Below are 136,362 nucleotides of genomic sequence, written 5' to 3'. Positions count from 1 at the left end.
AGAAGGGAAGAATAATGGAGTATTAAAGAATCATGAATTTAGTTTTTGAAATATAGAATTCCCTAGGGTGGCAGTTTTTTATTTTTTACCTAAGATTCATAAAAATATGACTAAACCTCCAGGAAGACCCATTATAAGTGGAATAAATTCTTTAACGAGCAACACATCACAGTATGTGGATTTCTTTTTACAAAAATATGTAACCCTTTCACCTTCGTACATCAGGGATACTAAACACATAATAGAAACCCTAAATCAAATCAAGTGGCTGCCAAATTACATTTGGGCCACAGTTGATGTTTCATCACTGTATACAGTAATCCCTCATGACAAAGGAGTAGAAACCATTGAAAGAATATTAAGCAAAGACACAAAGATGGATCCTCTACAACAACGATTTATTTTACAATGTATCAAATTTATTCTCACACATAATTATTTTTGGTTTCAATCCAATTATTTTTTACAATTGTGTGGGACCGCCATGGGGACCAGATTTGCGCCCAGTTATGCCAATCTGTATGTGGCTGACTGGGAACAGAAACACATTTGGGCCAACAATCCCTTCAACGCAAATCTGGTTCTCTGGCGACGTTTCATCGATGATGTCTTAATAATCTGGGATGGATCTAGGGAGCATTTGGATTCCTTCATTACATACATTAACCAAAATGAATACAACCTCAAATTTACCTCTTGTATAAATGAAAAGGAGATTGATTTTTTGGACCTTACCTTATACTCTTGTGGAGAAGATATCTACACTAAGACTTTTTTTAAACCAACAGATAGAAATGGTTTTATCAATTTTAACAGTTGTCATCATCCGAATTGGTTACACAACATTCCCAAGGGGCAACTAGCCAGAATTCGAAGGAACTGCACAGAGGAAAAAGAATTTGTAGCCCAAAGCAAGAAACTAATCACTAGATTTGAAGAAAAAAATTATCCTCAAGATGTATTAGAAAAAAGTTTCATATCTATCAAACAAACAAAAAGGGAAGAACTCTTCAGAAAGAATCAACAACAACCAAACAAAAATTTCGATTTTGCCTTTTTTACTAAATACAACGATAAGGCATTTGAAATTAAAAAAGCAATTAAAAAATGCTGGCCTATTTTAAAACAGGACAATGTCCTGAGAGAAATCATACCCGAATACCCCAATGTTATTTACAGAAAAACTGAAAATTTAAAATCCATATTGGCACCTGGTGCATTGCCTGAAACAAAAAAGAAGAATTCTTCAAACTTCCTTGCAATCAAAACTCCAGGATTCCACAAATGCGGAAGGTGTAAATTGTGCAGAATATGCAATTTACAAGAGAAAAAAAGCACGATCTTTAGATGTACAAACACAGGAAAGGAATTTAAGGTGAAAAATTTCATCCACTGCGATACGACCAATGTAATTTACTTATTGGAATGTAAGTGTGGCGCACAATATATAGGACGTACATCCAGGAAGTTGAAAACAAGGGCACTAGAACATATTGGAGGAATTCGGAATAAAAATCCTAAACATAGTGTTCCCAGACACGCAAATAGCTGTAAAATGTTCTCTCTAGATAGTTTCAAAATCATGGGTATTGATACAGTTACTCCACATTGGCGGGGAGGAGACATTAAAGAGCAATTAGCTAAACGAGAAACAGAATGGATTTATAAATTTCAAACCCATAAAAAAGGAGGATTAAATATGGAAATAGATAGTTTTTTTAGTTTTTATCATTTTTAATTAATATAATATTTTTATTCCATTTTTATTATTTTATATTTTATTCAATACCATTAGTTTATCATCTATATTTATTTTTAGTAATATTATCAAATAATACATATTTATATATTTCGGGATTAAAACATTTTCCATATACATTAATAATATATATCCATACATATTTATACTATTTTTACGAATAATCATTTTTATCCGATTTAACAACAATATAATATAGATACATTTATAGATTGTTATAATTATTTTACATATATTTATTGGTTTTAATTATGTTATATGGATGATACACTATATTATACACACACACACACAATTTATAATAATGATACTAAATATAGTATACATTCATACGATTTGTATGGATTAACCAATATATATATTGGCACAATCATTCTTATATACTTTATATAGATTAACTGGTATAAGGTTCTCAATCATCTCCTAATTACGTACATTATGTTTTATTGATTACACATCACATTTTAAATACACATTATCATGATGATTTTAATCACACTGCACACACACTTCACACATACACAATATATTTAAACATGATTTTTTATTTAAGCACTTCGATCTAATTTATAGATCAGTTCACTTGCTCTTCAGTTTTAGCACACATATTTCCTGTCACAACACACACATAGGATATTATTCATATCCATTATACACATCAATCATTTATTTATAAATTGAATAGTTCACTTGATTTACATTATAGTATGACAACTCATTACTCTTTACGCATCACACATGAATAAATCACACACCATCCGTTTTATTTCATTATTTATTGATTTTATTTATACATGATTATTTTACACATGAGTATAGTTTTAGTTTATTGATATTAATATTAATAAGTTGATAAATATACATCGATGGAGTTACTCATGGCTCCAAACACATTAGGGTTCTCTATGTATATACCTCTCCGGAAAGTTTAAATACATAAATAATACCGGCTGACACTATTAGTTGTATTATCCATCACATGTTCACAAAATAAGATTCTCTTCGTGCTCTCTCTTGATTCCTTTACCCGATCTCGTTGTAGTCTCTATACGGGACACACATACTGCGATTGTTTATTATCGTTGATTCTCCCGACTCTCGGTCTTTTAAGTTCCTCAGTCTCCGCATGAGACACACACGCCCCGGTTGTTTCCCCGGCTCTTGGTCTTCGTTTTCAGTTTTATATTTTTTCTCTTACTTTAATTTCTTCACGCCCCTTTCGTCTGAGATGCACACATCGCGATCATCTGTCTCAGGTTGATGAACGAACTAACATCCTCTTCTTTGTCTCCCGAGTGACGTGGGCTGAATATCTCTGTAGCAGTGACGCGGTCCTTGCCCTTTGCAGCCTTTTTTTCTGCCGGCAATCTTTATTGACAAACGGGAAAACAATCAAATGACAGACAAGACGTGATGACAACAAAGGACAAAGGTGAAAAACGCGATGACATACACGGAAATACACATTTAAAAGACTATAAAAGAACAGACTTAAGGGATGGAAGTATACATATATTTCTGACTTCTGCTGATTTTGCTGAATTCACGGACATCTATAGAAATCTGCACCAATTGATCTCCTGAGGAAGCCCAAAGGGCGAAACGCGTAAAGATTCAATTGGACTTCATTTTAACCAAATGTCTGCATATGCACTTTGCGCATGAAAAAATTGTGAGTGCATTACCATTGGTATATACCCTTTCACCTAAGATACTGCACTATTTTAGTTTGTTTTTTAGATTGACCTAGAAAGAATATTAAAGTTTTTTACAGTCCTCATTGATGGGTTGGATTTGCCTCTTTCACTTGTGAGTGCAATATATCACTTAATAATTAGCATTTGGACATACCATCTACACTATATTGTTTTTTTGTTTTTTTCCCCTATATATGCACCTGCGCCCCATACATTTCTGGTTTTCTTACTAAGAAAAAAATACAAGTTATGGGAAGTATTAGTTAATGATTTTTATACTAAAAAAGTTAAGTAGACAGTTCAACTTTAGGTGTAAGAAGAAATAGATGACCTACTTCCTAAAAGGGTTAAAATAATGTATATTCAAGGATGGTTGCTTTGTTAATTCTATGAACACATGTACCTTCTTTCATTTACATAAATTACCTTTATTGTTCCTACAGTGTATTTTTCATGTGTCATGTAGGATTTACCTTGTTACTAAGCTTCACATCCAAGAATCAGAATATTAAAAGTATTCGGTTGATAATAATTATCCTCAGGGGCATGAAAGCCTGTTTTTATCATGTGATAACTGAAGAAAATGTTTAGCAAAATTAAGAACATTAAGGTGTGCATCACCGGGGTAGGATGATGTCTTCTGGTCAAGGGTAGGTAAAGCTGAGTGGCTCCCAACCCTCAATAACCAATATACACGCTAGAACACCCACACAATAACAGACACCTCACACCTATCACTCCCATGATACCTACCAAGCACAACACCTCACACCCTTTCATCTATCACACAACACACCACACCTATTACACATAACAACTCACTCCCATCACACCTCTCTCCCTCCCACTTCATACATACATGCCTGGAGACCTTCTTTTAGCAATACAAGACATCACATTATGTGATCTCACTATGCTCTTAACTTTGCGACTAGACTGGCCATGTTTGAATAATTTTGGACCAGTCCGAAGGGCAATTGCCTCCCTTACCCCCAGGCCAGTCCACCCCTATGCTTCATGCATGTAAGATGTACTAGAGCTTAGCTCCAGTTACTCTCTAACTTCCACCTCTATGGAGACGTTGGCTCGTAGAAGCTTGCTGAGCAGTCATAGCCATATGGCTTTTTAACCCTTTGTACGGAGTGAAGTTTCATTCTGCCATTTAACTAACGTTCCCTAAGGGCTATTGCGATATGATGGAAATGACCTTGTTGCACAATTGTAAGCATTGCTTTCTTCACACTGATGATAAAGTGCAGAATTTATCGTCTGTAAGTGATAGTTTAGTGCAGCGGCTCCCAACCCAATTCTCAAGGCACACCAATGTTCAAGGTTCTTTGTTCTTTGAAGACTGGATTATTTATTTTGGTTTAGTTTGGAGAGGTATATATATATATATATATATTCCTAGGTGGAATCAGATGACAGTGGTTAATGATTAGGTAAGGAGAAAAAATGTAACAAACAGTATTTTCCTTTATTTACAAAATATATTTTGCATTCATTTTTGTCAGCTGGTTAATTACATGAAAATGTTTACATGCAAATTGAAAAATGAGAAAAAGAACAGGAATTGATACATGGCAGGCACTGGCAGGCAAGCACATTCAGCTTCTATAGGATTGTACATGACAAAATGTCCCCAATATTAGAAAAAAAGTAGGAGCATTGACCCCTGGGGTAAGGAAGAAGGCAAAGTCGCAGCAACAGAGACAGGGCAGGTCACAGAGGAGGCACTGTTAAACAGACACATCCAACTACTTGGTCCAGGACTACGTTTCCCCAATAGTAAGATGAGTAAAAAAGTTGATTCCTCAGAGAAAGGAGATTGAGCAGTGGCGATAGCAAAGACAGGGCAGGGCACAGGACAAGCATGGGCAGACAGAATGTTAGAAAAAATTTAAAAAATACCTCCCCAGTAGTAGTAAAATGATTGACTACCTCTGAGTGACCCCTGCCAGTTTGCCCCTGAAACAATGCTGTGCTGTTGTGTGTACATAGGTGTAGGTTCATACCAGAGCTCCGTATAGCACTGAACATCAGTTGAGGTAGTAGAGGTACTAGCATTTTCTATCTCCATGCCAGTATAAGTGATAGAGGTGACGTTGGCAGGGGCGTAACTAGAAGCCTCAGGGCCCCGGTGCGAGAATCTGTTAAGGGCCCCCCCCAACCCATCTACCCCCTTCTCAGGCTAAAATCACTGATCAAAACTTTAATTTCATGCTTTTTTTCAGTTCCTGTCTACTAGTTTGGTGTTCCTGGTGAATATAGTGAGCTGTATTTTCTGTGGACATTTAGGCAAAATTGAACTGGACTCCGTGATACCCGCTATTGCTGTAGGTATATTATTTGCTATTATTCTTGTTATTCTTCTTATTTTATTCAATAATTTGAATTTGTCTATTTGCAGTTTGCTCTGTCTCTCATTTCCTCGACATGTAAAGTATGTTTTTTGTAGCCAGTGGATTAGTATAACATTTAAATCCTTTCACCGCAATAGCTAACCCATACATTGAATATTGCTATTAACCCCTTCAATCCCCTATAGACGTACCGGGACGTCCAAAAAACGCCCACTAAGAAACCCCTATGGACGTACCGGTACGTCTAGCCCTTCGTGCAGCGTCAGGGACACATCCCTGCCGCTGCACGGGAGACCAGGCTGTCGTTTGACAGCCTGGACTCCCCCCTGGCAGGAGAAGCCAGCGTCGCTGGCTTTCTGCTGCCCGATCTCCTGTAACAGCTTCCGGCGCGAAGCCGGAAAGCTGTTACAGATAGAAATGCTCGTTCGCGCGATCGGGCTTTCCCTTCCAGGTCACGTCACTACTGACGTGACCTGGAAGTTCACGGGAGGATCGGGTAGCCCAGCAGGGTCTAAACAGACCCTGCTGGGCTACCCGATCACTCAGATGAGGAGCTGTAACAGTTTCCGGCACTAATGCCGGTAAACTGTTACAGCTGGAAATGCTCGATCGCGTGATCGGGCTTTCCCTTCCAGGTCACGTCACTACTGACGTGACCTGGAAGTTCACAGGAGGACAGGGTATCCCTGCAGGGTCTGTCTAGACCCTGCTGGGCTACCCTTTCACTCCGATGAGGTTGGAAATGCCCGATCGCGCGATCAGGCTTTCCCTTCCGGGTGACGTCACTACTGACGTCACCCGGAACTACTCAGGAGTACAGGGTATCCCCTGCAGGGTCTGTCTAGATGAGGGAGCTGTAACAGTTACCGGCACGAATGCCGGTAAACTGTTACAGAGCTATGCCCGATCGTGCGATCGGGCATTCCCTCCGGTATGTTATTAGCCTGGGGGACTGCCCCACACCCGGGGCAGTCCCCCAGTGCCACACATCCGGCAGCAATGTCACACGATCGCTGTGATGAGTAATCACAGCGATCGTGTGACCGTTACTGCAGATGCTCTGCCTCTCTCCTCCATCTGAGAGAGAGACAGAGCATCGTGCAGAGCTGCAGAAAAAAAAAATAAAAAAAATCAGTGCATAACCCTAACCCTAAATTAACCCTTTATTCCCCACGATCTTAAAAAAAACCAAAAAACTAAAAACCTAAAAAAAAAAAATCAAAATTTGGGTTTAGTTGGTGGGAGCCCTGTAATGTCCAGAAAACCACAAAACAACTAGGCATGTGGGGTATTTCCGAAATCAGGAGAGGCGGCTGAACAATTTAGGCTGCATTTCTCTGCCGTAACACATACCCTGTGCCAAAAATCCTTAGCAACACAGAAGTGTTGGTGAAAAAAGTGCACGAAATTAGAGCAACGGCTGACTTTGCCAGTGATTGGCGGCCAAATGGTTGCATGAAAATGGTCCAAATGCTACTGGTGAAATACTCTGGTAGACCGCTTTCCAAAAATGTGTACTTTTATGGGAACATGTTCTCCTGGGGGACTGCTAAGCAGCTTCATAGGTAGCATTGGCTTAGCACACACCGTGATCCAGTTTGCCGGCACGTTACAACTTATGCCCTGTAATGTCCAGAAAACCACAAAAAAACTAGGCATGTGGGGTATTTCCGAAATCGGGAGAGGTGGCTGAACAATTTATGCTGCATTTCTCTGCCGTAACACATACCCTGTGCCAAAAATCCTCAGCAACACAGAAGTGTTGGTGAAAAAAGTGCACAAAATTAGAGCAACGGCTGACTTTGGCAGTGATTAGCGGCCAAATGGTTCCATGGAAATTGTCCAAATGCTCTTGATGAGATACTCTGGGTTGTCTGCTTTACAGAAATATATACTTTTATGGGGGTATTTATAATTAGGGGGGTGCAAAGCAGCCCCAAATGAAACAAAGGTCTACTAAAGCAAAATGTGAAAATTTCACGTTTGGAATCTATAACGCGCATGGTCCCGTTTGTGCCCTGTAAAGCCCAGAAAACCACAAAAAAACTAGGCATGTGGGGTATTGCCGTAATCAGGAGAGGTGGCTGAACAATTTAGGATAGATTTCTCTGCCGTAACACATACCCTGTACAAAAAATCCTCAGAAACACAGAAGTGTTGGTGAAAAAAGTGCACAAAATTAGAGCAACGGCTGACTTTGGCAGTGATTAGCGGCCAAATGGTTGCATGGAAATTGTCCAAATGCTCTTGATGAGATACTCTGGGTTGTCTGCTTTACAGAAATATATACTTTTATGGGGGTATTTATAATTAGGGGGGTGCAAAGCAGCCCCAAATGAAACAAAGGTCTACTAAAGCAAAATGTGAAAATTTCACGTTTGGAATCTATAACGCGCATGGTCCCGTTTGTGCCCTGTAAAGCCCAGAAAACCACAAAGAAACTAGGCATGTGGGGTATTTCCGTAATCAGGAGAGGCGGCTGAACAATTTAGGATAGATTTCTCTGCCGTTACACATACCCTGTACAAAAAATCTTAAGAATACTACAAAATACTAAGACGCGTTGGTGAAAAAAGTGCAGGAACTAATTTCTGTGGCCACCTTTGACAGTGATTGGTGGCCAAATACCTGCATGTAGAGTGCCCAAATACCCCTGATAGGATAGCCTGGATTGTCTGCTTTACAGATATATATACCTTTGTGGGTGTTTTTGTTTTATTTGTTTAAAATTAGAGTTGCAGTCCCATCATACCTAATGTAAAAATTTAACGGCTTTGTATAAAGTAATGTACACCTTATAGTAGGTTGCCTATATGTGCTGGGAAAATATGGAAAATCTATATAAATTAGGTATTTCTGAAATCAGGACACCTGAATTGATAAATCTGGATGGAATTTTCTGTCTCTTTACCTAATTTTGTGAGGATTCAGAGGGAAAATGTAAAAAAACTTAGATGTTTTTTTCTAATTTTTGCTAGTTTTTACTAAATTTCTAATTTTAAATTTTCAGCTAATCATCCAACTATGGTATCAAAAGAAAGCTCTATCTCTCCTTGAAAAAACAATATATAGTTTACATGGGTACACTATTCACAGGAAAAGAGAATCATCGCTGAACCAACATAGCGCAAAAATTGCAAAATTGCTCCGGGCTTTGAGGTACCAAAAACCCCTGGGATTGAAGGGGTTAAATGAATATATTATGTATAAACAGGAGGGAGGCAGCCACTGGCCTAGGTGCAATTGCAAAGCATTGGCCCCTGGGGCATCTTCCTAGCAAATGCTTCTGTCTATTACTCTCTTTTACACTTTTTTTTTTTCTTTTATTTCAGTATTCGTACATGTGTTATTCTGAATCTGTTTTCTTTTACACTTGCTTACATTATTTTACACACACATATACACTGATTTATTATTATTAGTATAACAGTACAACCCCAGAGCAGCAGCAAGGTGTTTAACGTTGTTTTTTTGCTTCTTTCTGCAAGTTATTGGGCAATCAGTACAAGTAGCGTTTTGCTATTTTAAAACCATTTTTTTTCCATAGCTGGTCATTCTGCCCCATGTGCTATTTCGGGTATCTTTGAAGCCGGCCAATTAAATTTACCCCATCAAACCAAATATTTTTGAAAACTAGACACCTCAGGGTATTTCACATGCTGGTATTTTAACCCTTTCCATGCACTACTTCCACTACTACCCTTTGTTAAACTTTGTGGTAGTAATTTATTTTGTGTTTTTTTATCACTAAAAGTGCGCTTCAGGTATGATTTACAGCTCCTGGTGTATGTTACTTTCAAACAAGACCCCAATATGTGTTTAGCAACATCTCCCGAGTACAGTGGTACCCCCCATGCGTGGGTTTGTCGGGTTGTTTGGGAGGTAAAATGCCACATTTAGGAAGTGCACATTTTTTAACTTGGAACTTTTACATCTGGTCCTGCTGCCCCCATGTCCTAATAGGGCCATCTTTGAAGCTGGCTAATTCAATGTACCCATCAAACCATATATTTTTAAAACTAGACACCCCAATGTATTTCAAATGCTAGTATTGTAACCCTTCCCATGCATGAGATTCTACCACAAGCCTTTTCCAAAGTTTGTGGTAGTATTTTTTCACTTAAATTGTAGTTTGGGTATGAATTTATAGCTCCAGGTGTACATCACTATCAAACAACACCCCAATGTGTGTTCAGCAACATCTGATGAGTACAGCGATACCACCCATGCATGGGTTTGTCTGGTGTTTGGGGTTAAAGGGCCAAATTTGGGAATTGTGCTTTTTTCCCATTTTGGTCAGTCTATCTTTGAGCCCGGCCACTAAAATTTACCCCATGAAACCATTCATTTTTTAAAAATTTGACACCCCTTCGGTATTTGAAATGCGTTTACTTTAACTCTTTCCATGTCAAGATTTGTGGGAAGATACAGTGCTAATTTTAGTACTTGCTCATAATAATAAACTTTTTTTTATTTTATTTATTTTGTTCTTTTTGGACTTTTTTTTTTTATTTTGCGGGAACTGGATGGTTCCTCTCATGCATAATTATTTTTAAATGTTACCACTTAAATATTTTGCTAATCACATTGTGACTAGAAAACTGGGCTCCATTGACTTGCATGGTTGAATGCAGTACCCTCAAGTGCAGGGGCGTCCAACCTGCGGCCCTCCGGCTGCTGCAGGACTACATCTCCCATACTCCTCAGCCAGCCCCTTAGCTGAAAGAGCATTGTGGGAGATGTAGTCCTGCAGCAGCTGGAGGGCCGCAGGTTAGTCTGGAGACCCTCTGGCGAGCTTTTCCAACTCTGTTATTTTTTTTAAAGGAGGTGCCGGCATCTTGCAAGTGGCAAAATCACTTGCAGTGGCGGTTGTGACCTCTCTCCGGAGCGGTCACAGCGTGTCCTGGGGTGAGTGTTCAGTGTCGCTGAATGCCTCGTGATCGAGAGTTTATCATAATCCCACCAAATATATAACATAGATCCTGGTTCTGACTTACATCTCCAACATTTATTGGAAATGGATCCATACATTTTATGCATAGATGTTGGAACATAATACCATCTGTGAAGGAGTTTAAAAAACTGTTCATGTAGATTTATACAGTGTATCGCTTTCCTTCCAAGCTTCACCCCAAATGTCAAACGAGTAAGAAATTCCCAAGTCCATTTCCCATTTTAGAATAGTTTTAGGTTTATCTAGGGTGGACTCTTGTTTTAACAGTTTGACTATTCGCATAGTTAAATTTCTTTTATGATGTCTATTCATAAACCTAGATTAGTCAAAGGTCTCACCGGATTACATTTAATAAAATTTCTAATCCTTAAGTATGAAAAGAATTCTTTACTTAAGAAGGAATATTTAACTTGTAATTCTTTAAAAGGAGCTAAGTCCGTAGAAGACCAAATGTCCTCTATTATGACAGCTCCTCGAGAGAGCCAAGGTCCTAGATCGATGTCTTTTATCAGACTTTGCAAAACTTCTAAATATCGAGGAAGACTCAGTTATACCAATTTTTTTCTTGAAAATAGTCATATTGGTCAAAATATTCAAAATAATAGGATTAGCAATCTCTAACTCGCTTATTCCTTTTATATTGAACCAGTACAGATAGAATGGATCTAGATTATGACATTTCCACCTCTCATAACTGTACCATGGCAAGTCCGATTCTTGTTTTATATCCCAAGCTAAAAAAGTGACCGAAAAGGCAAATTTGATGAAGAATACGTCGATTAGGAAAATTAAGTCCGGTCCGTGAAAGACTTTTAGTGAGTATTAATCGTGAGATCCTTGGTTTTTTGCCCAACCATACAAATGAAAAAAAATAGTTTTTCAAATTGATTTAAAATTTTTAGTGGGACTAATAAAGGAATAACTCTAAATAAATAAATTAGTTTTGGGAGAACATACGACTTTAATGTGTTTAATCTACCTAACCATGAAATTTCTAAACCTTTCCATTGTATAAGTTGATTTTTATTAGAATCTAAAAGAATTGTATAGTTCTTGATTACAATATCTCTAAGATTCTGGTATATCTTAATGCCCAAATAATCAATATGGTTTTGCCCCCATAAAAGTGCAGAATTTATTTTAATTTCATCAAACCGGAAACGGTCAATATTGAAGTCAATAATCTGTGACTTATCTAAGTTCAATTTATAATTAGAATATATTGCATATTCCTTAATACTTTTCAAAGTCTCTGGAAGTGATATTTCAGGTAGAGATAAAGTAAGGAGGATATCATCTGCATATAAGGAGATTTTATGTTCATAAGGGCCTGTTATTATTCCAGAATTTTTTTCCGACCGACATATTAACGTCGTAAGGGGTTCAATTGAAAGGGCATACAATAGAGGGGCTAGAGGACACCCTTGTCTTGTGCCGTTATTAATGGGAAAAATAGTCGAATTTAAGTTTGAGCCTGAGATCTTCGCTTGCAGATTTTTATATAGCGCCATGATATTATCCAAGAATTGTCTTGGAGTTTCTTCTAGAAAAGGCCAATTTACCCGGTCGAAAGCCTTTTCAGCATCTAAGGCTAAAAAGACCGCCGACGTATTGTTAGAATGTATTTCGTAAATAAGATTTAATATCCTACGAGTGTTATCTTCACCACTCCTACCCAGTATAAACCCCGTTTGAGCTGAATGAATCAAGTCCTGCATGACGGCGCCTAATCTGTTGGCTAAGATTTTAGAAAATATTTTAATATCCAGGTTTATCAGAGAAATAGGACGATAGTTTGAAACTTTACTCAGATCTTTCCCACTCTTTGGGATGGGAGTTATTATAGTCTGTAACATTTTCGATGGAAATTTTTTCCCTAAAGGAATTTCTCTAAATACTTTCAAGAATAATGGAGATACTATAGGGTCGAAAAGTTGATAAAAAGGAGCTGAAAATCCATCTGGACCAGGAGCTTTAGACTTAGGTAAGTTCCTTATAATAGTATTTATCTCAGAGAGTTGAATAGGTAAATTTAAGCTTTCTAACTTTACGTTAGATAATTTAGGTAAATTTAAAGTATTAAGAAAATAACTTATCTGTGTTTTATCCTTATTAACTATAGGAAGATTATATAGTGTGCTGTAATATTCTCTAAAAGCTTCTCCAATAAATTTTGGAGTTAAATAGGTTTTACCTGTTTGTTAATAAAAGCTACGATTGAGAAAAATATTTTGTTTTTATTTCCTTTTTTTTCAACCTGCCCCCCCAGTTATGCACATCTGCCCCCAGGCTTGCCACTCTGCCCCAGAAATGCCTTATACCCCATATATGACACTGTGCCCCATGATATGCCTTTTAACCCTCTAAATGCCACTGTGCCCCATGATACACCTTTTAACCCCCTATGTGCCACTCTGCCTCCAGAAATGCCTTATACCCCTATATGCATATAGAGGGTTAAAAGGCATTTCTGGCGGCAGAGTGGCATTAATGGGGGTTAAAAGGCATTTAACAGAGCACTCTGCCTCCAGAAATGCCTTATGCCCCCCATTTAACACTCCCTCCCCCTCCCTCCTCCAAACTTATCGGAGCTTCTGAGTCCCCCGGTGCTTAGTCCGGGCAGCGTGTAGATCTCTACGCGATTCGCGTAGACAACTTCCGCTCTACGCGAATCGCGTAGAGCTCTACACGCTGCCCGGTCTAAGCACCGGGGACTCAGAAGCACCGGTAAGTTGTGGGGGGGGGCATAACACAGGATGATCCAGGTCCCCTGCATCTGAGCCCCCGGTGCTTAGTCCGGGCAGCTTGTAGAACTCTACATGATTCGCTTACACAACTTCCGCTCTACGCGAATCGCGTAGAGCTATACACGCTGCCCGGACTAAGCACCGGGGACTCAGAAGCACCGGTAAGTTGAGGGCGGGGGGCATAGCACAGTATGATCCAGGTCCCCTGCATCTGAGTCCCCGGTGCTTAGTCCGGGCAGCGTGTAGAGCTCTACGCGAATCGAGGAGATTTGGATCTTAGTCTCATAGTCAGACCTATTTAAGGTCTGATTATAAGACGGCCCCGATTATAAGACGAGGGGTATTTTTCAGAGCATTTGCTCTGCAAAAAACCTCGTCTTATAATCGAGCAAATACGGTAATTATTAAAAATTGATAATAATCGTTAATGAAAAAAGTCAAAGTTAGCGATTAGTTTAATCGATTTTATCGAATATAACATAAGGGTTTTTTCAGAGCAATGCTCAAATAGAGGTCGGGCTATAACATAAGCAATGCTGCAGGGGACCTGGATCCTCCTCTCTGGCAGCTGGTGGACATCTGTGCAATGTGCGCAAACAACCTCTGCTACTGCCCTACACTCTCACTGGGGCTTCCATGACGGAGTGTCAGCATAACATGACATAACGGTGATCCATCACAGAAGCTCCAGCGAAAGTGGCGGGGAGCAGCGAAGGTTGTCTATGCGCATTGCGCAGACATTCAGCAGAGTGGCGTATCAGGGGGGCATATAGGGGTATAAGGCATATCAGGGGGCACAGCAGCATATCAGTGTCATATGTCATATAGGAGGTAATAAGGCATATCAGGGGGTATAAGGAATATCTGGGGGGCAGAGTGGCATATAGGGGGTATAGGCCATATCTGGGGGCCAGAGTGGCAAGCCTGGGGTCAGATATGCATAACTGGGGTGCAGGTTGGCAAATAAAAGGAAATAAAAACAAGAAATGCATTTTTCTCAATCATAGATAAAAGTCTTGTGTGCAGAGAGTACAATCACACATGTTTATGTAAATTTTAAGTTTTTTATTCTGGTGTTTCTTTTTAACACACAGTTTGTTAATTTAATTATTTTAAATAAACAAAAAATTGCATATTGTTTTTTTTTTATCTGATTAATCTATTAATTGAAAATAATCGTTAGTTGCAGCTCTAAAAATATTGTCTATTATGTTGCTTGTTCACTAGCTTTCAGCCTTCCTACCAGCATTTATGAATGACATGCAGAACCTTGCATTAGAATATTAATAAAATGTCTTAGAGAAATGGATTTGAATGATGCCTACCCATGTTTCATTTGACTTGCAGGTCATAAATGTTACTGGTATGTCTGTGGCTGCAGGCTTGTCCACTGCTTGTGATACACTCCTATCTCAGGTATGGTGAAAAGAAATAACACCATGGAGCTCTATAATACATTCACTGGAATCAATTGGGATTGGGGTTTTCATCAGTAATCCAAATGTAGTCTGATACATTCAGAATTATCAGGAGAAATGCTGTGAACCTGTTGAAATAGAGTAGCTTTACCTTCTTGTTGGCTTTGTAGGTAGATATATAGGAAGCTGACCTGAACCCATTGGGCAATTATGTAAGCTTTATCGACTGTGTAAGTTATCACACTTTTAAATCAATATGTATACTAAACTAGGTTTTTATGCAGAAATAACTTAACAATACAAAGGCACAGAGAATGGTAAATTCAAACCATGGAAAACCCTGCACCGAAAGCTATTCGTTGAGCTGAGCAGTGTGTCCAAGCGCTAAAATTGATAGATTTTTCCACGTACAGTTCAGACCATAATAATTCATTTAACGTCTACTAGATCTGTCTAAACAGAGGACATTTAACCCTCTCAATGCTGCCACTCTGTTTTAAATTCTGTAAATAATAGTCTTCAGTAAATATTAATAAGAGATACATGTTTCTAATCAGAGTTGGCTGTGTTATTGTGGGAATTCTGCCAGCTCAATAATTGGGCTCTTGTATTTTATTATTGATGTGACAGAGTATCCAAAATAAATCTAGAACCTTAGCCAATTCAATAGTTTGTCTCTTCTGAGCTACTATTGAGCTGGCATAGGTCCCAGAATAAGTCTGAGGATGCAGTCAACTGATGTAGTCGGTTTGCTGCGTCAAGGAATCCTCTTTTATATGGCCTTTCATCTCTTTGGCAGTTAGGAGGCTTTGCTGTTCCCACAGCAGACGTTGTGGTGATATGGTTGTTTCTGGTTTATGTAACTTTTGACGCTCATGTTGTGTATACTGTCAGAAGCACTGGTGACACTTGATAGATTCCTCCTCCGATCACCTGTGCCAAGGCCCCATTCTCCATCCAAATCCATTTGCTTCAAATGTTTAGAGAATTTTCTAAGGCTCTTGTCAGAATTAGACCTCACCATTTGATTAAGTTTGTCCATTGGGATCTTACATTGGTTCTTCAGAGATGTAGTCTTCCTCTATTTGAGCTCTTGCAGACAGTTTCTTTTCATCTACATTAATTTAAACACCCTTCTTGATTGCCATCACATCAGCATGAAGTATTAGTGAACTTCAAGCCTTCTCCATCAAAGAACCTTTTCTATGGTTTTTTTTCAGATAAAGGGATTCTTTTGCTTCCTCAAGAATCTGCTCCTAAAATTTAATCTGCCTTTTACAAACAGCAGATTATTCTCCCCAACTTTTTTCTTCAAACGAGTCTGCGGAAGAAGAATCCTTACATACCTTGGATTTAAAGAGATACCTTACTATCTATTTAGAGAGCGCAAAGGAGTTCAGGAAATCATCTAATTTATTTGTGGCCTCATCTGGAGTCAAGAAAGGCCTGCATGTTTCTAGATGTACCATTGATATATGGATCATCTTGGCCATCTGAACTACCAACGCATCTGCTAGCATGACTCCACTCACATGTATTAGAGCTCATTCTACTTGTGCTGTATAAACCTCTTGGGTGGAAAAATGCATGACATCACTTGAGGAAGTCTTCACGCATTTGTTCATCACTGTAGAATTGCTGTTCAAAAATGAGCTAGCCCAACAATTCCTATCTTATACTAAGTATAAAAACAGACTTCACACTTTTACAAATTACTTGAAAGAGGCTTTAAAAATTATTAAACATCCACAGTTCATTTAGTAATACTGCTATATTCTAGTCTCCTGGAAATAGTTCTAGTAAGTGCAGAAATGCATACTGCTATCTATCAGTGTATAGTTATCACCATTGCATTATGTTATGTGATGAAGGTCTGCACACTCAGGAGAGAGAGATAAATATCAGGACCGCTCTTAAATAGTTTTCCTATACCCACCCCCTGAATACTCAGACCTGCCCTCTAATGTAATGTCCAGTTCCAGGTGACCATTTGGTTGTAAGGGAAAGGGGGAGAGACAGGTTAGCCATGTGCTCCTTTTGTCTGGCTTATACTGGTTTGTTTACCTTATGGTCTTCCTTGCATTATGATTGGCCACCCCTGTATATCCATACAGCCCTGGCCTAGTTCTAGGCCAGAGGCCAGAGTAATATTAATATTGAATTGTTAACCATTTGGAAGCACCACCATACCTTTAAATGATCTCTTTGGAATAAATATCCTGGAAGCAGCTATTTCTTTTTTGTAAATATAATTTTTATTAGTTTTCAAGAAACAACACAGGGACAGGAAAAAAGGGGGAGAGGGCAAAAAGGGAAATAGGGCGAAGGAGTACAGGTGGATTGGACGGGCGGGATTAGGGCACAAGGAGATAAAACTGGGCACAAATACCCGACGCAGCGGGCAAAGGCAGTACAGAATCAAATGTAACACCGGCCTCTGGACAGCCATGTATACACAGCGGACCTTACAGAGTGGGAATAACAATCAGTCTTATCAGACAGGAGAAAACAAGAAACGGCGGCAAAGGCAGTACAGAATCAAATGTAACACCAGCATCTGGGCAGCCATGTAGGCACAGCCGTCCTTACAGAGTGAGAATAACAAACAGTCTCACCAGACATGAGCAAACAAGAAACGGCGGCGTCCAAGTAAATAAAGGCGGCGTGACAAGGTATAGTACACAGGACAAGGAGACCTCCCCACCACCCACCTGGGAGGGAAAAAGGAATCAAGGGAAGGAACCAGAGGGAACAGCAAGAGGGAAAAGAAAGAGACAAACACACAGACAAGACACCAGAGAGAAAGGAAAAAAAAAAACACACACACACACAGGGACGGAGGACCCACCCGGCTCCCAGCAGCTCACAACACAAAGTAGCGGTATCACTACAGCAGAAGAGATTTAGTAAGAGGGTCCGCCAAAAACGAGAGCCAGTGAAACCACGTCCGGAGATATTGCGCCTGACGGACCTCGGATTTCAGCACCAGCTCTTCAAACACCCTGATTGACTCGACCCGTTCGATCCATTCGCGAAAGAAGGGCGGGGAAGCGTCCTTCCAATGGAGAGGGATAAGCGACCGTGCAGCAGAGAGCAAATGATGGATCACCGACTTTTTGAAGCCAGCAATGGATTGAGAGGTATGACTGAGCAGGTAAAAACTAGGCAGGAACGGTGGAGGGTCGTCTGAAAGGCGTTGAACTGTCTCATGGACACTTGACCAGAACGGAGCAATCTTAGAACAGTCCCACCAGATATGGAGTAGAGTACCAGGAGCAACACCACAGCGCAGGCACTTGGAGGAGTCGGGAAAAGCTCTATGGAGCGCCACAGGCGTCATGTACCAGTGGGTAAGGAGTTTGTAGGAAGTCTCCTGCGCCTTTGTTTGTCTGGAGCACTTGTGGGTCAGAAGAAAGATCTCGTCCCAATCAGACTGTTCCAGCGTAACGTGCAACATCTCTTCCCAGAGACTCTGAAAATGTAACGGCTCGGATCCCGGGTGCTGAAGTAGGAGTTGGTAGAGTAGGGAAACACCGTGTGCCGGGAGTTCAGGTCTGGTGCACAGTGATTCAAAACAAGTAGGAGCTCTAGCGGGCGTGCCGGACCCCAGGAGGGACGAGAAATAACTGGAGAGTTGACAGTACTGAAAGCGTTCCAGGAGGGAAGGCTCCGAGTCGCCGCATATGTCGGTCAGGGAGCGCAGACGATGTCCAGCAAGAAACTGAGAGAGCGGGAAAATCAGGGTTGTTCCGCAGTGGCAGCAGTGGTGATGGGTAGGACGTCAGACCCAATTTAACGTGGAGAGAATGCAGGACTCGTAACGACGCGGAGATCAAGGGGTGAGCCTGAGCAAGGTCCCGTGAGTGATGCCGCTGCAGCCACAGGAGGTGACCAACCGGGATGCCCATGACCCTCAAAAGATGGCAAGCGTGATAGCAAGTACGGGGACATGGCAGGCCCATCCCCCCACAGGACTTGGGGAGGACTAACGTAGAGAATCTATTCCTGGGCCGGAAGCAGCTATTTCCTGTTCTTGACCCCCATTATTTTGCTTTGTGTCACCAGGAATTGCCGAGACTTTAAGCTCTGAGCTTTTTTCCTATTGATCCTTGGTGACACGCTCATTCCCTCTCTTCATTTTCTATTTCTTTTTTGAGACTTTTGTTGTTTGATAAACTATTTCTGCACTTAAGTATTTCTACTTGAATGGTCTTTGTAACCCTGAGATGAGGGGTTTTATTCTTCTCGGAGTCCTGCACTATATCAGGTACCTGTCACTTGGGATCAACAGTGAAAACAAGCTGTATTTCTCGACTAAATTAAGTCAGGAGCATTGAATGGAGCCAAATATCCATGCCAAATGAATCCATTACAAAAAATTAAACCATGTATATCTTTCTAAAGTTTTTTAATCTGTATAAAAATCAGATACCATGTTTGGTTTGTGCTTTTATTTAAACGTTTGCTTTTTTCTTTTACAACTTTTCTTAGACATATGGCAGTAAGAATATGAAACGCGTTGGGGTTATTTTACAGAGGGGGATTCTGATCCTGTTACTGTTCTGTTTTCCCTGCTGGGCCATCTTCATTAACACTGAAAACATCCTTCTGCTCTTCAGACAGAACCCCATAATCTCCAGGTCAGCATTGTGCTACAAATGTATAATATAACTGCCCAACACAGTCTATGATGTATAATTAATTGACAAGCAAACAAACCAATGTTAAATATATATTAGAATGACAAAATAACATGAAGCAAAATAGCATGTATTAATATATTTTTATTTAAATAGAAAGTAATTCCTATTTTTATTCTTTAAATAGCTAGCATTGGTAGTTCTTTCTACTATTGTTTAATGCATAAACTGTTTTCTACTTTTAACAACACTAAAAGCTGGAGGTCTCATTTCTTGTGCCTTAGATACCATAGACCAGAGGTAGCAAAAAGATGTTGTTGAACTGCATCCCCCTATGATCCTCTGTTAGTTGTTAGAACTGTTGAAATTCTAGATCAACAAAAAGTGAATGGCTCCCTCTTCGTTAATACTGTTACAGAAAAAAACCATAAATGTCACCTTCAGTATTTGACATATAGATGTAACCTCCAGCAATGAATTCTGCAACCCACTGAAGCATTTTCTGTCAGGAATTTTCACCGCTCACCAGGGACAGCAAGATCACCAATTCTCCATGAAACAACAAATAGAACCGAATGGATATTATTAATAGATTGTGTAAAACTTGATTGACAGATGGCACACTCACACTCTGGCATAACCACAGTAAACTAAGTATTTCAGTTACCACTGTCTTCCACGTCTCCCAGCAATCACCACCCTCCAAGGATGCCCTGTGACAGGGGAAAGGGGTGTATTAAGGAATGGGTCGGCAAACAGACTTAGGGTGGTCTTTACGAAAGAGTAAACTATGCTCAGGGGCCCATCCACTGCTGGCCCTTTTTCCACTGATTGTTGTTCAATGACCTGGTTGACTGCTATGTATTAGATAATAGATGGAAGCAAAGAAACCTCTAAATAAGATAGATCCCACCTCCCATTATCTCAAATGTTTTGTCCCATGGAAACTTTATGTCTGGAATCTGAACAAAGAGTGCTTCCCCTTATAATTCAGAGGAAAAACGTATTATACATTGGATCAAAACTTTTGTTACTATGTACTGTGTGGTATATTTGTAGCCTTAATTATTCTAACACAGCTTTTCTAACTATGTTGTGATTGGTCCATGGAACAGGCAGCCTAATATGGCTGCTAAGGGCTAAAATGAACTTCTGTGGACTATAAATAAACATTCTGCCTGAATTATGAAAAGGGTAATGGGAATTGTAGCCCTCAAAAGTTGGTGTACGAGAGGGGCAAAATCTTGCATGTGTATTTTCTACCTATGTTTTGTTCCTTACTGCAGTTTTCTCCTTCTGATCTGTGTTTAGGACTACATAATATTGTGTAGCACCACCTACATTGGCTGCCATTGGCAGCTTTAGGGAATTCAAGGAGGGTATATAACTGTCAATCTCCCTCGGTCTGGGTCTCCATGGAATTTCAATGATCATGAGAACGGTGGAGAATCAGCCCAGAACTACACAGGAGGATCTTGTCAATGATCTCAAGGCAGCTGGGACCATAGTCACCAAGAAAACAATTGGTAACACACTATGCTGTGAAGGACTGAAATTCTTCAGCGCCCGCAAGGTCCCCCTGCTCAAGGAAGCACATGTACAGGCCTGTTTGCACATCTGAATGATTCAGAGCAGAACTGGGTGAAAGTGTTGTGGTCAGATTAGACCAAAGTCGAGCTATTTGGCATCAACTCAACTTGCCGTGTTTGGAGGAGGAATGCTGCCTATGATCCCAAGAACACCATCCCCACCGTCAAACATGGAGGTGTAAACATTATGCTTTTGGGGTGTTTTTCTGCTAAGGGGACAAGGTATTTAAAAATGGGTCGTGGATGGGTATTCCAGCATGACACTGACCCAAAACACTTGGCCAAGGCAACAAAGAAGCACATTAAGGTCCTGGAGTGGCCTAGCCAGTCTCCAGACCTTAATCCCATAGAAAATCCCTGGAGGGAGCTGAAGATTCGAGTTGCCAAACATCAGCCTCGAAACCTTAATTACTTGGAAAGGATCTGCAAAGAGGAGTGGGACAAAATCCCTCCTGAGATGTGTGCAAACCTGGTGGCCAACTACAAGAAACGTCTGACCTCTGTGATTGCCAACAAGGGTGTAAGGTCTTGGGTAGGATGCGATGGAGACTAATGGCAGGGTGGTTAGGCAAAAAGGGTTCAGGCAAAAGCGTAGTCGAAGGCAATCCAGAAGGTCGGGTCAGGCAGCAGAGGAGCAGTACGAGAAATCAAGCCCAAGTCAGGAGAGAGTGGGAGATTCCACTGGATAAGCTGAGATCAAAAACCAGGAGAGCATGCAATACTGAAAAATGGACACTAGAGGGGGATATACAATAAGAAATTGGAAATCCTTAGCAGCTCGATATACAAGCGCCTGCTGCAGTAGGTGCACAGGTTTTATGGTGTGGAAGATCCCGGACCGGCCCCTCTGCCTCATCTGGCTCCTCCCCCCACTATAGACCGCTATGGCACTAACTAGGGTAGTGCTATGCTAGGGCACCACCAGCCCTCTCCAATGAAGACACCGCAGCAGATGCCTGGACACGCCCCCTGCCGGCTGTAACACGGAGGCACTCGCACCTCGTAGTACGCGAGGTACTGGAGGCCAGGGATGCAGCCTAGGACCCCCAGGAGGTAGAGACCCCCTGCGTAGAGTGGTAGTGGGGCCAGGAGCCTGACAAAGTGTTTTCCACCAAGTACTAAGTCATGTTTTGCAAAGGGGTCAAATACTTATTTCAGTAAAATGGATGTTTTTGTTATTCTGTCTCTCACTGTTCAAATAAACCTACCATTAAAATTATAGACTGATCATGTCTTTTTCAGTGGGCAAATGTACAAAATCATATATATATATATATATATATATATATATATAATGTTTACATGTATCTTAACACAATCTTTGGATGACGCACATAGACATTTAGCTGAGTATAAATATAATATATACTCAATAATACTAGAAGAGAGACAAAAAAAGAGTAATATGAAAGAAAAAAGAATACATTTTTTAGCCTACTCCACCAAAATATCCTTTAATTTATTGCCTCAACATCTACTTAATTATGTCCCTCTCTGCCTCTTTTCTCACTTAATCTTTTGCTGTCCACTCTTCTCATGTAAGATAAAAATTATTGTTATACTGTAGAATTCAACAATTCTACATGTTTTTTCTGAATAGAGGCTTAATTTGTGTCTCAGGCCAGTTTGTAAAGAGGGGAAAAGTACAAAGCAAAGCCAAGCTAGTCAGGCTTCCCTACTCCATTAGGGTTTTGGTCCTCTTAAATTACTGATTTACCACATTCTTTATCTTAAAACCTTTCACATTTAATAATACTAGAAGAGAGACAAAAAAACAGTAAGATGAAAGAAAAAAGAATAATTTTTTTAGCCTACTCCACCAAAAAAATCCTTTCTACAGTATAACAAGAATTGTTATCTTACATGTGCAGTTTCACAAAGAACTCTCAAAGTTTCCAGGTGGGAGTTCATCCTTGATTTGTGGTCTCTTTTAAATCTTTGATATTAAAGGTATGAAATACAAAGATTTTCAAGAATTTACATTATGGGACAAATGTGTTTAGGTTTCATTGTGGCCCTTTTTGATCTTAGTGCTACATTTTGATTAGTCTGTAGATATATACCGCACTCTTTTTTTTTAATTCCTTTGAATTGATGTGTATTTATATGTTCTGTTAATTAAAATACAAACATTGATTAAGGTTTAAAATACATGACTGTGGGTCACAATATGATTTCTCTTCTAGGTTAACACAAACCTATGTGATGATTTTTATCCCTGCTCTCCCAGTAAGTGTCTACTATAAACAGCAACATAGGCATATTACCACAAGTAAACTTAAAAATGATAGAGGAACTGCCATTTTCTGCACATAAAATTCTTGCACCTCTGTTTGTGACATCTTTACTTCTTTTGTGTGTTACACAACCCCCCTTTTCCAATGTTCACCCTTTAGTCTCTCTTCTGCCTGCTTCTTGCAGTTTCGTTTTCCCTAGATCTTCCTTATTCATGTCTCCCTCACTGTACTGCGCACCCTGAAGTTATGTCCACGGGAAGGTGGACGTAACTTAAGGAGATGATATACCCAGGAGGGATCCCCGATTGCTGCCTCTGCTGGCCAATTGCACGTATTGTGATCATCAATGCAAGTCTATAGAGCCTTGCTTGCTGATCACGGTGTGATCAGAGGGAAGAGAAAAAAAAATTCTCCCTCACAAAAGGGTGAGTGCTCTTTGTTTCCGAATGTTGTCCAAACAGAAAGGGCTGGAACCGAGTTGTTTTTGGTCCATTTCCACAATATGGGTGCAAGGGGCAATATCGTGCCCGAAAAGATGCAGACCTGTGATTTCAGCTTTACCCAGTGGAGGATACAAAATTGTGTTTGCAGGTTGTGCAATGTAAGGAATGCATGTTTTATGAAGAGGCGCACCACTTTTAGTGTTTTACCTTTTTATGTGTCTTATCTGGTTTATTATTTCAGGCTGTGTCCCTCTATCAGCTGCAAACACGTTATTTACAAAATCAGGTATCTGTTTATACAGTCATATATTTTATCTGTAGATCTAGAGGCTGCCATTGTTGGTTAAGTGATATTTTGAATGACCATCCCTACTCAAATTCCACACTGAGCTGATTCATTATGGCAATGCTAATCAAGTCTGTTCCTTTATGGATTTTCATTAGTAAGTAGTGTCCAGCTGGGTCTATAAGAGTCATTGTATTGTGCAACATATAAGAGTCAGGGTTTTTATGTAGGTAATTGGGCTAAGATAACATACTAGAACATAAAAATGGCTTATATACAGCTGTCTGGAAACACTATATATTGCAAAAACTAATTCTGTTAAAAGAAAAGTAAACATCACAATATACTTGAAATATTGTCACGTCACAGCGTAGGAAGGAGACACCGAAGTCAGGTAGGACTGGTAAGGGATAGTCCAGAGAGCCGAGGTCAGGAAGCCAGAGATCAGGAACGTCGAGGGATAAGCCGAGGTCAGGATACCAGAGAACAGGAACGTTGTGGGATAAGCCGAGGTAAGCAACAGGAGAACAAACGGAACGCGTACTGAGATAGGCACTACCGAGATAGGCACGACCATCAGAAGGCAGCGGCTGTAGGTTTCAGAGTCTCTTAAATAGGCACAGGGGTTTTGGCACTAATTAGAGATTTCCCTCCAAATATTCAAAGTACCGTTACGTCACTTCCTCTGCGTGAAGAGGGTCAAGTCCGGACACCGGAGCTGAACCTGTCTCCTGGCTGTGGCTGCCGTGGTCTCAGCGTGGAGGCGCGAGGTCGCTGTCGCGGCGGCTGCTGCTGCTGTGCAGAGGCGGGGGTCTCCCTCTTCGCGGCGGCTGCTGGGCAGAGGCGGGAGGTCTCCCCCCTTCTTCGCGGCAGCTGTGGCTGCTCTGCGGAAGGTCTTCCTATTCGTGGCGGCTGTGGTTGCCGTGCAGAGGCGGGGGGTCTCCCCCTTCTTCGCTGCGGCTGCAGCTGCTGCTCAGAAGCGGGGGTCTCCCCCTTTTTCGTGGTGGCTGTGGTTGCCGAACAGAGGACCCGGAGGATCTCCCTGCCAGGTACGTGACAAGTATATATTTTAATCTAATACTGGTAATAAAGAATGTCTCTTTGTTTTATTCCTATCTATAGCAGATACATGTAGGCTGGAGTTTCAAAAATGATACATTTCCACCTACCAAGTTTGGATTTTCTAAATTAGGTTAATTTTAATACTTTGGTTTATTAAAAACTGTAGGTTAAATTGCAAAATGTATATTACTAATGAAAGTATTAAATTGGATCTCCAGAGTTAAAGTTTTTGTTTTCCAATCAGTGTAATTGTTTTGGAGTGAATTTATTCAACTCGGGGAAGCTGAAATCTTTTATTCTACCATCAGCTAATCAATGTTCTATTCCGAGACAAACATCCCACCCCTACAAAAGCCCTCAACCATTTTTTATTTTTCATTCCGGTTACATAAATTAAAACAAAAAGGTAATTACTGAGTACAAATGATAAAGTGCAATTGATCCTCCAAATAAACACTCAGCACTCCAGAAAGTGAGAAAATAAGTTTTTTTTGCAACCCAGCTCACCAAGAGTCTTTTTCTAGCCATAATGTGTAAAATGATGTGGCTTAATAAGGGTGTCAATACTTTATATACATAGAGTCAGCATCTCATAATGGTACATTATACATTTACAATAATGTGTCAAATATTACAAAAATCATATATCAGTTAAGCAACATCGAATATTAAAGCATTTAATAGTTAATTAACATTGTGTACAAAAATAAATTTTCACATATCATAGATAAATAAAGCAATGTGTGAAAAACTGTGGAGCAGTAATTATTTTAAATTATACGCAGCTAAAATCAAAATATTTGCAACAATGTACAGTATTGAGCAAATGTTTTAGGCATTTGTGAAAAAATGCTGCAAAGTAAGAATTAGGGCTGCAACTAACGATTATTTTCATAATCGATTAGTTGGCCGATAATTTTTTCGATTAATCGGATAAAAAAAATGTTACTTTTTTATTTATTTAAAATAATTTAATAAAGTAATGTAGGATGTAAAAAACAAACAGCAGAATAAAAAAACTTTGATAAAAATGCATTTCTTGTTTTTATTTCCCAACCGGCCCCCGCCCCCAGTTATGCACATTTGAGTCCAGGCTTGCCACACTGCCTCCCAGATATGCCACAAACCCCCAGATATGCCACTCCGCTCCCCACATATGCCTTATATACCCTATATGCCTTATACCCCCAGATATGTCACTCCATCTTCCCCAGGTATGCCGTATACCCCCCTGATATGCCATAGTGCACTCATATATTTGCAGACTCGTTCACAGACACAATACTTTTATAAATAAATACAGGGTTAATCTTCACTGCCCCCAGGATTTAGATTCCCCTCAGTTTGCCCCCCTTTACCTCTAACTGCACCTTACGTTAACTTTATTTAATTAATTAAATTAACCCTCAGTCCTCAGCATTAAATTAACCCTGAAGAGAAGACCCCATTAACCACAACTGCCCCTAAATGAACCCTGAAGACCCCATCAACCACAACTGTCCCTAAATGAACCCTGAAGACCCCATCAACCACAACTGTCCCTAAATTAACCCTAAACACCCCATCAACCACAACTGCCCCTATATTAACCCTGAAGACCCCTTCAACCACAATTAACCCTAAACACCCCACTAACTATACCTGCCCCTAAATTAACCCTAAACACCCCACTAACTATACCTGCCCTTAAATTAACCCTAAACACCCCACTAACTATAACTGCCCCTAAATTATCCCTAAACACCCCATTAACTATAACTGCCCCTAACTTTCAGTAGCCCAAATATTAATTTTATACTCACCAGTTAGACGAGTTCTTGAGCCATTGGGACGGTATATGAAATGGGCGGGGCCAACCGGCACTTTGGCCCCACCCCTTTCTGGCTTCCTGTTCCTCCCTGCAGTCACTGCCGATAGGCCCGCCCCTTTCTCGCTGTCCCTGCTTGCAGCCAATCGGCAGTGACTGCAAGGAGGGACTGGAAGAAGGAAGTGGGTGGGCCAATCGGCAGTGACTGCAGGGAGGAACTGTAAGTAGGAGCTGCTGCAACTAATCGATAATGAAATTGGTTGGCAACGATTTTCATTATCGATTATTATCGATTATTATCGATTAGTTGTTGCAGCCCTAGTAAGAATACTTTTCTCAAATAAATAGTTTATTTTTACAAATGAATAAAAATCAAAGTCAACGAATAGAAGAAAAATCTAAATCAAATCAAAATTTGGTGTGACCACTCTTTGCCTTGAAAACAGCATCAATCCTTCTAGGTACACTTGCACATAGTTTTCTAAGGAACTCAGCAGGTAGATTGTCCCAAACATCTTGGAGAACTAACCACGGTTCTTCTTTGGATTTGGACTGCCTCAGTTGTTTCTCTCTCTTCATGTAAGCCTATCCAGACTCAATGATGATGAGATAAGGGCTTTGTACGGGCCATATCATCACTTCCAACACGCCTCGTTCTTTTTTACACTTGTTTGATTTTCCCAAACAACTGGTCAGTGCCCCCATACAGATTGTCTGTGCCATCTTTGCCCTCAAACAGCTTGCCAGTATCCCCAAACAGCTTGCCAGTTCCCCCAAACAGCTTGTCTGTGCCATCTTTGCCCCCAAATAGCCTATCTGTGCCTCTGCCCACCCCAGTTCCTTGCAGGAGTGTTGTGTTTCTGTTCCTCCACACCTAGTATATTTAAATGGTCAAACAAGTGGTCGCAGGGATCCATGACAGTGACCATGATTGTTTGTAAGTGCAAATACAGTATCGTAGCTGTTACTGATTTGCATTCTTAAATGTGCATCCTCACTAACTTAATACAAAAACCCATTAGTTACCCAAAGGTCACAGTATACCCAAGGGCCTCAACTTAATAACTTAATAAACCTCTCAGAAGCACAAATAACTACAACTACATTTCTTCTAAAGCTCTATAAGACTCAAGCATATCCATGGCAACTTCCACTGTAACAGAGTTCCCCTTTTTCTAGCATATAGCAAATCCCAATTTGGTAGCAATAAAAAATTGTATAGCCAGTTTCTTCCAGAATCTTGAATTTTGTTTTCTAGGAAAGAAATGTTATAAATCTAGCTACTTTAGGTTGTTTCGAGATACACCTCTCAAGATTAATTTTGAAAATACTGGACCACAGTGGGTGGATAAGAGGGCATGACCACCAGATAATATTCTCATTTGCTTTATGTTTTAGGGTATAATATGGCCTCAGGTTTTTACTGGTGTTGTCGGAAATATCATCAATGCTGTTTTGAATGCCATTTATCTATATGGTCTGAATATGGGAATAGTGTAAGTATTTGTACTTATTTAAATGTTGCAGAACATTTGATACAAGGTGTAGTATTGCTGTGATTATGTTTTTAATGTTTTGATAATGCAAACTGTGTTAAGGCTTAAATTCTGTTTTGACTCATCTGAAGCACTATGGAAATATCTGCAGGGAATTGGGAGGTTGGGATGAAAAGGTGAAGATGTCATTGACCTATTAGAGATATTGAGTGAAAAAAAATGAAAAAATACCAATGCTAGCCTTTGGTTCAATGTTTAATTTTGCTTCTGTAAAACCCACCATTTCACTTTTTCCTTATTAAAATACTATTTATACAATGCTAGAAGCTATGCCAGATATCCCATGTTCAACCTATGGGATAATATGTGTGTGTGTGTATATATATATATATATATATACCCTGCCCCACTAACAATAAGCTTACAATTGGGCCTCCTAGTGTCAGAGCCATCAGATCAGGATCTGGATGGCTGGGCCCCCTTGCTTGCCTGGTTATCAAGGACATATAGGAAGTATATATCCACTGTGGATACCACAGCCCTCTTTAGCTGGATAGTTAAGGGACCATTGATAAAGAAGTGCTGGATTTAAGTGTTCCTACTAAATCACATTTTGACACAGAAACATATGTAAATGAATGAAAAAAAATACAGTATGAATTTTTAAAATGTTAATGATAGAACATTATTTCTATTTTGTTATTCTTTTAGAGGCTCAGCCTGGGCTAACACAGTTTCCCAGATTGCATTGTGTTTTCTGCTTTTTATCTATATACGTGTGAAAACATTTCACGTGGAAACCTGGGCAGGTATGTGTGTAAAGTGTGTGTACCAGTAGACAGTAGATTTTGCATATTCTTACAATAAATACTTATTTTCTATCTATAATACAAAACAGTATTGGCCAATCTTTATTTAAAGGTATTATGTATGTATTTGGAATAGTCATATAGAAATTGTATATACCGTATTGGCTCGAATATAGGCCGCACTTTTTTCCCCCACTTTAAGTTTTTAAAGTGGGGGTGCGGCCTATATTCGGGGTCTAGCGCCCGACGACCGGGACATGTAGTCCCGGGCGCCGGGCAGGCAGCGGGGTTTGGATACAGATCCCCCGCAGCGGTGCAGGGGACCTGCATCCTAATCCCCGATACGCTCAGACAGCCTCCCCTGCCAGCACTTCCCACGGGGGGGGTTGCCGGCACGGGAGGTTGTCTAGGTGCATCGTGCGGACCGTCCGCACGATGCGTTTTACCTCTCCCCCCCCCGACTTACCGGAGCAGACTCCCGGGTGTCTTGCGGGGCCGGTGGGGGACATCTACGCAATACGCGTATACACGGAAGTTGTATACGCGTACTGCGTAGATGTCCCCCGCCGGCCACGCAAGACACCCGGGAGTCTGCTCCGGTAAGTGAGGAGGACAGTGGAAGCATATCTCGGGCAGGGAGGAGGACAGTGGTAGCATATCTCGGGCAGGGAGGAGGACAGTGGCAGCATATCTCGGGGAGGGAGGAGGACAGTGGCAGCATTTCTCGGGGGGGGAGGAGGACAGTGGCAGCATATCTCGGGGTGGGAGGACAGTGGTAGCATATCTCGTGGAGGGAGGACAGGGTGGCAGCATGTTTTTTGGGGGCTTTTTTAAAGAAAAAAACTTTTTCTTTAAAAAAGCACCAAACTTTTAGGGTGCGGCCTATATACGGGGGCGGCCTATATCCGAGCCAATACGGTATTTACATTTTTTAAATTGTGCATATTTGTCACACTTTCAGATCGTCAAACTAATTTAAATATTAGACAAAGATAACCACAGTTAACACAAAATTGAGCGAAATGTTGATTTCATGTGTAGAAGGAAAAAAGCTATCTAACCCTACCAGGCCCTGTGTGAAAAGTAATTGCCCCCTTAGCTGCTAAATTAAGCAATTAACCAAATTGAATTGATTATTAGGTTTAGTTTCACTAGACACACCCAGGTATGATTACCGCCATCCCTGTTGAATCTAAACATCAATTAAACAGAATCTGTCTTGCAAAGTGAAGTAGACTAAAAGATCTAAAAAAAAACCAGCACATGATGCCGCCTAAAGAAATTCAAGAACAGATGAGAAACAAAGTCATTGACATCTCTAACTTGCAAAGGGTAACAGAGCCATTTCTAAGGCTCTGGGACTCCAGCGAACCATGGTGAAAGCCATTATGTACAAATGGAGAGAACTTGGAACAGTAGTGAACCTTTGCAAGAGTGGCCAGCCTACCTATCAGTGTAGCAGAGCCTGTCCTCGGGTGTGTGTGTATAGGTGTTGGTGTGGCAGAGCCTGTCCTTGTGTGTGTTTGGGTGTTGGTGTGGCAGAGCCTGTCCTGGTGTGTGTTCGGTTGTCAGTGTGGCAGAGCCTGTCCCAGGGTGTGTGTGTTTGGGTGTCAGTGTGCCAGAGCCTGTCCTGGTGTGTGTTTGGATGTGGGTGTGGCAGAGCCTGTCCTGATGTGTGTGTGTGTTTGGTTGTCGGTGTGGCAGAGCCTGTCCTGGTGTGTGTGTGTCTGGGTGTCGGTGTGACAGAGCCTGTCCTGGTGTGTGTGTCTGGGTGTCGGTGTAACAGAGCCTGTGTTGGTGTGTGTGTTTGGTCATCTGTTTCCTTGCACTTAACTTACAGTAGGAATTATTTAATTTATATTTTATCCAGAGATAAAATGCCCTCCTGAAGTTGTAGTGGCTTCAGTGGACAAAACGTTCAAGGCCCTGAAATCAATTAGTGGAAAAGTTATTTATTGTGTTATAATATTTATTTAAAGGATTAGTCGGACTCAATTGTGGCTTCAGGCTTCCCATGTTGAATGATCAAGTATTATTTTAGCCCAATAACAAAAGTATGATTCCATAGCACATTACTTTTGGAAATTATGAATGCCCCCCCCAGTTTGACTGTGGTATCTTGTGTGCCCCCCCTATATATTGTTTCTAGAGTCGCCACTGCATCCTACCATTAAAGGATGTTGAGTAAAAAATTAGCTAATTGGCAGCATAATCAGGAGGATTGTGTTTTTTGTGTGCATAACATTGAGAGTTAAATGTGCAAATCAGTCCTAAAGTTGCCTTCTATTTGTAATGTATAGTGAAGATGAGCACTTATGCTGCTATTTTAGCCTGAGAGATGTACACCTTCTTACTAAAATAGTCTCAAACAGTGGCGGCTGGTGAGTAATTCCATAGGGGGTTCACAATATATACATTTTGAAAATGAAATGTACATTTACAACTTAATGGACAGGTTAAAATAAATTCCCTAAAGACCCCATCAACCGTAACTGCCCCTAAATTAACCTTAAAGACCCCATCAACCCTAACTGCCCCTAAATTAACCCTAAACACCCCATCAACCATACTTACAGTGAAACTCTGGGGAGACCATTGGTGTCCCCGCTCCAGGAGTTAAAGGTCCATAAGAGTGACAATAGAGTAGCTTGTACGGACCTTTAACTCCTGGAGCCGGGAGACCAATGGTTTGATATGCAAATTGAGCAGAGAGATTGGCCGATGATCTGCAGTAACGCTATCGAAAGCTTTAAAAAAAATCTTGCGGAAAGTCTTCTAAAATACAAGGGGAACCCATCAGGACCCAGGCTGTTACCTGTTGCTGTTAATTTTAAAGCCCATTCAAACTCAATATGTGACAATGGTGCTTCCAAGGCTTTAAGAAAGTCTGGGTCCAGGTAGGGAAGGCCAGAGAGTCTGAAAGTCCTCATAATTCAAGGGTTAATGTATGTGAGTAAAGGGACTGCGTTTGGGCATTGAGACATTTTTAAAGAAAAGATGCAGTACTTATGAAATGACCCCTATGTGCAGCGTTAGTGGCCTCACAAACCACTGTAGGGGAGGACTGCATAAAATAATTAGTCTTGAAATTGCAACTCGCGTGGATCTTGCATAATAATAATTGTAAAAAAAAGAGGATACTTGTGACTAGCAAGATGAGCAGCACAACCCACCTTACAGTGGATCTCCTAAAGTACGGCAACAGGAGTGTTAGAATGCCTAAGATCTCATAAGAAGGAACAACCTTTATCATGAACATTTACTCCCTGAATGTTAAGAGAGGTGATGGTTAACCGAGGGGAGACAATGAAGGGAAAAAAGGGGGGGGCGGTGAGAGGAGGACTGTAAGAAGAAAGGAAGAGGAAACAGACAGGGAGGGAAGCAGACATAGTTCGAATAACCCACCTAGGGTAAAAGAAGAAGTGTGGCCATGATCTCCAGCATCATTTTAAACAGCCGAGTTAGAATTGCTGGCAAATACTTTGCCTCTCTCAACCCTCTCACCCACATGTTGTGGTAAGGGCCTCTGTCGTTCTGATCCATGACTGTCTGGTTAGAAACATCTTCTGAATAAATTAAAAGTGCTAAATGGACTGTGCCGCCTCAGAGACCTTACTATCCAGGGAAAAGTTCTTGTTGTTTTCAAATGGCATTCTTCCAACGGTGCAGTATGTGGCTAAGGCGAGGCCCCATTGGCTGTGCCATCATCATGATGAATGCAATACCTGTATTCAACCTGCAGGGGGATACAAGAGTTCTCATGAAGGTCTGGAGAGATCCTTTTAGAATCGTGTTTATTTTTTAATAATCTTCGACAGGCAAAATCTCTTGCAGTGGCGCTTGTGACCGGTCTCCTCTACACCGAGGAATTACAGCAACACCGTAACAATATTTTTATCTAAAAGCCTTGTCTTTGTTACGTAGAACAGTATCATTGTGCTTCATATGCAGACGATGACCCCTGATTATTAAGGGGGAGTCTCTTTATTATATCACAATAATGCTGCCAAGGCGTGCCACACAATGTCTTATAATATAGGCATCTATGCAGACATTAAATCACAGAGAACACTTGTATCATCAGTCAAGTGGTCAGGTGTATTAGTTGATTACAAAAAATGTTAATCAGCCTGGTCTCGAATTAAGCAAGGTGCTAAAGGATGACTGAACTGGTATGTCTGTTTAGCATAACAAAGAAGATACAAATGAATAAAGCTGCATATCTCAGTAAACATCCTCACAGATTTTAAAGAGAGTCCTTCCAGTTTTTTTAATTTCCTTCTAATACAGAATATTCATTTTGTGACTTCCATAAGTATCTCAGTCATGCTGAAATGTGCATTATTTGGCATATATAGCATGATAACTAAGATATTTAGAATGCTTTACTGATTAAGCTCTCTATACCAGTGTTCTCAGTCCAGTTTTCCAGGTACTTTCAAAAGCTGTATCCATGTCTCTACTGGATAACTCCTATATCTAAGATGTTAATTAATCATTAAGGACTGAGATTCAGTTTATTGTATGTATAACCTTTGACTGCCATTTGGCTATTGTTCTATACTGTTCTGAAATGTTGTCTCTTGCTTACAACTATTCTATAAAAAAACTGGAAATACAAGCCTGACACCAAAAGGAAGAATGTATTGAAATTAGAAGAATTCCCTAAAGCAGTGGGAAAAACAGGCTATTAGGAAAGGATTGCAGCCTAATGACTTGTTGTCCATCTAGAGATACATGGGGCAATGGTGGCCACTTTATACAAACAAAATTCATTGAACCTTACAACACATGTATTCTATTGTATTACATAATTGTTTACTAGGCTCTGCTGTTCTTGCGCCTTGCTTTTGAATTGGATGTGATCTTCCACATTTAAACACTGGACCATACTAGTGTAAGCACCACATATTTTGGAATGTCACTTAATCACTCTTTTTATTATTAACCCCTTGACGACAATTGACAATCCAGGCATATCACAAAAAAACAGTCAGTTAAGGACAATTGACATGCCAGGCACATCATGACTTTAAACAGGTGTAGAAAGCGATCTGTGATCACTTTCTTCACTCAAATGGTGTTGTAATGCCTCAACATTGAGCAACACCGAGATCATCAGGGGCCATGTCCGACCACTCCCCAGGGCTTCAACGTCTGCCATATATTGTATGGACGCCCATTTTAGACGAGCTTATGTTCAACGGTGTCACTGAAACGCCTCAATAGCAAGGAATTTAGGGACCCCAACCACCCAATTTTTTTAATGATATATAACCCATGCTGGATGGGTTAGGGGGAATGTCTGGAATGTTTAAAAAAGACAAGTTTGACAATTGACTCCGAAACCGTATGTTATGTGTGTGCAGTGGCGACTCTAGAAACAATATAAAGGGGGGGCACACAAGATACCACAGTCAAACTGGGGGGGCATTCATAATTTCCAAAAGTAATGTGCTATGGAATTATACTTTTGTTATTGGGCTAAAATAATACTTGATCATGGGAAGCCTGAAGCCACAATTGAGTGTGACTAATCCTTGAAATAAATATTATAACACAATAAATAACTTTTCCACTAAATGATTTCAGGGCCTTGAACGTTTTGTTCCCTGAAGTCACTACAACTTCAGGAGGGCATTTTATCTCTGGATAAATATAAATTAAATAATTCCTACTGTAAGTTAAGTGCCAGGAAACAGATGACCAAACACATACACCAACACAGGCTCTCTTACACCGACACCCAGACACACACACCAGGACAGGCTCTGCCACACCGACAACCAAACACACACACACACCAGGACAATCTCTGCCACACAGACACCCACACACATCAGGGCAGGCTCTGCCACACCCACATCCAAACACACACACACACACACACACCAGGACAGGCTCTGACACACCCATATCCAAACACACACACACCAGGACAGGCTCTGACACACTGACACCCAAACACACACCCTAGGACAGGCTCTGCCGGACTGATAACCAAACACACACCAGGACAGGCTCTGCCACACCAACACCCAAAAACACACCAGGACAGGCTCTGCCACACCAACACCTATACACACACACCCGGGGACAGGCTCTGCTACACTGATAACCAAAAATACACAAACAGCAGGACACAATCTATGTCACGGACGTCTACATCAGGATGGATTTTTCACACTGCATTGTCGTTTATACCCCCTTAGTCAGGGCCGGCCGAAGACTTAACGCCGCCTGGGGCGAAGTTTAAAACGCCGCCCTCCCCGCCGACGCCGGGGGGGGGCGGCATTTTAAACTTCGCCGACGCCATAATCTACGATCCCCCCCCCGGTACTTACCTTTAAACAGTCCTGCGGCCAGTCTCCCTGCTCTGCCACGGTGCCGGCTTGTAATGCTGAGCGCCGGAAATTGACGTCACTTCCGGCGCTCTGCATTACAAGCCGGCACCGGGACCGAACAGCAGAGGAGAGAGAGAGAGGGGCGCCGAGCGGGTAAGCGAAAACCACTCGGTGCCCCTCTCTCTCTCCTCCGCTTCAAAAAAAAAAAAAAAAAAAAGCGCTTGGGGCGGCAAAGTGCCGCCCCTTCTAAAGTGCCGCCTGGGGCAATTGCCCCAGTCTGCCCCATTATAGGGCCGGCCCTGCCCTTAGTGTTTTTGCCCCTTGTGTATTGATGCCCCTGCTGCCCATATATATTAATATTAGCCCCAGTTGCCGATAGCAGGTATAGATCAACACATTAACACACAAACCAAGCTTTGCATGTATGAAATTCACTTGTGATCTTAGCACTGAAGGTATATTTCAAATAAACAGAATCAGACATACAAATCCTGTATTTGCAGGTATACAATAGTATATGAAAAGTAGCATTGCAGGTATAGATCAAATAAATACATGGAAACAGCATTGCAGGTATTAATCAACTGAATAAGACATACAAACACTGTATTGGCAGGTATACATAAATAATGTATGGAAAACCAGCTTTGCAGGTATAGATCAATTGGAATACACATAAAAACACATCATTAAAAGGTATATTTAAAACCCCCTAAATTACAGGCATAGATCACAGGGTGCACACCCCAAAGCCAGCCCTGGCGTCCACACTGCCCACACAGCAATCACACTCCTGTCATACCCAGGCAACCAGTAAATGCTGGTACCTAGGCATGATGGGACTGTGTTTGCTGTGATTGCTGTTAGCAATCACACTCCAATCATGCCAAGTCAGCCAGTACATGCTGGTACAGGGTGGCTGTAAGTGATGTGCAGACCCCATACTGCTGGCAGCATCAATACACAAGGGGGGCAGCTAGCTAGGTTTCAGCATGTACTGGCTGACTTGGCATGATAGGAGTGTGATTGCTAACATTGCTAACAGGAATCACAGTCCCATCTTGCCTAGGTTCCAGCACTTACACACCCATGCTATCACACACACACTCATTCATTCATATACTCATTCATTCACAGATTAATTCCCTCAATCACGCATACTCATTCAAACACCCTCCCCACCCCCTTACCTGCCGCTCACAGACTTCAGCAGAGGGCGCGGCCTCCCTCTGCGTTCTCTGGTACTGCACAGAGGAAGCAGGACTGGAGCAGAGTCATGTGATGTCACGTGAACTCTGCTGGGTTCCGCTTCCTCTATGCAGTACAGAAGACCCTACCACAGGTAGCCTGGCTCGAGGTGCGGCCCGCGTAAGATCGGTTTCCCTGGCATGCCGCTAACCCCCCTGGCAGAGGTATAATTTTGGGCAAAGGATCGATTTCTTAGAACCTTTTCCAATACATTGATTTGCAGTTATAGTCGTACATAAACAGTTCAATCAAACATCACTTTGGAAAGCATTAATTTTATACTAAACAAACACTTATTTTTGATACAAAAAATACTGTTCTACTTACAGGTCAAGGGTACATCAATGGGATTCCCCCAACAAAGTTCCCCCTTGCTATGCCAACCTATTCATGGCACACTGGAAAGAAGAATTTATCTGGTGCAAACACGAATGGACCAATAATCTACATGGACAACATCCTACCAGTTATTTTCTCAAATATATCAATCACATGGGTTCTAAATTTAAACATGAATTTAGCCCACATAAAATTAATTTTCTGAACCTAAAAATCTTCGCAAATAACAACATGGTGAAGACCAAAACATTTTTCAAACCAGTTTGTGAATGGGTATATCAGCCTTAATAGCTACCACTTCTCTCCTTGGCTACTGAATATACCAAAAATCCAATACCATGGTTTAAGATGCACTGATCTAGAGAACTATGATGAAAAGACAACAATGCTAAAACAATGATTTCTAGAAAAAAGCTACCAGATCAGAGATCTAGACAACAACATGGGGACAGTGTGCTTTTGTAACAAAACAGATCTATTAAAGTACAAAACCAAAGCAACCAAGAACCGAATGCCCTAGTAATATTTGATTTAACAACCAACATCAGCAAATTAGGAATATTTTTGCCAAACCTTGGCACATATTACTAAAGGGTCAGATAAGCAAAGAATAGTATTCCAATACTCCCAACAAATCATCCAAGATCCTTTCAATCTTGGACCCAGACACTTTAGATGTGGTCATTGTGTACCTTGTAAAGACTCTATGAAACAGGACTGTAAACTGACCTGTTATTTTCCCATGAAGACAGGACAGCAATATAAAATAAAGAAGTTTGTACCATCACATGTAACTCCAAAAATATAAGTAACTTACTACAATGCACATGCGGTCTATAATATGTTGGCACTACCAGGGAACTAAAAACACAAACAGGAGAACATATAAGCAACACATAAGGGGTGTGACTAACATCTTTTGGCATGAATAAAGACTTCAAATTGCAGTTGTTTTTTTATAATTTGTATAATTTCTTTATAATTTTCCTTATTTTGTTCCATAGTTTTCCATATTTCATTCCATTTATTCTACCATCTACATCTTTTCATACTAGTTTTAAATTGTACTGACCTATGTATTAATATATTGTAATTTGACTTATATATACACAGAGACACAAAAAATCAACTCTTCAATCCAGCGGCCAATATAATCCTTGCAACATCACTACTCTGTTCTGAATTATTAGATTGCATAGACCATTCGCCTTTGATGAGTGATCTGAGCGCCTGGAAGGTAGATGTCCCAGAGACTAATTCAAAACATACAAGGGATTGCTCACTTGTTTGGGAATTAAATCTCAATGATAAATCAATAGAAAAAAAGAATAAGAAAGATAGAAAAATACTAACACATTAAAATTTAGCTTTTATTTAAATTAATCCCTAAGAATGTGGATAGTTGATTCCTATTCTAATTATACACTATTACTTAGTAGCTCAAATGGTTAACAATACAGACCAGGTTCTTTTGGCAACAAATGTTACCAGTTTGAATTTGCTACATCTATGGTCTGAGCTAAAGAATACCTAACATAGGTGTCAGCAGTAATATATCAGAGGTGAGCTAAAAAATACATTGTGCTTGCCCATAAACTCAGAGATTAAGAAAAAAAATACCCTGATGCATGTTTCACTAACTCATATTAGCTTCATCAGGGGAATTAAATAACCTCTTAAAAGTCTGCTGTTTTTTTGCAACTCAATCACATTATCCAAAATTAAGTTTCATTAGGATTTTCCCTTCTGTTGATGTTAGTATTAAAGCACGTAAATGCTCTTGCAATACTTGCAAACTTGGCCCATTCATCAAATTTAATTAACCAGTTATTCAATTCTAATGCTGGCATGTAGGATCCCCATTTTTATTGCAGGAATATATGGTTCCAAATATTATTTCAGGAATGGTTAGTTCTGAGCATCCAAAATCAGCATATAGTGTTCCACCAACCTATTGTTTATCATGGTACTGCACGCCACATACAAGGCCAAAAACCATCATGATACAGTACATATGGATATAGCCTTGTAGCTACACTAAAAAATGTGACTTCAAAAACAGTTGCCTATGAAATTAGTAACCAGGATTGAAAACAGCTGTCCTAAACTATATGTTGAAACCAGACTGCCCAATATTATGTGGCGATCTAATTTTTGTGAACCCAGCTATAGATTCATTAGCACATAACAATATAGGATGCTTTGAAGCCTTGTTATCCCAAAGCATGAAAATCCAGGTGCATACTGAGTGCAGTATTTTACATTTTACTAAACACTTAGGAAACACAACACAGCACAAAAAGTTAACATACTTGTGAATTCATTAGAAACTTAATTGCCTGCAACAGCAAAATGTAATTGCTGCCCAAAAAAGTGTTAGTTTTTAATATGATTTCAAAATATATAGCGTATTTTTGGGATTTAAAAAAACAAATATGTCAATTTGTGATAAATGGTTTGCAAAAATGTTAACAAGTATAACAGAATAATTGGGTTGGCTTTACCCTTGACTTTCAGGCTTCATGTACCACCAGAATGTCGGCACTGAGTGACAGCATTTCATATACATCACATAACTATCACAGTTGGGGGATAATGAGCCTTAATAACAGAGAAATCAACAGTATACAATGTGATGATAAGATTAACACATCTCAATATATACTGGTGCCGAATGAGAAGATTGCCCTGTTCTTGAGGACATCTGTTTCCAAACTTCTTTGTAAGCACCGTATTTGCTCTATATAACAACACTTATTTTACTTTTTTGACTGGGTATCTAAAATAATAGACCAAGGACGAGCAGCACACGTAGCTTATGTGGATTTCAGTACGCATTTGACACCGTGCCTCACAGAAGACAGATAAATTACAGTGTTTGGGTTTTGATGTTAAAAAGGTTGAATGGGTAAGGCAATGGTTGAGTGACAGTAGACAGACGGTTGTAGTTAACGGTGTATATTCAAAGGAAGCATTTGTTACTAGTGGGGCATGGTTTTTTTCTCTTTTAATGTAAAGAATGCATATTTAAGAATTTACTATGTACTTCATTGTTGGCAAGACTATGGTACTTCTTCACACATACCGTATTTGCTCGATTATAAGACGACCCTGATTATAAGACGACCCCCCAAAATCTGAATATTAACTTAGGAAAAAAGAAAAAGCCTGAATATAAGACGACCCTAAAGGAAAAAAGTTTTACCAGTAAATGTTAATTCATGTAAACTATTTTTTTTAATAAAAGCTATGATTGAGAAAAATATTTTTTTTGTTTTTATTTCTTGTATTTTCCAGCCTGTCCCCCAGTTACGCACATCTGCCCCCAGGCTTGCCACACCAATATGGCACTGTGGCCCATGATATGCCTTTTAACCCTCTATATGCCACTGTGCCCCATGGTATGCCTTTTGACCCCCTATATGCCACTCTGCCTCCAGAAATGCCTTATACCCCTATATTCCATTCTGGCATTTAGGGGGTTAAAATGCATATTATGGGGCAGAGTGGCATATAGGGAGGTATAAGGCATTTCAGGAGGCAGAGTGGCATTAAGGGAGTTAAAAGGCATTGTATAGAGCACTCTGCCTCCAGAAATGCCTTATACCCCTATATGCCACTCTGGCATTTAGGGGGTTAAAAGGCATATTATGGGGCAGAGTGGCATATAGGGAGGTATAAGGCATTTCAGGAGGCAGAGTGCTCTATTAAATGCCCCCTTAACGCCACTCCAGAAATGCCCTATGCCCCCATTTAACTAACACACACACACACACTCTCTCCCCCCCCCCTCCCCTCCCCTCCCCTCTCCTCTCTCCTCTCTCCCCTCTCTCCCCTCTCAGCCCTCTCTTACCGGTGCTTCCAGCCGGGGCAGCGGGTTGACGTCGCCTTCTGCTGCAGCCGGAAGGAGGTGGAGTTGGCAGCGGGGGTTTGTATGCGTCCGTCGCGTATACTTTCCCCGGCTGTCAGAGATCAGAGATCTCTGACAGTCGGGGAAGGTCTACGCGACGGACGCAGACAACCCCCGCTGCTAGCCACACCTCCTTCCGGCTGCAGCGGACATTGTCTACGCGGATCGCGTAGACGTCAACCCGCTGCCCCGGCAATACAGCAGGAAGCACCGGTAAGTGTGTATGATGGGGGGGGGGGTGAGACAGGAGGATCCAGGTCCCCTGCAGCGGTGCGGGGGATCTGGATCTTAGTCTCCTAATCAGACTCTATTTGAGGTCTGATTAGAAGACGACCCCGATTAGAAGACGAGGGGTATTTTTCAGAGCATTTGCTCTGAAAAAAACCTCGTCTTATAATCGAGCAAATACGGTAATTTATAGTTCTTCCATGTCCTGCTTACTTGTATACCTTTCAATAGGTCACATAAAAATTCAGGTGCACCTCTTAGAAAAAAAAGTGTCTCTCTTGTGTTGGGAGGTATAAAAACTAAAGCCTGACCTGCAAGTCGTTCTGGAACCACCCGCCCTCCAGGCTGTAGTCCTGCTGATCTCCTCAGACTGTATTCAGTGGGCAGGTCTGCTGCGGTCACACATACAGCGGGGATGATTGACACTGGCACACACTGCGCTGGGTCCGCGGAGTACGGCGCAATGACCAAAGTGGAGTCCAAAAGCGGAGCGGAGCGGCCAGCGGAGAGCTCGCCTCTGAGAGGAAAGTCTAGCTGGCTTCCCCGGTGTCTTCTACGGCTTCTGCCTGCTGGATTCGAGGGTGAAGTGAAGGAGTTATGTGCGATGGCTGGACCTTTGGTAATGGGAGTAGTAGACTTTGTTTAAATACGTTGTATTAGTTAATGCAGAATATTGGTTTATTTATATTCAAAGTATTATTTATACAGAATGCAAGGTAATTTACGAGGTCATGTTAACTTATTCAGACTGACAGTTCTGCCTGTTCTGTTCCCATGTGATTGCTGTAAAGCCCGTATAGCAACATTTTATGCCGTTGTCCTCTACAAGAGCTATTTGCCAGCAGCAATGCATGGAGAGAATGTGTGCAGTGCGGAGATACTAGATGTGTGACCACAGCCCGCACACGAATCATGTATGACAAATATACTTACAGATACTTTCAGTAGTTCAGCACTTTGTGTGTGTTCTCTGTATACATGTAGTCCAGTGGTCCAAGTACCCCAGGTGTGAGAAGGTGTAACACCACACGTGTGAAACAACCTCAAACAGTCGCAGGGACACAATATATACCGTATATATACATCTATATATATATTTATTTATTTATACTTATTTTATAAAAAAAAACTACTTAAATCTCCTTTTTGTTTTTCAGTTCCTGTCTAATGCCATGGTGTTCCTGGTGAATATAGTGAGCTCTATTTTCTGTGGACATTTAGGCAAAATTGAGCTGGACTCTGTGATACTTGCAGTTGCTGTAAGTATCACTCTTTCACAGAGAATTATGTTATTTCCCGTTTGTTCTGCCATGGCTACATCTATCTCTAGGGTTCAATTTAGTAAATAAATCTCTGTATTTATTATCATTTCTATATTGTCAAGGCTATAACTAAGAATTCTATAATTCTATCTAGATTTACTGAAAACACCAAATAGACGTCTTAGAGTGACCTCTTTTTCAACTTTTTAGACATTTACATGCATATTTAAACAAATGTGCTTTCATGATAACATGGACTTAGGTTTTGCTGATCCATTTTGCCACGACAGAATATATCATTCTGCTTCTAAGCAAATATGTATTCCTATAAAGTTTTAACCTTATACTTTACCTAAAAAGTTCACCTCTTCATAAGTAATCAAATTAACTTACCACTCATGTCATGAGTCATGGGTCATAAAATCTTGATTGTTTGCATCTTTTCTTCTAATTTGCTTTTAGAACAGTGACAGCTATTGGGTATTTCACTCACTCTGGAGTAAATGGTTGGTTTAATTGGTTTATGATTATGCCTGTGGATGTGAAACATTTTTTCTGGTTTTCTCCCCATTTTGTGATGTCTTGAAGTTAAAAGGTGTGAATTATTTAGGGCTGCAGCATTTATTTACTTCTACTGCAGGTGGGCTTTCTGGCTAGGATGAGAAGGCTCAAATTTGTAATTTTGATTTCTTTTCCAAAACATATTAGGAATTAGGAATATTTCTTTTTATTGAAGTCCATTACTTTTGTGCGGAACATTTCTTGTTTTATGTGTTGGTTCACGTCTTGTGTTATTTGGGGGGAATATTTGTGTTTGCAGCATTTGGCACCAGACACAGTGTGTTAATTGGTTATTTTAATGACTTTGATCACATGTTGTAAAGTACAATTTTAAGGTTATAGTGCCCATTTTTTTATAACAAGGAAGATATCGATAAATAAAACTAATGTATATATTAGTAAATTGAATGTCAAAAGTTTTAAAAGAGAGTACTTGTAACTCTGCTAGAGCGTGTTTATAAAACAATAAGGTAAATTTCCTTTTGGTCAATATACAATGCAAGTTCTGTGACTCATTAATATTCCAGCCATGTTGAATGTTGTGTTATTGGGCATATACAGCATGATAACTATAATGTGTGACACGTTTTACTGACTTTTCTCTCTATACCTGTACTCCCAGTCCAGTTTTCAGGTAACTACATGAGCTTTGTCTTTGCATCTAACTGCATAACTCATATGTCCAGGATTTTGACCAATTATTAAAGACTGATTTAAAGAACATTATGTGATTCAGTTTACTGTACGTATATAATCTGGCAGCCCGTTGTCTACACTTCTATACTTTTAGAAAAGTAAAGGCCTCATTTTTTTATTTTTCTGATATAACCTATGCTTACAAAAAAACTGGTTTAACAAGTCTGACACCAAAAGAAAATGTGGAATATTAATGCGTTAAAAATTATGAGATAGGAATTCTCTACAAGAGTAGAAATGCAGGCTGTGAGGCAAGTATTGCAGCCTAACAACTTGTCCAGCTAGGAATACATGAGGGCAATTGTGGACATGTTCTTACAGACAAAATTCTACCTTAAATCACATGTATTCTGTTTTATTACATACATTGTTTACTAGGTCCTGCTATGTTTGCTCCTTGCTTCTGAATGGCATGTGTTCTTCCACAATTAAATGTTGGACCATACCATCCTAGCCAAATATTTTGGAATGTCATGTGTAATGTAACTGTCTGGTTTAGGTCATAAACGTTTGTGGAATTTCTATCGGATCAGGCTTGGCCTCTGCATGTGATACCCTCATATCTCAGGTATGGTTAAAACAAAATACTTTATTAAGAGGACTTCCAGTGGCAATACCACCTCTTTAGTCAAAATATAGTTCTACAGGTTTACTCTTTTCAACTGATGTTTTTACCTGATGTAGACTACAAAAGCCATTGTAAAGATAAATAAAGATAATAAAGCACTTCTTGGATTATTTGAAGAAATATGTTGGTTGAATTAATGGTCGAATTCTCCTCAGAAAGAGTTTTAATTTATTTAGATCATGCGCATAATCGAGACAAGGCACACAACACACATACATCGAAGCGTTGTCTGATTACACGTTTGGATTACATGGTTTATATAACCTCTTATCTACTTCTAATAGTATGCATCATTCTGATTGGTTACTTTTCAAGCAGGTTACACCTTCTAAGCTGCATAATTAAGAATGGCCTAGACTTAACCCTTTGCACATATATATATATATATATATATATAGAATAACAGAGTAGATGTGTTGGCGCGAACTCTACATTTTCTGCTTTCTTATGTCTTTGTCAGCAATAATATTTATGATAGCATAAGCATAAGCAAAATCCCTATGAGTGCTTATTTATTTGTATTTATATATACACTATTTGCATACAGCACCAGGGTTTGTGAATCATATGCTGAGTCTGTGGAGTGCAGAAGTTATTGGAATACTTTATATATAATGTCAATAGGTTAAAGTGGATCTTTCACTCTCACATCTAACAAAACTAAAAACTATATTTAGTAGGATAACCACATGCCCCAGATTGTCAGGGTTGGTTCTGGAATCAGCAGATCTGTCCCTTGTCCCAAACAATCTCTTTCTGGGACAAAGTAGTGTCCCTGAAAGAATATGATTATGTGCTTGCTGTGAGATTTCATATACATTTGTAACCACCATGCATAACTTGTGAGCACACATGAAAATGAATGATTCCTTTTTCAATGCAGTTGTGTAACATAATGGCTTTGTGTGCTCATTTTTTCATCTTCTCTTAGACATATGGCAGTAAGAATATGAAACGTGTTGGGATTATTATACAGAGGGGGATCCTGATCCTGTTACTGTTCTGTTTTCCTTGCTGGGCCATCTTCATTAACACCGAAAACATCCTTCTGCTCTTCAGACAGAACCCTGAAATCTCCAGGTTCATTACACCTCATTTATACCTTCATTTTACAAAATCCAATGAAAAAATTAACATTTCAGGCATAACCACAAAGGAACACTATGTGTTATTTTAATTTAAGGAATATATATATATATTGTCTCCTGCGTAAATATACACTACCATTCAAAAGTTTGGAGTCACTTAACTGTTTTCATGGAAAACAAGGAAATTTCTAGCTGTGTAAAATAATTCCAAAAGAGTTTTCTAACAATCAATTTGTCTTTTAAATGTAAACTTGGATTAGCAAACACAATCTGCTTTTGGAACACAGGAGTAATGGTTGCTGGTAAAGGGCCTCTATATGCCTATAAGGATGTTTAATGGACAAAATTTGCTTTTCATTTAAAAACAAGAGCATTTATAAGTGACCCCAAACTTTGAAACAGTTGTGTATATCACTGAATGTATAACTTTTTTTCATTGATCTTGTCCTGTTTTGTTAAGTGTGCTTATGGAAACATGAAAAGATGAATGTGAAGAAGGAATGCTGTCCTTTTATGCCAAACGCCTAAAATTAGAGTTTTTAATGAACAGCTGACCAACTTTTGTTTAACTAAAACTCTTATGCTGCTTAGCTACTGTTAGGTGTGATGAGAATGTGAGAGTTCTATCTTAAAGAGGAACTCCCAGCACCTATACTTAATGTTTCATTTTAATTATTTTAAGCGATTGCTTTTCCTTAACTTTAGTAAAAACAGTAACCTAAGACTACGTTAAGACTCAGACCTTAATTAGTCATTGGTCATCTAATACATTCAGGATAGCTTTATGCCAATCCCATGCATATAATGCCCTAACTGTGATAACCTCTACCACTCCTGCTGGGGGCCAGTTCCACTTATATGCCACTTACACAGTAAAATAAAACTGTACATTACATATAAGCCTCTGACCCTTTACTTTGGGCCTCTTGTTCTAAAAGTTCTCCTTTCCATATGGAAAGACCCATTTTTGTAGTTTTTGCTATACCTTTTACTTGTTTATGAAAAGCAAATTGTGTCCATTAAAATAAAATCGAATGAATCAGAAATATATTGCAGATGTTTTTAATGTTGTAAATGGCTATTATAGCTGGAAAAAGCTGATTTTTTATGGAATATCTTCATAGGCTCATTATCAGCAACCATCACTCCTGTATTTCAAACCAAGTTTAAGTTTAAAAGGCTAATTGATCATTAGAAAACCCGTTGGAATTATGTTAAACAGCGAGAAATGTCCTTGTTTTCCATGAAAACAGCTAAGTGACCCCAAAACAATGGGAAACATTTTATGGTAAAAGGCAAAATAGTAATTAATGACAGGCAATGTTTGTTCTGTTCTGGTGAAAAGTATTTTTAACTAGTCTGTAGAAACAGATATGTTTCCAGTTTAATGTCTTAATGTGTTTTTCTTCATGGAAAGAATAAAATTAGTCAGGATAACGTTTTGATTTTCTTCTAGGTTAACACAGAAATATGTGATGATTTTTGTCCCAGCACTTCCTGTAAGTGGCTATTTACTCTTATAATCAGTGTGTACACGTAAGCCATGTTTTTGTTGTATTTATTAAGTGTAGAGAGGCTGAAACCCTTTCGTGGACCTGTGGCCTAATGGCAGAGCATTTGATGAGCGCATCAGATGCTTTGCTGTCAACATTGACAGGGTGTGTAGTACGTCTGAGGTCTCTTACAAAAATCCCTGGAATATGATAAAATGTGGGTTGGTTGTCATGCTAAAACTTGCAAGAGCAGACCAGCTTGCAGCATTACACTAATAATATGGCACTATCAGGTCAACAGTCAATTACTTTGGTTAACTTGAAAAACCTGTACCATTTTACTTTAAGGAAAGAAGAAGACCAGTGGTGACAGAGTCTGTCTGAGACACTGCTTAGATCGTGCTAGCTTCTTCATCTTCAGTTCAAGTCACACAGTGTGAAAATATTCAGTTTATGTTTATAGATATTGCAGAACTTTTTTTCATTTTTTATTTCAGGCTGCCTTCATTTATCAGCTAGAGATACGATATTTACAAAATCAGGTATTTATAAATGCAGACAAATCTGCATTAATTGCCTTTAATTGTTTATAGTCTACGTGTTGTTCATGTTCTTGTAGATTTTGTAGTTGGCCTTATACTCATATGCCCAAAGGTTTATTTTTACTCTAAGGCTGTGCAAGTTCTGTGAAAGAATATCAAATAAATTGTTACCAACCTACTTTTAGCATCATTAGATTTGTTCATGTAGCCTTTTTATTATTTTTAATTGTTATCATTGTTTTGGATTTTTCCAGCTGAAAGTTAGGGACCATTTACACTAGTAAAGCTGGTTTAAGTAACAGTTGTTGGACAAATTAGTATGAACCAGTGTCCATGATAAAAATTGCAGAAAAATCATTACAAAACCACACAAAAATATTAACACATTAAAAGAAGAGGCATTCAGCTTGTGCATATGCAAGCAAGTGCCTGGAGAAACAATGTAACACAGTTTCCAGAGATTGTGAATGTAGTTCAACTGCATAATATCTAAGAACTTCTAGCAACTATAGCAGATAAGATATGTAAAGTAAAGTAATGTAAAGTATTTTGTTACATTTTACCACGCACACACAGAGTGGGGCTGTCAAGTGTTGAAGTGAGTGGCTTGTAAAAATCAACTGTCCTCTGTAGCATCACTCACTTCTGAGTTCCAAACTGACTTAAGCAACGTCAGCGCAAGCGCTGTGCGTAGGGTTTCAATTGGTGAGCAGCTGCACACTAGCCGCAGATCACTGTGCAATGCCAAGTGTAAGCTGGAGTGGATTAAAGCACACTGCTACTGGACTCTGGACCAATAAAAATACACAGTTCTTTTAAAAACATATCAGTGAGATTTCAGTTTAATATATGTTCATAATATATACATTTTGTTTATTTCATTTTCCTGATTTTATTAATATTTTGTCTATTTAAGGGTATAATATGGCCTCAAGTGTTTACAGGCATTGTTGTAAACATCATTAATGCTGCTGTGAATGCTGTCTTTCTGTATGGTCTAAAGATGGGAATAGTGTAAGTAATTTTATATTTAAATAACTAAAAGAACTATATAGGGCCATTATCCAAAATATTATGCTTCAAATATACTTGATATTGTTTAAGGCTCACACAAAACATCTGATATCATACCCTTAGTCTGGGAATTGTGAGGAAGCGTAACAGGTTAGTACTGACCTGTGATCCTTGGAGAAGGTCACCATTTATTCTAATGCCATAGAGAGCTTTGAGGCATTAAGGTTGGTAATTCCTGTTACCAATGGTCAATTCATAAAGATATGCAGTGATTGCTACTATGTATTGCCTAATTGAAGGTCAGATCCATTACTTAAAGTTTTATTTTCTGAATTTTTGTTTTGTGATTTCCAGCACAAATTAACATCAAACTTAAATGTTATTAATAATAGTATGAAATGTTGGCAATAGATTCTTGCTAAGGTTATTTCTGTTGCTCTTCTTTCAGAGGTTCAGCTTTGGCAAATACAATTTCTCAGTATGCTATGTGTTTTGTGCTGTTCATCTATATTTATGTGAAAAAACTGCACGTGGAAACATGGGCAGGTGAGTGATTATTAAAGATACAATGTAGCTCTGCAATATATAATAATGGACCCAGCTATATTCTACAAAAATTCTACAAAATATACTACTTGACAAAACATTGAGCTGAACAGACTGCACTAGCCTTTTTTCCCTAATATTACAAACAAATTACTCCGATAAGTTTTTGTGTCACAATTTCTATCACCAAAAAGATTTAAAAAAAAATGTAAAACCATGAAAATATAATTTATGCTTAATTTGTACCCGTTAAAAAAAACGTGATATAAAACCACATTTTTTTATCAGGCTGGTCCAGAGATTGCCTCCAAGAATGGGGGTCCTTCATAAACCTGGCCATTCCCAGCATGCTAATGATATGTATAGAATGGTGGAGCTTTGAAATTGGAGGATTCTTAGTAGGTCAGTATCCATACAACATTTGTTAAACAAGAATACATTTAGACAAACTTATAGTCAATTGACCATTTTGCTTTTAGCATCTAGTTACAGAAAACATTTAGTTTCCTAACAAATAATGTAGTTGTAGTTTTGTAATAATGGAATGAGGGATAGAAAGGCAACAGGGTAGAATGCTGAGTAACTCTGTAGCAGCATCAGAAGAATTGGGCAATTAGGGGCACCTGTGTGGTGTAGGTGAATTTACCATCAAATCCACCTGTCTTATGGGCTGACTGACATTGCTTGTGACTGAATGGCCAGCTACTATGAGTGGGTTACTGAATCTACAAACTATAAAAAGTATGTTGCACACTAGCCGCAAATCACTACGCGCAATGCCAAGCATCAGCTGGAGTGGAATAAAGCACACTGCCACTGGACCGTGGAGCAATATATAAATGTGTTCTTTGAAGTGATGAATTATGCTTTAATATCAGGAAGTCTGATGGATGAAGTCTGATGGACAATGCATAATTTCTCTGTTCTTTCTGCAAATCAGAACTGATTTTTCCTACACAGTCCTTTTCAAAAACATATCAATGATATTTGAGGTTAATCTATGTACATAATATATATATTATGGCAATGCGACTTTAAAGCTTTTTTTTTTGGATGCGGAGGAGAGAGAGGGGGGTGCCTAGCAACCACTCCGTGCCCTCCATTCTCCTCCGCGAGACCTCTACTTCCGTTGCGGTACCGGCATTTCATGCTGAGCACAGGAATATGACGTCATATTTCAGCGCTCAGCAGTGAAGCAGCGGGCACCGCAGCAGAGCGGGAAGAATAAAGCCTTGTGCTCCCGTCGCTGGACCTAAAGGTAAGAGAACTACAAAGGGCGGAGAGGGTAGATAGTGAGTAGGGAAAGGGGAGGGAGAGGGGTTAGAAAGTGATAAAGGGTACAAAGTGATAAGGGAGGAAGAAGGGGTAGAAAGTGATAAGGGAGGGAGAGGGGGTAGAAAGTGATAAGGGAGGGAGAATGGGTAGATAGTGAGAAAGGGGGAGAGAGGGTAGAAAGTGATAAGGGAGGGAGAGGGGGTAGATAGTGAGGAAGAGGGTAGTAAGAATATTGCAATAAGTAAAGAGCATGAGTTAATATTTGAATGAATTGTCTGAATGAGGGAGAACATGAGTTAATATGTGGATGCATTGTCTGAATGAGGGAGAGCATGAGTTGTCTGAATGAGGGAGAGCATGAGTTAATTTGTGGATGAGTTGTCTGAATGAGGGACAGCATGAGTTAATGTGTGGATGAAATATATGAATGAGGGAGAGCATGAGTTGTCTGAATGAGGGAGAGCATGAGTTAATATGTGGATGAGTTGTCTGAATGAGGGAGAGCATGAGTTAATATGTGGATGAGTTGTCTGAATGAGTGAGAGCATGAGTTAATATGGGGATGAGTTGTCTGAATGAGGGAGAGCATGAGTTAATATGTGGATGAATTGTCTGAATGAGGGAGAGCATGAGTTAATATGTGGATGCATTGTCTGAATGAGGGAGAGCATGAGCTAAAATGTGGATGGATTGTCTGAATGAGGGAGAGCATGAGTTAATATGTGGATGAATTGTCTGAATGAGGGAGAGCATGAATTAATGTGTGGATGAATTGTCTGAATGAAAGTGTGAATTAGTGAGTGACTGTAAAAGTGTATCATAGCAGTATAATTGTGGAAGGGCAAAAAGATGGCACTAGCAGGATGTTTGAGCCTTGGGGACCAAGATGGCACAGGCAGGGTATATATGGGACAAAGATGGCACATGCTGGGCTGTTTGGGGGCACAGTTGACTTGTGCTGGGCTATTTGGGGACAAAGATGGCAAATCTTATGTGGGTTATCTCGGTGCTGGTCAGGTTCTATGTGGGCAGTGTGGAACGCCAGGGCTGGCTTTGGGGTGTGCAACCTGTGATCTATGCCTGTAATTTAGGGAGTTTTAAATATACCTTTAATGCCGTGTTTTTATGTGAATTCCAATTGATCTATACCTGCAAAGCTGGGTTTTTGTGCAGAGGCGTATCTACTGAAAATAGCGCCTATGGCAAGCACTGAAATTGCGCCCCTGTCCAAATAAAAACCCATTTACTAGCCCCTGCTGCCTATATATATATATATATATATATATATATATATATATATATATATATATATTAGTCCCTGCTGCCGATAGCGGGTATAGATCAACACGCAAACCCAGATCAATTGAAATTCACTTGTGATCTCAGCACTGAAGGTATATATCAAATAAACAGAATCAGACATACAAGTCCTGTATTTGCAGGTATACAATAATAATATATGAAACGTAGCATCGCAGGTATAGATCAACTGAATAAGACATATTAACCCTGTATTTGCAGGTACACATAAATAATGTATGGAAACATAGCATAGCAGATATGGATCTACAGCATAACACAAAAACCCAACTTTGCAGGTAAAGATCAATTGGAATTCACATAAAAACACGGCATTAAAGGTATATTTAAAACCCCCTAAATTACAGGCATAGATCACAGGTTGCACACCGCAAAGCCAGCCCTGGCGTCCACACTGCCAACATAGAACCTGGCCAGCACCCAGATTACACACATAAGATTTGCCATCTTTGTCCCCAAATAGCCCACCACAAGTCAACTTTGTCCCCAAACAGTCTGGCCAGTGCCATCTTTGTCCCATATACACCCTGCCTGTGCCATCTCGGTCCCCAAGGCTCAAACCTCCTGCTAGTGCCATCTTTGCCCTTCCACAATTATACATCTATGATACACAAACACTTTTACAGTCACTCACTAATTCACACTTTAATTCAGAGAACTCATCCACACATTAACTCATGCTCTCCCTCATTCAGACAATTCATCCACACATTAACTCATGCTCTCCCTCATTCAGACAATACATTCACATATTAACTCATGCTCTCTCTCATTCACTCAATGCATCCACACATTAATGCACACTCTTTACTTATATCTACCCCCCTCCCTCATCACTTTTTAACCCCCTCCCTCCCTCATCACTTTTTAACCCACCCCCTCCCTTACCACTTTTTACCCCCCTCCCTCCCTCACCACTTTTTACCCCCCTCCCTCCCTCCCTCCCTTACCACTTTTTACCCCCCTCCCTCCCCCCCTTACCACTTTTTACCCCCCTCCCTCCCTCCCTTACCACTTTTTACCCCCCTCCCTCCCTTACCACTTTTTACCCCCCTCCCTCCCTTACCACTTTTTACCCCCCTCCCTCCCTTACCACTTTTTACCCCCCTCCCTCCCTCCCTTACCACTTTTTACCCCCCTCCCTCCCTCCCTCACCACTTTTTACCCCCCTCCCTCCCTCACTCACCACTTTTTAACCCCCCTCCCTCCCTCCCTCACTCACCACTTTTTAACCCCCCTCCCTCACCACTTTTTAACCCCCCTCCCTCACCACTTTTTAACCCCCCCTCCCTCACTCACCACTTTTACCCCCCCCCCTCCCTCACTCACCACTTTTTAACCCCCCCTCCCTCACTCACCACTTTTTAACCCCCCTCCCTCCCTCCCTCCCTCACTCACCCACCACTTTTTAACCCCCCTCCCTTATCACTTTTTAACCCCCCCCTCTCACCTTGAAGTCCAGCGACGGGAGCAGGATGTTGCTGTCTTTCTTGCACCGCTCGCTGGTGCCCGCTGCTTCACTGCTGAGCGCCGTAATATGATGTCATATTTCGGCGCCCAGCAGTGAAGCAGCGGGCACCAGCGAGCGGCTTTTAAACACTGATGCGGAGGAGATAGAGGGGCGCCTAGCAACCGCTCGGCGCCCCTCTATCTCCTCCGCATCAGTGTTTAAAAGCCGCTCGCTGGTGCCGGCATTTCATGCAGAGCGCCGCAATATGCCGGCATATTGCGGCGCTCTGCATGAAATGCCGGTACCGGGATGGGGGTAGAGGGCTCGTGGAGGAGAATGAGGGTCGCCGAGCGGTTGCTAGGCGCCCCTCTCTCTCCTCCGCATCAAAAAAAAAAAATGCCGATGAGCGGCATTTAAAAGCCGCTCACCTGCGCCCCCCTTGGGATGGCGCCCATGGCACGTGCCATGGCTGCCATACCCTATATACGCCTCTGTTTTGTGTTATTCTGTAGATCCACATCTGCTATGCCATGTTTCCATACATTATTTATGTATACCTGCAAATACAGGATTTGTATGTCTGATTCTGTTTATTTGATATATATTAATATATAGGCAGCAGGGGCTAAAATTTTTATATATATATCAGCAGCAGGATCTTATATTTATATATATCGGCAGCAGGGTCTAATATTAATGAAACTGCCAGTTCAGCAGTAATTTTGAAATCATGTTTCAATCATAGTCTTTACTTCAAAGAGATAAGTATATATTATGTAGTTAAAAATGGCTTCAGGCTTCCCATGTTGAATGATCAAGTATTATGTTAGTCCAATAACAAAAGTATCATTCGATAGCACATTACTTTTGGCAATATATATATATATATATATATATATATATGTTTTTTCAGTGGTATGATTTAATGGTGGAAATTATTAATGCCCCCCAGTAGTTTGACTGTGGTATCTTGGGTGCCCCCCTATATATTGTTTCTAGAGTCGCCACTGTGCGTCCCCTGTAGGTACGCCATTGAACAGCACTTACAACAACTAGATCTTATCAAAGCTAAGGGAAAATTAATTTTATGTAATTGGTTTATTTGCGATTAAACTACGATTACCCTTTAGGTCTCATCGGTGTGGTGGAACTTGGTGCCCAGGCCATAATGCTTCAGGTGGCAACAGTGGCATACACGGTAAGAGATTTCCTGAAACTATAAGATTGATCCTTTAGATTGTTGTGATTAGAAAGTACCGTGATAAAACTGTATTAATTTAGCCTGCCTTGGACAAATCTGTGAAAACCAGCCCATGATTAAACTTTGGTACTAAAACATTGTTTACCATAATGACTGTTACATCTGTAAGTGGGTTGTGGGTAAATGTATATACCCATACATCACTGTTCCCACAATACTTTGTAGCCTGGCAAAGACTGTGGAAACAGGCAATCACATACATGCACAAAGGTTTCTTTTCAGGAATCAATCTAAAAGTATTACCTAGTTATTCTCTACAAACCAACTAAGTGTTAACTGTAGAATGCTGGTTGGTTACATTCTTCTCAACTTGTCAGTTTATGAATGAACCCATGCAGGTAGGGACCCTGGTATAATTTGTTTCATTACAGTGCTTTTCCTCATGGAGCTGTATTCAGCAATAAACCAGGAGCCATCATGACCTTAATTAAGTAAGCTATCGCAAACCCAGAAAAAAATGCATGTTAAAACTATATTCACTATTAAGCGAATCATCTCCCAGTCATGTAACAAGCATTAACTTTTGATCTCAGATACATGATTAGTAAACATGACCGTAAATTTCCTCATGACAAACATGGCAGTTTAAAGCAACCTTCTGGGCAGCCTATTGAAATCAACATATTTGAGCCATTAAGTTATAAAGCTTAGATGGTCTTCATTAGTTGTAGATTATTTTATTTAACCCCTTGATGACAATTGCCGGTCTGGGCACGTCACGGAAATTCAAGTCGATAACGACAAATGACGTGCCAGGACCGGCACGTCATTAAACGGGTGCAGAAAGCGATCTATTTTCGCATCTCTGGCCCCTCCCCGGGGCGTCAACATCTGCCATACTTTGTATGGCGGCGGACGCCCGTTTTAAAAGCGTTTAGGAGGCGATCAACGATCGCCTCCTAAACTTAAATGGTGTCGCTGGAATGCCTCGATCAGGAGGCATCCAGCGACACCAAACACTTACCTGGGGATGGACTGTGACCGTGTAGCCGCAGCTGCCGGTGATCTTCGCCATCAGCAAGATGGCGGCGGTCCGGGAAAATTCAATAAAGAAAAACAATAAAGTCTAAAAAGTTCGCTAGACGGTCTCCAGACCCTCTAGAGAACTCTGGCTCCACTTGCAGGTTGAATATAGGTACTGCATTCAACCATGCAAGTCAATGGAGCTCAGCTTTCTAATCACAGTGTGATTAGAAAAAATACATTAAAAATAAAATAAAATTAATAATAATTAGAAAAAAAATAGTAAAAAACCAGTAAAATGTAAAAATAATTTCCCACTGATGTCACTATCAGGGGAACCTTCAAGTTGAAAAAAAATGTTAAAAAAATAAAAAAAAAGGCAAAAAAAAAAAATATATATATAAAAAATATATTTTTGTGAGCAAGTCCTAAAATTAGCATATTAGCTTAAAACAATTCTCGCATGGAAAGAGTTAAAATACTGGCATATTAAATGCCCATGGGGTGTCTACTTTAAAAAAATGTATGATTTGATGGGGTAAATTGAATTGGCCAGGTTCAACAAGGTCCCAATTAACACGGGGGGAAGGATGGCCACACATCTAATTTCCAATTAGAAAAATGCACACGTACCAAATGTGGCCTTTTAGTTCCCCCCAAAAATGACAGACCCATGCATGTGGGGTATCACTGTACTCAGGAGATGTTGCTGAACACATATTGGGGTGTCGTGTGACAGCGGCATATACCAGGAGCTGTAAATTCATACATAAAGTAGGTGTGTGTGGGAAAAATACACACATAAAAATACTACTGCAAACTTTGAAAAAATGCTGGTGGTAAAATGTGTGCATGCAAAGAGTTAAAATACCAGCATTTAAAATACCCTGTGGTGTCTAGTTTTCAAAAATATATGGTTTTGTTGGGCACACTGAAATGGCCCGGCTCAAAGATGTACCAAATAGGGGATGGGCAGTGGATCCCCAAATGCCAAAGTTCAACATTGAAAAATGTGCATGCCCCAAATGTGGCCCTTTTGCCCCCAAACAGCCAGGCAAAATCATTCATGTGGGGTATCACTGCGTTCAGGAGATGTTGCTGAACACATATTGGGGTGTTTTGTGATAGTGACATATACGAGAAATTTTTAATTCATACCTGAAGTAAAATGTGTGTGACAAAACAAATGCAAAAAAATGACTAACACAAAGTTTGACAAAGACTGGTGGTAGATATGGTGCATGGAAAGAGTTAAAATACTAGCATTTGAAATACCCTGGGGTGTCTAGTTTTCAAAAATATATAGCTTTATTGGGCACACTGAAATGGCCTGGCTCAAAGATGTACCAAATAGGGCATGGGCAGTGGATCCCCAAATGCCAAAGTTCAACATTGAAAATGTGCATGCCCCAAATGTGGCCCTTTTGCCCCCAAACAGCCAGGCAAAATCATTCATGTGAGGTATCGCTGTACTCAGGAGATGTTGCTAAACACATATTGGGGTGTTTTTTGATAGTGACATATACCAGAACCTGTTTTTTTTTTTTTTTTTTTTTACCAAAGGTTTCTTATTCTGCTATTTGTTTTTTTTGGTTTTTTTTTCAAGTCTCCGTTTATTGAAGGAAAAACAAGACCGTACACGATAGCACAACAATAAAATAACAGTAGCATGGTAAACATAGAGTATTACCAAAAGAACATCAAGCACCCGCAAAAATACAAACTGAAGATGACATCGTAACAGGATGCAAGACAGCGGGTGGTTACAATTGCAAACACAGACAAGTGTTAACGTGGTACAGACAATATGCAAATACAGTACCCATAAACAGCAGTAAGGTGCAATATATATATGCTTGCAGGGACTGAACGGCAAAAGAGCCGAAGCAGGAAGTCCCGGTAAAGTGGGCACAGAGGAGACCAAATAGAACCAAACTAAAACAGAAACAAAACCTGGGTGGCAGGCACACAAATAAAAAGAGAGCAGAACACATCAGATGTAGAGCAAACGCAGAGACCGTACATGGGGGGAGAGAGAGAGCACAGATTAGACCAGGGGGGGGGTCCGGACGATCAGCCAGAGTGGATATAAAGGAACGCCAATAAAACCACTTTAGCTCTACCGAATGGCCCTGGCCCCTAGAAGCGCTAGTAAGGACCTCCATCTGGTAAATAAATTCCACTTGGCGGAACCAAGCAGATATAGAGGGAGGAACGACGGACTTCCAGGAGCGGGGGAGAGTGGTAAGTGCGGCATTAATTAAATGGAATTTGATAGAGCCTTTATAGGCGTGGTACGGAACCGCGTTATAATGTAGGAGCATAGCGGCCGGGGTAGCCGTAAACGCAGGGTCCGACACATCCCGAATGACTGCGGTCACCCTGTCCCAGAAAGGCTTAAGGACAGGACAATCCCACCATATGTGAAGAAGGGAACCTGGGTGGGAATTACAACGCCAGCACGTCGGGGAGACCTGGGGCAAAAATCTGTGTAAATCCAAGGGCACCTTATACCATCGGGTGACTATCTTGAAGAGGGTTTCCTGCACTCTGCTAGATATGGTACCCTTATGGACAATCATGAGCATCCGTTCCCAATCCTCCGGAGAAAAGGATAAGCCCAGATCGTTCTCCCAAAGGCTGAAATAATAAGGTTTGGGGGCAGCCGCCGGAGTGAGCAGGAGAGCGTACAAAGCGGAAAGCAAGTGCGGAGGCTCCGAAGCCTCAAGGCAAAACTTCTCAAAGACAGTGGGAGGGCAGGAGCCAGCACCCATAGCCCCGGTGGAGGAGAGAAAATGCTGAAGCTGGTGGTAAAAGAAAAGAGTCAGGAAGGAGTTAGTCGCAATCCCCGTCAACTCTGACAAAGGCTTAAGGATAGAGCCCCTTGTCACATGGCAGACTCTCAAAGTGGAGACACCCGCAGGAGTGAAGAGCGCCAGACGGGCCGGATCACGACCCGGAGCAAAGTCAGGGTGCCCAGAGATAGGGAACAGGGGGGAGGGGTTGGACACGAGACCCCCAGCCCGGACCGCACACCCCAGGGCCTTCAGGGTGGGGCCAATCAAGGGGTGCTGGGGATGGGATACACAGCGCCGAGGAGAGGCAATCAACGGAAGAGCGGCAATCGGACAAGACACCGCCGCAGCCTCCACAGACACCCAAAGACGGCGAGCCCCAACCGACCACTCCACCACTCGGCGAAGGTGCGCAGCTCTCCAATAGAGCTCCAGGTTGGGAAGGCCCATCCCCCCCGATGTCTTAGGCCTCGTCAAGTAAGAAAAAGAAAGTCTAGGCGGCCTCCCCCGCCAGATGTAGCGGAGAAAGGCACCATGACACTTACGAAAATAGGAGCGGGGGAGGAAAATGGGCAGCGTCTGGAAAAGGTATAGGAAACGGGGCAGAACATTCATCTTGAGAACGCTGACCCTCCCGAACCAGGATACATGAGGGAATGCCCATTTATGTAGATCAGAAAGGAGAGAGGCCAACAAGGGATCAAAATTGAGAGACCGGATCCGGGACAAATCTGAGGGGATAAGGATCCCCAGGTACTTAATATAGTCCTCTTTCCAACGGAAAGGCATAGTGGTACGTATATGGTGGGACAAGTCCGGCGCCAAGCGAAACCCCATCGCTTCTGATTTAGAGAGATTAATCTTGTAGTTGGAGACATAGCTAAACCGGTCCAGGACCTCCAACAACGCGGGAAGGGAACGGCCCAGGTCAGAAAGCGTCACCAAAATGTCATCCGCGAACAAAGAGATCACATGAGATCGACCAGAGACGTTGACCCCCATGATATCCGGGTGAGCACGCACAGCCGCCGCAAGGGGCTCAACCACCAGGAGAAATAAAAGGGGGGAAAGAGGGCAACCCTGCCGCGTACCGTTGGAGAGGGTGAACGGGTCAGACTGGATGCCATTGACCGTAACCCGAGCAGACGGGGAGGAGTACAAGGCACGAACACAGGTCAAGAATCTAGAACCCAGGCCGATGCCCTCCAAGACTCGAAACAAAAAGGGCCAAAACTAGAGGGATACCAGAATAATGAGCATGCGCTAGCAAATCAATGACCTTTATCGTGTTATCGCGCGCCTCCCTCCCTGGCACAAACCCCACCTGGTCCAGGTGTATCAAGCCGGGCAGAAGAGGACATAAGCGGTTGGCCAGGACCTTGGCAAACAGCTTGACATCAACATTAATCAACGAGATCGGCCGATAGCTGCTGCAGAGGTCCAAATTTTTATCAGGCTTAGGAAGCACGACAACGCTGGCGTCGAGCGCCCGAGAGTCAAAGGGCTCGCCCCTGGCAATAGCGTTAAAATGTGTTACCAAATGAGGGCCCAAAAGTGGGAGGAACTTTTTGTAATAAACAGCCGTAAAGCCGTCCGGGCCAGGACTCTTACCAGGGGGGGAATTCTTGATTGCAAATTCAATTTCCGCCAAAGTAATCGGATCCTCCAGCGCCGCACTATCCGCTGCAGTAAGAACACGTTTGAGATTTGCGGACAGGAAATCAGAGGTGGCAGCATGGAGGTCCAGTCCAGGGCGGCATTCAGCGGGAAGATTCTGGTCAGGTAGGTTTGAGCCCTCTTTGCCCTCAAGGCCCTAGCCAACAACTTGCCCGGCTTATCCCCAAACTCATAAAAAAGACGCCGCGTCAACAAAAAATTGCGTTTAATACGGGTGTCTAACATGGTCGCCAAGCGCGATCGAAGAGTGGTAAGTTGCAACTGAAGTGTCGGGAGGAGGGTAGCTTTGTGGCGCAATTCTAGGGCTTCAATTTGCCGAAAAAGGGATAAGACAGCATCCGAATGTTGCCGCTTAGCCGCTGCTCCCAGCCCTATCAGATGACCCCTCACGACCGCCTTGTGGGCCTCCCAAACCACCGCGGCAGAAACATCTGGAGTGACATTGTCAGAGAAGTACTGAGAAATATGGGATGACAAAGTCGACAAATTACCCGGGTCATCCAACAACGATTCATTAAGCCGCCAACTCCACCGGGGTCTTGGCAGAGGAACCAGGGAGAGCCACATGAAGACCGGGGCATGATCGCTTATAGTGGAAGGGCCAATCGTAGCAGAGCGCAGGAAGGACAGATGGAAATGGGAAATGAAGAAGGTATCTATCCTGGAGTAGGTGGCATGGGGGGCAGAAAAATAGGTATAATCCCGCTCATCCGGGTGCAAGGTCCGCCAAGTATCTATGAGTTGATTGAGCTTAAGATGCCTGAGGACTTTGCGAATAATAGAGTACGGGAGATGTGACCTACCTGAGGAAGTGTCCACCAAAGGGTCGAATACCATATTAATGTCCCCGCCCAGGACTGTAATCCCCTCTTGGAAGTCCGCCAATTTATTAAGTATCGAAATAATGGAGCGGCCCTGAGATTTATTAGGGGCGTAGAGATTCGCCAAAGTAACCTTCTGGGAGCCTACATAGCCCTTGACTAGTATGCAGCGCCCCTCGTCATCTCGCCATTCGTCTAAAAATTGAAAGCGGACCATTTTGTGTATCAGGAGAGCCACACCCTTAGTCTTTGAGGAAGGGGAACTAGAAAAGAAGGCTTGAGAAAAGTTCCTATCCAGGAGTCGACGTTCCGATCCCTGTTTGAAATGGGTCTCCTGAATAAAGGCAATATGAGATCGAGAAGAACGGAGAAAGGAGCAAAGTTTGGAGCGTTGTTCCGGTTTATTTAAGCCCCTGATATTGAGGGTTACGAAACGCAAATGGTTAGATGGCATGGTTAAGGCTGACGTAATACAGAGTAAGTAAAGAGGGCCACCACAGGTCGAACAAATCATGAACAAAAAACAATAAAACACAATAACAAAAGAAACATGTGCATGAAGTGTAATGTGTGAGGTGCACGTAGGTCATAACAACGCCTACTACAGCGACACAAAGTGTCGACAACATATGAACTGAGGGACTACAGAGAGTCCCCAATTCACTGTCCACGAACGGACAGGGGAGCTCGGGGGGGGGAAGCGCGGCAGAGCAGATAAGGAAGTAAGGCAAAGAAGGGGGACAGTGGAGTAAGAGAGAGCGGGGGAAAGAAAGGGACCTCCGCTGCCGCCCACCGTCGGAGAGGGCGGAAAACAGAGGACAAAGAAGACGGGAGAAAGTGGCAGGCCAACCCTCGCACCCCCAATGGGCACCGACAAAGCGCCCACCGGGAGAGAGGGGACACAGACACAACGGGACGAGACGCAAACCACACATGGAAAAGAACAGCGGAAAGGAGATAAGAGCGGAGGAAAGGTGGAGACCGGGGCAACAGACCGGGGGCAAAGCGAAGGAGAAGATACCCAAAACAAGGGGCACCTCGAGCCCTCCGGCATGACCGGCTGAGTAGGACATACCCAACAGGATACCAAGGCTATGCGCGAGCGTATGTGTACGACAGGCGGTGAGTAGAATCGCTCAAGTATAAGGTGGCCACCACCAGTCACAGCCCTAGTGAGCCGACGTAACATAAAATCGACGCAAAACGCAAAACGAGAGCCGGAAAATCAAAACGAAGCGAAAAAAGACGGAAAAATAATAGGATAAAGGCCGAAAAACCAAATAAAAGACCCGATCGAATGATTTAGTCCCAGTCCACGACGACTACCGGGACGAAAAAAGGCGCAACGTGAGACTAGCACAAACACTCACGTTCCCAAAGGGCCATAAGGCAAACGTCCGAGAAAGGAGGGATTCAGCCTGTGGCGATTAAGGGCGTCGGATCACGGCGGGTCCTCTTCTTGCGGTTGGAATGCAAAGTCCAGGAGGTGGCTGGATCTACGAGAGGTGGCTGATATGTTGAGGCTTCTTCCCAGTCAGGAACCTCCACAGCAGGTAAGTTCAGGGCCTCCAAAAAATGTGGTAGCTCCCCCGGGTGTCGCAAGGTGAAAGAAGCGCCATTCCGCCGGGCAATCAACATGAATGGAAAGCCCCATTGGTAAGAAACTCCAGCATCCCGGAGCGCAGCTGTAATCGGCCGCAACGCCCTGCGTTTTTGGAGAGTCAGCGGAGAAAGGTTTTGGTAAATAGAAAGCTTGTCCCCGTCGTATTCCACAGTACCGGAGGAGCGGCAGGCCTTCAATACCGCCTCTTTGACGGAATATTCGTGGAAACAGCAGACCACGTCTCTCGGGGGGGAAGATGGAGATCCCTTCGGCCGTAAAGCGCGGTGGGCCCTGTCAAACTGGATCGGTGCATCTTCCGGAAGGCCGAGCAGCAAATTGAACACCGACTGCAATACCTGACGAATTTGCACCGGAGGGACCGACTCAGGTAGGCCGCGTACGCGGAGGTTGTTTCGCCTGCCCCGGTTGTCCAGATCCTCCAGCTGTCACCGAAGTTGGTGGATGGTTTCGGTGTGTGAATGTAGGGTGGAAGAATGAGAGTCGATGCGATCGCAAGCGGTAGTGTGAGAGTCTTCAAGCGAGAGAACGCGATCGCCCAGCTGCTTCAAGTCATGTTTAATGACCACGAGGTCGGCCCGCACGCCCCGAAGGGCCTGGTCAAGTGAGGAGTCGATCACGGCCGCCAAGTCCGCTTTCGTCGGGAGCGCCTTAAAAGCTTCTTGCCAGGAGGGACCCGGTGTCACTGGAGGCGGGGAGCCCGCCTCCTGATCCCGGAGGCCGTCGTCGGAGCACTCGCTAATCTGGCTGGCGGGAGAAGGCGCCATCTTGGGCTCCACGTCCCGAGAGTACTGGTCGGGTTGCCCGTGAAAATAGGACCTGACGGATGGAGTGGACGGTCGGTCCCGTGCTCCAGACGTTCGCGGGGTAGACCCCACTCGGTTAGTCTTCCCCATCGTCAAAAAAAGCGGAAAAACAAGCGTAAAAGTCGGACGGCGAGCGGAGCTCGAGGCTTAAGCTGCCATCTTCGTCGAGCGCTAACTCCGCCCCCCAGAACCTGTTTTTTCATACCTAAAGTAAAATGTGTGTGAAAAAACAAATGCAAAAAAATTACTACCATAAAGTTTGACAAAGGCTGATGGTAGAATAAGTGCTTGGAAAGGGTTAAAATACCAGCATTTGGAATACCATGGGCTGTCTAGTTTTCAAAAATATATGATTTGATGGGGTAAATTGCATTGGCCGGCTTCAAAGATACCCGAAATGGCACATGGAGGGAAGAATTACCAGATTTGGAAAAAATGGCTTTGAAATAGCAAAACGCTACCTGTACTTATTGCTCCATAACGTGCAGAAAAAAGCAAAAAAACATAAAAACATTGGGTATTTCTAAACTCAGGACAAATAGTAGAATCTATTTAGCAGGTTTTTTTATTACCTTTTATAGATGAGTAAAATATTTTTCAACTAAAAGTTAGAAACAGTCATTTTTTTCAAAATTTTTCACCATATTTTATACTTTTTTTAATAGTAAATAATATTATACAATCAAAACAATGTCATCTAAAGAAAGCCCTTCTTGTCCTGAAAAAAACAATATCTAATGTGTGTGGGTTCAGTAAACGGGAAAGAAGAAAATTACAGCTAAACACGAGCAGCGCAGAAATTTTAAAACGGCCATTGTCACGAAGGGTACAAAAAGTAAAATCAGCCTTTGTCACGAAGGGGTTAAAGAACAAGATGCTGAGAATGTATGCAGAAATTAGGGAGCATGTACCAAGCTATTCTCCTCTAAGCAGGGGCGTAACTAGAAGCCTTAGGGCCCCGGTGCGAGAATCTGTTAAGAATCTTCGTCCCACCCCTTTTAAGACGTGGGACGAAGTGCTGAGGCACGGCCATTGGGCGGCCTCTTTATCTTCATTATTTGCCGGAGGAGGCTCTCAATAAGATTAGGTATCCCGGTGGGCCAGTCCGGCCCCGACAGTCGGCAGCCCCACGTGCCGCCCATTTGCACCCTGATGAATCTAATTGTGTAAATTGCTTACAAATTGGACAGCATTTCAGACTTCAACATGTCGTTCTGGTGGAAAAAAAACAAACATGTCACTGCAACAAGCCTGCCATTTACTATGTATCACAATACATACAGGTTTAACAATATTTTGACAGGTTTGTTTTGGGTTTTTTGAGGAGAATTTGAGATGTAGATTACCAGTGGAGTTTCATTCTTCACATTATTCATAATCCTGCAGTCATTTTCCATAGCTTATTAAAGGGGAACTCCCACCATTTTTTCTCATGTACATGGAATATATTGTCAGTACAGTCTAGCCATGTGTGCTTAGTAGGTTTTTGATACATAAAGCAGAAGAGCAGGAAAACATAAAATTTTGCATTGGTATTCATAGTTCTTGTTTTCCTGCTGCGAGTTACAGGCAATACATCTGGTGTTCACTGCAGTTATGTCACCTTTCTTAGCCATACTTAGAACACTAAGGGGCAGTTCCAGCCTGTACTGAAGTCAGACACGCTGTACGTTAAGTCAGAGTTACAAATAACTAGGCATTTTACAATTTTTGTGATAATCTGTAGCTTGCATAAGGATTTTTGATGCCCTATGCATCATAATTTTCCATTAATACAGCACATGCAGGCATGGGCATCTGCAAGATCTGCAAGAGGAGGGGTAGAATATCCTCCCAACCCTTCCCCTGTCCCACCTCAATACCTCCTTAACTTCTCCTCATTGTCCACCTTTGTTGGTTCAGGAGAGGGTCTATGACCATGGTAGTAGTAGCTAACCAACCAGCTATACCAGCTAGTTTACAATAACTGTGGTGGTAAAGCTTAGCCACAACTACCCCAATCTACAATTCATATGGTGTTCAACCAGTAATGACTGACTGTATATCATGGGAGCTGTATTCAACAATAAAAAAGTTAGTGTGTTATGTAGGCTACCTCAACCCCAGTCTATAATTACAATCCCCATGAAGTTCAGCCAGCAATAGGGGTGGCTGAATACTATTTTAGATGAAGGTAACAAAAGTGAGTTTTGTTTAGTGTAGCCCCCCAAAGCCCAATCTACAGTTAGCTACTATTCCCATAATAAGCAACTGCTTACTCAACCTCATGGGAGTTGCAGTAAATACATTTTAATTTTGTGTAGTATAGTTCTGTGATGCACAGCAAACATTACAAGTTACAAAAAAGAGGGTTGTGAGGTATGTAGGAAGAGCCTACCTTAGTTTAGGAGTAGCTGATAGGAGCACAGAGACAGGACTGGCACAGGTGCTACTGAATGGGGGAAAACAGGACTGACACATGCAGATTGCAAAGGTGTTAAAACCAATGGTTTTCAGCAACGGTTAATCAGTCTGAAATATAGCACAGACAGGAGACAGGCCGGGTCAGCAATAGTTAATCAGCCCGAAATGTAGTTTAGTCAAGAGGCAGGCCGGGTCAGCAATAGTTAATCAGCCCGAAATGTAGTTTAGTCAAGAGGCAGGCCGGGTCAGCAATAGTTAATCAGTCCGAAATGTAGTGTAGTCAAGAGGCAGGCCGGGTCAGCAATGGTTAATCAGTCTGAAATGCAGCATAGTCTGAAGGCAGGCCGGATCAGCAATGGTTAAACAATCCAAGCATGGTATCGAGGGTTAATACACAAACAGTCGACACAGCAATCCAAGGTCAGAACCGGTAATGCAGTTAGCAAGGAAAAAGGAATAGAGATGGGTACTGGTGCAGGACTCAATGAAACAAATTATACCAGGGTCCCTACCTGAGTGGTAGTGAGATACGGCCTTAAATAGCGTCACAAAAACCAAAATCTCCTGCCAAAATATATGATGTGGCCCCTTTAATGTATGATGTGGCCCCAGCTGGGCTGGTTAGAGGAAGGAGACTCATCACCTTCCTCTGGCAGCTGTTCGACGTCGAGGGACCCTTCCAGGTTGATGCCTCAAGTGAGGGAGAAATCGGGGGCCTCATGGGATACCGCACGGCACGACTGGCTGACTTCACCACAGAGGTCAATGTGGATTCTGACAAGGGTAGTTAGAGGGTATTTAAAAAAAAAGCAAATAAAGGCTTGGAACCAAAAAAGGACACTTGATAGTGTTGCAGCAGTTTTGGCTAACATATGGCTCTCAAAGTGCTGTTATTACATTTCTCATGATGTTTAACCAACCAACAGGATAGCTGAGTATCATGAGATGTGCATTCTACAACAGCTGCAGTACCAATCCATAATCATATGAAAGCTAACCTTTGGTACTCCAGTTGTTGAGTACTCACTGTCCCGTGATGCTTAAAATACCAGACTGGCTGAGGGTCATGGGAAATGTAGTCTCAATGGTTGGAGTATTAACTATTCCTAGATGCAATACATGTTTGAAATAAAGTAACTTGTGTCTGCAGTATACAAACTGTGTCTCTGGCCAGGAGATGAAGGAGCAGCTTCCAGAGCTAAGGGGAAGACACAAGCTAGAGGGAGAACGCAGACTAAAGCACTCTGACAGCAGGGGGTGTACAGAATTATATAAAAGCGTTTTTGCTCCCCTGGTCACCAGTTATTTTTTTCTGCTCTCTGTGTCTAGTTAACCTACTCTAAACAGTAGATTTCTTCACAAGGCTCAAAATAATTTCAGATGAATTTATTATTTCCTTTTTGGCTCATTTTTTGGGAGAACAAATTTGGTTTTCTCATCCTTTTTTCAGAAAATAAATTAATCTCCTTCTACCTTATACCTGCCCTCACCTGCTCACTTACCTTCTCTAGCTCTTTTCTGGTCTCTTCTGATCTCTGTACAGCTGCAGGGACCATACTGACTGGAGAGGTGAGATGAAAAGGGACAAAATAGACAGGAGGGGAAGGGAGTGAGTATGTGACAGAGTATGCTTCTGCAGGGAAACAAAAGACAGGGGCATGTAGTGTACACAGCGCTGGCAATAGAAGCTGCTCTAAATTATAATACAATTCTTGCATGTTTGTATAGCTAAATTAATGCACTGAAATGGTCATTTGCAAAATGTTATAAAAATTACTTAAAATGTATTAGTTTGTACTAATGTACTTTTACTACATTTGTACATTTGTACTTTTATTTAATGTAAGAAAGCTTTACTTAATGTAAGGAAGATTTACTTTACTGAGAAGGTGGTGGAAAAACCTTGCAGCAAAAGTAGCTTGAGGTCTACAGAATCTCTGGGATTTTTACTTTTATTTTATGTAAGAAAGTTTTACTGAACGTAGGGAAGATTTACTTTACTGAGGGTGTGGGGGATATGTGGAACAGCTTCCCAGCAGAAGTAGATTGAGGGCCACAGAACCACTGTAAGAAATGTATGTAAGACATTTTTATTTAATGTAATTACTTTACTGAGATGGTGGTGAATATGTGGAACAATCTCCCAGTAGCTTGACATCCACATAACCCATTAGATTTACCCCCCTTATCTTTGGATCTCTAAATTATAAATTGCTGTGGTAGGTAAGATATTTTAAAGATATTTTTAAACGTGATATGTGATATCATTTAATGGAATCCTCAACATTTTCTAGGAATGCTGCCAAAAATTCTAATCATACCTTGTTTAAGCCTGTGTGATCCCTAAAAAGTAACATCATGCAATTAACTGGCAACTATCCCAGAAACTGTGTAAAAGAGAGTGTTGACTTGGCTATAGAAGGCAAATGAATGGATGAAACTTACTGTATGTCTTTATTAAAATGTTATTACAATTTCATGAAACTTGTATAATTTCAAAAGATATGAGCTGAAAGGGTCAGTAATACATGGTGCTTGACTTAAAGTTCTGTAGGTTCATATTGTAAAACCTGCATATGTCTTCTACAGATACCATTTGGTTTTTCAGTGGCTGCCAGTGTCAAAATAGGAAATGCTCTAGGTGCTGGAGATGTCCACCAAGCCAAACTCTCTACGAAAGTTTCTTTTTTCTGCACAAGTAAGAAAACAAATATGTGTAATGTAAATTTGGTCCAAGACAAGGCAAAAGGAAGGTTTAAGATTTGCAGTATTCCTATTAGTGTTGAGTTTCCAGATCATTCCTAAAAATAATTAATCACTTAAATTGTAACCTGCATTTTTTGCCAGGGCCACTTCATTGTCATGTGACAGAAAAGCAAACAAATTTATGAAAAAGCTTCTTGAATTTCGATGGTTCTGTGGGATTAAACAACAAGATCAACAAGAAGAAATAATAAAATTAAATGATCTGTATAATGCATTCTAAATTACTTTGTAAATAAATGCAAATTATACCGTATTTGCTCGATTATAAGACGACCCTGATTATAAAACGACCCCCCAAATCTGAATATTAATTTAGGAAAAAAAGAAAAAGCCTGAATATAAGACGACCCTATAGGAAAAAAGTTTTACCAGTAAATGTTAATTCATCTAAACTATTTTTTTTTAATAAAAGCTATGATTGAGAAAAATATTTTGGTTTTATTTCCTTCTATTTTCCAACCTGCCCCCCCAGTTATACTGCCCCAGAAATGCCTTATACCCCCTATATGCCACTGTGCCCCATGATATGCCTTTTAACCCTCTAAATGCCACTGTGCCCCATGATATGCCTTTTAACCCTATATGCCACTGTGCCCCATGATATGCCTTTTGACCCCCTATGTGCCACTCTACCTCCAGAAATGCCTTATACCCCTATATGCCACTCTGGTGGGTTAAAAGGCATATTATGGGGAAGAGTGGCATATAGGGAGGTTTAAGGCATTTAGGAGGCAGAGTGGCGTATAGAGGTTAAAAAGGCATTTCTGGAGGCAGAGTGGCATTAAAGGGGTTAAAAGGCATTTCACAGAGCACTCTGCCTCCAGAAATGCCTTATGCCCCCCCCCCCCCATTTAACACTCCCCGCCCCCCCCCCCCCCAAACTTACCGGTGCTTCTGACTTCCCTGTCATGTAGCCAGGGCAGCGTGTAGATCCCACGCACTTATGCTGCAGCCGGAAAATATATAGCACTTAATTGGCCTAGAAGTTACAGTCTGGCAGCAACAGCTCCATGACACTGAATGTCTGCTTGAAGCAATTAATCAGTGAAAAGAAAGTGCTTCCATTTAAAAAGGAAGATTTTTCACACATCTAAGGATCTGAATAGACTGAAGATGAGTATATGACATGCAGAAAGATATACCGTGTAGAGAGCTGGGGTGTGTGGAAAGGGGCAAATGAATATACATTTGCAAAACAGCACAGAAATGTAAAGGGGCCATGCTGCTATGATATGATGACTGAAGTGTCTATTTAGTGCATGTCTCATAACTCCACCTCTTTATTTTTATATTGGTGTTAATATACAATTATTTTGTCATTGTACATCATTAGCTCTGCAGCCGATGTTATTGATTGTGTCTTCTTGATAATGAATGTAATTAATTATTTTTTTCTTGTCCATTAGTCTCTTTGGCATTACTGACCGGTGTTACAATTGCTGGATTGAAAGATTATATTCCATTAATTTTTACACCAGACAGGTTGGTAAATGTTTATCAAGGATGACAGAATGTTGTAGCTTTGCAACAGTTAGATTTAAGTGATATCCTTATTAGCTTACCTACCTTACACTTTTACTAGGGATACACACATATGCACACACATATACTGTATATTTATATATATATAGTGTGTATTCATCCTGGACAATCAAATTGTTTTTTTTAACAATGTCATACTCATTTATGGTCAGATTGGCTTAAAAGACCAATGTCCAAAAAGAGGATAGTTCTGATTGGTACATATTTGTACCACCTTGGCCTACTTAATCTGCCCTTTTATGAAATTAACTTATTAATTATTTGTTATAGCTTTATGCACACTGTAAACCTTTTGCTATTCTGTACTGTGTTACTATTGCAATTAAATACATTTTAACTTACTGTGCACCCTGCCATATATCATATCATTCCCATAGTTAAGCAATGCTCTTTCAAGTCGTAGGAAATAGCAAGTAATGTAAACTTTTCAAAAAATCTAAAAAGCCAAGACATGCATAAAAATGAATATTATTGGAACGTGGGGCTTATATGATAGTCACTGAAAGTAGTAGGAGTAGGAATCCTTTATTAATTGTGTTATATACCAAGGGATCACCATACAATACAATTCCTGCAACCCAGTGGCGGAACTACCGGGGTCGCGACTGCGACCAGGCCCTGGAGTTCTGGCAGTCAGAGGGGGCCCAAGGGGTGCCGAGCGGTCGTTTTCAGCAACCGCTTGGCGCCTTTCTGTATCCTCTGCCGCCGCCTGCATCAGCGATACCCCGACTGCAGTGGTGGGAGCGTGAGGTGTCTGTCTCGGGTGCAGGCGCTTCACGCTGAGTGCCGGCATATGACATCATATGCCAACGCTCAGCAGTGAAGTTGTGCGCACCGCGGCAGAGCAGTGAGACAGAGGCCTCACACCTCCACCACAGGACTGCACGGTAAGTGACCTACAAAGGGGGGTAGGGAGAGGGTAGATAGTGAGAACGGGGTTTGGGAGAAGGTAGATAGTGAGAAGGGGGGTAGGGAGAGGGTAGATAGTGAGAAGGGGGGGTAGGGAGAGGGTAGATACTGAGAAGGGGTAGGGAGATGGTATATAGTGAGAGGAGGGGTAGGGAGAGGGTAGATAGTGAGAAGGGAGGGAGAGGGGGTAGATAGCCTGAGAAGGGGGTGAGGGGGTAGATAGCCTCAGAAGGGGTTAGATGGTGTGAGAAGGGGGTAGATTGGGTGGGGCGGGCTTAACAGATTCTGGCACCGGGGCCCTAAGGCTTCTGGTTACGTCCCTGCTGCAACCATTCCTGGACATGTGATATAAATAATATCTTTTATATCCACAGAGAGATTGTTCATCTGGTTTCAAGTCTCCTGCTTATGTTTGTTCCACTTAATTTTTTTGATGCAATTTCTGTAAGTATTGATTATATAACATAATTACAGATATTATGTGAAATATGCCTAATAACCTATTTTTATTATTACTTCTAGATCACCTGTGGTGCAGTGTTACGCGGAACAGGAAAACAAAAGTTTGGTGCCATTCTTAATGTTGTTGGGTATTACATTGTTGGTTTGCCTATAGGAGTATCCTTGATGTTTGCTGTAAAGCTTGGTGTAATAGGTGAGAATGTATGCTATAACATACACGATAATCCTTCATCCTTTGTTGCTCAGTATCTAAATAGCAAGAAATGATGGGAACAAATATATACAAATATATTTTAATTATATTGCTGTCATATATGGGGCATCATTTTATTTATTTTATTTTATTACATTAATATTTCCCTTTGGGGAGCTGGTAATTCCCTTCATATGCCCCTGAGAATGTGAGGTGAAATTTGCAATTTGTAATCTGTGTCTTAAGGAATTTCCAAGTTGCTTGTGTTTTTTTAGCACATTGATCTCTAATCTCCTACAGTTGGGTGAATATGATTTAAGTATTATTTGTACAAGTGTAAAGCGAGTTGAGAACAGTCTGCAACTTGCCAAATCTTTGTGAAAATGTGCTAATTCATATTTATTGTGTGAGACTTCATTGTGGTATTATCCTTTTAACCACTGCATTCTCTTTTAAAGGCCTTTGGACCGGACTGATTACCTGTACTTTTATGCAAGCTGTGTGTTTTGGGACATTTATTGTACTCCTGAACTGGGACAAAGCATGTGAAGAGGTAAATGTGAATGCCATGTTCACTTATAGTCTAGTCACTTGTTTTATTAAATAATCTAATTTGCTCCATTAGGTAGACTGTGGTTTCTTCTTTCAACACCACCTCCACATGATACATTATTTTCTGTACAGTTTTGCCATTTTCTTCTCCTTTTTTGGTAGTTGGTGGGTATAGAAATACAGGAGAAACCCACAGCAGGTTGTTGCTGGAGAGGCTCCACACCTCTTGTAAAGGGGATACTGAGATACGACAACCTATCCTTTAGTTAGTGAGGTGACTGAAAAACGAGGGGTCAGGAAAGGAAAGGTAAATGAGCACGTCATACTAGAAGTGGTACTGGAATCCAAAAGAAGAGGTTAGTTCCCAGAGGAAGAATAGACAGAGAAAAGTAGAGGCCCCAAAACTGGGCCCTGAGGTACACCAACCAAGTCAAGTATAAGGAGAGGAACAAGTGTCAGAGAAAGAGACATTAAAGGTAGCCAGAGAGGTAGAACTTGAACCAGGAGAGAGCCATATCAATAAAGCGTTTGCAGGAGCGGAAGATTGCTACAGTGTAGAGCCCTGCGCGGGACAGCTTTTTTAATCCCGCTCCCGCCCGCTCCCGCCCGCTCCCGCCCGCTCCCGCTGTTTTTAATCCCGCTCCCGCCTGCTCCCGCAATGTGGGTGTTCCGCTCCCGCCACATTTGTGGCCAATCCCGCCCGCTCCCGCTACATTTGTGGCCAATCACGCCCGCCTCCTTACCTGATTTCCCGCGCAGTCCAGGAAGTTGTTCCCTCACAGCGTCTCTTCTCTTGCTCCGCCCAGGAACAAGGCGGAGTCACAGGAAGTGATGTCAGATCACGTGACTCCGCCTTGTTCCTGGGCAGAGCAAGATAAGACCCGCAGGACCCGCCTCCCAATGCAGTCCTCTACACAGTGTCAAAGGCTGCAGAGGTGTCAAAGAGGATAAGCCAAGTGAAGTGACGTTTTGGTTAAGAGATGAGGAAGTGATGGCTGTCAGTATACACGTATTGTTGTGGCTGAAAAACAGATTACCAAGCACACATCTTAAAAGCTTCTTTAACCCCTTCGTGACAAAGGCTGATTTTACTTTTTGTACCCTTCGTGACAATGGCCGTTTTAACATTTCTGCGCTGCTCGTGTTTAGCTGTAATTTTCTTCTTTCCCGTTTACTGAACCCACACACATTAGATATTGTTTTTTTCAGGACAAGAAGGGCTTTCTTTAGATGACATTGTTTTGATTGTATCATATTATTTACTATTAAAAAAAGTATAAAATATGGTGAAAAATTTAGAAAAAAATGAGTTTCTAACTTTTAGTTGAAAAATCTTTTACTCATCTATAAAAGGTAATAAAAAAACCTGCTAAATAGATTCTACTATTTGTCCTGAGTTTAAAAATACCCAATGTTTTTATGTTTTTTTGCTTTTTTCTGCACGTTATGGAGCAATAAGTACAGGTAGCGTTTTGCTATTTCAAAGCCATTTTTTCCAAATCTGGTAATTCTTCCCCCCATGTGCCATTTCGGGTATCTTTGAAGCCGGCCAATGCAATTTACCCCATCAAGTCATATATTTTTGAAAACTAGACAGCCCAGGGTATTCCAAATGCTGGTATTTTAACCCTTTCCAAGCACTTATTCTACCATCAGCCTTTGTCAAACTTTATGGTAGTAATTTCTTTGCATTTGTTTTTTCACACACATTTTACTTTAGGTATGAATAAACAGGTTCTGGTATATGTCACTATAAAAAAACACCCCAATATGTGTTTAGCAACATCTCCTGAGTACAGCGATACCTCACATGAATGATTTTGCCTGTCTGTTTGGGGGCAAAAGGGCCACATTTGGGGCATGCACATTTTTCAATGTTGAACTTTGGCATTTGGGGATCCACTGCCCATGCCCTATTTGGTACATCTTTGAGCCCGGCCATTTCCGTGTGCCCAATAAAGCCATATATTTTTGAAAACTAGACACCCCAGGGTATTTCAAATGCTAGTATTTTAACTCTTTCCATGCACCATATCTACCACCAGTCTTTGTCAAACTTTGTGATAGTCATTTATTTGCATTTGTTTTGTCACACACATTTTACTTCAGGTATGAATTAAAAAGTTCTCGTATATGTCACTATCACAAAACACCCCAATATGTGTTCAACAACATCTCCTGAGCGCAGTGATACCCCACATGAATGATTTTGCCTGGCTGTTCGGGGGCAAAAGGGCCACATTTGGGGCATGCACATTTTTCAATGTTGAACTTTGGCATTTGGGGATCCACTGCCCATGCCCTATTTGGTACATCTTTGAGCCGGGCCATTTCAGTGTGCCCAACAAAACCATATATTTTTGAAAACTAGACACCCCAGGGTATTTTAAATGCTGGTATTTTAACTCTTTGCATGCACACATTTTACCACCAGCATTTTTTCAAAGTTTGCAGTAGTATTTTTGTGTGTGTATTTTTCCCACACACACCTACTTTATGTATGAATTTACAGCTCTTGGTATATGCCGCTGTCACACGACACCCCAATATGTGTTCAGCAACATCTCCTGAGTACAGTGATACCCCACATGCATGGGTTTGTCATTTTTGGGGGGAACTAAAAGGCCACATTTGGTACGTGTGCATTTTTCTAATTGGAAATTAGATGTGTGGCCATCCTTCCCCCCGTGTTAATTGGGACATTGTTGAACCCGGCCAATTCAATTTACCCCATCAAATCATACATTTTTTAAAAGTAAACACCCCATGGGCATTTAATATGCCAGTATTTTAACTCTTTCCATGCGAGAATTGTTTTAAGCTAATATGCTAATTTTAGGACTTGCTCACAAAAATATATTTTTTATATATATATATATATTTTTTTTTTTGCCTTTTTTTTTAATTTTTTTAACATTTTTTTTCAACTTGAAGGTTCCCCTGATAGTGACATCAGTGGGAAATTATTTTTACATTTTACTGGTTTTTTATTATTTTTTTTCTAATTATTATTAATTTTATTTTATTTTTAATGTATTTTTTCTAATCACACTGTGATTAGAAAGCTGAGCTCCATTGACTTGCATGGTTGAATGCAGTACCTATATTCAACCTGCAAGTGGAGCCAGAGTTCTCTAGAGGGTCTGGAGATCGTCTAGCGAACTTTTTAGACTTTATTGTTTTTCTTTATTGAATTTTCCCGGACCGCCGCCATCTTGCTGATGGCGAAGATCACCGGCAGCTGCGGCTGTGACCGCTCTCCGGAGCGGTCACAGTCCATCCCCAGGTAAGTGTTTGGTGTTGCTGGATGCCTCCTGATCGAGGCATTCCAGCGACACCATTTAAGTTTAAAACGGGCGTCCGCCGCCATACAAAGTATGGCGGATGTTGACGTCCCGGGGAGGGGCCAGAGATGGCCCCTTTGTGCCGATAATGGCGTTGCTGAATGCCTCGAGGTCGAGGCATTACAGCAACGCCGTTTCGGTGCAGAAAGCGAAAATAGATCGCTTTCTGCACCCGTTGAATGACGTGCCGGTCCTGGCACGTCATTTGTCGTTATCGGCTTGAATTTCCGTGACGTGCCCCGACCGGCAATTGTCATCAAGGGGTTAAAATAGTGGCATGATGAGGGGGTTGAGAACACAAAGGTGGAAAATAAGGGAGGTCAAAAAGGTAGGTTATGGACACTGGAAATATGATAGTTAGAAGGTAGTAAAAAAAAAATGAACCAAAACAGGACACTTGGTAGTTTTGCAGCAGCTGTGGCTAACATTTGGCACTCATGCTGTTATTACTAGACTTGTGCATTCGTCTTCGGGCGAACATGAAAACGAACACGAAGGGTCCGTTTTTTTGTTCGTTCCGAAGAAACGTAGAAGAGAATACAGTGCCGGTAAAACGTAGACGAAGACACACACACGAAGAATCTTCGTGATCGTCTTCGTCTTTGTCTACTAATCTCCCCGGTCCCTTCCCCATCTAGCCTACTTTATCTTCACGGCATCGCGGGAGTTGACTGAAGCGGAAATCCGCAGGTTCACCGTCAGGGGTTACAGGGCAGTGCGAGTGAGCCTATTGGTCACCTGCAGGGTCTTCCTCTGGCATCAACCAATTGGTTGATGCCAGAGGAAGACCCTGCAGGTGACCAATAGGCCCACTCGCACGGCCTTTTTAACTCCTGATTTCCGCTCCTGTTAACCCCTGCGATGCTGCGTTGGATAACGGGAGCAGAAATCCTTAGGTTAAAGGGCCGTGCAAGCGACCAATAGGCTTACTCGCACGGCCCTTTACCACTAGTTGCTATGCAGAAAAAAAAAATCTGGGACCCTGCTGCAACAGTTAAAAGTCCGTGCCAGCGACCAACAAAGTCGCTGGTACGGACATTTAACTTAGCATAATCACTTATTATAACTTCGGACATAATGCTGCCCTCTATTGGTAAGATACATTGAGTAGCATAATAAATTATTATGCTACTCAATGTATAACCAACAGAGGGGAGCATTCTGTCCGAAGTTATATTAGCCATATGTGGTAGTTTGCTCATTTTCATTTATTAATTATTTAAATAAAATATATTCCCATGATCTGCTGGTCTCCCCACTGCAACAGTTAAACTCAATGTATAACCAATAGAGGGCAGCATTCTGTTCGAACATATATTAGCCATATGTGACAGTGTGCTCATTTGCATTTATACAAATAACATATATTCCCATGATCCTTTCGTCTAACAGTTTAATACAAAAAAACCCCAAAATAAATAGAAAAAAAGAGTTTGCAAGTTCGACAGAATTAATGTCCTTGAGTGCGGACATTTAACTGTTGCAGCGGGGAGACCATATTTAAATATATTTTATTTAAATAATTAATAAATGAAAATGAACACACTACCACATATGGCTAATATATCTTCGGACAGAATGCTGCCCTCTGTTGGTTTTACATTGAGTAGCGTAATATTCTGCCCGAAAATATATTAGCTATATATGGTAGTGTGCTCATTGGTCGCCAGCAGGAGGCCCCCTGCTGGCGACCAATAGAGTTGCTCATACGGACATTTAAACTCCTGGCGCCAGAGCTGCTGCGGTACGCGTTAACCCCATATTAACCCCTTAACCAGAAAAAACGAAGAAAAAACGAACACGAAGAATGTCCATGAATATTCGCCAGAAGAGAAGACAGGAACGGGCGAATATTTGCGGAATACGAAGATTTTTTTTTTGCCGAAGACGAGCACGAAGATGAAGAGCCCCCTGGTGCCCAAGTCTAGTTATTACCTATCTCCTGATGCTCAGCCAACCAAATGAGTGGCAGAGAATCATGAGATGTGCATTCCACAGCAGCTGCAGTACCAATGATGATATTAAAAAGAACCTTTGGCACTCCAGTTGTTGAGTACTCACTTTTTTTGAGGACAACAATTCTGTATGCTTATGATGGATCAAAAGTGATAAAAGCCTTCCACTGTAAAAAAAACAAGTTGACTAGATGCTGTTGACCACTTGCATGAGCCACAGCAGTTCCAATTCTGCACCAATGTCTGCCTGTGTTCCCGGAACAACAGAAATGTGAAAATAGATGAACAGTCTGTATTTTAAAGTTCTTGTGAATTTAGAGCAATATCCTTAAATGTAAAATATTATTACTTTTAATAACAATTTCATCCTAAAATATAATTTTTTATTTTAAATTGCACAGCAAAAGCAGTTAAAGTATAACAGGCATCTGTAAACAGTGTATTTAATTTCCATGTTGAGAGTAACATTTAACTAGGATGGGACACCAACAGAACAGAAAGAAGAAACCATTAGTTTTTGTTATATTGACTTATTATATGTCTTTCTTTTGTCTGCCAGGCTATGGTTCGAGCAGGAGTGAAGCTAAAGAAAAAGCATCCTGGTCCCAAAAGTACACAGACAGGGAGTCCTGGTTCTGCTACTCCTGAAAATGGTAGGTGATTTACAAATGTTATTAGGATGGCTGAAATATGTTCTTGTTCCAACCACAGCTCACAAACTTGGTCAACTTGGTTGACCCTTTATGGATACAGTGCTGCTATTTATTTAAATGACACTTTCATGGTTTAGAGTGGACTTGAACTCTTCATCACACTGATGGTCTCTGCAGGTCTCTGCAGAGCGCTGGAATATCCCAGTGCTCTGCTTCATTCAGAACTGGAAAGTAGTAAGCAGCAGCACTGCAAGATCCACTTAAGTCTGGGGCCATGGCAAGGACGCCTAAGGCTGCGCTAGTGCAAAGTAATAGATTTTGTTTTAGATTAGATTGTTTTACATACTTTATTACTAAGCCAATGTGATTTTTATCAGCTAGCATTCTGGTCAATAAAGAATAATCTATCATAGTGGTGTATTCACTAAGAAGTTGAGTTGTCAGTCAAGTTAAGGGTTAACTTAAAAAACTTGACTCGCTATCTGTTTTTGCAAGGGCATGCAACTTTAAATTTGTTGACATGCAATTTCAATGTGTACTTGTATGTACTCACCTAAAGCTTGCAACATTTAATAATAATATTGATAAAATATATATTTAAAAACATCCAGGACCCCTTTTATCCAAGGGAGGCAAATGATTGCCCCTCCTTCCCCTAGCCCTTATGGTGTGAGGTATTTTAATGAAAGAATCCTTAGTGGGTATATTAACATAAATAAATTTCACCAAAAACAACACAAAGTGTATCCAACAAAAAATAAATTTTAATAATACTTATATTTCTCTCAGTTGTTAAACTGGACATCCATCCGTTGTATCACAAGAGCATATTAACATGCGGAAAAGTGAAAAACAAACAGAAATCATAGTGCTTTCCGTATTCAAATGTATATCAAGTGTTTCCCCCTAGGTAGTATCACACTCACATAAGGTAGAGCAAAACAGTTTGCTCAGACTTTTTCAAACACACGGCAAGAGATTCTGGCTCTGTATTATCGATCGTGTTTTTCTGGAGGGTCTTCCCCCTGATTCTGTGTCTCAAACGATTATCCGTCCACACGGTAATTTATCGCAAAGGAGGATATGAATGGAGAGGCAAAAGGTAAACTATATGAAGAATTTATTATATAAAATAAAGTAACATAGTAACATAGTAACATAGTTCATAAGGTTGAAAAAAGACCAAAGTCCATCAAGTTCAACCTATATACATAGTGTCCCTACTGTTTTGATCCAGAGGAAGGCAAAAAACCCTTATGAAGCAGATGCCAATTGCCCCATACCAGGGGGAAAATTCCTTCCCGACTCCAAATATGGCAATCAGAATAAATCCCTGGATCAACGTTCTGTCCCTATTAATCTAATATCCATAACTTGTAATATTATTGCTTTCGAGAAACACGTCCAGGCTCCTTTTGAACTCTTTTATTGAGTTTACCATCACCACTTCCTCTGGCAGAGAGTTCCATAATCTCACCGCTCTTACTGTAAAGAACCCCCGTCTGTGCTGGTGTAGAAACCTTCTTTCCTCCAGCCGTAGAGGATGTCCCCTTATTATAGATACAGTCCTGTGTATAAATAGGTCCTGGGAGTGATCTCTGTACTGCCCCCTTATATATTTATACATAGTTATCAAGTCCCCCCTAAGCCGTCTTTTTTCCAAACTAAATAACCCCAATTCTGATAATCTTTCTGGGTACTGTAGTCCTCCCATTCCCCTTATTACTCTGGTTGCCCGTCTTTGAACCCTCTCCAGCTCCACTATATCTTTCTTGTACACTGGTGCCCAGTACTGTACACAGTATTCCATGTGTGGTCTGACTAGTGACTTGTACAGTGGTAGAATTATTTCCTTGTCGTGGGCATCTATGCCCCTTTTGATGCACCCCATGATTTTATTTGCCTTAGCAGCAGCTGCCTGACACTGGTCGCTACAGGTAAATTTACTGTTAACTAAAACTCCTAAGTCCTTTTTCATGTCAGTCGTCCCCAGTGTTTTCCCATTTAATACATATTCCCAGCCTGGATTTTTCTTCCCCATGTGCATAACCTTACATTTATCTGTGTTGAACCTCATCTGCCACATCCCAGCCCAAGCCTCCAACCTATGCAGATCCATTTGTAAGCGTGCGCTGTCCTCTATTGTGTTAACCATGTTACAGAGCTTAGTATCGTCTGCAAAGATTGATACTTTACTATGCAATCCCTCTACAAGGTCATTAATAAATATATTAAAAAGAATAGGACCCAAAACTGACCCCTGTGGTACCCCACTAGCAACAGTCACCCACTCAGAGTATGTACCATTAATAACCACCCTCTGTTTCCTATCACTGAGCCAGTTACTTACCCACATACACACATTCTCCCCCAGCCCAAGCATTCTCATTTTATGTACCAGCCTTTTATGTGGCACCGTATCAAATGCTTTGGAAAAATCAAGATATACGACATCCAGCGATTCACCCCGATCCAGTCTTGAGCTCACCTCCTCATAAAAGCTGATCAGGTTAGTTTGACAGGACCGATCCCTTGTAAACCCATGCTGATATGGAGTCATACATTTATTTTCATTGAGATACTCCAAAATAGCATCTCTTAGGAAACCCTCAAACAGTTTACACACAACAGAAGTTAAACTAACAGGCCTATAATTCCCCGGGTCACTTTTTGTCCCCTTTTTGAATATTGGCACAACATTTGCTATGCGCCAGTCCTGGGGAACAGACCCTGTCACTATAGAGTCCTTGAATATTAGAAATAGGGGTCTGTCTATTACATTACTTAACTCCCTTAGAACGCGGGGGTGAATGCCATCTGGACCTGGTGATTTGTCTATTTTGATTTTTTTTAGGCGGCACTGCACTTCTTCCTGCGTTAGACAGGCGACATGTACTGAGGCATTTATCTCATCCTGCTGTATATTACCTGGCATTTCATTTTCCTCTGTGAATACAGCAGAGAAGAATATATTTAATAGATTAGCTTTTTCCTGATCCCCATCTATAACTTCTCCCTCATTACTTTTTAAGGGGCCAACGCTTTCATTTTTAACCTTTTTACTATTTATATAGTTAAAGAACATTTTGGGGTTTGTTTTACTCTCTTTGGCAATGAGTCTTTCTGTCTCCAATTTTGCTGCTTTTATCTGATTTTTACATATTTTATTTTTTTCCCGATAGCTTTTTAGTGCTTCCTCACTGCCTTCCTGTTTTAGTAGCTTAAATGCCTTTTTTTTGCCATTTATTGCCCCCTTTACATTTTTATTTATCCACATTGGTTTTCTCTTGTTCCTGACTCTTTTATTCCCATACGGTATGTACCTTTCACAGTGAGAATTTAAGATATTCTTAAAAATCTCCCATTGAGTGTCTGTACTCTTGTTTTTGAGGACATTTTCCCAATTTACAGTGTTAAGGGCTTCTCTTAGTTGATCAAACTTTGCCCTCCTAAAGTTCATAGTTCTTGTGGCTCCTCTAAGAGTTCCCTTATTGAAGGACAAGTTATAATGTATCATATTGTGATCACTATTTCCTAGATGCCCCCTGACCTGCACATTAGTTACTCTGTCAGGTCTGTTGGTTAATATTAAGTCCAGTAGGGCGCCCCCTCTGGTCGGGTCCTGTACCATTTGGGACAGATAATTATCCTTACTTATAGTCAGAAACCGGTTTCCTTTATGAGATTCACAGGTCTCGCTTTCCCAGTTTATGTCGGGATAGTTAAAGTCCCCCATAATAACCACCTCATTGTGATTAGCTGCCTTGTTTATTTGCTTTAATAATTGATCTTCTCCTGCTTCCATTATATTTGGTGGCTTATAGCAAACCCCGATCAGTATTTTATTATTTTTCTTTCCATATATTTCTACCCATAATGACTCCACATTATCATTTCCCTCACTTATATTCTCCCGCAGTGTGGCCTTTAGGCTGGACTTTACATAAAGGCAAACTCCTCCCCCTTTTAGTTTTTTCCGATCCTTCCTGAATAGACTATACCCCTGTATGTTAACCGCCCAGTCATAGCTATCATCCAACCATGTCTCTGTTATACCCACTATGTCATAATTTTCTTCAGACATTATTAACTCCAGTTCGTCAGTTTTATTGGTCAGACTTCTGGCATTAGTAAGCATACAATTTAGAGGTGTATGGTTTTTTTACCTATGAAGCCTATCCCTATTAACTATTCTAACCCCTCCCTCCGCTCCACCCCCAGGTACATTTGTAAGCCCCAGTTCTCTATCTACACTATCTTCCCCTTCTATATTGTAGTTTCCCTCCCCCCCTTTCCCTAGTTTAAACACTCCTCCACCCTTCTGACCATCTTCTCCCCAAGCACAGCTGCACCCTCCCCATTGAGGTGCAGCCCGTCCCTACCGTAGAGCCTGTATCCGACAGAGAAGTCGGCCCAGTTCTCCATGAACCCAAACCCCTCCTTCCTACACCAGCTTCTGAGCCACTTGTTTAGCTCCCTAATCTCCCGCTGCCTCTCTGGAGCAGACACCCCTCTGGTGGTCAGAGGCAGTGACTTGCTGCAGTACTGCTAACTCTGAACTAACATCCCCCTTATCTGCCAGCCGGGCAAACTTGTTGGGGTGTGCTAGATCAGGACTAGCCTCCCTGGCGCTTTTCCCCCTACCCCGCCTTCTAACTGTAACCCAGCTAGCTGCCTGACTGTCCTGTACCTCCATCCCACTATCCTCCCCCACCTCTACCTGCGAGAGAGCTTGCTCAGTGAGCAGCAGACTCCTCTCCAAGTTGTCAATAGATCTCAGTGTTGCCAGTTGCTCCTCTAGACTCAGGATTTGTGCTTCCAAATGAGCAACCCGCACACATCTCGCACAGCAATATGCACCCTCGAAGCGCTGCTCAAGGATTGCATACATTGAGCAAGATGTACATTGTCAAACATGGAGGACATCTTGGCAATGTGGATAGCTCAAATAACTGGCAAAAACAGACAGTAAGGCGCAAAATATATATAAATATATTATATGCAATCACAAGGATTTATACTTTACCCTCCTTCTTGCTTTTTAACTCCTTTTTGCTTTTTAACTCCTTCTTTGCTTGTAACTCCTCACTTAGAGATGTCACTTAGGAGATTCGCCCCAGCTCAGGATTCGCTTGTGTGTCCAAGCTAAATGCAACTGCAAAAGCCAAAGTGTATGCTCACATTAAAGATCTATCCCTCGAGTGTCAGAGTCTCTCTGATTTTCTCCAACCGAACCGGCTTCCGGATACAACGCAGTGACGTTGAAACGCAGACGCGTTTCGCCCAATCAGGCTTCCTCAGTATACTGAGGAAAGCACTATGATTTCTGTTTGTTTTTCACTTTCCACATGTTAATATGCTCTCATGGATGGATGTCCAGTTTACCTATTGAGAGAAATATAAGTATTTAAATTTATTTTTTGTGGGATACACTTTGTGTTGTTTCAAAACAATCAATCAATTATTTGATTGTCACTCCATAAGTTGAAATTTACTTCTCTGCGCAACACTTTATTCTTCACTACTATTTATGGTATTTGGGGCTGTACCTCAAGTGTCTGCAGCACAGATTATATCATATTATTTTTTCACTATATATTTTTTCACTATAGATTTTGCTTGCATCAATTGATATATATATATATATATACTTTAGCGCTCTATCATCACTTTAATTATTAGTCTATATTACCATAAATACCCACAATAATCTCCTCAAGGGGATGGGAGGGGGTTCTAATATTATTAGGAAAATACCCTATTGGAGTCACAGACCCCAAGCTCTACCTCCGCCTCACCCCTCATTCCATTCCCGGGAGGATGGGGGAGTGAAGAGGTGGACAATCGGCATCCCCTGATTAAAAGGGATCATGGGGACCCCGTTTCTTGTTCTTTTACTATTTTTTTAAAGGTGAATTATATAAGTTGAAGATACAGTGAATAAAAATGTATCCAAGAGAGAAAAAAGTCTGCCCATTCAGTCCCCAAAATCATATGAACTGAAAATTTTATTTTTTGTTTCTGCTATGCTACAGGACATATGCAACCCTTTGATGTGTATGATGTACAGGAGAAGCCAAACAGCGGAGATATTATCTTGCCAGATATTGCATCTGGTGTCAAACTTACTGATCAGTTGGTGCAACAAGAAGATTTGGCTACTGAAACTACATGTGTCATAGGAGAAGTCCTCTCAGTGAAGCAGCTGGTACTCAGACGTGGCCTGGCAGTTGCTTCAGCTGTGGCAACACTCATTATAGGCATAATAGTTAAATGTCTGGTTGGTAGATGTTAAAGTAATGGCCTTAATGTCAAATATATTAAACACTACTTACTTGTGGTGTAGTCAGATTTCTTTGCCTAGGAAACTTTTTATTTAAGTATTATCAACATTTATTATACTGCATTATAGGTCAAAGGAGGCAGCCATCAATGAAGATGTGAAATTAATTTTTCTTGGAAAAGCATTTTGTTTACTTGTAAAGGGGACAATTATTTTTTTTTCTTGGTGAAGTTTTAAATATGTACTAAATACTTTAATTTAAGATGCCTGTTCAACATGTGTGATCAGTCACTGATTTTTGCAATAGAGATTAAAAGACACATTTAAAGTTTCTATTATGCTTTTAAACCTTTTGAAGAAATAATAAAATGTTGTAATAGCTATATATAAAGCAAGGTATAATTGCAGGTTGAAGCACTTCATTAACTGATACATTTTCAAAGTATCAAAGGTAAATAATGTTAAATTGTCAGTTAACAGTAACAATGATCAATGTTGAATATGCACTTTCCTCTACTATCCAGAAAAAAAGCCACAAGTAGTCTATAACTACACAAATGTCACTATTTTGGGAATCCTGTCAGGTTCTCGAGAACCCACTGGTATTCCTACAGTGTTTCAACTTTAAAAGCTGTGTATGCTCATACAGTATGTCTATGAAAATGTATGGGGATGTAACTCATTGATGTTGTAATATGATATCACTATGAAAGAGTAATACTGCCAATAAGACGAAATATAATTGTAAACAATTTTACCAGGTGTATTCATATGTTTTGTGAAAACTGTGAAAGTCTTTCAATAAACCTACAAGTAAGCATTGAGTTCAGCTCTAACCACGGTAGGTAGTTTACACCATGTCTCCCTTGCAGTTTGTATTACCCTGCTGCCGCATATCATGCGGTGGATTATTATTTGCCAATAAATAAGCAATAATTACATATTGTGAAGTTTGAATCTTTATTTTTTGACTCTCACGGAGACCACCAGCTTCCTGTTGTTTGTGTTCTTTTCTGATATGTCTAGAAAATGAAAAATAAATTAGAAGGACATAAATTGGTAGTGGAACCTACAGAATGGTTTACCAGCAGCCCTAAACAATTGATATGAACATTTAGGATAGTAGGGCCAATACTTTGGCTGTCCAATGTAAAGGCTAATGTTACAGAGTATACCACCCCTCTACCCTTTGGCAATCCTGAATTCCCTCCATGTTTGGTGGTTTGTAGCTTCAGCATGGATACTTCTACTCTGACATTAGAATTTGTGTCATAATGGTAGCCTTAGAGCTTGAGATACATTTAAGCTGGCTTTGTTTGGCACCAATTTCTGGCTTCTACAGTGTTCCTGAGACAGTAGAAACTTTACTGACATATGTTTATCCTTCGAAAATTTCATCATTTCACTGCAGGTCTCCCTCCCCATTATACAGAACGGTTTTGTTTAACATGTACACTTTTTCATGACTCTGCATAATGGCCCTTTTTTATTATTCTTTGTTCTCTACATGTTTAGGGTTTTATTGTTGTATGTTGTTGTTTCATTTATGATTCATAGGGAAATACATCGGTTGTATTATACCATTTACATCTTTGATGGCCCAACTATTTTACACATGTTCATGAAAGATGTATATCTACACTATTCTGAATCTTTTTATTCTTAAAATACAATAAAAATAGGTTCAAAAGAGAAAATCATTATTAAACCAGTTCCATTTCTGTTGCTTTGACTAAAGTCCCTAGAACTGTTGAAAAATTAATCCTTTGATCGCTCCCCAGGCTCCCACTCCTTCTATATTAGCAGATAACATGATGTGAAGTCAGACAATGCTTTCAGAAAAAAGAAGCATATTGATGGTCGTGGATTACACGGTATGACTGGTACCAATAAAATTATGGAATGCTGGCGGGTGAGGGCAATAGGAAAATATGTTCTTCAAATAATCACTTTAGAGCCTGTCAGTCAATTTTGGAGAGGTATTTCTCTATTAACGCTGTGAGGACAGTGTTGTTTCCTATTTTTTGTACCCTCCATGACAATGGCTGTTTTAACATTTCTGAGGTGCTCATGCTCAGCGGTAATTTTATTCTCTCTCATTTAGTGTACCCACACAAATTATATATAGACTGTTTCAGGACAATAAGGGCTTTCTTTAGATAACATTATTTTAACTAATTTATTTTAAAAAAAGATTGTGAAAATATTAAAAACTTTTTCTGACCTTTAGAAAAATATTTTGCTCAATACATTCTAATATTTGTCCTGAGCAGGGGCATAACTAGACGCCTCAGGGCCCGGGTGCGAGAATCTGTCAAGGGCCCCCCCACCCCCTCACCCCCCAAAAAAAACATGATTTTTACCCAACAATTTTTTTTCAACTAATTCAACAAATTCAATTTACATATTGAATCATATCTGTAAAAAAAATCTAAGAAAAACGGGCGCATGTACAAAGGGCATAATCCAGGGGTGTCCAAGTTTTTTCTGCAGTGGGCTACTTCATCAGAATTGTATACGTGCGAGGGCCGCACTCATTTTTCACTGTGACAAAAAATATGGCCTTTAATAAAATATGCAGATTAAAATAAAGTAAAATGACACAAAACCTTTACTCTTCCTCTCACTGATTTCTGGGCCTTGAAAGTTTTGCGACTACAAATTCAGGATTCCCTAGATTTATTCTAGGGATGAACTAAAATGAAAATTCTGGACCAAAACATTCAGGGTTCACTTAGCCAAAACCGAAAATGACCCCCACCTTTAAAAATAATAATAAAAACTCACATGTTTAATAAAAGTAGGTAACACACAATTGGACAAAATTAGCAATATGACTTGGCATGATAGGAGTGTGATTGCTGTTAGCCTAGGCAACCAGTAAATGCTGATACCTAGGCATGATGGGACTGTGCTCGCTGTGATTGCTGTTAGCAATCACACTCCTATCATGCCAAGTCAGCCAGTACATGCTGGTACAGGGTGGCTGTAAGTGATGTGCAGACCCCATACTGCTGGCAGCATCACTACACAAGGGGGGCAGCTAGCTAGGTTTCAGCATGTACTGGCTGACTTGGCATGATAGGAGTGTGATTGCTAACAGTAGTCACAGTCCCATCATGCCTAGGTTCCAGCACTTACACATCCATCCAGTAAATGCTGGAACCTAGGCATGATGGGACTCTGATTGCTGTTAGCAATCACACTCCTATCATGCCTAGGTTCCAGCACTTACACATCCATCCAGTAAATGCTGGAACCTAGGCATGATGGGACTCTGATTGCTGTTAGCAATCACACTCCTATCATGCCAAGTCAGCCAATACACGCTGGTACAGGATGGCTGTAAGTGATGTGCAGACCCCATACTGCTGGCAGCATCAATACACAAGGGGGGCAGCTAGCCAGGTTTCAGCATGTACTGGCTGACTTGGCATGATAGGAGTGTGATTGCTAACAGCAATCACAGTCCCATCATGCCTAGGTTCCAGCACTTACACATCCATCCAGTAAATGCTGGAACCTAGGCATTATGGGACTGTGATTGCTGTTAGCAATCACACTCCTATCATGCCACGTCAGCCAGTACATGCTGGTACAGGGTGGCTGTAAGTGCAGACCCCATACTGCTGGCAGCATCACTACACAAGGGGGGCAGCTGGCCAGGTTTCAGCATGTACTGGCTGACTTGGCATGATAGGAGTGTGATTGCTAACAGCAATCACAGTCCCATCATGCCTAGGTTCCAGCACTTACACATTCATGCTATCACACACACACACACACTCATTTATTCATATAATCATTAATTCACAGATTCATTCCCTCAATCACACACACTCATTCAAACACCCTCCCCACCCCCTTACCTGCACTGCAGCTCCTCGATGCCCCTCACAGACTTCAGCAGGGGGCGCGGCCTCCCTCTGCCTTCTCTGCTAAAGCACAGAGGAAGTAGGATGTCACGTGAACTCCGCTTCCTCTGTGCTGTCCAGAAGACCCTCCCACAAGTAAGTAGCAGGGCTTGAGGTGCGGCTCGTGTAAGATCGGTTGCCCTGGCTGCCGATCTTACGCGGGCCGCACCTCGAGGTCTCGCGGGCCGCGTTTGGCCCGCGGGCCGCATGTTGGACGCCCCTGCCTTATTTAAAAAAAAAAAAAATAAGATTTCGGGGGGCCCCTTGGCTTGGGCCCCCCTGCCGCCGGGGCCCGGTCGCAGTCGCGACCCCTGCGACCCCGGTAGATCCGCCACGGGTCCTGAGTTTAGAAATATCCAATGTTTTTATGTTTTGTGGGTTTTTTTGCAAGCTGTAGGGCAACTTGTAGCATATTGCTATTTTAAAACCTTTTGTTTCCAAAACCGGTCATTCTGCCCCACGTCCTATTTGAGACATCTTTGCCGCCGATCAGTTCAAGTTCAAACCACATAAAAATGCTGTTATTTTGTTTTTATTTTATTAATTTTCATAACATAGGAAAAGCAGTACATATCATTTTAGCGGAAATTGAACTGAGAAAACATGTTGTAAGCTACCAATGCTACCCACAGATACCACACCCCCTTTCTCCGATAATCGAAATGACAGAGAGCGGCAGGACAACCAACACCACTCAAAATGAAGTACAGTAACTCCATAACTCAGGGTTACCCCAAGACTTGCTGGACCTTTTGGAGAAGGGAAAAACCCAGTCCCCTGCCTCCGTTACCCACAGGAAGGTCAGGGAAGGTGGACAAGAACACCGATTGCTGATCCTTAAGAATAACTAAAAGCTTGTTTAATGAAATGACGTGCCAGGCACGTCATTGGTGTTACCTGAGCGTTTGTCTCTGACGTGCCTTGCCCCTCATTGGGCGTTAAGGGGTTAATAATGGTAAAAGGGATCAGGAGTGGCAGCATTTCAATCTTATAGCGAAACTGCGTGAAGGCGATCATTTTAATCAAATTTATCCTCCTTATATAGGATAGGGGAAGAGTCCAAACTTGAAAATGATGTTTGATTCTTTGAATTTGTATTTCTCTTTATTGATTACCTTATCGTTTAGAGCCCTATTTAGTAGTATTTCCAATTGTCTCATGAATGTTAATGTTGGGTCAAAACTTAATACTTTATAAAAACCTTATATGACAATAACCACCTAGTTTCCTCTATATAATCTCCTATATTTGCAGGATCACATCCTCGTCCTTATCAGCGCCCGTTACTATAAAATTTTCGCCGTCATATTCCGGCGCTCCGCATGAAATGCCGGCACTGCGACCGAGCTAGAGGCCTTGCGGTGGAGAGTGAGGGCCCCCGAGCAGTTGCTGAAAAGTTCATGAGCGACTGCTTGGCGCCCCTGTCTCTCCTCAGCCTCAAGTACAAAAAACGACGGCGGGACTGTCCCTGGCAATGCGGGACATGTGATCACCCTATATATCGTTGATCACTTCCTTGGCTCTCTTAAAGTAGGCAGCTGGGACTCTGCAGCAGTTTTCGGTGTTACTGAATGCCTCAATATCGAGGCATTACAGCAGAACCGTTGGGAGAAGAAAGTGAGCTTTGATTGCTTTCTAAACCCGTTTAACCCTATGGTGTTCCAGGCACGCCCCTTACGAAAAATTACTGCAGTTTTTTCTGAAGTAATACTGCAGTTTTTTGGACATGAAAAAACTGCAATACTGCACTTTTACTGCAATATTACTGCACATTTACTGCACTTTTACTGCAGTATTACTCCACATTTACTGTACTTTTTTATATTGCAAACCTACAGTTGTACTTCAATGTACTGCAGCATTATTGCATTTGTACTTCCTTACAAAGAAAACTGCAGTAAAACTGCAGTACAGTGAAGTAAAACTGCAGTAAAAGTGCAGTATTGCAGTTTTTTCATGTCCAAAAAACTGCAGTATTACTTCAGAAAAAACTGCAGTAATTTTTCGTAAGGGAATTGTACTTAAGGGGATGCAGTTCTGTGACATGTCTGGCATGTCAATTGTAGTCAAGGGGTTAAAGATGTGTTTGCATACATGTGTATATGTGTAAATTTGCGTGTATGTAAATTTGTGAGCATGTATATGTGTGTTTCTGGGTATATATGAATTTGAGTGTTTTTGTATTCTGTATAAAATAATGTAAGCAAGTGTAAAAGAAAACAGATTACAATACAAGGCTGGGAGAATTATGATTAAGGGCCCTTAATGACACAGGTCTGAGGGAAAAAACATCTGACAGGAGGAAGAGGATCTAAGAGGGGACTGATTTTTACACAGGGTCTTAATATATGACTGGGGCAACAGATTTGACAGGAGGCTAAGGCAAAATGCATGACAGCGGCAAGGAATCTGACAGGGTGGGTGGGAATATGACATGAAGGAAATGTAGTGGTGAGGTGTAAAACATGGGTAAGATAAAATGGTAATAGGTTAGCACTGAAAATTAAACCCCTTGCATGGCTTGTTTGAATTCCCTCGGTGGCAGTAGCAGTAATAATTCAATTTAGTTCTAGATTCCAAGTGTGTTTGAGTTGGGTCCTCATGTAAGTCCAATTTGTTGTAACGTAAAATTTGTTGTTTACAATCTCTTTACCTAATGTGTTGGTTTGCCTTAGTCTGTCTATTGTAGTCTCGTCATGCCCCTTAGATATATGTACTGTAAGAAGCACTGCTTATATATAATTAACCCCTTCAATCCCCTATGGACGTACGGGTGCGTCCAAAAAACGCATTCTAAGAATCCCCTATGGACATACCGGTACATCCAGCCCTTCTTGCTGTGTCAGGGACACATCGCGCAATCGGGCATTCCCTTCCGGGTTGTGTCACTGCTGACATAACCCAGAAGTTCATCGGAGGACAGGATATCCCCTGCAGGGGATATCCTGTCCTCCGATGAGACACAGACGCTGTGATCTCTATGCACGTCTGTGAGGACCTGCATAGAGATCACAGTGTGGTCGATGCAGGGGCATCGCGGGGAGGGGAGTGAGAAACCATGTCTCTCACCCCCCCTCCCGTCCTGAAACAGAAAAAAAAACGGTTAGTCATTAAAAAAATAATAATAATAAAAAAATAATTAAAACAATAATATAAATAATAATAAAAAAAATAGTAATGTGAGCTAAGTGATGTCATTGTGACATCACTGGCATGTTCAGGAGGTCCCTAAGAGGACCTCTAACCATTTACAAAATATATATATATATAAAAAATAAATAAAATAAAAAAATGTAAAAAAAATATATAAAAAGATAATCATAAATTTTTTTAAAAACCTTACATCCCATTGCCCTAGCATAACATTTACCCAGTATAACCCTCCTGCCCCCCGTTCACAACCCCCAAACCCATTAAGCCATATGCATGTTCCCTGGTGCTGAGAAAGTATGGAAAATCTATATAAATTAGGTATTTCTGAAATCAGGACACCTGAATTGATAAACTTGGAGGGGATTTCCATCACTTTACCTAATTTTGTGAGGATTCAGAGGGAAAATGTAAAAGAAATTAGGTGTTTTTTTTTAATTTTCGCTAGTTTTTACTAAATTTCTCATTCTAAATTTTCAGCTAATCATCCAACTATGGTATCAAAAGAAAGCTCTATCTCTCCTTGAAAAAACAATATATAAACGGACATAGCGCAAAAATGGCAAAATTGCTCTGGGACTTGAGGTACCAAAAACCCCTGGGATTGAAGGGGTTAAATCAGTAAAACATAATAATAACATTGTGTGTCAGCCTGATATTTTGTCGCACAAATAAACACCTGCAAAACGGGAATTTTAGTAAGTGGAATAAGGCCATTGTGACTCTCCTGCCCCTGGGGCCCCATTTGGTTTTAATCCTCCCCCGTTTACATACTTTTCAATAGGTCATATAAAAAGTCTTAGGCCAGCCCTGCCGACTTCGTATTCCTGAAGCACATCCCTAGCTTCTGCAACAACCCGCCCTCCAAGTTATCTGTTTGCTTAGCTCCTCAGACTGTATTCAGTGGGCGGATCTGCCGCAGTCACACATATAGCGGGGATGATTGACACTGCCAGGGACAGCGATGAGTCCGTGGGGTAATGCGCAATGACCGGAATGGAGTCCAAAAGCGGAGCGGAGAGCTCGCCTCTAAGAGGAAAGTCTAGCTGTCTACCCTGGTGTCTTCTCCGGCTTCTGCCTGCTGGATTCGTGGGTGAAGTGAAGGAGTTATGTGCGATGGCTGGACCTTTGGTAATGGGAGTAGTAGACTTTGTTTAAATACGTTGTATTAGTTAATGCAGAATATTGGTTTATTTATATTCAAAGTATTATTTATACAGAATGCAAGGTAATTTACGAGGTCATGTTAACTTATTCAGACTGACAGTTCTGCCTGTTCTGTTCCCATGTGATTGCTGTAAAGCCCGTATAGCAACATTTTATGCTGTTGTCCTCTACAAGAGCTATTTGCCAGCAGCAATGCATGGAGAGAATGTGTGCAGTGCGGAGATACTAGATGTGTGACCACAGCCCGCACACGAATCATGTATGACAAATATACTTACAGATACTTTCAGTAGTTCAGCACTTTGTATGTGTTCCCAGTATTTATCTATCTATATAAAATATATAGGTACCTTGCAACGCATCCCCGTAATTGCCTATTTTTCAATGTATCTGTAGATAACTTACAGTTGAAACAAGAATAAAATGAATTATTTAAGCTACAAATTTCCATCTCTAAACGCCTTACATTTTGTTTTTCAGTTTCTGTCTAATATTCTGGTGTTCCTGGTGAATATAGTGAGCTCTATTTTCTGTGGACATTTAGGCAAGATTGAGCTGAACTCTGTGATACTCGCTATTGCTGTAGGTATTACTTCTTCATACAGTTTACATTGTAAATTACACTGGATTTACCATTTGTTCTGTCTGGGCTACCTTTGTCTCTAGGTATCTCTTTAGTAGAGTAAACCTCCATTATTGTATTTGAAATCAACCCAGAGCCACCTGATTAGGGAAAATCAGCCCTAGTAAGTGACCCAAGGGTAACATTTAAAGAAGTTGGAATGGTAGCAAGTTTGTATTTTTTGATATTTATTCTCATTTTTGGTTGGCTGCATCAAACTGAATTCTAGCAGTTGTCTGGTGACAACAACAAAACCATGCTTGGCACACAAAGGGTGCATGCATATGTCTGTTTAGCATACAGTCTGTTGTCTAACAGTGTATAATAGTCAATATTCTTACATATTTTAAAACAGAGTACTACGCAACATTATTCATGTTTTTGTGACCCCAAGCCATACCTTCATATTGTTTAGCATAAGTGACTGACCTATCTAGAAGGGTGATTTCAGATCAGTTATTTCCAACAGTTTGTGGATAGTCACAAGGCTTGGCTTGAAAACAAACTAATCAGGTTAAACTTAGCTTTTTTCTGCCATATCCTTACAAATAACTGGTATTACAAGCCTGACACCAAAAGCAACATGTTATATAAATGCATTTAAATTAGAAGATATGAATTTCATTCAGTAGTGGAAGAACAGGATTTAAGGCAAGTATTTTAGCCTACATATTTGGTGTCATATTGGAAGCCCAAGGGCGATTGAGACTAAGAAGATTTTTTACAGACAAAATCCTACCTGAAGAAAACATTACATTCATTCTATCAGGGTTTTACTAGATTTTTCCTTGTTCCCTGCTTCTAAATAGCATGAGTTCTTCCAGGTTAAAAAACTGGACATTATATGTCTAGACAAATACTTTCAGACATTAACCAATAATCTGTAACGGTGTGTGACTTTTTCTTTTAGGTCATAAATGTTACTGCAATGTCTGTTGGGACAGGCTTGGCCTCTGCACTTGATACACTCATATCTCAGGTATGATTAAAACAAAATTCTTAAGTGAAATGACCTGTATATTTGCATCAGTAGCCAAAAACAGTGCCTTCTTAACACATGGGTACACTAGGCAGTGGCCCAGGGGCCCCACATTCTTGGAGGCACATGGGGAATCAAAATGGGATTCACCACGGAGCCGCTAGAACAGTAGTGTATCTATGGGGGCGGGCTGTGAGGCTGCCCCAGGTGCACAAAGCAGTAGGCAAGGGATGTACTGGGATACCAGGAGATTTCCTGATAGGCCGCCACCTCTGGGCTGGTGCAGTGTGCAGACAAGGAACCATCAGGGCTGGTCTGGGTAGCAGGTGGCCACAGGGTGCCCGCTGCCCCATGAGCAGGGCCAGTTGGGGAAATCACTATCTTTCTGTAACCGGCCTAACATTAAGGGAGGGAAAGATTTGACAAAACCCTGCTTCCGTATTCTCTAATTACTATGTGCTGGCAATTAATGCCGAATGCCGGGATATGGCATTATATCCTGGCGCTCTACATCAATTGCTAACTCATAGTACATAGGGAGCACCAAAGCAGAGGTCTGGAGTGACAGAATTTGCACTCCAACTACAGAATGGAAGACATAGGATGAAATATAGAGAATGGGAGAAGAAAAGGAGAAAGGTAACAGATATGAGAAAAGGAGTAGTGGATGGGGAGAAAGGGATGTTGTAAGGTCAAGTGTGAGTATGTTTGTATGTATGGACAAGCCTCCATGTGTATGTATGTGTGTATGGGCAGCCGTGTGTAAGGGCAATGTATTTATGTGGATGGGCAGATGTGTATGGGGCAGTCTATGTGTATATGTGTGTACGATCACTTTCTTCGCTTAAACGGTGTTGCTGTAATGCCTTAATGTCGAGGCATTCAGCAACACCGAGATCGGCATCAGGGGCCATCTCTGGCCCCTCCCCAGTGCCGCTGTATTGTGGCGGACACCCTTTTTAAAAGAGGGTAAACTTCAATGGTGTTGCTGAAATGCCTCGATAACAAGGCATTGAGCAACCCCGAACACTCACTCCGTGCCCACTGCGAGTGATTTTGGCGTCCTTTGAAAAAAAAAAAGGTTGGAAAAAAAGAACCAACAACTCAGGCTTGCTTCCCCTAGCCAGCTAAATGTTTTCATATTGAAAGCATCATGGGGCAGCACCTGATGTGTACCCACACAGCGATAGGCATATCAAGTCAGTCTGTTCACGTCAATTTTTACAATCACTTACCTCTGAAGAAGGCAGTATTGGCAAAATGTACCAGGTTCCCCACAAAATCATTTTTGGTGTCAGTACATAAATTCAGAGACTACCAAAGTGTATTTTAACAAAATTGTACAATTCTTATTTTTATGTGCTTGTTTTTATTAAGTAATTTGTTTACAACAATATTGAACATAAAAATAATTGTTTTTATACTACCACTGTCCACCAACTACTGCCCACTCAAACACGCCACTAATGTACATTCTTTCCTCTGAGCATTAGGGAACTGCACTCTGGAGTTTGTAGCCGCAACAGGATTTCTCTTATTTTCCTGCTTCACTGGTTTCTTCTTTCTGCTGGTGCAAAGAAAGCCTTATCTTAGTCAAAAGACCTTAATGCAAGACAACTAGCATTTTCTAATTTGGTTTCCTCTCCTAATGTCATTTCACCTCACACACTCACAAATGCTGCTTGAATCAATCAACAGTTTTCAGAAACTTAATAAGAGGATGAAGATATGTTATTGGGAATGATTAGTTATGCACATCCAGAGAGCAGGGAGCCAAAATGGCACCCACAGAAGATGTGTTTTAATAACTATACGTTACTTATTTTTTTTTTATATTTATAAATATTTATTGGGGTTTGTGTGACGTTTTTTTTTTTTGTCAAGTCTCATTTATTTATAGTAATGCAAGAAAGAAGTGTCACAATGGAGCCGCAAAATACATGCAGAGGTGTAACAAAGACAATTCCAAATAAATCAGACTAAGATACATGTATACAAATTTTGCGAGACTTATGCTACACCTTACCAGATCGTGAATACATAGTGACAACCTTTACAGCATAAATGAGAATATGTTACTTATTTTAACCTGTAAACACAGATATGTGAGTTTATTTAGTTTATAGTAACTATTGTCTATGTAAAAATCCAAAGTATTGTGTAATAATTTACGTGTTCATTCCATCTTGTTTTAGACATATGGCGGTAAAAATATGAAACAAATTGGAATTATTTTACAGAGGGGGATTCTGATCCTGTCTCTGTTTTGTTTTCCATGCTCGGCCATCTTCATTAACACTGAATACATCTTGCTTCTCTTCAGACAGAACCCTGAAGTCGCCAGGTTAGATTACACTTCATTTATACCTTTATTTTACAAAATCAACTAAAATACATGTTAGCTTTTTGGATTGTAACACATTACTGAGCAAATGGTAGGGTTATAGCGTGCAACAGAGTCAAACGCAAAGGAACCACTATTTCATCTGTTTCCCCTTGAGAATAAACTACAGTTCTGTATACAGAAAAAAAGGTTAGAATTGTGGTTTTATCACACTTTGTTCCAATAAACTTCCTTTATCTTATTTAGATTGAAATTTTACTCAGTCATGTGATATTTTGGGTGATCCCCTGCTCAAACACCAAACTTAGCAGATTCTTTATGAAAATGCTAATGAATGAAATTCATTAGTCAGAGTGCGCAATTCAGTGATAACGACTGACCCATTGTAATTAATTGTGCTAACATAACACAAAAAAGTCTAAAATGCAGCTGCTAAAAAACATTATAGTGTGCAAAAACTAGAGCTGTTTTATGAAAGAAAACAACACAATATTTTAATAAACTGTTGCAAAGGACAAAGTGCTCCTGGACAGTGATTGGCCAGCATCTACTTCTGAATTTGAACACAGAAACTATTCAATTACTGCTTCTATAAAGGAATCCGTTGGTGTAACCAGCAGAATACTCTAGTTACCTGTCTCAATACTTAGTGCTACAAAAGCAAATGGTCCTGCATACTGGCAGCTGATCTGTAGCTGGATCAGCTTATCAGCATGCAGGAAAAAAGTATCGGAATCCTGTTTACATGACCACTAACTGATTAACCCCTTCACGACCATGCCCGTACATGTACGGGTTCACAATGCATTGTCACAATGCTAAATTTAGACTAGTCTGTATTAACATATCTGTATCTTTTTTAATGTCTTAAATTGGTGTTTCATTTGTGTCTTCTTAATAAAAAAACCTCTTAATATAACAGTGAAATGAATGACTAGGAGTAACTTTCAGTTTTCCTTGTAGGTTAACACAAGCATATGTGATGATATTTATCCCAGCACTTCCTGTAAGTGGGTATTTACTCTGGAAATATTAGTGTACTTTTGTCCCCCAAATTCATGTTTTGATTGTATTTATTAGGTTTTCCCAATAGAGGACACCCCTCTTGCATATTTATGTTATGGGGCAGAAAGGCAAAGTATTTGTGTGGCTCATTGATGCCCTGCAACAAGTTACAGCATCAAATTTCTTGCTTTCTGCATCCACAAGGTGTACAGTATGAAGGAAAACTGTGGAATGTCGAATACAAGAAATGGGGTGGGGGCTATTGTCATCTGATTCCTATAAAATGTCTATGCTTAAGGGCAGACCATCTTGCATCTTGCACTTTAGTGATATAAATAACTGCTGGTGGTCTATGAGTAGATTTAGAAAACTGTTAATGTATTTGCTTAAGAAAAAGGAGAAGGCCAGCAGGAGCTTGTTTGAGAAACTAATTTTGCTACATTTTCACTTATTATGGTCAGAGCAGGCCTTAGGTGTTCTGGCGCCCTGTGCAGACTACTCCTCTGGCGCCCCCCCCAACCCAAAAAAAGAAAGGAATAAAAACTTGTAACAAAACTCCCCTTTCTCACTATCTATCCCCCTGTATCACTATCTACCACCTCTGCCTCTTCTCACTGATCCCCCCCTCTTCTTACTGCCCCCCCCTGCCACTTCCCCTTACTTACCTTGTTGAGTCCAGCGGTGGGAGCAGGAGGCGTCCGTCTTCCCGTGGTGCGGGCTTCACAGCTGAGCGCCGGAATATTCTGGCGCTCAGCATAAAACGCGGCACCGCGATGGAGTCACGGAGAGTGAGGGGCGCCGAGCGGTTGCTGAAAACTTCACAAGCGACTGCTCGGCGCCCCTGCCCGGGACATAAATGAAAACATTGTTTTTTTTTCTTTGTTTTAACTTTATTTAACATCCTCCATGTTAAATAAAGTTAAAAAAACTTTATTTAACATGGAGGATGTTAAATAAAGTAAAAAAAAACAAAACAAAAAAACCCCCGATGTTTTAATTTAGGTGCAGAGGGGGCGGCAGCGGACGCGGCGGCGGCGGCTTCGGACCCCGCTGTGGCGGCGGCGCCCCCTGGAGTGTGGCGCCCTGTGCGGTCGCACAGGTCGCACACCCCAAAGGCCGGCCCTGATTATGGTTATATGCAAACCATATCTTTGTTATAGATCATCATAAGACAATTGACAGTCACAGTCCTTCTTTTTCTCCAAATAGTTTACATAGAATGTTAAGACCCATATGTCGTACAACTAGGCTGTGATGGCCATCTATTCTGCACATTATTACTGATGTATAGACATGTTGGGGTATCTATGTTGGGGTCAGGCCTCATGTATATGGAAGACATAGAATACTGCATAAATATGTCCAGACCTACATATACACCTCAGGAACCCTGTAGTTCTTTGTTTTAGACAGTGATCGAAAGGAAACTTTGTTTAAAATGGATATCATTCTAACAATACACGCTAAAGATACACCACAATCAACCTACAATTACCACCTATTTGTTACATCAAATATCAAATCACAAAGACAATTCTTTTATCCAAAGATCTCTGGGCAAACAAGGTTCCTAATTGTATATAATCTTACCACCTTACCACAATTAGACTACAATGCAAATCAATGAACAAATCCCAGCATATGCTGTATAGCCCATAATATTACACGGTTCAGAATATAATTATTTATCTAACAATCCTGCCAAGTGATACCAAGAAGACCAGTTATTACAATGCAACAATACTAGGCCAATACTTTTACTTACCGTTGGTAATCTACAACATATAATTTAAGGTCCCTTATTTGGTTATAAATGTAGAGAACTGATATCTATTATTAACAGTATTTCTTATTTCAGTTATATCTCACTGAGACTGCAGATAGAATAGGATATAACTATGCTACTATTATCTTGGGATGAGTTCAATCCACAATATAAATAAAACTAGACATCAATTAAAAATATTTAAAATAAAAGGAAACCTTAAGATGTTACCTAGGAACTCTGTGGGGAGTGTAGTTAATAAGCATCCTCAACCAGTCATAAATTCTCAGCTTCTAGGGGTTGTTCCGGTTCTCTCCTTTTTCTTCATTCTCCCTATTTAACGATTATCTCCCTCTTATCAGTTTCTTGCCCCATGTTTGTACGTGGGAAGAACTTTGGGTAAAGTCTGGGTTTTCATTTGTTACGGGTGTGTTTTAGTTAACAATAATTAACTTGGCCCCTGGGGACCCTAATCAGTAGATGGCACTCTTTCCCCATGTATGTATACCTTAACTGCCACATATTGATCCATTGAATACAAGAATTGACTTTAGATTAAAATATAATAATGCATGACTGAAATACTTTTATTGGTTATATTATTTCCCTAGATATAGAATTGTCATATTGAGTTTATCAATAGATATGATAATCAAATGGGATTGATTCCAAAATACAGGTAACATGTTGCACTGTTAATTAAGTACTTTTTGGTATTATGTATGGAATCAATTTGTATACATATTATTTGTATTTTGCTGATTCTACTAATGCTACAATATGTTAAGAGTTCAGACTTTGGCCCTTGCTGAAATAACAAACAGTTCAGTTTATGTTAAATGTTTATGCTCAGACAACTGCAATAAGTGATTTTCTTTAAAGGTCCTTGGTTGGTGGTGTCTCAGGTTGCAAAGTTCACCTCTTCTTGTTTACCCACCTGTTTTTGTATCCGTCTTTTGTAAACATATCAGGGTCTTCTATTGTCCCTCTCAGAGCCACCAAACATTAGTCTATCTTGACCCTTGCATATTGGAGTTAAAACAGTGTTTGGCAATATCCCGGCTGTCTATGGGACCTAAGGCATCAAATGTCATAACAGACTCAAACCATAATCAGTCCTTGGTTTTGTAAATTCAGGATATACACAAAAATGTGTGTGTCATCATTGGGCCACTCTAACGGTCTTTTTTTGATTGACCGAGCAAGCTCAATATGTATATAGATAGGTTGAACCCAGTGACTGGCACAGCAGGATGGGGAGAAATATATATCCTGCTTATCAGCACACATGCGCACTATACTCAATGTCAGCCAGCACCAGGGTGTCTAATATGACTGCACAAAGCATTCCTATTGATCTCCATGGGAGCACTTTCTTGACAGTGATTGGTTTTTAACAAGGTAAGTGTTGAATGCATAGTAAAGTGCTTGTAAAGTACATTAATATGCATTTTTCGTTAGCGGTGCTGTATGAGCTACAGGAATGTTAATTTAATAAGCAAATACATTGGAATTGCCCTTTTTTATTCTTTTTGTTGATTCCTGTTTTTGTTTTTTCAGGCTGTCTTCCTTTATCTGCTACAGACACAATACTTAAACAATCAGGTACAATCAATGCAGCTACATATATTTTATTGTAGTGCATGTATGCAGTTGATTTAATGCTTGTAACTACTTAACCTGGCATCTGTGTCATTTACCTTAAACCAGTGTCAAACAAGTGTGGATTAACCCCTTTAGGACTGGGTTTTTGCTGCCACTTTTCCAGGAATAGTGTACCCACACAACCTATAGTATTGTTTTGTTAAAGAACCCACAGTAGTTTTAATGCCATTTTATATGTGTAGTCCAACATTTAGTATGAATAATTTATAAAATAGAAAAACCGTTAAACTGACAAAATTACCTTTAAAATGCAAGAATTCAAGTGTCCTGCTTTTGTAAATATAACATTTTCTATAGGAATTCCATATATTTGTGTAAATTATAGGGCAAATATTAGAAAGTACATCACTGTTTCACAGATATTTTTTTTATTTAGTATGCTGGGTTTGTAACTGGAATATTTAACAAAGAAACCAAAAACACATGTAACAGAATTTACATAGAATATACACTCGTGTTATTTTTTTCTCATTTCTTTTGCTGCATATAAATATTTTGTATGTTTTAGGGCAGGGGTGGGCAATTAATTTTCCCATGGGGCCACATGAGAAATTGGAATGGTTTTAGAGGGCCAGACCTCTACAAACTACAAACTCCGAAGCCTTGTCCATTTTGTTAACTTATGTGCTGTTTAATAAAGTTATTCAAGCCTACGTCATTGGTAGAGGTGCTTGAATAAGTAAGGCCTGAATAACTATTAGCACAGCACAGAAGTGAACAAAATGAACAAGGCTTCGGAGTGCATACCGTATTTTTCGCTCTATAAGACGCACCTGCTGATAAGACGCACCTAGATTTTAGAGGAGAAAAAAAAGGAAAAAATATTTTGAGCTAAAAAATGGGCTAAAATATTTATTACAATAACTGAATAAGCTATGAACACAGTAAGACACACACAGACACAGTAAGACACACACAGACACAGTAAGACACACACAGACACAGTGAGACACACACAGACACAGTAAGACACACACAGACACAGTAAGACACACACAGACACAGTAAGACACACACAGACACAGTGAGACACACACAGACACAGTAAGACACACACAGACACAGTAAGACACACACAGACACAGTGAGACACACACAGACACAGTAAGACACACACAGACACAGTAAGACACACACAGACACAGTGAGACACACACAGACACAGTGAGACACACACAGACACAGTAAGACACACACAGACACAGTAAGACACACACAGACACAGTAAGACACACACAGACACAGTGAGACACACACAGACACAGTAAGACACACACAGACACAGTAAGACACACACAGACACAGTGAGACACACACAGACACAGTAAGATACACACACACACACAGTAAGACACACACACAAACACAGTAAGACACACACACACAGTAAGACCTCCCTCCCTTTGCCAAATCTTACTTGTTGGTATCATAATTGAAGACCCATAGAAATGCAGACAAGCTGTCCATGTTTTATTCTGCTCATACTACTATACTATATAAATAATGTGTCTTGATAAATGGTCTCATTGTTGCTTTTTCTCAGGTTGGTCTAGAAATTGCCTCCAAGAATGGGGAACCTTCATACACCTGGCGATTCCTAGCATGCTAATGATGTGTATAGTGTGGTGGAGCTTTGAAATAGGAGAATTCTTAGTAGGTTAGTTGCTACACAAAATGTAGACACATTTGTGGCATTTTTATGTTTAAATTGTGTGTCTTTGTAATAATTATGTTAGATAACCCTTACTGTGTGTGTGTGTCTATTTTGTAGAATGTCTGTACTGTCACAGTCATGAGCTTTGAGTGCAGTCTACAGGTATCTATAAGCACATACACCTATCAGCCATAACATTATGACCAGCGGCCTAATATCATCGAGGCATGGACTCCACTAGACCTCTAAAGGTGTGCAGATCCAGTAAGTCCTCTAAGTTGCGAGGCAGGGCCTCCATGGATGCATCCTGGTGCCGTGTATTCTACAGGTAAGTGAGGCGCACGCACCTGGCCATCCACGTTGTGTAAAAGAAAACGTGACTCATCAGACCAGGCCACCTTCTTCCATTGCTTCGTGGTCCAGTTCCCATGCTCACATGCCCATTGTAGGCCCTTTGACAGTGGACAGGGGTCAGCATAGGTACCCTGACTGGGCTGGGACTACGCAGCCCAATATGCAACAAACTGTTATGCACTGTGTTATGCACACCTTTCATCAGCAATTTGAGCTACAGTAGCTTGTCTGTTGGATTTGACCACACGGGCCAGCCTTCTCCCCACATATGTATCAATGACCCTTTGACTGCTCATGACCCTGTTCCCATTTCAATGTTTTTCCTTCCTTGGACCCATTTTGATAGGTGCTGACCACTGCAGACCGGGAACATCCCACAAGAGGTGCAGATGCTCTGACCCAGTCATCTAACCATCACAATTTGGTCCTTGTCAAAGTCACTCAGATCCTTACGCTTGCCCATTTTTCCTGCTTCTAACACATTAAGTTTAAGGATGAAATGTTCACTTGCTGCCTAATATATCCCGCCCACTGACAGGTACCATGATAACAAGATTATCAGTGTTATTCACTTCACCTGTCAGTGGTCATAATGTTATGGCTGATTGATGTATATATATATATATATATATATATATATATATATATACATACAACATTATGTTACATATTTGTGATTAGGTCTTATCAGTGTGGTGGAACTTGGAGCAGAAGCCATAATGCTGCAGCTGGTGACATCGTGTTACATGGTAAGAAATTTTGCTGGAGCTAACTGTGAGCTCTTTGAATTTTTATAGTCAGGATAAACCAGGATATAATTATTTTCCATCACTGATCCTTAAGCCAGTCGATATACACCAATAACGGCACATACATTTTATATTGTGTATCATTGCATAATATTGATATGCTAGGATAGCCCCCTGCTTTCTGTTTTGCTTGCAGAAGACCTCATCTATCAACTATCTTTTAATTTCCATTTACTAATAATCAACACAGGACACACATGACAGGACACACAGGAAATCTTCAGACTCCTTCCTCAAACATTTGCTTACACCTTATGTTTCACCATATTCTCGTACATATCTTTTCTCCACTCTGCATACTGGGAACACCTAACCAATAATTGCATAAATATGATGCCTCACATTGTTGTATCTTTCCAACCTGACATTATGTCCCTGTCTTCAAGCCAAGGTGGCAGGCATTATGTAAGCCTTCCTTTATTGTCTTCTCATCAAGCTATTTGTTTTATTGGCTCTTGGCTTTTTAAACTATTTTTCATGGTTTATCTTGTTTATGTTTACAACTGCCCCATGCTGATAATTTAAAATATATATATTTTCTTCACAGCTACCTGTTGGTTTTTCAGTGGCTGCCAGTATCAGAATAGGTAATGCTTTGGGTGCTGGACATGTGAACCAAGCCAAACTCATTGCTAAAGTTTCTGTTGTATGTACTGGTAAGAACATTTTTTTGTTACACACGTTTTATTGAATGCTGTAACAATTATACTATAAAACTAGTATCAGAATAACAGATACTATATGTTGAATGTTGCACAACTGTATAGCATTGCAAAGTTGTTTACACAACCCCACTTGCATAGTACTTAGTTATGTTCTTATAACCATAGCAGCCAATGGGTTGTTACACTGGTTGCTGTAGTGAGAAGACAAAATGTTGCACTAGAACAGGGGTGTCCAAATTTTTTCTGCAGTGGGCTACTTCATCAGAATTGTATACGTTCGAGGGCCACACTCATTTATATATAGCCTTTAATAAGATATGCAGATTAAAATAAAGTAAATGACACAAAGCCTTTACTTTTCCTCTCACTGATTTCTGGGCCTAGAAAGTTTTGTGACTACAAATTCAGGATTCAGGATAAATAAAAATGAAATAGTTCTATTTATTCTAGGGATGCACCAAAATGAAAGTTCTGGACCAAAACCGAAAATTCAGGGTTCACTTAGCCAAAAATGACCCCCCACCTTTAAAAGATAACAAATCCCACACTTTTAATAAAAGTATGTTACAAACCAAAATTGTACAAAAATGTTAATAACTATGTATGTGTCACGTACAAGTAGTTTGGAGACTCCGTGGTCAAGTAGGACTCCAGGAGAGAACAAGGTCAAACAAGCCGAGGTCAGGATTCCGGAGAGCAGGATAGTCGTATAACGTAGCCGAGGTCAGGATTCAGGAGATCAGGATAAACGGTAAACGTAGCGGAGGTCAGGATTCAGGAAAACCAAGAAGTCAGACGAGCCAGTATCAAACACGGGAAACAGTAATCAAAACGTTATCTGGGAGCTAGCACAAGGCATAGACAACCATCAGAAGGCAAGGCATAACTGAACTGAGCAGGTTTAAATAGTGAACCCCAACAAAACGTCATGACGTCACTTCCAGTGTCCGGGACTCGCGGCCATCATGAGTGTGGCATAACCTCCCTTCATATAGCCTTGCAGTTTGGGAGTTTGCGAGCGCTGGCGCAAGACGCCGTGTACCCAGAGGTCTGCCTCTCCTGCGTGGCACTTCCGAGGACGGTAGCAGTAGCGGCTGTGCGGTACAGGGGGGTCTCCCTCTTCCTCGAGGCGGCTGCTGCGGAGGTGGCTGTGCGTTGGAGGGGGGTCTCCCTCTCCTGCGTGGCGGCTGCTGTGGAGGTGGCCGTGCGTTGGAGGGGGGTCTCCCTCTCCTGCGTGGTGGCTGCTGTGGAGGTGACCGTGCATAGGAGGGGGGTCTCCCTCTCCTTCGTGGTGGCTGCTGTGGAGGTGGCCGTGCGTTGGAGGGGGGTCTCCCTTTCCTTCGTGGCGGCTGTTGCGGCAACGTGGGAACCGAGGACGGGTAAGTAACAGTATGTATATAATCTCTCTCTCTATCTATATATATATAATTATATATATATAAACAGCAATCTCAGGCATAACCAGATTCCAGCATGTACTGGTTGGCTGGGCATGATAGGAGTGTGACTGCTGTCAACAATCATATATAAATTAATATTGTTATATTTTTTTTCTCCAATGTTGGTGTGTTAACCACACTTTTATTAAAAGTAAGTAACACACCAAAATTGGACAAAAAATTCAACAATATGACTTGGCATGACGCTCCTATCATACCCAGGCAACCAGTAAATGCTGGAACCTAGGCATGATGGGACTGTGATTTCTATTAGAAATCACACTCCTATCATGCCAAGTCAGCCAGTACATGCTGAAAACTTGCTAGCTGCCGCCATTATGTATTGATGCTGCCAGCATGATGGGGTCTGCACATCACTTACAGCCACCCTGTACCATGCCCCCCAGTTACACATCCATGCTATCCCACACACTCATTCATATACTCATTCATTCACAGATTCATTTCCTCAATCATGCATACTCATTCAAACACCCTCCCCCACGCCCTTACCTGCACTGCAGCTCAATGCCGCTCACAGACTTCAGCGGGGGCTGCGGCCTCCCTCTACGTTCTCTTGTACTGCACAGAGGAAGCAGGAATGGAGCAGAGTCATGTGATGTCACGTACATTCACGTGACTCTGCTGGGTTCTGCTGACAAAAGACCCTCCCACATGTAAACAGCAGGGCCCTTGTGATCCTGGTTGCCCTGGCTGCTGATCTCACGCGGGTCACACCTCGAGGGCCGCATGTTGGACGCCCCTGCACTAGAATGTCAATATTGCCTTCCAATACTGTTAAGTGATTATCTTAATGTACTCACAGAGTTACTAAAGACAAAGACAGATGCTCCTGGAACAGAACTGATATACACTAGTTTCTACAGACAGTCCACACAGTGATTACTGGCTCCTTGAGAATATATAAATGCTCATGAAGGGAGTATTAAGCCTGATGTTTTATCTCAGAGCCAGTCAGGCTATTTCATTATTTGTTATTCTGGTGAATGCATATACTTGAGTAAGACACTTAACATTAGCAGTCATGCTATATCATATTACACTATTTAGAATTGGTTTGTGACCTTTTTGTTGGGGAAAATATACTGTTTTACTTTAAATATATGAAAAAGCATTGGATGTTGATGTGACCACAACATTTTAAGATCTTATGAAAGGTCCACTATAATATGCTTTAATCATTGCCCCATTGCCCCCCTCCTGTTTATTCCTGCCCTTATTCGTGTTTTGGTGCTGATAAACAGTTTTCTTTACTCTAGTTTTGCTTATTACAATGTGAAAAAAGATTTATTTTTTTTACTAATCCACTCTTCTTGTTTCATATTAGTGTTTATTTCTGTGCTGACTGCTGCTCTTGTCGTTGGATTGAAAGAATACGTTCCATTCATATTTACTTCAAATAGGTTGGTATTTACCTTTCTAATGTAAGCAATGATTTTACTAAGAATACATTAACCCCTTTGTGACAATGGCACATTTTATTTTTTGTACCCTTTGTGACAGTGTCTGTTTTAACATTTCTGTGGTGTTTGTGTTTAGTTGTAAATTTTCTTCTCTCTCATTTACTGTTCTCACACAAATTATATATCATTGATCGCTTTCTACACTTGTTGAAAGTCAGGATGTGCCAGATACATCAATCGTCATCAACTGGATGTTTTTCCGTCATATGCCTGCCACGTCAATTGTCGTCCAGGGGTTAAAAAGCAACGACAGTTTACAGGCAACAGGATTCCTAACCTGCATACAGGTTCTTTCGCTAAAAACGTGCCATCAAAATTTTTATCCAAGTTCATTGTTTTGCCACATTCAAGCCACTTTGTTTTAATTCCACTAACAACACGATTTACTCATGCCCTCTCATACTAATAATGCAAATAATATTTGTTAACAATTGCTTGAGAATATTATGCAAGAATTTTGCAAGTTTTTGGTGAGGGTATGTAAGCTGAATGAAAGCACATTCATCTTTTGCCATTTGTCTGAAATTCTCAAAATGAAGTAAAGAACATCAAACTCCTCCCCTGCAAAACAAATGATAAAAAAGACAGGAGTCTCCAGGACTCCCAAATAACCAAGGGACCCCTTCCAGCTCCCACCCTATGTGCTGTTGCGCAGAGGTAATACAATAAACCTCATGGGGATGCCTCAAGTAAACTCCCACCCCTGTGATTTTATCTTAACCATCCAATGCCTCGTTTTATGTTGGACAAAAAAATATTTTAAACCCCTTAGAAGTATTTAGTTCTCCTGCATATTGGGATGAGAGGGTTAAAGTTTTCAAAAACTCTTTATAGAGCCACAAAACCCCATCCTGTGCCTCTCCCCTTCTCTGTCCTGTGGGATTGAGGGGTATAGTATTGATTTAAATAGATATAAAAATCCTACCTCCACAAGCCTCGTCACTTTTTTTTTTTCTTGACACAGAGGAGAGAGAGGGACGCCCAGCAACCGCTAGGCGCCCCTCAGTCTCCTTCGCGAGGCCTCTAACTCCGTCGCGGTGCCAGCCTGTCATGCTGAGCGCCAGAATATGACGTCAGGGAAAGAGAGGGGGTTATATAGTGAGAAGGAAGGGAGAGGGGGGTAGATAGTGAGAAGGAAGGGAGAGGGGGGTAAGATAGTGAGGAGGGGGAGGGGGTAGATGGTGAGAAAGGAGAGGGGGTAGATGTGAGAAGGGAGGGAGAGGGGGTAGATAGTGAGAAGGGAGGGAGAAGGGGGTGGATAGTGAGAAGGGAGGGAGAAGGGGGTGGATAGTGAGAAGGGAGGGAGGGAGAGGGGGGTGGATAGTGAGAAGGGAGGGATAGGGGGTAGATAGTGAGAGGGGGTAATGGGTTTGTGAGAATGCATTAATGAATGTGTAAATTTGTGTGAATGGGTGAGAGAATAAATGATGTGAATTAATTAGATGACACAAGCAGGATGTTTGAGCCTTGGGGACCAAGATGACACAGGCATGATGTTTATGGGACAAAAATGGCACAGGCTGAGCTGTTTGGGGCCAAAGATGGTAAGTCCTATGTGTGTAATTTGGGTGCTGGTCAGGTTCTATATGGGCAGTGTGGACGCAGGTTTTTATGTGATTTCCAGTTGATCTATACCTGCAATGCTATGTTTCCATACATTATTATTGTATACCTGCAAATATGGGATTTGTATGTCTGATGCTATGCCTCCAGTGCTGAGTTCACATGTGAACAATAATAATAACAATATTAAATATATATATATGAGAGCTAACAGCAACCACACTCCTATCATGCCCAGGCAACCAGTACATGCTAGAAGCTGGGCATGATAGGAGTGTGCTTGCTGTTAGCAATCACACTCCTATCATGCCAAGTCAGCTAGTACATGCTGGAATCTGGGCATGATAGAAGTGTGATTGCTGTTAACAATCATATTTATATATATATATATATTAATATTGTTATTGATTTTTTTTGTCCAATTTTGGCGTGTTACTTACTTTAAATAAAAGTGTGAGTTTTTTTGTATGGTGGGGGTTCGTTTTCGGTTTCGGCCAAGTAAATGCTGAATTTTCGTTTTTTTCGGCTTAGTATATAGTGATAGGGGTTATGCTGCACTATTGTCAATGTCTGGCTCAATGTATAGTGATAGGGCTTACGATGTACCAGCGTCAATGTCTGCCTCAGTATATAGTGACAGGTGTTATGCTGTACCCCCGTCAATGTCTGCCTCAGTATATAGTGATAGGTGTTATGCTGTACCCCTGTAATGTCTGCCTCAGTACATAGTGATAGGTGTTATGCCGTACCACCGTCAGTGTCTGCCTTAGTATATAATAACAGTAATGCCGTACCACCTTCAATGTGTGCGCCAGTATATAAAACGATAGAAGCTATGCAGTTTTAAAGTATGTGTGTGTGTGTGTGTGCCACATAAGGATCCGCCCCAGGTGCCAAAATACACTAGGTATGCCCCTGTGTAAAACTCCCTTTGTGAACTAATCCCCAATTTGGCCTAGATTGAATATATAGTATTATACCTATGGTTAAAATATGCTTCTAAATATATAGAAATAATATATATTTTATACACAGAGATATTACTCACCTGGTTTCAAGGCTCTTGCTGCTCTTTTGCCCCATTTCATGTACTCGAAGCTATTTCCGTAAGTATACACACATTTTTTTACATGCCTTGTCCTTCCAATGAGTATCACATACTGTAGTATAGGGGTATAAATTTCCACAAATTTGCTTATTTATATAATAAAATAAAAATAAATTAAAGCTCCAACATCCTTATTAAATAAAAATGGAATCATGTTTTTGAAGCTCCAACATCCTTATTAAATACTGTATATTAATATAGTTGTATACACATGTGGATTGCACACATTTCCACAAGTACAATAGGCAACATGATGGCAAGTAGACACACATAAGGTGGTGGTAAATGCCATCAATAGAGTAAATAAAGACACTATAAGTGAATATACACATTTACTTACAGTAAATAATATACCCTTTCTACATTGCTAGTGAATCCACTTTTGTAGACTACAACTCCCACGATCCTTATGATCATCCTGCCTATGGAACACTTGAATTTTGGCCCATAAAAATGTACTTATATTGTTTATGTATGCCCTGATGGAAACTCTATGGTGAAGTGTAAGCACATTGAGCCAAATGGTTCTTATCTGCCTTCAAATGTTTTGCCTGAAGGATTGCTGGAATGTGCATTGTAATATTCTGCAAAATTTTGTAGAGTCAATGCCAGTGTTAAAGTATATGGTGGTCATACCAAATATTGTGAGCTTTGGTTTTAATGAAAATTATGTATTTTTGTTTGAGAAGTACCGTATATTTTGTCACACAAATTTGTTTTTCAGAAATGCCAAAATAAAAACAGGTTGTGTTAATAGACTTTTCGACACTATTGTGTATGTATACTTAGGTATAGCAAGATTAGGTTATGTCTACACACACCAACTAAATTTTTAGGGCACTAGAGAGGTAGTAGTAGTACGTAGCTGGCCACCTAAGCTTACGTATGACATATGTATCAGCAGAGGCGTAACTAGAAACCATGGGGCCCTGGTGTGAAAAATTGACACAGGCCCCCAACTTCAACAGCTGGTCTGTGCCTTCTTTGCCCCCAACATACATATGTAAGCATACTTACACAAATTACACACACTTACACAGTCTCACTAACACACACCATCTCACCCCACTTACACAATTACACATCCATGCTCATACAAACACACAATTACACATCCATGCTCATACAAACACACAATTACACATCCATGCTCATGCACACATACACAATTTTACATCCGTGCTCACACACACACAAATACACATGTATGCTCACTCACACACACAAGTATACATGCATGCTCACACACAGAAGAACGCATGCTTACACACACACAGAAGTAAACATGCATGCTCACACCTCCCACCTCCGCATACCTCTCAATGCTCCTGCAGCTTTCTCTCTGGCTGGTCGTGCACACTGTGCTTTCCTGTCTCCCTGTGCCAGTTCAACATAGTTTATATCAGTGCGGTCCAGGTCGAAAGGGCTCTTTTTAAACTATTTTGAACCGGTACGAGGAGACAGGAAGAAGGGGGTTGCAGAGGTCACACCGGGCCCCCTAGAGGCACTAACCCCTGTAGTTACGTCAGTGTGTATCAGGCACTTTAAAGGTTACCATAAATCATAGTTGTGTGTAGGTTGCCTAGTAACATATTTCACTATTGCTTTTAGATCACCTGTGGTGGAATATTACGGGGAACAGGAAAGCAGAAGATTGGTGCTACTGTGAATGCTGTTGTGTATTACATTATCGGTTTGCCTATAGGAATATCCCTGATGTTTGTTGTGAAACTGGGTGTTATAGGTAAAATCTGTATGATTAAAAGAGAGAAAGAAAAGCCAATTTGTGTGTGTGTAAAAACATCTACAAAAATCTAGCTAACCTCTGTATAATCTTAGATGGTAGCTGGTAACTATAGAATGACACACCTTTGTCCAGTCACTCTGGTTACTGATGTGCAAATGGTTTCATTTATTTTATTGAATTCCTGCACAAATTAGTGCTAGTTTATGGAAGAGCTTGGCATTTTATGTTATTACCATGTTTAAGACTGTGTTGTCTTTTCAAGGCCTTTGGTGTGGAATGATTAGCTGTGTTTTCCTTCAAGCCTCTATATTTGGAACGTATATTGTACAGTTAAATTGGGACAAAGTATGTCAAGAGGTAATGTCTATTTTTTCCTCACAATTGACGTTGGGTAAACTGTGCCTCTTGCAAACCAAATTTCTCTTAAATCCCTTTATATCAGGGATTTGTATATTTTCACGTTGTTTCAGAAGCACTTTTCCTCTCCTGTTGCTCCTCCCTGCTTTCATGTTTGTTTACTTAGCTTTTGCAACATTTTACACCAATATATATATTCACACCAATATATATTTTCACTGTAAATTTATGGCAAAAAAAAATTAAAGGAGCTTTAGAAAAGACAAAATGAACATCAAAAATGTTGCCTCACAAACAGTATAGTGCTTCTTGACAACATATCAGCTATAAAAAGTGCTGTAATTTATTTATTTATTTGTGTTGGCTTTTTTATTTTTCAGTCTGGCTTTTTTTCATTTGTATTTTTTTGGATGGCTCCTTGGCATCCTATATTGGGCAAAATATAGTTTCTTTGCTGATCATCTTTAGATTGACCCATGGCACCCAAAGGGTTCTTGGATGGATCTCATCCCCCCTTAGGTGGTCATGGGCTAGGTAGGATTATTTCATTTTGTTTAATCTCTATCCCAGAGAGCAAGGATGGAGGCAGAGGGCATGAGGTCTGGTCTTAATAAATGGCACTTAAATAACCTCCAGGGGATTAGATGGAGGGTGATACTCAGGCTTTTGATTGGCACCTCCCACAGATTTATTTTATAGCTGGCTCTCTCATCACCTGAGCAGAACACAGAAAAGGAGATGGGGCTATAATTGGATAGTATGCTTTTACAGTATTGTGACATAATTTTTGCACGTTTCATGCCTATAGGTATGTAAACGCTGAGTACACAAAAAGCGTGTGCAGAGTGGGGGGTGAGATAAAGGCTTGGGACACCATAATATGACATTTGTCTATAGTGTATTACAAGAATCCATATACCACAAAAACAGACACTACATCAAGTTCAGTGACTTCTATATTTACATAATAGTTTTTTATGACTCTAGGGTACTGGAAACTTTTTCTTTTGCTATGGGAGGTACTGGCACCCTCCATCAGCCAGACAGAAGACAACATGTTTTGATTTATCATATACTTCACCTTTAAGTGTTTATTTCTCATAATTATTTTCTTCAGGCTCAAATTCGAGCTGGAGTAAAACTAAAGAGAAAGGTTCCTGGTCCTTTCACTGCACAGACAGTGAGTCTCAATTCAGATGTGGATAAAAATGGTAGGTGATTTGTACAAAAAAACACTCATAAATTCCTAAAAGTTTCCATTACAGTCATAGTGTCTGGCTGCAGTGGCATTAGTCATATTTGGGTGAGCCGACTATGGTGAAGTAGTCCAATATAATTCCTACTGTCTCTTATATTGAAACAGATTTTGACTCGTGTGGTGTACAGGATAAAAACGATACTGGAAATATTATTTTGTCAGATATTTGTTCTGGTGACAAACCCACAGAAAAGTTGGAACAGAAAGAAGATTGTGTTACAGAAGTAGTTCTCTCGGTGAAGCAGCTGATAATTCGACGTGGGCTGGCAGTGGCTTGTGCTGTGACATCACTGGTTGTAGGTGTAATAGTTAAATGTTTAGTTAGCATTAAATAAATTATTAATGTTAATTTGAGATATCAGTGTAAACTGGAAATGGCAATATGTAACAAACTATTGTGTGAAATGCATTTTGATATTTGTCATAAAGAAAAATGAGATTTCACCTTCAAAGATTTGGGAGTTGGGCAAGAATGGGGCACAAGGGGTTTAATGGACACACACATACACTATATGGGCAAAAGTATTGGGACACCTGACCATTATACCATCAGGGACTTTTATGACATTGCTTTTTAAATACACAGCCATTATTATGTAGTTGGTCCTACCTTTGCATTTATAACAGCTTCTGGAAAGGCTCTTCCAGTTCCTCCTACAGGTCTTCGATGGGGTTGAGGTCAGGGCTCTGTGCGGACCAATCAAGTGCTTCCACACACCAATCTCATCGAACCATGTTTTTATGGACCTGGGGCATGGTAATGCTTAAACAGAAAAAGGGCATTCCCCAAACTGTTCCCACAAAGTTGGAAGCATAGCATTGTCCAAAATGTCTGGGTATGTCCCCTCCACTCTTTATCTCTCTTCATCTTTCTCTTTACCTCACCTTTTCCCTGTATTCGTCTTTTTTGTATATCGCCTCTCCTCTTTCTCTTATATCCTGTTTATCTCTCCTCCTCTTTCTCTCTCCTCCTCTTTTACTTTATCTCTCCATTTTTTTCCCTACACCTGTTTTTGTTTATCCCCTTTTCTTTGATACCACCTTTCTCATTATCTATACCCTTTTTGTCTATCTCATCTGTTCCATTTCTCTTATCTCCCCCATTCTTCATTATATCCCTGCTTTCTCATTATCTCCTCCGCTTCACATCTGTTTTTTCAATCTCTCATCCTTTGTCTCTCTCTTTATCTAACTTATTTCCCTTTAGCTATCTTCTTTTGTCCGGATCTCTTCTACTTTTCCACATCTCTCCCCTTTCTTGTCATCTTTCCTTTTCCCCCAATATTTCATATTTCCCCTTTCTTGTCTTCTATCATATTTCTCAATATCTCCCTCTTCTCTCTATCTTTCTTATCTTTCATATCTACATTTACTTGCAGAAGCACACACCATACTTTCCATACATTCACTCACAGTAGCACACACCATTCTTTCCCCTTACAAATCCAAAGAAATTATGGTAAAGGGAGAAAAAAAAAATCACTTTTACAGCAAAAATAAGTTTTGCAGTAAAAATGCAAGGAGCTCCAGGGATGAGATGGTTACTCACCTACCACACAGGCTAAAATCAGCCATTTAATAATATTTGCAGTTCATCAGGATTTCAAAAATTGCCTCCCTCTACCATTGGCTAAATTTAACCCCATCATCAAAGGGAACCCCATCATCAAAGGGATTAAAATTTATTATCGGGCATTTTTAAAAAGGGAATGTGACTTTTCATAGCTATATGATCACTGTAATAACATTGGCTACCACAGTGATCATTTAGCTTTTTTTTTTTAAACTAGTTTGTGTTTAGATGATTTCATTTATTCTCTAGGCAATTTTGATCTTTATTTATCTGCCTTTAGAGACCCCCCCAAATCATTTTTTTCACTTTAACTTAATATTTTTTATTCTTTTACAAGCTTTATACCATTGGAAAGGTGAGGCGATTACCTTTCCTACGGTATATGTTGGGGGGTCTGTAGCTGCTTAGATGCCTGAGATACAGGCATCTAAGCAGCATGCCCCCATACCTATTTAACTGACAATTGTCGGTTAATAAAGTTGCCCGATGATGTCATCGCTGGAGGACGAAGCCCCGGCGATGCCTGTACTGCAATCAACCATGCAAGTCATTGGTAAAATATTTTAAAAAAGCTAAAAAAAATGGGAAAAAAAGCTAAAAATAAAAGTGGTAACATTTAAAAATAATTATGCATCCTTTTTGTTTTAAAGGCAGAAGTTGATGCTGAACTGAGAAAGTTAGAGGCATTAAATATTATATCACCAGTTTATCGTAGTGAGTGGGCCTCTCCTATTGTACCAGTACGGAAGAAAGATGGACAGATTTGAATATGTGGAGACTTTAGGATGGTGTTGAATGAAAAATTAGGAGTGGAAAAGTATCCTTTACCAAGAACGGAAGTGATTTTTGCTAACATAGCTGGGGGACAACATTTCACAAAACTTGATTTGAAGAATGCTTACCTTCAACTTGAAGTACATCCAGGATCTCACAAATTACTCACCATCAACACTCAGTGGTTTATTTCAATATAATGAAATGATCTTTGGAATCGCTCCTGCACCAGCCATTTGGCAATGTACCATGGAGGAATTGTTAATCTCTTAATGTCCATTGACAGGTCAGGCATGTCACGCAAAAACGGTCAGGTGACTACCAATGATTTGCCTGGCACGTCATTTCATTAAAAAAGCTTAGAAAGTGATCTATGATCACTTTCTTCGATTAAACGGTGTGTGTGCTGTGATGCCTCGATGGTAAACTTCAATGGTATCGCTGAAATGCCTCAATAACGAGGCATTCAGCAACACCAAACACTCACCCAGGACGCGCTGGAGAGTGGTCACAACCGACACTGCAAGTGATTTTGCCACTCGCAAGATGACAGCGCATTCTTTAAAATAAATAACAAAAAAAAAAGGAATAAATAAAGTTTATTATTATGAGCAAGTGCTAAAATTAGCTGTATCTTCCCAAAAATCTCGACATGGAAAGAGTTAAAGTAAAAGCATTTCAAATACCGAAAGAGTATCTAATTAAAAGAAAATGAATGATTTGATGGGGTACATTGGAGTGGACGGACTCAAAGACAGGGCATAGGCAGAGACTGACCAAAATGAGGGGAAAAAAGCGCACTTCATAAATATGGCCTTGCATGGGTGGTATCACTATACTCAGGAGATGTTGCTGAACACACATAGAAAGGGTTAAAATACTTGCATTTGAAATACCTTGGGGTGTCTAGTTTTCAAAAAGATATGGTTTGATGGGGTACATTGAATTGGGACATGGGGCAGTAGGTCCAGATATAAAAGTTCCAAATTAAAAAATGCACACATCTTAAATGTACCTCCCAAACAACCCAACAAACCCATGCATGGGGGGTATCAATGTACTCTGGAGATGTTGCAGAACATTGGGGTCTTGTTTGAAAGTGACATACACCAGGAGTTGTAAATCCATACCTGAAGCGCAATTATAGTGATAAAAAACACTAAATAAATTACTACCACAAAGTTTGACAAAGGGTGGTAGTAGAATTAGTGCTTGGAAAGGGTTAAAATACCAGCATTTGAAATACCTTGAGGTGTCTAGTTTTCAAAAATATATGGTTTGATGGGGTAAATTGCATTAGCCAGCTTCAAAGATACCCAAAATAGCACATGGGGCAGAATGACCAGATTTGAAAAAAAAAAAAAGGTTTTGAAATAGCAAAACGCTACTTATTGCCCAATAACTTGCAGAAAAAAGCAAAAAACATAAAAACATTGGGTATTTCTGAACTCAGGACAAATATTTAGCAGGTTTTTTTCATTAGCTTTTTTTGGATGAGTAAAAGATTTTTCAAATAAAAATTTGAACTGTGACACCAGTCGAGAAGAATTATTCTCAATTACGGCAGATAATTTACTCTGTTAACAGACCATAAACCGTTATTAACCATTTTTAATCCAAGAAAGGGAATTTCAACTAAAACAGCCGTCAGATTACAACCCTGAGTGCATATCACTACTCAAATATTGGGCCCATGACTTCCATAGTAATACTGATGCCATGTCAAGGCTTCCACTAAAGAGTTCCTCACCAGTTGTACAGAAAAGTCTTCCAGGTGTGTGTTTTACCGGCGTAATACATGCTAGAGGGATTGCCAAAGAGACAGCTTGTGATACTGAATTACAGTTTGTATCAAAATATTTGAGAGAAGGCTGGCCAAGGAAAAATCTGTGAAATACAGCAAGCATACATATAACGAGCCAAAGAACTCTCAGTACGTGATGATGTATTTTATGGGGCGAAAAAGTTCTAATACATAATACATAAATTACTTCAAGCCACATTACAACTCTTTCATGGCATTGTCAGAATGAAACAGTAGGCTAGGGATATGTTTGGTGGCCATCAGTCGATAAAGATATTGAGGAATATGTCATGTCATGCAAAGGATGCATTCAAGTCCAAGGACACCTGCCACGAGAAGCTGTACAACCATGGGACTGGCCTAATACACCTTGGGAGAGACTACATTTGGACTTTGCTGGTCCTTGTAAGGATCGTCTTACCAGAAGGAATCCGGGATGCTGGAAAGGAACACGCTTGCTCAGTACAGGACACGCACAAGGGGCCTGAGATGGATAACAGGGCACTTGGCGGTGTTGCTGTAAGCACGGGTGATCAGGACAGCGCCGTTAAGCAGACCAGGGTCAGGATACCGGAGGTTCTCAGAGTCGTTAGGAAAGCCAGGGTCAGGATACCAGAAATACACAGGAGCCGAATGGAAAGCCAGGGTCAGGATACCAGAAATACACAGGAGCCGAATGGAAAGCCGAGGTCAGGATGCCAGAGGTACACAATAACCGTTTAGCGGACCGGGGTCAGGATGCCAGAGATACACAAGTCGTAAGAATAGCCAGGGTCAGGATTCCAGAAGTTCACGATAGCCGTTGAGCAGACCAGGGTCAGGATACCAGCAATAGTAACAAGATACAGGAAAAATACGAGGGGCTCAATAGGTACGGAAGCACCAGTACAACTGAGCACCGGTGGATAGGTTAGAGAAGTTTAAATAGCCCGGGGAGGCGTTCCCCGGCGTCCCTGACGTAACCGCGCCCACCGTCGCCATAGCGACGCAGCGGAATCCAGGCGGCGGTCAGCCGCATAAATATTCATGAAGCGGTCGCGCGTGCGAGTGGCTGCTTCATGTAGCAGGGAACGGTGCCGGCGTTTCTGCCGGGAGGATGGAGAGGAACTTCCCCGCGTCTGCCAGGTAAGTGCCTTACAGGATCCCCCCTGCAAGACGCGACCTCTGGGGGCGTGGAGAACCCGGCTTGAGAGGATGCAGCTTGTGGAATCTGCGAACACAGACGGGGGCATGCACCTGATCTGCCGGTTCCCAGGTTCTTTCTTCTGGGCTATACCCCTTCCAGTGTATCAGGTATTCCAAGTGTCCACGATGGATCCTGGAGTCAACAATCTTTTGTACCACATATTCCTCCACCCCATTGATGACAACAGGAGCAGGCGGAGGAGGTACACAGCCAGGAAAGGGGTTAGCTACCCATGGCTTGACTAGAGATACGTGGAACACGGGATGGATCCGACATGTAGCGGGCAGTTTCAGCTGCACTGTTACTGGATTGATGATCCTGGTGATGACATAAGGACCGATAAACTTGGGTCCTAATTTTTTCGATGGCACCTGCAGGCGCAGGTTACTTGTGGACAACCAGACTTTGTCACCGCAACGGTAGGTTGGTGGGCTGGATCTATGACGATCTGCATATAATTTGTATGTTTTACGAGCCTTGCTCAGGTTCTCTTTCAGGGTTCGAAATTGTCTGGCGAGAGCGGTGACTCGGTCCGTAATTCCAGGAACCGTAGGTCCGGTGGGTAGGCCCGGAATCATGGTAGGATGGTAGCCGTAATTTGCAAAAAATGGTGACATTTGTATGGAACGTTGTTTTTGGTTGTTGTAGGTAAATTCCGCAGAGGGGAGGAACTGGAGCCAGTCAGTCTGGAGGTGAGTGGTGTAACATCTCAAATATTGTTCCAATATTTGGTTTAAACGTTCTGTTTGACCGTTGGTTTGAGGATGAAAGGCCGTGGACAGCGTGGGACGAATGTGCAAATTTCGACAGAAGATCTTCCAGAAGCGTGATGTGAATTGTACCCCCCGGTCAGAAGTGATGGTCTGTGGTAGTCCATGGAGCCGAAAAACGGTATTCAGGAACAAGGTGGCCGTGGTCGCTGCTGAGGGAATACCAATGGTGGGAATAAAATGTGCCATCTTAGTAAATCTGTCTACCACCACCATTATTGTGTCGTGTTTCTTTGAGGGTGGTAGATCCACAATAAAGTCCATAGAAATTTTCGACCAGGGGGCCGATGGGATAGGTAACGGGCGGAGGAGGCCTACCGGTTTCTTGCGTGTGGTCTTGGTTCGGGCACAGGTGGTACACGAGCGGACAAACGAGGTAACGTCTCGATCCAGTGAAGGCCACCAAAAATGACGTCGGACGAGATCTAGGGTCTTCTTAATGCCCCCATGTCCAGAAAGGAGGGAGTCATGACAGGTTTGTAATACCCTTAGACGGGCCGGTCGTGGTACAAATATCATGTTACGGTAATAGAGAAGGTTCCTGGTACGACGGATAGGAGGATGTGTTCTTGGTATTGGCACGCCGCGGGATGAAGTACGGATGTAGTCCATAAGGGGTGGTTGGTGAGTGAGAAACAAATTGGATGGGAGAATGGTATCGGACTGACTCTTAGGGTGATGTGAAGTAACTGGTATTCGGGACAAGGCATCTGCTTTAATATTTCGGGATCCAGGGCGGTAGGTGATGTGTAAATTAAATCTTGTAAAGAAGAGAGCCCACCTTGCCTGTCTCGGGCACAACCTACGTGCAGAACGGAGATACTCGAGGTTCCGATGGTCGGTATAAACCGTCACGGGGTGTATGGTACCTTCAAGAAGATGACGCCAAGCTTCTAGTGCCTGCTTGATGGCCAACAATTCTCTATCCCCCACACTGTAGTTCATTTCTGAAGGGGTGAGTTTGCGAGAGTAATAGGCTACTGGGTGTAGACTCTGTTTTTCTCCATGTCTCTGAGATAAGATTGCCCCTACGGCTACATCCGAAGCGTCTACCTCCACATAAAAGGGTTCAGCAACGTTAGGTTGGATGAGAATAGGAGCCGTGGTAAAATACCGTTTCAAGATGTCAAATGCCTTCTGAGCGTCAGGTGACCATGCGAAATGAGAGGACTGGCGAGTAAGTCTCGTGATGGGTGCGATGACATGAGAGAAATTTCGAATGAATTTGCGATAGTAATTCGCGAAGCCGATGAAGCGCTGGATCGCTTTTTTATCAGAGGGTATCGGCCATTCCAATATTGCTGACACTTTCTTAGGATCCATTTGTAGACTCCCCGGCGTGATAATGAACCCCAGGAATTCTACTCGGGAGGATTCGAATTGGCATTTCTCTAGTTTAGCATAGAGATGATGTGAGCGTAGGCGTTTGAGGACCAGTTTAACCTGGTACCGATGTTCAGACAAAGTTGATGAGAAAATGAGGATGTCATCCAAATAGACTACCAGGAAGATGTCAAGGTAGTCCCGGAACACGTCATTTAGGAAATGTTGAAACGTCGCGGGGGCGTTACATAAACCGAAAGGCATTACGAGGTACTCAAAGTGTCCATAGCGACTTCGAAAGGCGGTCTTCCACTCGTCTCCCTCCCGTATGCGAACTAGATTGTAAGCCCCCCGGAGATCAATTTTAGTGAAGATGTGTGCATCTTTCAGTCGGTCCAGAAGTTCAGGAATAAGGGGCAACGGATATCTGTTCTTTATAGTGATTTTGTTTAATTCACGATAGTCGATGCAAGGGCGTAAACTGCCATCTTTTTTTTCTACAAAGAAGATTCCTGCACCGGCGGGGGAGGTAGACGGACGAATAAAACCCTTGGCTAAATTTTCTTGGATATAGTCTTTGAGGTAACGTAGTTCAGGTTCCGACAATGGAAATATTCTGCCAAAGGGAATGGGAGCTCCTGGGAGAAGATCGACAGGACAATCATAAGTCCTTTGGGGAGGAAGAGAGTCGGCTCCCTTCTTATCGAACACGTCGCTGAATTCTGCATATTGCTTGGGGAGACGTAGGACCGGAGAAGAGGATGAATCGTCAGGGAGTAGCAGGAGTGATTGGCGATTGGAGAGACAACGAGTGCGACAAAAAAAAGATTGGAAGGAGAGGGTGCCTGTGGCCCAGTTTATCGTAGGATTATGAAGCCTCAGCCAGGATAGTCCGAGAATAATTGGGAACATAGGTGATGGGATCAAGTCAAAGTTCAGATGTTCCATATGATTATTTCCCAGTAGTACCTGGAGTCGTGGTGTTTCTTGGGTGATGGGTCCAGAGGATAGCGGAGTGCCATCTACCACTTGGATATGTATTGGAGCTGCTTTGGTCAATGTTGGTATGTGCAATTGCTTGGCAAAGTCTTGATCCATAAAGCAGCTACTGGCACCGGAGTCAATGATGGCAGACACTGTAGTAGAATTACTGGTCCACTGCAGAAACAAAGGAATGGAAAGGTGAGGAGACCCGTCTCTAGGAAAGGAACTCAAGCAAACTGTAGTATGTGTGGGCTTACCCTTAGGAGGGCGTCGAGGACAGGAGTGGATCAGATGCCCGGGTTCACCACAGTATAGGCACAGATTGTTCCTCCGACGACGGGTTTTCTCAGCTTCGGATAGTGGGCCGCGTGCCAATCCGATCTGCATCGGTTCTTCCGGAGGGGGCATGATCGCTGGTAATTGGAGAGGAGGAAGGGTAGGAGCCGTAGGAGCAGTATGAGCCACAGGAGGGAAGTGGCGTCTCGGGGCAGGAACGGCTGAAGCAGCGCGTTCCAGGCGTCTTTCCCGAAACCTGCGGTCAAGCTGGATAGTCAGATATATTAAATCCTCTAATGAATTGGGGATACCCACACGGGCCAGTTCATCCTTTAAGCTCTCGGATAAACCCAGACGGAATTGGTCCAGAAGTGCTGGTTCGTTCCATGTACTTTCAAAAGCCAGGCTCCGGAATTCTGTGACGTATTCCTCCACAGGCCTTTTGCCTTGGTGTAACGCACGTATGGCTGCTTGTGCAGAGGTGGAACGAAACGGGTCATCAAACAAGGTATCCATAGCATGACTGAAATCAGCCCAGGAATTCAGGACGGAGTTATTAGTGTGAAGCAAATGATGGGCCCACAGTTGGGGTTCACCAGAGAGCAAGGAGATCACAGTTCGTACTTTAACATGGTCAGAGGCGTACGTTCTAGGTTGTAGTGAGAACAGGATCTGGCAGGATGTCATGAATGTGCGATAACGAGTTCTGTCCCCAGAGAAACGTTCAGGTAAAGGCACCTTAGGTTCAGGAGCCGTAGCACCGATTTCCTCCATCACCGGGGGCGGAGCTGTTCCCGAAGGGGATCCCCCGGAGGCAGGTAGATTTGTCTGGAGTTCCTGAAGTTGACGCTGCATGTGTGCGTGGCTAGTTTGGAGGTCTTGAAGAGAACGAGTAAGGGAGGCAATTTGTCCCGTGAGAGCCGAGAGTGCGTCAGCAATTCCTGCGGATTCCATGTTTGGCTCAGTTGTTCTGTAAGGATCGTCTTACCAGAAGGAATCCGGGATGCAGGAAAGGAACACGCTTGCTCAGTACAGGACACGCACAAGGGGCCTGAGATGGATAACAGGGCACTTGGCGGTGTTGCTGTAAGCACGGGTGATCAGGACAGCGCCGTTAACCAGACCAGGGTCAGGATACCGGAGGTTCTCAGAGTCGTTAGGAAAGCCAGGGTCAGGATACCAGAAATACACAGGAGCCGAATGGAAAGCCGAGGTCAGGATGCCAGAGATACACAATAACCGTTTAGCGGACCGGGGTCAGGATGCCAGAGATACACAAGTCGTAAGAATAGCCAGGGTCAGGATTCCAGAAGTTCACGATAGCCGTTGAGCAGACCAGGGTCAGGATACCAGCAATAGTAACAAGATACAGGAAAAATACGAGGGGCTCAATAGGTACGGAAGCACCAGTACAACTGAGCACCGGTGGATAGGTTAGAGAAGTTTAAATAGCCCGGGGAGGCGTTCCCCGGCGTCCCTGACGTAACCGCGCCCACCGTCGCCATAGCGACGCAGCGGAATCCAGGCGGCGGTCAGCCGCATAAATATTCATGAAGCGGTCGCGCGTGCGAGCGGCTGCTTCATGTAGCAGGGAACGGTGCCGGCGTTTCTGCCGGGAGGATGGAGAGGAACTTCCCCGCGTCTGCCAGGTAAGTGCCTTACAGTCCTATTGATGGAATTTCATACTTAATAATAATTGATGCACACTCTAAGTGGCCAGAAGTCATTCCAATGACATGGACTACAACTACTGAAGTCATATCAGCATTAGAAAGATTATTCTCGGTATTTGGACTACCAAGGAAATCAGTCACAGATAATGTGTCACATAACTTTGTATCACATAACTTTTTACATGATAATGGAATTAATCATCATCAGCATTAGAAAGATTATTCCCGGTATTTGGACTACCAAGGAAATCAGTCACAGATAATGTGTCACATAACTTTGTATCACATAACTTTTTACATGATAATGGAATTCATCATCATCGGACAGCACCCTATCATCCTGCCACAAATGGACAAGCAGAGAGATTTGTCCGAACTTTTAAAAGGGCATTGAAAGCTCTGAAATGAAAAACAGTAAAAATTGTAAAATGTTCTTAGTATTTAACAACAATATAGAGTTACTCAACACCCCACCAGAGGAGTGGCACCTGGCAGGAAGATCTGTAAAAAGCTAGATTTAGTCACACCAGATGTCACAGAAACAGCCCGCATTATGCAAGATAAAATGAGAGTGGGAAAACCTTTGAGAACCTATACTTAAGGACTTGTTATGGTATAGGTTGTATCATAAAAATGAAAGATGGGCACCAGGCGTAGTTGGCCAGGTTGTAGGCCCAAAGATGTACAGTGGGGCAAAAAAAGTATTTAGTCAGCCACCAATTGTGCAAGTTCTCCCACTTACAAAGATGAGAGAGGCCTGTAATTTTCACCATAGTGTCAGGAACCACTTTTTCACTGCCTGAACCATCGTTTTTTCATACCTGTTGTATAGAACTCTGCTACCACTAGTGGCCACCCTCCGCCCTCTGGAGCACTCAGAACTCAATTACTGGGATCAGGTGTGCCTTGTTACCTGGGTTGAACCCTAGTCCATACATCCAGCTGGGCCTTGTTATCTGGATTACCCTGCCTTTATGAACCTGCCCTGCCCTTCAGTCAGAGCCTTTGTATTGAAGTCTATGGACCTTCCTACTGTGGCTCTGGACCTGTACTGTTCCTGGTTCCCTGCTTTGTGTCTCTCCAAGTAGACTCTCTGCTTTGTGTCCTTCCAAGTGGACCCCCTGCTTTGTGTCCTTCCAAGTGGACCCCCTGCTTTGTGTCCTTCCAAGTGGACCCCCTGCTTTGTGTCCTTCCAAGTGGACCCCCTGCTTTGTGTCCTTCCAAGTGGACTCCCTGCTTTGTGTCCTTCCAAGTGGACTCCCTGCTTTGTGTCCTTCCAAGCGGGCTGTGTGCCTTTCCGTGCCCTTCCAAGCGGGCTCCCTGCCAAAAGACTTATTACCGGTATTTATTTTGCCATACGTCTGGTTTCTTGCTTAGACTGTATTACCCTTATTTGCTGGTCCTGTTATACATAAAATTCACTGCATTACCTGGATTTCTGCTTGTGGTGTCTTTGTTTGCATAATCATGCACCGTGGGTTACAGACTGAACCCCAAGTATCCCCTGCGCATGGGCTCCTACCCGACCTGATCACCCGAGTCCTGACACATAGGTACACTTCAACTATGAGGGACAGAATGAGACAACAAAGTCCATAAATCACATTGTCAATATTGGTCAATAACAAAAGTTCATATCAATACTTTGTTATATACACCCTTTGTTGGCAAGGACAGAGGTCAAACGTTTTCTGTAAGTCTTCGCAAGGTTTTCACACACTGTTGCTGGTATTTTGGACCATTCCTCCATGCAGATCTCCTCTAGAGCAGTGATGTTTTGGGGCTGTCGCTGGGCAACACAGACTTTCAACTCCCTCCAAAGGTTTTCTATGGGGTTGAGATCTGGAGACTGGCTAGGCCACTCCAGGACCTTGAAATGCTTCTTACGAAGCCACTCCTTCGTTGCCCGGGCGGTGTGTTTGGGATCACTGTCATGCTGAAAGACCCAGCCACATTTCATCTTCAATGCCCTTGCTGATGGAAGGAGGTTTTCACTCAAAATCTCACGATACATGGCCCCATTCATTCTTTCCTTTACACGGATCAGTCGTCCTGGTCCCTTTGCAGAAAAACAGCCCCAAAGCATGATGTTTCCACCCCCATGCTTCACCGAAGGTATGGTGTTCTTTGGATGCAACTCAGCATTCTTTCTCCTCCAAACACGACGAGTGGAGTTTCTACCAATAAGTTCTACCTTGGTTTCACCTGTGTTACTGATGGTAGCCTTTGTTACTTTGGTCCTAGCTCTCTGCAGGTCATTCACTAGGTCACCCCGTGTGGTTCTGGGATTTTTGCTCACCGTTCTTGTGATCATTTTGACAGTACGGCGTGAGATCTTGCGTGGAGCCCCAGATCGAGGGAGATTATCAGTGGTCCTGTATGTCTTCCATTTTCGAATAATTGCTCCCACAGTTGAATTCTTCACACCAAGCTGCTTGCCTATTGCAGATTCAGTCTTCCCAGCCTGGTGCAGGTCTACAATTTTGTTTTTGGTGTCCTTCGACAGCTCTTTGGTCTTGGCTATAGTGGGGTTTGGAGTGTGATTGTTTGAGGTTGTGGACAGGTGTCTTTTAAACTGATAACAAGTTCAAACAGGTGCCATTAATACAGGTAACGAGTGGAGGACAGAGGAGACTCTTAAAGAAGATGTTACAGGACTGTGAGAGCCAGATATCTTGCTTGTTTGTAGGTGACCAAATACTTATTTTACCGAGGAATTTACCAATGAATTCATTAGAAATCCTACAATGTGATTTCCTGTATTCTTTCCCCCCATTCTGCCTCTCATAGTTGAAGTATACCTATGGTGAGAATCTTTTTAAGTGGGAGAACTTGCACAATTGGTGGCTGACTAAATACTTTTTTGCCCCACTGTATGTGATAACCACTCAATCAGGTGTTTGTTGACGTCATATAAATCAGTTACGACCAAGGTCTGATGAGGCTCCTCAAATACTCAAAAAATCGGATAACAAATTAGATTTTTGGGGTGGGGTTTGGCATGATCTAACAACAGACTCCGACTCAACTGAAAATGAGGACACAGAGATACCAACCAGTAATGAAGAACATTGTAATGCCAGTAATAAAGAAATCCGTAATGATCAGTCAAAAATTTCTAACCAGGACCGGACTTCTCATATTCGTACCCCCAGAAAAAGAATTCCTGTTGCTCGCTGGTCTCCAGAAGCGAATCTCAGAAACAACATGCCATATACCAAGGGAAACTTTTTTCAAAAGAAGAAACAAGAAACAGCTCTCACGTTAAGAGGATACTGCAGATGACTGATTATTTTGTTGTATAAGTTATTGTTGTTATAGTTATTATTTATTTAATTTAACCAAACAAAAAAAAGATGTAGTGTTGTGCTTGCTGCCTGGCTTCCGCACAAGCCTCTAATGCTCCCCGCACAAATGCGGAAGTCAGAGCATCAGAGTTGGCAAGGTGTCTGACTGGACTGCCTGCCACTGGAGGAACAGGGCCAATTGGTGGAGATAATGCATCTCCCCTTGATGGCCCAAAATAAAGGGAGCATGAGGTCTGTTTATACAGACCTCTTTTTTTTACTGCTCCCTCCTTTGCAAAGTGTGCTGGCAATTAATGCTGAGGGCTGGGATATGATGTCACTGAAGCACTGAAACAGAGCTTTGTAGGAATACATTTTGTGCCCACCACCACAGAGCTACAGAAAGGTTTATAGTGAGGAAGAGGAGACGTAAGGAGAGGTAGATTTAGAAGAGATATAATTTGGAAGAAAGAGAAGCTATATAAAGAAAAAGGAGATCATGAGAAACAGGAGAGATGGGGAGAAAGGGGAGAGATAGTGAGAAGGGGGGATAAGGAGAACGAACAGAGGTTTGAAGGGGAGAGAGAAAGAGAAAAGTTAGAGATGGGAAAAGGGGGAGAGAAAGGTGGATAAATAAAAAGAAAGGTAAGAGTTATAGCGAAAGATAATGAGAAATAATGAAAACGATGGATCAAAAAGATGGGGAACATAAGAGAAAGGGTAGGGGTTGGGAGAAAATGGAGAAGGGAAGATAGATAAAGAGATAAAAAGAGATGAGATGAGAGGGAGAAAAGAGAGACGAAGAGAAAGAAAGATAAAGAGAAATGAGATAAAAAATGGGAGAGATAATGATACAGGGGAGAATCAAACGAGAAAGGGGAGGGATAAATGGGATAATGGGAAAAGGACAGAAAGGAGAGAGTGTTATGCAAGCCTAGGCACCACAGGATAACGGACCCACTAAGCAGGAGCGGCGGAGTACACGCAGCTGGACGGTACGTAATCCGAGGCAACATCGCCAACACAACAAGCAGTTCTTCTTGCAGGAAAGTCTGTGACGTGCATTAGGGGCACCAGATTTAAAAACCTAAAGTTGCTATTCTAAAGAACTCAGCGTATCTAGTGAATCTGTTCCTGAACCTGTGTTTTAACTCCTTGCCTTGTTTGACTACTCTACTTCCCTTGTGATTTTGTACATGCTGACCTGATTTCTGTACCATACCTGGCTATCGTGGCTGCCTACTCTGTGTACTGACATTGGCTATGTCTGACAACCTGTTCTGCATACCTGACCCTTCTTCCTGTGGTTACCTGTCCTGGGCACCTAGCTCTGGCATTTCCTCTATACAGGTATCTGGCACCTCCGGCCAGATGTGCTTTGCTACTCAGTACCTGTATGTGTATGTTTAATATATATATATATATATATATATATATATATATATATATATATATATATATACCTCAGCCTCCACACTTTTGGGATCAAAGCCCCAGGTTTCCTTTCTTAGGGCTTAAGCCCTCAATGGATGGATATATGGGTTAAGAAACTCTGTGGTATATGCTCCTAGGTTACAGCAGTTTGTGACACAGTAAATATGATGCATATGTGCAGGACACAATCATCAACAGCCTAGCCAAGTATATTCAGTCACAGCATTTGTATAGTATTAAAATATAAAAGGGTACACCTGGAAATAATAAACAGATAGGAAAACAGGAATGATTTGGGAAAATACTCTCCTAAATTCAATGTCCAACAAATTTCCATTTACCCAATAGTACTAGAAAATAAAGTAATCACAGTGGACAGGATGATAATGCCTTCGGATGAAAAATCTCTTTGTTAACAACATTTACGCTATACATTGTTTTATTTATGGATACCAAGCAAACCTGAGTAAAGGTATGAAGACTTTTCACCTTGACTGCATATTTTGGTGTAGCTCTAGAAAAAAAGACATACAATTGTCCATGACTAAAAAAACTGAAATTTAGCTTTAACCCCTTAAGGACCGGGCTCATTTTTCGTTTTGTACCCTGTGGGACCGAGGCTGTTTTGACACTTTTGTGGTGCTTGTGTTCAGCTGTAATTTTCTCCTCACCCATTTAGTGTACCCACATAAGTTATATATTGTTTTTTTCAGGACAAGATGGGCTTTCTTCAGATACCATTTTGATCGTATCATCTTATTTACTATAATAAAATTAAAAAAACATGGTGAAAAATTGAAAAAAAACACATTTTATGACTTTTATTTGAAAAATCTTTTACTCACCTAAAAAAGCAAGTAAAAAAACTAGCTAAATAGATTCTACTACTTGTCCTGAGTTTAGAAATACCCAATGTTTTTATGTTTTTTTGCTGTTTTTTGTAAGTTATAGGGCAATAAGTACAAGCAGCGTTTTATGATTTCCAAACCTTTTTTAACAAATCTGGTCAGTCTGCCTCCATCTCCTCTTTGGAACATCATTGAAGCCGGTTAACTCAATTTAACCCATTCAAACCATATATTTTTGAAAACTAGACACCCCAGGGTATTCCAAATGCTGTTATTTTAACCCTTTCCATGCACCAATTATACAACTACACTTTGTCAAACTTTGTAATAGTAATTTTTTTTATTTTTTTTCCCACACAAATTGTACTTTAGTTATAGATATACAGGTGCTGGTATATGTCACTGTCAAACAACACCCCAATGTGTGTTCAGCAACATCTCCTGAGTACAGCGATACCCCACATGCATGGGTTTGTCAGATTGTTTGGCTGGTAAAAGGCTACTTTTGGGGCATGCGTAATTCAGGTGGTCATTTGGTCATTGTGCCTCCCTCTCCTCTTTGGAATATCTTTGAAGCCGGTTAACTCAATTTAACCCATTCAAACCATATATTTTTGAAAACTAGACACCCCAGGGTATTCCAAATGCTGTTATTGTAACCCTTTCCATGCACCAATTATAGAACTACACTTTGTCAAACTTTGTAATAGTAATTTTTTTTATTTTTTTTTCACACAAATTGTACTTTAGTTATAGATATACAGGTTCTGGTATATGCCACTGTCAAACAACACCCCAATGTGTGTTCAGGAACATCTCCTGAGTGCAGTGATACCCGACATGCATGGGTTTGTCGGGTTGTTTCAGATTTAAAATGCCACATTTGGGAAGTGCGCTTTTTTTCTCCATTTTGGTCAGTCTGTACCTATGCCCTATCTTTGAGCTAGGCCACTCCAATTTACCCCATCAGCCATTTTTTTTATATATTAGACACCCCTTGGGTATTTGAAGTGCTTTTTTTTTAACTCTTTGTTGAGATTTTTGAGAAATTTTAGCACTTGCTCAAAATAATAAACTTTATTTTTTAATTTTATTTTATTTTTTTAATACTTTTTTTATATTTTTTTTTACACATTTTTCTGGTACTGGATGGTTCATCTAGTGACATCACTGCATAATAATTTTTAAATGTTAGCACATTTTTTTTAAATTTTTTTTTCCATTTTTTATTTATTTTTATTTTTTTTGAATATTTTACTAATCACATAGTGATTAGAAAGCTGGGCTCCATTGACTTGCATGGTTGAATGCAGTACCTGTATTCAACCAGCAACTGGAGCCAGTTCTCTAGAGGGTCTGGAGACCCTCTAGCGAACTTTTTCGTCTCTATTGTTTTATTTCCCGGGCCGCCGCCATCTTGCTTGATGGCGAAGATCACCGGCAGCGGCGGCTGTGACCGCTCTCCGGAGCGGTCACAGCCCACCCAGAGGTAAGTGTTTGGTGTCGCTGGATGCCTCCTGATCGAGGCATTCCAGCGACACCATTTAAGTTTAGGAGGCGATCGTTGATCGCCTCCTAAACGCTTTTAAAACGGGCGCCCGCCGCCATACAATGTATGGCGGCTGTTGACGCCTCCGGGAGGGGCCAGACATGGCCCCCGATGCCGATCTCAGCCTTGCTGAATGCCTCGACATCGAGGCATTACAGTAACGCCGTTTAAGCGAAGAAAGTGATCGTTGATCACTTTCTAAGCTTATTTTACTTTTTGACGGTTCAGGACCGTCAAAGGTCATTTAGTGACCTTCATGTCATGACGGTCCTGAACCGGCAAAGGTCGCGAAGGGGTTAACAAGCTGGTAAAGCTGTTACTGGTCTCCTCTGTTTGAAAACAATGCAATGACATATTGTGTTTCCCAAGTCTGTCTTATAATATAGATGTGTCACCATTAGGAATCAAGTCAGTACATGTGATTGTATGGGATATACAGTGGGCAAAAAAGTATTTAGTCAGCCACCAATTGTGCAAGTTCTCCCACTTAAAAAGATGAGAGAGGCCTGTAATTCTCACCATAGGTACACTTCAACTATGAGAGACAGAATGGGGGGAAAGAATACAGGAAATCACACTGTAGGATTTCTAATGAATTCATTGGTAAATTCCTCGGTAAAATAAGTATTTGGTCACCTACAAACAAGCAAGATATCTGGCTCTCACAGACCTGTAACATCTTCTTTAACCCCTTAAGGACCAGGCTCATTTTTTCTTTTTGTACCCTGTGGGACCGAGGCTGTTTTAATACTTTTGTGGTGCCTGCGTTCAGCTGTAACTTTCTCCTCACCCATTTAGTGTACCCACATAAGTTATATATTGTTTTTTTCAGGACAAGATACCATATGTTTTGATCATATCACCTTATTTACTATAAAAAAATAAAAAAAACCATGGTGAAAATTTGAAAAAAAAACACATTTTATAAAAAAAAAAGCAAGTAAAAAAACTAGCTAAATAGATTCTACTACTTGTCCTGAGTTTAGAAATACCCAATGTTTTTATGGTTTTTTTTGTAAGTTATAGGGCAATAAGTACAAGCAGCGTTTTATGATTTCCAAACCTTTTTTAACAAATCTGGTCAGTCTGCCTCCATCTCCTCTTTGGAACATCTTTGAAGCCGGTTAACTCAATTTAACCCCGTCAAACCATATATTTTTGAAAACTAGACACCCCAGGGTATTTCAAATGCTGTTATTTTAACCCTTTCCATGCACCAATTATACAACCACACTTTGTCAAACTTTGTAATAGTAATTATTTTTATTTATTTTTTCACACAATTTGTAATTTAGTTATAAATATATAGGTTCTGGTATATGTCACTGTCAAACAACACCCCAATGTGGGTTCAGGAACATCTCCTGAGTACAGCGATACCCCACATGCATGGGTTTGTTAGATTGTTTGGCTGGTAAAAGGCTACTTTTGAGGCAACACAGACTTTTAGCATCTGGTCATTCTCCTCTCCTCTTTGGAATATCTTTGAATCCGGCTAACTCAATTTAACCCCGTCAAACCATATATTTTTGAAAACTAGACACCCCAGGGTATTTCAAATGCTGTTATTTTAACCCTTTCCATGCACCCATTATACAATCACACTTTGTCAAACGTTGTAATAGTAATTTTTTTTATTTTTACACAAATTGTACTTTAGTTATAGATATACAGGTGCTGGTATATGTCACTGTCAAAAAACACCCCAATGTGTGTTCAGGAACATCTCCTGAGTGCAGTGATACCCCACATGCATGGGTTTGTCGTGTTGTTTGAGATTTAAAATGCCACATTTGGGAAGTGCGCTTTTTTTCTCCATTTTGGTCAGTCTGTACCTATGCCCTATCTTTGAGCTCGGCCACTCCAATTTACCCCATCATCCATTTTTTTTTTATATTAGACACCCCTTGGGTATTTGAAGTGCTTTTATTTTAACTCTTTGTTGAGATTTTTGAGACATTTTAGCACTTGCTCAAAATAATAAACTTTATTTTTTATATTTTTTTTTACACATTTTGCTGGTACTGGATGGTTCCTCTAGTGACATCACTGCATAATTATTTTTAAATGTTAGCACATTTTTTTACATTTTTTTATTATTATTTTTTGAATATTTTACAGACACCCCCTTGGGTATTTGAAGTGCTTTTTTTTTAACTCTTTGTTGAGATTTTTGAGAAATTTTAGCACTTGCTCAAAATAATAAACTTTATTTTTTAATTTTATTTTATTTTTTTAATACTTTTTTTATATTTTTTTTTACACATTTTTCTGGTACTGGATGGTTCATCTAGTGACATCACTGCATAATAATTATTTTTAAATGTATTCAACCTGCAAGTGGAGCCAGAGTTCTCTAGAGGGTCTGGAGACCCTCTAGCGAACTTTTAAAACTTGATTGTTTTTTTTACAGGGCGGCCGCCATCTTGCTGATGGTGAAGATCACCAGCAGTGGCGGCTGTGACCGCTCTCCGGAGCGGTCACAGCCCGTCTTGAGGTAAGTGTTTGGTGTCACTGGATGCCTCCTGATCGAGGCATTCCAGCGACACCATTTAAGTTTAGGAGGTGATCGTTGATTGCCTCCTAAACAATTTTAAAATGTATGGCGGCTGTTGACGCCCCGGGGAGGGGCCAGGCATGGCCCCCGATGCCGATCTCGGCGTTACTGAATGCCTCGACATCGAGGCATTACAGCAACGCCGTTTAAGCGAAGAAAGTGATCGTTGATCACTTTCTAAGCTTATTTAATTTTTTGACGGTTCAGGACCGTCAAAGGTCGTTAAGTGACCGTTTTTCCGTGACGGTCCTGAACCGGCAAAGGTCGTTAAGGGGTTAAGAGTCTCCTCTGCCCTCCACTCGTTACCTGTATTAATGGCACCTGTTTGAACTTGTTATCAGTATAAAAGACACCTGTCCAAAACAGTCACACTCCAAACCCCACTATGGCCAAGACCAAAGAGCTGTCGAAGGACACCAGAAACAAAATTGTAGACCTGCACCAGGCTGGGAAGACTGAATCTGCAATAGGCAAGCAGCTTGGTGTGAAGAAATCAACTGTGGGAGCAATTATTCAAAAATGGAAGACATACAGGACCACGGGGGGACCTAGTGAATGACCTGCAGAGAGCTGGGACCAAAGTAACAAAGGCTACCATCAGTAACACACTACGCCCCAGGGACTCAAATCATGCAGTGCCAGACGTGTCCCCCTGCTTAAGCACATGTCCGGGCACGTCTGAAGTTTGCTAGAGCATTTGGATGATCCAGAAGAGGATTGGGGCGAATGTCATATGGTCAGATGAAACCAAGGTATCAGGGGCGTAACTAGACTCCTCAGGGCCCGGGTGCGAGAATCTGTTAAGGGTCCCCCCACCCCCCCCCAAATTTTTTTTTTTTCAACAAATTCCATTTACATATTGAATCATATCTGTAAAAAAATCAAAGAAAAAGGGGCGCATGTACAAAGGGCATAATCCAGGGGTGTCCAAGTTTTTTCTACAGTGGGCCATTTCATCAGAATTGTATACGTGCGCGGGCCGCACTCATTTTTCACTGTGACAAAAAATATGGCCTTTAATAAAATATGCAGATTAAAATAAAGTAAATTGACACAAAACCTTTACTCTTCCTCTCACTGATTTCTGGGCCTTCAAAGTTTTGCGACTACAAATTCAGGATTCCCTAGATTTATTCTAGGGATGAACTAAAATGAAAATTCTGGACCAAAACATTCAGGGTTCACTTAGCCAAAACCGAAAATGACCCCCACCTTTAAAAATAATAATAAAAACTCACATGTTTAATAAATGTAGGTAACACACAATTGGACAAAATTAGCAATATGACTTGGCATGATAGGAGTGTGATTGCTAACAGCAATCACACTCCTATCATACCCAGGCAACCAGTAAATGCTGGTACCTAGGCATGATGGGACTGTGCTTGCTGTTAGCAATCACACTCCTATCATGCCAAGTCAGCCAGTACATGCTGGTACAGGGTGGCTGTAAGTGATGTGCAGACCCCATACTGCTGGCAGCATCAATACACAAGAGGGGCAGCTAGCTAGGTTTCAGCATGTACTGGCTGACTTGGCATGATAGGAGTGTGATTGCTAACAGTACTCACAGTCCCATCATGCCTAGGTTCCAGCACTTACACATCCATCCAGTAAATGCTGGAACCTAGGCATGATGGGACTGTGATTGCTGTTAGCAATCACACTCCTATCATGCCAAGTCAGCCAATACACGCTGGTACAGGGTGGCTGTAAGTGATGTGCAGACCCCATACTGCTGGCAGCATCAATACACAAGGGGGCAGCTAGCCAGGTTTCAGCATGTACTGGCTGACTTGGCATGATAGGAGTGTGATTGCTAACAGCAATCACAGTCCCATCATGCCTAGGTTCCAGCACTTACACATCCATCCAGTAAATGCTGGAACCTAGGCATTATGGGACTGTGATTGCTGTTAGCAATCACACTCCTATCATGCCAAGTCAGCCAGTACATGCTGGTACAGGGTGGCTGTAAGTGCAGACCCCATACTGCTGGCAGCATCACTACACAAGGGGGGCAGCTGGCCAGGTTTCAGCATGCACTGGCTGACTTGGCATGATAGGAGTGTGATTCCTAACAGCAATCACAGTCCCATCATGCCTAGGTTCCAGCACTTACACATCCATGCTATCACACACACACACACTCATTTATTCATATAATCATTCATTCACAGATTAATTCCCTCAATCACACACACTCATTCAAACACCCTCCCCACCCCCTTACCTGCACTGCAGCTCCTCGATGCCGCTCACAGACTTCAGCTAAAGCACAGAGGAAGTAGGATGTCACGTGAACTCCGGTTCCTCTGTGCAGTCCAGAAGACCCTCCCACAAGTAAGTAGCAGGGCTTGAGGTGCGGCTCGTGTAAGATCGGTTGTCCTGGCTGCCGATCTTACGCGGGCCGCACCTCGAGGTCTCGCGGGCCGCATTTGGCCCGCGGGCCGCATGTTGGCTTATTTAAAAAAACAAAAAAAACGGAAAAAAGATTTCGGGCGGCCCCTTGGCTTGGGCCCCCCTGCCACCGGGGCCCGGTCGCAGTCGCGACCCCTGCGACCCCGATTGTTCCGCCACTGCAAGGTAGAACTTTTTGGTAGAAACTCAACTCGTCGTGTTTGGAGGAGAAAGAATGCTGAGTTGCATCCAAAGAACACCATACCTACAGTGAAGCATGGGGGTGGAAACATCATGCTTTGGGGCTGTTTTTCTGCAAAGGGACCAGAACGACTGATCCGTGTAAAGGAAAGAATGAATGGGGCCATGTATCGTGAGATTTTGAGTGAAAACCTCCTTCCATCAGCAAGGGCATTGAAGATGAAACGTGGCTGTATCTTTCAGCATGACAATGATCCCAAACACACCGCCCGGGCAACGAAGGGGGTGGCTTCGTAAGAAGCATTTCAAGGTCCTGGAGTGGCCTAGCCAGTCTCCAGATCTCAACCCCATAGAAAACCTTTGGAGGGAGTTGAAAGTCCGTGTTGCCCAGCGACAGCCCCAAAACATCACTGCTCT

The 136,362-nt window shown here is 41.3% G+C and overlaps 1 protein-coding gene and 1 pseudogene across 1 annotated transcript; both read left to right on the top strand.

Moving 5' to 3' along the window:
- Positions 1-41,839: 41,839 nt before the first annotated feature.
- Positions 41,840-89,497, top strand: LOC149300992 (multidrug and toxin extrusion protein 1-like). The gene is made up of 16 exons (XM_089484506.1): positions 41,840-41,995; positions 42,534-42,635; positions 44,395-44,463; positions 45,455-45,603; positions 47,068-47,110; positions 47,602-47,646; positions 48,563-48,660; positions 49,109-49,206; positions 49,495-49,608; positions 54,382-54,449; positions 68,188-68,296; positions 69,771-69,846; positions 71,190-71,259; positions 71,338-71,470; positions 71,929-72,023; positions 89,426-89,497. The coding sequence occupies exons 1-16, from the start codon at positions 41,840-41,842 to the stop codon at positions 89,495-89,497; spliced, it is 1,497 nt and encodes a 498-aa protein (XP_089340632.1).
- A 2,811-nt stretch (positions 89,498-92,308) lies between these two features.
- LOC149300991 (multidrug and toxin extrusion protein 1-like) lies at positions 92,309-113,267 on the top strand (annotated as a pseudogene).
- Positions 113,268-136,362: the final 23,095 nt, after the last annotated feature.

The sequence above is a fragment of the Sceloporus occidentalis genome, unplaced genomic scaffold (genome assembly GCF_023333645.1).
Source record: "Sceloporus occidentalis isolate IW3139 unplaced genomic scaffold, rSceOcc1.0.p SCAF_22, whole genome shotgun sequence".
Lineage (NCBI taxonomy): Eukaryota > Metazoa > Chordata > Lepidosauria > Squamata > Phrynosomatidae > Sceloporus > Sceloporus occidentalis.
Note: the sequence above shows the minus strand (reverse complement) of the source record. Positions and strands in the feature narration are given on the sequence as shown.

Coding starts and splice junctions, on each gene's coding strand:
- LOC149300992 (XM_089484506.1), top strand. CDS start 41,840: ATGACCAAAGTGGAGTCCAAAAGCGGAGCGGAGCGGCCAGCGGAGAGC. Junction 68,297..69,770: donor AGTTTCTTTTTTCTGCACAA/GTAAGAAAACAA, acceptor CTTGTCCATTAG/TCTCTTTGGCATTACTGACC. Junction 71,471..71,928: donor TGTAAAGCTTGGTGTAATAG/GTGAGAATGTAT, acceptor TCTCTTTTAAAG/GCCTTTGGACCGGACTGATT.